Source organism: Magnolia sinica, chromosome 4 (assembly GCF_029962835.1).
Source record: "Magnolia sinica isolate HGM2019 chromosome 4, MsV1, whole genome shotgun sequence".
Classification (NCBI taxonomy): domain Eukaryota; kingdom Viridiplantae; phylum Streptophyta; class Magnoliopsida; order Magnoliales; family Magnoliaceae; genus Magnolia; species Magnolia sinica.
The window spans coordinates 16,555,372-16,683,765 of NC_080576.1; the positions used below are offsets into that span (position 1 = coordinate 16,555,372).

The 128,394-nt window shown below is 39.2% G+C and overlaps 5 protein-coding genes across 12 annotated transcripts in view; all 5 read left to right on the forward strand.

The window, feature by feature from the left end:
- Nucleotides 1–13,089, forward strand: part of LOC131242601 (lysine--tRNA ligase) — a 16,770-nt gene extending 3,681 nt beyond the window's left edge. The window contains exons 5-17 of the mRNA XM_058241343.1: nt 90–183; nt 564–649; nt 4,537–4,643; nt 4,765–4,845; nt 5,823–5,948; nt 6,043–6,325; nt 6,471–6,567; nt 7,081–7,237; nt 8,108–8,251; nt 8,340–8,408; nt 8,500–8,643; nt 8,740–8,818; nt 12,717–13,089. Of these exons, the coding sequence (XP_058097326.1) occupies nt 90–183; nt 564–649; nt 4,537–4,643; nt 4,765–4,845; nt 5,823–5,948; nt 6,043–6,325; nt 6,471–6,567; nt 7,081–7,237; nt 8,108–8,251; nt 8,340–8,408; nt 8,500–8,643; nt 8,740–8,818; nt 12,717–12,721 (1,472 nt within the window). The 3' untranslated portion in view covers nt 12,722–13,089. The remainder of the gene's footprint in view (nt 1–89; nt 184–563; nt 650–4,536; nt 4,644–4,764; nt 4,846–5,822; nt 5,949–6,042; nt 6,326–6,470; nt 6,568–7,080; nt 7,238–8,107; nt 8,252–8,339; nt 8,409–8,499; nt 8,644–8,739; nt 8,819–12,716) is intronic.
- Nucleotides 13,090–13,217: 128 nt separating this feature from the next.
- On the forward strand, nt 13,218–15,024 carry LOC131242602 (chitinase 2-like). The gene is made up of 2 exons (XM_058241344.1): nt 13,218–13,698; nt 14,022–15,024. Exons 1-2 carry the CDS (start codon nt 13,623–13,625, stop codon nt 14,840–14,842), a joined length of 897 nt encoding a protein of 298 aa, XP_058097327.1. The 5' UTR covers nt 13,218–13,622; the 3' UTR covers nt 14,843–15,024.
- Nucleotides 15,025–38,412: 23,388 nt separating this feature from the next.
- Nucleotides 38,413–76,643, forward strand: LOC131242603 (phosphatidylinositol 4-kinase beta 1-like). 6 transcript variants are annotated; one of them, XM_058241346.1, is made up of 16 exons: nt 38,414–40,269; nt 45,359–45,550; nt 45,665–45,713; nt 48,624–48,756; nt 48,909–49,317; nt 52,497–52,577; nt 52,680–52,802; nt 57,979–58,048; nt 65,476–65,573; nt 65,655–65,759; nt 66,625–66,678; nt 70,258–70,401; nt 70,504–70,557; nt 70,674–70,748; nt 75,580–75,663; nt 75,759–76,643. In XM_058241346.1, exons 1-16 carry the CDS (start codon nt 38,920–38,922, stop codon nt 75,858–75,860), a joined length of 3,123 nt encoding a protein of 1,040 aa, XP_058097329.1. In that variant the 5' UTR covers nt 38,414–38,919; the 3' UTR covers nt 75,861–76,643. The 6 variants fall into 6 exon arrangements, 5 of the variants coding, with proteins under 5 accessions (XP_058097333.1, XP_058097329.1, XP_058097331.1 ...); XM_058241348.1 differs by lacking the exon at nt 70,258–70,401; XM_058241347.1 differs by lacking the exon at nt 66,625–66,678.
- Nucleotides 76,644–86,993: 10,350 nt separating this feature from the next.
- On the forward strand, nt 86,994–92,009 carry LOC131242604 (NAC domain-containing protein 82-like). 3 transcript variants are annotated; one of them, XM_058241352.1, is made up of 7 exons: nt 86,994–87,106; nt 87,717–88,184; nt 88,529–88,806; nt 89,152–89,541; nt 90,670–90,804; nt 90,909–91,026; nt 91,471–92,009. In XM_058241352.1, exons 2-7 carry the CDS (start codon nt 88,031–88,033, stop codon nt 91,767–91,769), a joined length of 1,374 nt encoding a protein of 457 aa, XP_058097335.1. In that variant the 5' UTR covers nt 86,994–87,106; nt 87,717–88,030; the 3' UTR covers nt 91,770–92,009. The 3 variants fall into 3 exon arrangements, with proteins under 3 accessions (XP_058097335.1, XP_058097334.1, XP_058097336.1); XM_058241351.1 differs by lacking the exon at nt 86,994–87,106 and having other exon boundaries at nt 87,149–88,184; XM_058241353.1 differs by lacking the exons at nt 86,994–87,106; nt 91,471–92,009 and adding an exon at nt 91,308–91,374 and having other exon boundaries at nt 87,151–88,184.
- Nucleotides 92,010–96,571: 4,562 nt separating this feature from the next.
- On the forward strand, nt 96,572–101,051 carry LOC131244385 (putative clathrin assembly protein At1g03050). Its single transcript, XM_058244000.1, has 3 exons — nt 96,572–96,689; nt 97,451–98,201; nt 99,864–101,051. The coding sequence occupies exons 2-3, from the start codon at nt 97,562–97,564 to the stop codon at nt 100,922–100,924; spliced, it is 1,701 nt and encodes a 566-aa protein (XP_058099983.1). The 5' UTR covers nt 96,572–96,689; nt 97,451–97,561; the 3' UTR covers nt 100,925–101,051.
- The last annotated feature ends 27,343 nt before the right edge of the window (nt 101,052–128,394 follow it).

Here is a 128,394-nt window from a genome sequence, read left to right on the forward strand (position 1 = left end):
ATCTAGGGATCTTAGTTCCTCTTGGTGCTTTTTTAAACATGTCTAGCTGTTTTCTTTTATACATGCTGATAGTGTTTCTTATTTGCAAGGGAGAATCATGAACAAGCGAACTTCTTCCTCCAAGCTGTACTTCTATGATCTGTATAGTGAGGGCGCTAAAGTTCAAGTAATGGCTGATGCTAGGTATCTACCACTGTGATCTCCTTTGGGAGGGACACTTCTTTATTCTTTTTTTCCTTTTACTTTTTCTTTTCACTTATTTTCCACTCTAGATAAAAAGGCATTATTGTTGAAACAAAAGTAATTAAACACCTAGGTTGGAGTTGAGTAAATATAGACAACACAAACATAATTACACCAACCTAACTTCTATGAAAGACATTATTTCCTGTCCTGCAAAATTGTTCATTTCAAAGGATTTTGTGTGTGTGTGTGTGTGTGAAGATTTCATTGTAATCAAGATAAACAACCAAATAAAAAGATTTCATTCTTTTGTTGTAGAATTTATGATTTCATAGCTTGTTTATGGAAGCATTTTGATTTTGTTTATTTACTTACAATAGGCACTCAGACATTGGTGAAGCTGAATTTTCTAGATTCCATTCTGGTACCAAACGTGGTGATATTGTTGGTGTCACTGGATTTCCAGGTTGGTTGGTTTTCATTTATGTTCTTCAATTCTAGCTAGCAAAACTTTTCCTGTATCTTATCCTTTGGGTATTGGCTGTACTTGCATGTCAAAATATTGATTTCTTCCTTTGTAAACAGTGACACTTGGGCTTTGTAGGAGAAAGTGGATCACTAATTATGTTAGACTTTTGGTATTTGCAAAAGAGCGGAAAGCAGCAGCAATGTGTTCAAAGTCTTATGAATAAAAGTTCATCTATATTGTGATAAGCTAAATAGTTTGTTTCCCCATGTGCGTAGCATGGCTAATGGTATGTTGGATGCATGAGCCACCGAAAGTATGAATTTGGGAGTCTACTAGGGGGCATCTAAGAATGGTGATTAATGAAGTTCCTCTTCCAGAATGTGTGTGGTTTGGAGCATAAAGATAGGATGCTGATCCTTTTGACTGTTGGTCAGGGAAAGGAAAATTGATGTGATGATGATTTAGGAAACGTAATGGGTAAAAGATCTGATGATATGCTAAAATTTCCAACATTTGTGGTAGGAAAATGGGGGATGGTTGCCATTCATTTACCTGTTTGGATTGAGAGTCCAAAACATGTGGACATGGAAAACCCCTTTGGAATCTACTGTACAGGAAATGCCTGGATTGAAAATTTCCTATCCATTATTTGTTTTGGTGGCATCTAGTGCAGGGAATCAATTTCATTTCCCTCATCTGTCGTTTTGGAAGAAGTACTTGCATGGAAGCCACTAACCAAATACTTGCAATGGTCACCTTATTGCCTGTCGACGTTGGAAATCTACATCTGACACTTTTTTTTTTTTTTTTCCTTCTTCAGAGAATTCAATTTCCATGTATTTTTTAGTAAAACTTGGGAAAAAGGATTTCAATTTCCAGAGTTATTCCTTTATGTGAGCGGTGGAAATATGGTAGTTTATGGAAAACGATTTCCTTTATCGGCTTTTCCACCTATCTGAATATAGTAGGAAGAGGTAGTGGGAAACCCCTGGAAAAGGGATGTTCTAGACGCTGAAGAGGCATAGAGAGGAATGTCATATAGGCTGAAGAGGGATGTGGAGAGAGTTTCTGCCAGTGTTCTACTCAAACTTAAAAATGATATTTTCAAATTGCAGGGGAATTTAAAGGATAGCTATTACACCAGCCATGCTTTATGGGACAAAATGTTGGGCAGTTAAAGAACAACATGCCCTTAGGATGAGTGTAACTGAAATGAGGATTTGAGATGACTGAGGGGCAAGATAATGCATATAATTAGAAATAAATGCTCAAGGGAACTTGGAAGTAGCACCAATTAGTGTTTTAAATAGCAGTAGCATGATGCATAGCACTCAACCCTCTATAGCGTGTAGCGTAAATATGTAGTGTGTAGCGTAAGCTACACAATACTTCTATTTTTTAATTTTAAAATAGGACAAATATAATAAATAGTGAAAAAAAGGGAAAAAAAATATAAAAATGCCTAAAAGATGATTCATTTTATCAATTATAAGCATGTTCAAAAAAGTTATTAGTTATCATTTATCAAAAGCCAATCCACATATATAAGCCAAATCAAATAATTATCACATCAACAACTTTCTAAGCAAACCACTCTAATTAATAATGTCTAATTGAAACCGCAAGTCACACTTATGAAAAGAAATAAAAATCCCATAGGTTAAAAGTATCAAGTACAATACAAGTGTCACATTCCTCAATATTAGAAACAAAGAAAATGTGAAAAAATAATAAAAAACTAAAACAGTAAAAAAATACATTGTAGCTTGCACTATGGACGCTACGCACTACGTAGTTGTAGCGTACGCTATAGGGGATTTACGCTATTTGGGACGCTACGTAGTGCTACGGCTACGCTATGCTACGTAGCGTACACTACCGCTACGCTACGAGCGCTATTTGAAACACTGGCACTAATAAGTCATAAGATGAGGGAAAGTTGACTTAGATGGTCTGGCCATGTAAACAGTTGTTAGTTTACCCTCAGTGATAATCAAAGGCAAATATGGTTGCTCCCCAGGTGATTGGTGGACTAATGATTCCACAGCCTATAGGGCTTCTCCCCTTTGGAAAGATATCTTGAGAGCCAAAAAAGACTTCCTCAAAAACATCTCCTTTGAGTTGGGGAATGGTCACGCCATCCGTTTCTGGGAAGACTGTTGGATAGGCGACACACCTCTGATGCATAGATTCTCAAACATATATCAGCTGTCTCCGTGCAAAAAGCCATTCGTGGCTAACAGCTTATCTCTCACGAACGAAAATGTTGTTTGGGACATCAAATGCGTTAGGAATCTTCACGAATGGGAGATCTCTGAGTTCGCTTATCTTCTCTCCCTCATCTCCAAAGCTGCCCCAGCTATCAACACCCCTGACAAGTTGACATGGCCTCCGGAAAAGAATGGACTCTTTTCTGTTAGATCCTTCTACGCTCGGCTATCCCTCCCTCCTAATCCTGCGGCTTCCCTTGCGCCTTTCATCTGGAAGTACGCGGCCCCTCCCAAATTCATTTGCTTTACTTGTCTAGCAGGAAAAAAATAGAATTTTGACCGTGGACAACCTCAAGAAAAGGGGCATGCAAATAGTTAACATCTGCTTATGTTGCATGAAAGACGAGGAATCCGTGGACCACCTCCTCATTCACTGCTCTTTCGCCTCGCAAACCTGGACTGAATTTCTCCGCCGTTTCGACATGAACTAGTGTACTCCTTCCTCATCATGCAACCTTCTTTCGGCCTGGCACGGAGTCAAGATTGATAAAATAAAGAATCGCATTTGGAGGTTGTCAATTCTTGCTATTTGGTGGTCTATATGGGAGGAAAGGAGTGAGAGGTGTTTTAATGATAAGGTTACGTCGGCTCAATCAGTCTAGTCTAGAGCTAAAAACTTGATTTTCGAATGGGGGGGAATTGTTCTTGGGCTAAAGGATGTAGATTTGCTTTTCTTAGGGGGCTAGGTTTTGCTGCTATCTCAGCAGTCTCCCTTGCCCTTTTTCTTTTTCTTTTTCCTTATTCTCTTGTATCTTTCCGCTTTTTTAATACAGTTATCCTTTAAAAATAAAAAATAAAAAAATAAAAAATAAAAAAAATCAAGCACAAAAGCAACCTATTTAAAATGGGTAACCACCAAGATGAATTTTGATATGCCCCTGTTTTTGAGATTTATTTATTTAATTTTGTGAAATTCTCCATCATTAATGCAAAAAACTAGATGAGTCATCCTTGTATTTTGTCAACACTGAAAAGAGTTCAAAAGTTGTAAAAAAAACCCTTAGCAAATGAAACTAAAAGAAGTAAAAAAGTTGCAAAGAAAAGTAACTTAAGTGCAGAGGGAACAACATGTATGTAGAATACTATCTTTTCTACCTACCAATGAAACTACCATGTAGATCTGTATTGTTCATCCAGTGGTTTGTGCCGTAACACAAGTTTGTTCTCATTCTGTAATGGTCCATCATCAATTCATCTCTATAAACCACTTGCACTAAAGGTGTGTTTGGTTTTCCAATTTCCGGTGTAAGTCAATGTAAATGGCCCGTCATTATCATTCCAGGGTTCAAATATAAAGTAAACAGGTAAATGAGATTGTAATCATTCCATTTTCACATTATAATACCATTTTTATATTGATGCCCTTTTAAAACAAACAATGGTAGAAAGTAATTATTGCAGTCAAATGTTAGTGATGTCACCATGCAATTACAGGGATAAGTAATCATTACACATTTGCAGCCAATTACTGTTGTAATTGGAAAACCGAACGGGCCCTAAATGATGGTTAAACTTAATGGCACTGACACTATATTATGTTCAAACCTATAGCTGCTTACAGCAAGGAACACAACTCTGTTAGCCATTTTATATATATTGAAAGTTGTGCTGCAGGAAAGAGTAAAAGAGGCGAGCTTAGTATTTTCCCAAAAACATTTGAGGTCCTTGCCCCATGCCTCCACATGATGCCGAGGCAGAAAGCTGGTCATGATAATACGAAGGTGAGAAAGCATCTGAAGAAAATCAATTCTCCTTCTTAGCCCGTTACTTTGTCTTTGCAAATTACCGTATGCTGGGTGGATATTTCTTATTGACATGAACAGTTTCTTTGTTGATTTGCAGAAAAATGAAGGGAGGGTAACTACTGATGTATGGGTTCCAGGGAATACCAGGAATCCTGAAACATATGTTTTAAAAGACCAGGTACATAAAATATCTGTTTCTGTTCCGAAGGTGCTCCTTCACTAAATCTGATTACTAAACTTGTTTATTGGGAATGAATTTTGCATGAGCAATTCTAAATAAACAATTCCAGAGAAGTGTTTATTGGAATCATTTTTTCCATTGCTAGAAGCAACACCAAACGGGCCCTATGCTTGTGCATTTTGGTGGAGCAAAACAGAAGACATGTTCAGTGTTTCTACTGATAATGGCGGATTGAGGCATTATCGTGACTTGCAGGAGTCGCTACAACGTGTTTGTCGACTTGGTGTTGAAACCCTTGTGAGTCTACCACTAGGGCAAGAGCAAGGACCCAAGTGAGACCTAGTGTTACTTGGGTACCTCCCACTTATGCTGGTTAGGTTTTTGAGTTTTGTTGTAGCTATATGGAGATCCATAAAGAAGCTGGTTTTGATGGATCATTTTTTATGGTGCAATAATGTGATTCTCTGTGGGCCAGATCTCACGTGTTAGCTTGGAAGTTAGCAGGTGATTCAGCTTGGATGGTTCTTCTTTGATGTGTAATTATATGCCTAATATTACAACTGGCTGAACCTGGACTTAGTTGTATTCTTTCTTGTTTGCTTGGTAATAACTAATAAAATTTGCATTTCATGAAAAAGGCAATATTAAATAAAGAACAATTATTTATGTGACATTCATTTGAAAGTTGCACAGACGAAGACTCTTTTCATCCAAGTTATTCTTACTGGGATGAATACAGTTATGCATCTCAACTTGCTTGTGCTCTTTTCCCACACGCAACGTTGGGTTGACTTTGACATTGATTTGATGAAATCAGTTTGACTGCCATTCACGTAAATTAATTCAATCATTTAATAAGTTCTGATCCATGAAATGCAATGTCTACCATCTGAGACAAATTTACATAATCAATGCACTAATGAATGGATATTTGGTTCACTATTGTTTAAAATATATACTTTGTTTCATTGCAGGAAACTCGTTACCGTCAACGATATTTAGATCTGATGCTGAATATGGAGGTTCGTGAAATATTCAAGACACGGGCTAAGATTATTTCTTATGTTAGAAAGTTTCTTGACAAGCGCGACTTCTTGGAGGTTTGGTTCTTTCTTGTGATCATCATTTTGGTGCAGAGCATTTGTCATTTGAAGCTTATATTTATTTTTAGTTTTTTACTTTACATTTCATCAGGTAGAAACACCCATGATGAATATGATTGCGGGTGGAGCGGCCGCCAAGCCATTTGAAACCTATCATAATGAATTGAGCATGAAATTGTTTATGCGCATTGCCCCTGAGCTTTATCTTAAGGAGTTGGTAGTTGGTGGGCTGGACCGTGTATATGAGATTGGGAAACAATTCCGAAATGAGGGGATTGATTTGACTCACAATCCGGAATTCACCACATGTGAATTTTATATGGCTTTTGCGGATTACAATGATCTGATGAAGCTCACCGAGGACTTGTTTTCTGGTGAGTCTCCAATAGGGTCAATACATATGCAAATGTTCCTAGTGTCATGCATGAATGTACTTGGTTTGAGTTTCTTTGCTACTACAGCAGCCACTTCTTTTGCATGTTTACCTTATATTTCTAACAAGCAGTTCAATTGTAACAGGAATGGTCCAGAAGCTAACAGGTGGCTATAAAATTAAATACCATGCAAATGGGCTGGACAAGGATCCAATAGAGATTGACTTCACTCCCCCTTTCAGGTCTGAGCAATATTCTCTGGAGAACTATAGCGCCCTGCTCATCAGCGATCATATAGTCTGCTGACATGCAGCATTCATTACTTTTGGTGCTGACCGTTTGGCAATCAAAACAATTTATCTGATGACCCCACTATGGATGAGATCCCCAGATTGATTCTAGCCCTTCAATGAGGCGACCCAAAATGGAACAGTTAAAAGAATAAATACAGCATAAGCCCACATTCAATTTAAAAGGGCACACTATTAAAGGAATGGGGTCTCCTACTATGAGAGATCTCTAGTGCATCCTCCATTCACGGTGGGACTCCTTAATTGCTTTGGATTACTAGACCATTGGCCTCACCCATACTGAACAAACTATAAAATTTCTGGTCAGGAGGATCCTGTACTTCATATTCCCTTGTGGTGCCAAATTGCTTGATTTGGCGGAACCTGACATTCTTTACAAATTTAAAACTAACATAAACAGTTGAAAAACTGATTATATTATGTCTCGACTCTTGATTACTGCAGAAGGATTGACATGATAGAAGGGTTGGAAACTGTGGCTAACCTCAATATACCTAAGGATCTTTCAAGTCAAGAAGCAAATGAGTATCTGCGAGATGCATGCGCAAGATTTGATGTCAAGTGTCCCCCTCCTCAAACTACAACGCGGCTGTTAGACAAGGTATTCTAAAAAAATTGCTGTGTCTTTTGCTCATTTATGATATATGGGTGGTGCGCCTTTTCTTTCCCTTTCCTTTTTTGCTGGTGTTATGATTGGAAAATGTGTGCTGATAGAGAAGAAGTTGTTTATGACTGAAAAAATGTTTGGTGAAGAAAAATATTATTTAATATAAATAAACAAGAACAATACTTGGCCACTGCTGGCTAATGCCGGTATAAGGGGACTGCCATCTATGGTTGATCACCAGCCAATATATGCAATCAGGACACGGCCATTTCTTTGAAATTATACCGTGTTAGCATTTTTGTGCTTGTCCAGCACTTTTGGACATCGTTCATTTAAAAAAAGGTTCTTCAATGTTTAATTGTTCTTATCTTTCATTTTTGGATACTTTCGTTTCTATAAATAATTGGTCTTTTCTTGGTTTTGTTGTTACTAGTATTATTTATTTTTGTAATTTTTACACAAATAATTATGATATACTATAAAAATATAATACATACCATTTAAAAAGCCATACCTTTGTATGGACATGCTTAAGAATCTGACTTCTCAAAGCCACTGCATCTGACACCAGTTATCTGTGTTGGACGCTCACGAATCCGACTTCTACCAAGTTACATGTATGCCGATCATATTAGACGGGAGCTTTTTCAGTATTTTTAAAATATTTTATTTATTTCTGCATTAGTTCCATTGATTCAATAAAATGGGTAGGGGCTACAAGATTTCATTGGGACAGGCTCTAATTCTTTGCCGAACCTTGGTGCATAATCAGCATACAGTGTTGTGTTTGTGTGGTTTTTCTTTTCTAGTCCTGCTATTAGTTGCAGTATAAAAACTGTGTTTTCTTCTGTGATTGGATGGCAGCTGGTCGGGCATTTCTTGGAGGAGACATGCGTAAATCCTACTTTTATCATAAATCATCCAGAGATAATGAGCCCATTGGCTAAGTGGCACAGATCGAAACCCGGCTTGACAGAGCGTTTTGAACTCTTCGTAAACAAGCATGAGGCATGCTGGTGCCATTTTTTTCTCAGGTTCTAGATATATTTCCTCTCTTACATTCTAATTCAATGCTTCCATTAACCCAACTGGTCAGGTATGCAATGCATATACAGAACTGAATGATCCTGTCGTACAACGTCAACGTTTTGCTGAACAGTTGAAGGTACCATTATTAATTGGAAGTGATATTATTGGTAGGAATTAAAATATTCTGGTGGGAATTTTGTTTGAATTGAAAATGTTTGTGGTTTCAGGATCGACAGTCAGGTGATGACGAGGCGATGGCTTTAGATGAAACATTTTGTATGGCTTTGGAGTATGGGTTGCCTCCAACTGGCGGTTGGGGAATGGGGATCGATCGACTTACTATGCTGTTTACCGACTCACAAAATATCAAGGTCCTATTCCCTTTTCTTTTTTGACTTTCCCTGCATAATCTCTGCTAGATGAGATCTAGTAAGATTGGTTATAACTCTGTCTATTCTGTGGCACAGGAGGTTCTTCTCTTTCCAGCCATGAGACCTCAAGATAAGCCACAAGATAAGCTTCAAGATGGGCTGCCTTCATCCAACGGTAACTAACTTTGGTCCATAAATAATGTTCTATGAATCTTGTTTAGAAGTTTGAGCTCTGTTTTTGTCGGAATTTGTGTTTGGCGTCCACATTTTTATCTTTCCAGCCTTCAAGCATAGTCTATTTTTCCCGTTACATTTTGTAGTGCCCGCTGGCGTACACAATAGCACTATTGGCATAGAAACAGTTTTTTTTTTTTTGGTTGAAAGATACAGAAACGGTGGTTTTTTTTTGAAAGGTAACATGGCTCGAACCCATGACCTCAGTGTTGAAACGCACTCTCCCTACCACTGAGCCATGGGTTGGAACCCTAGAAACAGTGGTATTTACAGACAATTTTGCATTTGGTGCATGCAAGCTATGCTTATAGAGTAGTAAGCAAAATGGAACAATTTTTCAACTGTTAATTGCCATGTTATACAAATAGCTGGTTCTCAGCCAAGGATGTGATAGCATTGCTCATGTAGCCGTGTGGGGGGAGGGGGATGTGAATGAGATATATCCTGTCCATCAAATGCGCCACCTCATGTTCACCTTAGAGCCCAAAAATCAGTTGTGCCATGCATATAGAACAGTTGGGATGGGGAGGCCTACCATTAGTGTTTGGGCCCCACTGTGTTGTGGATATGCCACTCGATCTGTTCATATGATGCAACCTATCGGGATGAAGGGATGTGCTAAAAATCAGGCCATTTAATACTAAAGTGGGACCCATCATATGAATTTAGAGGTTCTAGGCATTACAGTTTCCTATGATTTGGCCCTCCTAAGTTTTGGATCGGTGTGATTTTTTGGATCATGGCCAAACATTAGGTGTTGCACTTGATGGACGGTGCGGATCTCATTCACATAACTGTTCCCCCCCCATTGATAGGCACAACCACCTATGCATATGCAAATCACACCTCTGCCTCTCCAGGCTCTCTATAAACAATGAGGGGAAGGCAACTCGGTGTTTTGTGGATATGATGGCTGACACACATGGACTCAGAAAATTGTATGTGTGTGATGTTTGTAAGACAACCCATACTGTCCAAGTCGCTGAATCGACTATGAATTGAGCATAACCAAAAAATTTGCACTTGTCTCTGACATGTGTGTTGATGTGCATCCAGCATTAAATGCTTTCCACTATCCGCATGCTTTTTGGATAGGTGGCATTGCTGCCAAACACCATACATCCAAGGTCACCACAGCTTTGGTTATCGTAAAATAATGTCATTCAGGCAACGATCCACAGCTGTATGACGCACGCCCAACAGACCCTTAGGATGTCTCTAGGCTCGGGTTCAGATGTAGCCTAGAGCTCCACAGTCCACACACATACATGTGCACACTTATGTGGAGTGTTTGGTAAATGGCAAAACAGCCCCTTCTCTTGATGCAAGGAGGATTTTATTTTTTGTTTCTTGTTTCTTGTCCATGAAGAGTGAAACCGTGCTAGTTCATATGATTTGTCTGTTATGCTTGCTTTATATTTACATCCGTTTCTTTAGATGTGCAACGAGAAATGCCTATTGCTTTTATATATATATATATATATATATATATATATGGAAATGGTACTATGAGGTTGATCTCATGGAACTTCCCATGAAGTCGAGCTGTGTGGGCCCCACCGTGATGTGTGTCGAACATCAATACCGTGCATTTGATGGGTCCCCTTTAGGTTATGGGATATCCCAAAAATCGGCCGTATACGGAACTCAAGTGGACCATACAATCTAAAACTATGTGAAGACATGCCTAAAATGTATAAAATCACTTGGTGGGGCCCACTTGAGTTTTGTATGAGGCTGAAACTTGGTCTGACCCCTCATCTAGGTGGGACACACACAATGGATGGGCTGGATTTTTGAACCATATCTCGGTCGGCCTAATAAATAATTATGAATGTTTTAATGGGAGGGTAACCCTTCTCAAGTGTTGTATATGGCGTGGCCCACCCAAGTCATAGATTGACTTGATTTTTAAGCCCGTGTCCCACCATGGAATGGTGCATCTAACTGATGGGGTAGATGTTCGACACAAATCATGGTGACCATTTTCCATGTGTGTGTGTGTGTATGTATGTATGTGTATATATATATATATATATATATATATATATATATATATATAGGGAAAAGGTACTATGAGGTTGCCCAACTGTGCATATGGTGGGTCCCCTCTAGGTTATGGATGTCCCTAAAATCAATTGTATCCGGAACTCAGGTGAGCCACATCATCTGAAACCATGTGAAATCATACCTAAAACAACTAAAACCACTTGGTGGGTCCCACATGAGTTTTGGAATGGCCTTAAATTTGGTGACCCCTAATCCAAGCAGAACGCACACGATGGATGGGCTGGATGTCTAAACCACATCTCAGTGGACCCTATGAACAATGAAGGTGTCAATGGGTGCGCATCTATTCCCAACTGTTGTTTGTGGCATGACCCACCTAAGTCATAGATTGGGTTGATTTTTAGGTTCATGGCGCACCAGGGAAGGTGCATTTGATTAATGGGTTGGAAATCCAACACATCACAGTGGGCCCCAAAGAGCTTGACATCATGGGAAACTCCGTGCACTTATTTTTGTGATGTTTTGATTTCGAAGTGTATTGATGTCTTGTTTAACAATTCCTGAAGTTACATTGAAAAATTCGACCAATTTCCCAAAGTTTCCCCATGTTTCCCAACAACAACGATACATCATGCGATACAAGCGATATATCCCATGTGATAACTAATATGTATCCATGATACATTACACAATAACGACATGGAAAACATTGATTTTAACTGTCCATCAAGTCTAGAACGCATTTCAAAGGCCACCATGCAAATCGGAAATCGGATGATCTGGTCATCTTTGATTTGGCCTTATTTTCTATATCCATCCTTTTTGGAAGCCATGGATGTGATGATTGTGATTGCTGTTATTCTTTAGAATTATAAGCAATCCATGATGGTCCTTAACAAACAGATAGCTCAAATTGTTGATTGGACCTATTTTTGTGTAACGATCTTGACCATTCATGTTAAAGGACGTTGATCAAATGGTTAATGTTTGTATGATAGCTGTGAAATTTGCATTGTAGCCCATCAAATGTTTGTTGGACCTAACAAACAATCTAGATCAATGGATTTGACTGGCCAAGTATCCCAGAGCAACTAGGAACACTATATCTCATAGTGCTCTGAGGGCATTGGAGCATAAGCGCATGCACACACACACACAGAGCAGGTCTCAAGTCCAACCGGTTGGGCTATAAGTTTCATTCCATCCAGTGGATAACTTCTAGGCTGGCCCATCAACCCATCCAGTGGACTACGCTTGTATTTTGCTATTTATCAATGCTATGCATTGTTTCATGGTAGGCCAACAGGGTGCTGATTTCTGCACCAGGTGATCGGCATGGTGGTGCCAACCTATTGGAAAGGTTGGATTTCACATGCACCCAATAGATTGGAAGTTATCCACTGGGTGGATTGCACCGTGTGATCTCTCTCTCTCTCTCTCTCTCTCACACACACACACACACACACACACACACACACTATATATATATATATTACTTATAGTGTGATCACTGTAATTGACTTTTTTCCTTTGTTGGGAACAAGGTCTAATAGATGGTTATCCACTATGATGAACTGTTTGCTTTGTACACATTCACATAACAATTCTGTGGGAAACATCCATAGCAAAAGTTTTCTATTTGGGAACCTGGTCGTCCCTGTGGGACCATATAAAATGCAAACGCAAGTGGGTCCTGCTTCATCAGTTGGGCGGGTAATAAGATCCATTCATAACAAAATCTTGTTCTGTGTTCCACAATGTTCCTGTACTTCTGGCATTTTTGTGCTCTTTATGGTAAATGGACTAACTTCTCCTGGTTATTGCTTCAGCTTAGGATTGCAATCATCAGAGGCTGGCAGTTGATATGCATCTCCCTCCATTCCTTGCCGTGGACTGATGTATGATATCACCCTCACAATTATCTCAACTGCCCATTTCTCAAGAGTTCCCTCCCAATTATCATTAAAGGAGCCAGCTTTTTGCCGCCCCTTCTGGTTTTTTATGACAGATTATCTGGTTCTTATATGTATAACTCTCTTTAATTTTTGGATTTCAAGTCCATATTTAGTAATTGTTGCTACTGTTGAAGAGCGAAGAATGTTCGATGGATGTGATTTTGTTTTTGCCTTTAATTGTAAGAACTGGCTCCACCTGCGAATGAATGGTGGGGAATGATTTAATACAGCATTAGCGATTTCAGTAGTGGATAAAGCGCCAAACCAATTTTTAGATTTTTGAAGAGTGATTGACAACGGCCAGGTCAGTGTGATTGCTGAGTAGACATTGGCATTGTGGTGGGGCCCACTGCCTAAATGACTGGATTGTGTCCTGACATGTAGCTGCACGTAGCATCTCTGATGGTTTGTGGGTTCTTATAGTATCAAGAAGTGGAACCCATTTCAATAAGATCAATCAAGTTGTCATTGCTTGAAACCGTCCGTGTTGGGTGGGTCTCAACTGAAATCTTGTGGGCCCTGTGACCTCTGCTGCAGACCATTGCCGACTACCATAGCATCTTTGGTTAAAACAAATAGTAGACTAGAACAAATAGTAGACAAACACACATGATGTCTTGTATCCATCGTTACAACAATGTTCAAGAAAATACATTGGTTTTTCCGGCTTATGAATAGGAATGGAAAAACTAATAAAATAAAGCTTAAGCCGGCTTATGCAGAGAAGCCTATAAAAGCCCCACAAATCGCTCATTCTGCTCAATACATCCAGAAGAAGCAATGGCAGTTTCCAAGGACATGAAACTCTTGCTCTTCTATGTAACCGGATTCAGCCTCCTCTTTGGTTCATTCTGCAGTAAGTCAGGCCCATTGGATGTGCTGGACCAGACTATAGGGACCACATATGGCATGCTTGTGAGGAAATTTGGTGGGTTCATTTTGCGGATGGACTGATGCCTGAAAACCTCACTCTGAAAATCCTTCTTCAATGGGAAAAGAGATTGTTAGATTGTATGATGAGTGTCATTTTCAGGTTATGGTTCATATGCAATGGGCCCATGATTTGTACTGTCCAGATTGCCCAGATTGCCATACATGTATTGGTAGCAGTGTGGTGTTCTTATGCAGTTTTGAGAAATTAACTGAGCTAATGTAGTATTCTTTTTCCTGGTGGATCAGACGGCAAGGTTATGATGGAGTACATTGGGGCCACTGGAGTTGCAGTGACGTTCGACCAGGTCCCGGTGGAAGACGCCATCGACTTCCATTTCATCCTCAGCTTTGCGATCGATGTAGACCCCTTATGTGAGCCTCAGAATGGCAAATTCTCACCTTACTGGATCACCAGCCTCACACCTGAATCCGTTGCGGCCATCAAACAGAGCCACCCCAATGTAAAGGCCCTCGCCAGCCTATGCGGCTGGAGCCTAGGCAACAAAATCCTCTCCTGGTACAACCCGAATGACACTGGCTTGTGGATTTCAAATGCATTCGACTCGCTCAGATCACTGGCCACTACATACCACCTTGATGGCATTGACATAGACTACGAAAACTTCCCGAAACATAACTCCAGCTTTGCCTACTGCATTGGTGAGCTGATCACCAGGCTCAAGAACGAAGCTGTGATCACACTAGCAACAATTGCACCGTATTACAAGACGGTCGGGCCGTACATTGAGCTCTACAACGGATATGCGGACGTGATCGACTACGTGAATCACCAGTTCTATACAGATAAAGTTAGGAGGCCTGAGGGGTACTTGGAGGCATTTAAGCTAAGGGCTACTCAATTCCATGCAGACAAGCTATTGCCTAGCTATGAGGTGAATGGGAGAGGGATTCAAGGAGAAGCATTTTTTGAGGCCTTGAAGCTGTTGGAGAAGAGTGGTTTTGAGGTGAATGGTGTGATGATTTTCTCAGCCGATGCTTCTGTCTCTAATGGGTTTCATTATGAGAGGGAATCACAAGCTTTCTTGCTCAATTCTACTAGCATTTGATGTGTTTTTGTTAGGGGAGGTTGATTGTACAAGTAAACAGGTCTTATTTCCTGATTATAAATGATTTTTTTTATTCATTTAGAGACTGTTTGGATATAGTGGAAAGCATAGGAAAAGAAATGTATTTCTTGGGAAACCTTATTTTCAGGAAATTATCGGAACTGAAACATTATTTTTTATTATTTGTTTTTCAACAAGATTTCTAAGAAATTTAGGATATATTTTCAAATTTGTTCGGTGAAACCAAAAATTATATTCTTAAGAAAAAAAAAATTCTATATAGCCACGCAACACCTGTTGGATGCTTGAATATGGATAATGGTACATGTGGCATACATGGCATATATGAATGCTTGAAGCTGAATTGCGGCACACACAGACACAGGATATGTGAGATGCTTGAAGTTGTATCGTGGCACAAGTCACATATTAGCACATTGGACATGTGGGCACTTGAAGTTAGATGGCAACACTTGTGCACATTGGCACTATTGGCACATGTGGCATATTTGGAGCATTTAAAATGGATGATGGCACAGTAGCACATGTGGAGTGCTTTCAACATGCAGGGCACAAGAAAAGATGAATTATTATACATGTGGCACATTAACACATGTGGGCACAAGAGAAGATGGATAGTGCCACGTATGACACATTAGCCCATGCGGAGCGCTTTAAACATACAGAGCATAAAAAAGATGGATGGTGACACATATAGCGCTGCTGATAACGAGGCATTAGTAGAAAAGTTATTCGATCATTTTGAAAATAGCAAAAATGCTTGAAAAAGCCTTATCTGAGAATGGATGGCTAAATTGGTGGATGATATAACACTTACAAACATAATCACGATTGGATCATTATTCTAAAAAACAATTTAGTAAAGTGTATTAGTTATTTTATTATATAATTAGTGTTCAAAGTATTTAGAATCATTGTTTAGAATAAAATGTCTAAATTTATTATCTGAAATAAAATGTTCAGGTTCGTTATATTTAAACCCTACACATTCATTGTTTAAAAGGTCCCAAAGGGTTCATATTCATGTTCTTTTGTCTGTAATTATATAACTCTTACTAAAAAGGAGGAAGAAGAAAAGATCTAGTAATTCTTTATATATTATTAAAACAAAGTTCTTAGCTTCTTTTCTTCTTTTTTTTAAATGTAATTCTTATTGGGAAAGCCAATTGTGACTAGAAATCAATACTTTTAAATGATATTTTACATATTTTGTTTGTATTATTTCTTTATTTCTTGTTTCTTGTTATATTTTGCATTTGGGAGTTGTGACTGCATCAAGCACATTGGCACATGCGGCGTAATATTAATAGCACATGTGGGGCATAACCAAATACACCAACACATGTGATTAGTGATATATGTGATGAATGGTGGCACATTTGGACTTAACATTGAGAAACCCATTTTCCTTTGACTATGTAAAAATGTCTTTCTTAGAGGTAAAGGTGAGAAAATAAATTTACCTATTTTCCAACAAAGACAGAGTAGAAAATAGTATTTCTCACAAATTTTCATAAAGAAATGCTTGACAAACAACAGAAAGTAAGTTTCTCAAACCCCAATGTTTCTTTTCCTTTCCTTTTAATCAATCCAAACAAACCCTAACTACAAATTATTTTTTGAAAAATGATCAGTCTTGGTGGACCTATTAGCTTGGCTTGAAACAGTAATACAGAGCATGTCACATAGGGTGGTGGATACGTTAACTTATTTCCCACCCAAGCAGTTTCACCCCAAACCTGAGTTTTGGCTTTGGGCACCCATTACTCTACCATTATTATAGGGGTGGCCTCATTGTAAGTGCTACAAGATCTCGACAGTGGAATTCCGTTGTTTTGGTATTTTCGGAATATGGGTGTGTGACTTGTTATAATTTGAAACATGGACCGGCAGTGGCTAATACCGACCGAGTCAATTCAGACTCGGTTGAGTCCAATCTGGTTCAGCACCACAAGTGAACATTGTAAACATTGGCGAATTGGCCCCACTCATACCCCAACCGAGCCTAGCCGCACCTAGTCATGACTTGACTCGGGATTAACTGAGTTGAGCTGAGTTGCCGAGTCAGCAATTGATTTTTTGAAGTTTGATTATCGGATATGCAGTTCCTGGTTGCATTGGGAAACTTGTATGGTACATTTGATCATTCTGGACCGTTTATCAGGTTTGGCACACATTTGATGGGTTGCAATAGGAAAATCCCATGAATCAGATGATCTGATCCATCCATAAGTTGTTTTATTTTTAGCCATCCGTTTTCTGGATGGGACTTTAGTGATCTCATATAAGAGTGATTCTTTAGAACAATAAATAACCCATGATGGCCCTAATAATTACATGTTTCAAATTGCTTATTAAAGTTATGTTTCTATAATAATATTTTGATAGTCCGTTTCATGGTCAGTTGATCGGACGGTTAGAGATAGTCCATGAAGTTCATAGTAGATTATCCAATTGTTTCGATGCAATTAGAACCGTAAGTGCACTGGGCCATTTCTCAATTAGATGTATGTCATGAAAAGATGCTTTGCCCCCATGAGTGGGTTCCACAACCAGGGTGGAATTGAGTTAGGAGAGGGTTTGCCCTGCAGCTCGAGCCCTGTCACATTTTCATATGTTTGAAACAATTCAAATCTACTAGACAAGGAGTTATTCATTCATCATTGTCCTTGGCCCTACCTGGTGCAGATACGGGGATGATAGCACGTCAGATGGTCCACTCTTCTTGTTTATGCACGGCCTACCAGATAGTTGAACGGCCAGAGTTTTTTTTTTGGAAATAATCAAGATGGGTCCCAACAGAATCATAGCTCGGGGTTCCTACTCGCATGGATAGGTTGGCACTTGTGGTCATGTGTAAGAGGGTACATGTGGGGCTAGAAACAGCTATAAAAAGGTACTTTTGAAATGTTGTCGGCCTGCTTCCATGGACATGTTTGGTATGCATGTAAACTGCAGTGGGGTTTGTTGAAATTGTTGCCTTTGATCTATGTTGAAATAGGAGAGTTTGATTGATGGAGCGCAACTTCGATCAATCGAGAAATCTTGATTTACCCGGTTAACACAACCTCCCACTTAGTGAATCGGTCTCCATTTATACTAATTGATTGTAAACTTTCAAAAAAAGTATACAATGGTTATGAAGTTGACTATTCGGGGCTGTGAGTATTTCGTTGTGATGCTTAGTCTCATGTACTGTCAGTTGAAGGAGATAGCTAGACCAAATGGCTGAAAAGTGTATATTTGTTGGTTATAATAATGTTGTGAAAGGATACAGGTTGTATGATCGGGTTATACGAAATATCACAATTAGCCGTGATGTCAAGTTTAATGAGGGTTTGTTGTTCTGTAAGAATGAACACAGAGAAACGGAAAAGTCAAAAGTAATTGATGTTGAAATCGATAAGGGTGAAACACAAGTAGAAGCTAAGCCACACCAAGAGATATAAGATCAGGTGGAGCAACTAAATGTTAGGAGAAATCCACCAAGAAATCACAAGATGTTGTTGTGATACAGAGATTACTCGAATATTGTGTTTTTCCTCATCACAGATGATAGAGATCTATCTATCTTTCAGCAAGCATTATGTGATATTGATGCTAAGAAGTAGATGACATCTATGCATGATAAGATGAACTCCTTGTTGAAATCGATCGACTTCTGTGAGATTTTCGCGTCCGTGTTCAAACATGTATTTATCAAATTTGTGTTATCGCCGGTTACCTAATATTATCTTAAACTGGAGCAATTAAGTGTGAAAAGTACTTTCTTACATGGGAAATTTGAAGAACAGATTTACATAAAATAACCATAATGGTTTGGGGTGTAAGGAGTAAAGAATAAGATTTACAGGTTGAGGAAGTCGTTGTAAGGCATGAAATAATCGCTTAGGCAGTAATATAAGAAGTTTGATTCTTTTATGATGAGTCAACGGCTTACTAGAAGTGAATTCAATCATTATGTCTACTTTAAAACACTGAGTGATGAAAAGTTCATTATGTGAGTATTGTATGTTGATGATATGCTTATTGCCCAACCATACCATATCTGAAATTCATATACGTAAGACTCAGTTATTAAAGATATTCGAGATGAAAGATCCAGGAGCTACAAAGAAGATTCTCAACGTTGATATACATCGGGATGGGAAAATGCACGGGGTATGGTTGTCTCGGACACAATACTTCAAGAAAGTGTTGGTCAAGTATAGACTTGACAAAGCTAAATCGATTAGCACACCCAACGTTGCTCACTTTCAACTTTCTTTATAACAATGTCCCACTATAGATGAATAAAAGCAGCATATTTCACATGCAATGTGTGTTGCGAGTAGATACATGTTAAACTCAGGTAAGCAACTCTAAGAGGCGGTGAAATGGTTTTTCGTTACATACTAGCTATGACTGACTATTTCTTGTCATTTGAAAAAGTTTAAAGAGAAGCTAGTAGGTTGTGTGGACGCCGATTATGCTGGAAATGTGGATAACAGAAGATTGACTTCCAGGTACTTGTTTGTATTAGCGAGTGGAGCGATCAGTTGGATGTCAAAGTTTCAGTCTGTGGTTGCTCTTTTCATAAGCAAAGCTGAGTATATGGCGGTAATAGAAGTGTTCAATGAGGCGGTTTGGTTGAGAGGAATGATGAATGAGTTGAGACTTTAGCAGGAAGTTGTGCTGATGGACTGTGATAGCGAGAGCGCTATCAACTTGGCAAAGAACTTTGTTTATCATTAGGGGATCAAGTACATTGATATGCATTATCACTTTATCTGGTAGATGGTAGAGGAAGGTAGTGTTACTCTTGAGAAGATTCGCATTAGTGAAAATTCTAACTTAACTTCATTTGTTGCTTCATGTGTACAAAAGTGATTCCTGCAGAGAAGCTCAGACTTTACCTAACTTCTCTAGGCGTAGCAACGACAAAATGAAGACGAAGTGTACACATGAAGCAACAAATGAAGTTATGATGAAGATTATAGATGGAGAAAGCAGCTTGAAACAGTGTATGATAGAGATTGAAGCCACGGTGGAGATTGTTGAAATCGGTGCCATCAATTTGTGCTAAAATAGGGGAGTTCAATCGATCAAGCGCAACTTTGATTAATCGAGAAAATCCTAATTTGCCCAATTAACTCCCTATACAGTTTTGGACATGTTCGATCGATCGAAGATTAAAGCTTGATTAATCGAGATTATCCATAAAATACATGTTTGCTTCGCGGACATTTTTTAGCATGTTTGATTGATCGAACATTGCGGGATCGATCAATCAATGGATGCTCGATTGATGTTGATCGGTCGAAGGTTCGATTAATGGTTTGCGTAACTTTTGCATAAGTGCGTGATTTGTATTCTAATTCTATACGAAACCTTATATAAGTGGGTGTAATGCGGGATTAGGATTAATAAACGAACGTAGGAGAGTCCAAAGGAATTTTCTATTTGTAAAGGGATTTTGTCTGAAGAGACGAAGGGTTTCAAGATATGTAAGTTGTATATCTCTTATAATATTTTTGTTTATAGTGCATTGTTCTGTCGCTTGGTATCATGATTTTTTCTCATAAAGATTTTTCCACGTAAATCATTACCCTTACTTATACACCTATTTATACTGATATGTCATTCGTTCTATAATCTGATTTTATTTTTGAAATTGTGGGAGATTGTTGTGTTTTTTAGAATAAAATAAATTTTAAAAATAAAAGTTATTTTTAGAAAGTAAATAAATATATTAATTATTTAAACTTTTCATAAATAGTGTGTATAGCCAGTCGGTAAGAGAAGGGGTTTTTGCTTATGCAACCAGGGTTCAAATCTCCTCGAGGACGGTACGTGCACGCGTGGCGTGGGCTGTGGCGCTTTATTAGGCGCACTTAGCACTTTGCAATGAGCAATAAGAGCCTTAGTCTTTTTGGCACACGGTTCAATTTTTTGGGCCATGATACCCTAATGTTTTATTACCTTTTTTTACTAATTGAGAGTAATTGTGACATGATTGTACATGTGGCACTTATGTCATGTGTCGCTTATGTGGATTCATTTTTTCCTGTTGGATAACTGCTCCAGTCTGAATGAGTACAAAAATAACTGCCATATGACATAGAGTCATGTCCTTTCATGGAAAGGCAATTATTTGCTGTGAATGGGTATGAATTTCTTAAAGAGGCTCTTTAGCACCTCTTCAGGAAGAAATCCATGACCCTTCAGTTGATATAAATCCTGGATACTATAATCTAGAAGTATAGACTCTTAATCCTTGAGATTATATCATCTTCTGTGCAATTACTCTCGATATAATCTCTTGCTGAGTTTTTTCTGAACGTCTTAAAGCATATCGGTGTCAAAACTAGAGATCTATTCACCACTTAAATGTGCAAATTTTCGTGTTGAAAATTGGATTGAGAGTTCCTTATATCCTGAAGACAATTTGTAGATTTCTTTCGTTTGCACTTGCTGGAATTTTCAGAAAAAGGGCAGCAAATCTGTCTTGATAAATTGCCTATTCAAGTCGAGCCTTGAACCTGATAGATCTAATCATTTCGTTATCATTTTCTTTTACCTTTCGTTGTGTACAAGAATCTCTTACATTTCTAACATTCAAGACAGATTTATTATCTTTTCACAATGGAGGCAATTCATTCCATTCAAGTTATGAACCAAGACTTTGTACTACTGGATCGTTTTAACGGTCAATTCTTCTCAAGATCGCAGCAGAAAATGTTTTTTTTCCAACAACTCTTAAGTTATCTTACATCCTAGATGATGATCTGCCTTCTCTGCCACAGCCAAAAAGACAATGACTTAGAATAAGTGAAGGCGGAACGGAAGAAAAAGAAGGAGGACGATTTTTTATGCAAATGTCATATCCTAAACACCCTCTCTAATTCTATTTATAACTTCTACCGTAAAATATCCTCTGCCAATGATTCGTAGACAAAATTAGATCAAAAATATAAAATTAAAGAGATCAATACTTAGAAATTTCTGATCAACAATTATATCCACTTCAAGTTTAAAAATGATCAGCCAATTCTCTCCCAAGTAACCGAACTACAGAACTTGGTTGATGAATTGAAGATTGGTGGGATAGATCTTCCTGAAGAATTCCTGGTCGGTGTAGTAATTGCAAAATTACCCTCATCATGGTTTGATTATAAAAAGAAACTGAAACATGATGAAAGGAAGTACACTCTTGAAGGGCTTCAACGACATCTTCGTATAGAAGAAGAGTCCAGAAACTGAGACAAGAAAGAAAGTGCTTCGGAAAATCATTCCAAAGCAAATATAGTAGAAGATGACAAGCCAAAATCTCAAAACTCCAAATCTATTCCCCCAAAGAAAGATACAGAGTTTAAGAAAAAGGGAAAGAAAAAGGGCAAGTGTCACTTCTGCAATAAGCCTGGACACTACATAAAGGAATGTCGACACAGGAAGAAACAACTGAAAGCTCAGGCTAACATGGCAGAAGACCAACTTGTAGCAATGGTCACTGAAGCTAACACAGTAATATCCGATGGTGGATGGTGGCTAGATACTGGTGCAACCATTCATATATCGAAGGACCGAAACATCTTCAAGACCTATGAAGGTATAACAACTGGACAAGAAGTGAAGATGGGTAATAACGTTCGTGCGAACGTTGTTGGAAAAGGAACAGTAGAGCTTCAGTTTACATCAGGCAAAAGACTGACACTAACAAATGTATTGCATGTACCTGACATGTCTAAAAATCTAGTGTCAGGCGATCTTCTCAATAAGAGAGGATTCAAAATAGTGATTGAGTCTGATAAGTTGGTTATCACCAAGAATGGTATGTTTGTTGGCAAAGGATATTCATGTAATGGTATGATTAAACTAAATATTAATAATAATAATGATGTTTCCGTTTATATAGTGGATTCAGTATCTTTATGGCATGCTAGACTAGGTCATGTTAATTATCATTCAATGAAAAGAATGATGATCCTGGGACTTATACCAAAATATGAAATACAACAAGAAGGGAAATGTGATGTGTGTGCCCATTCTAAAATAACCAGAAAACCATTTGGGACTGGCATGAGAAAATCACAACCCTTGGAGTTAATTCATTCCGATATCTGTGATTTAAATAATACCTTAACTCGTGGAGGAAAAATGTATTTTATCACATTTATCGATGACTTCACTAGATTTTCTTATGTATACTTGATAAAATCTAAAGATGAAGCCTTTGAAAAGTTTAAGCTTTATAAGGCCGAAGTGTAAAATCAGTTGAATATAAAGATTAAAGCCCTCACAAGTGATAGAGGGGGTGAATACTCTTCTAATGAATTCAATGAATTTTGTGAATCAAATGGTATAATTCATGAATTTACGGCACCTTACACACCTCAGCAAAATGGCCTAGCGGAACGTAAAAATAGGACATTAGTTGAGATGATCAACTGTATGATATTAAATTATGAATTACCACTGAATTTGTAGGGGGAAACATTATTAACAGTAAACCGTATTCTAAATGCTATCCCACAAAAAAAATTGGATATCTCCCCATATGAATTATGAAAAAAGAATAAACCATATATTCATTACTTCAAAGTGTAGGGAAGTATAGCAGAAGTCAGGATTATTAATTATAAGAGAGTAAAGTTATGTCCCAGAAGAATCAGGTATGCTTTTGTGGGTTATGCGATTCATAGTCCCGTATATAGATTCATGGTTCTAGAACAAACTTCTTTTGCTAACAAAAACATGATTATAGAGTCTAGGGATGCTATATTTTTTAAAAATACAGTATGCAAATATTATATAAATAATCATATAAAAATGCAAGTTGATGAAAATATAATAAAACCAATGAACGAAGAGCCTAATAACTTTCATGATAAATCTAATGCTCATCTAGAAGGAAATGAACTAAGGAGATCAAAAAGGGTAAGAAAAGAAACATCTTTTGGCCCAGATTTCTATATGTTTCTTATAGAAGGCGATAGAAATGAAATACGCAAGGAGATTACTCTACCACTAAGTATTGAAAGTGATCCATCAACACTTAGTGAAGCTCTCTCATCTCCTGATGCATAGTTTTGGAGGAAAATCATAGACGATGAAATGGATTCCATAGTCTCAAATAACACTTGGTGTTTGGCCGATCTTCCACCGGGTTTAAAGCCTATACAATGTAAGTGGATTTTTAAAAGAAAGTTCAATCCTAATGGAACTATAAATAAATTTAAAGCTCGATTGGTAGCCAAAGGATTTAGACAAAAGGAAGGTATCGATTTTTTCGATACATATGCTCCTGTTGCTCGAATATCTACCATTAGGACTTTAATTGCTCTTGTAGCAATTCACCACCTAGTAATCCATCAAATGGATGTCAAAACGGCATTCTTAAATGGTGATCTAGATGAGGAAGTCTATATGGAACAACCTGAAGGGTTTGTTCAACCCGGGCAAGAGAAGAAAGTGTGTAAACTGGTCAAATCTCTCTATGGGCTCAAGCAAGCTCCTAAACAATGGCATGAGAAGTTTGATCAAGTAGTACAATCTAATGGTTTTAGAGTAAACCAAGCAGATAAGTGCATATATATTAAAGGTCAAATCATTATCTGCCTATACGTAGATGATATGCTAATATTTGGACCAAATGAGGACTGTGTGAAAGAAACTAAAAAGTTTCTAAGTACCAACTTCGACATGAAGGATATGGGCAAAGCCGATGTAATATTAGGTATTAAGATTTATAATCTTAATGATGGAATAGCCTTAACACAATCTCATTACCTAGAGAAAGTGTTAAAGAAGTTTAATCATTATGATAGTAAACCGGTTTCAACCCCATTTGATCCAAGTATTAAATTGGTTAAAAATACTGGTAGATGTAAAGCACAACAAGAATATGCGAGTGCTATTGGGAGTTTAATGTATGCAATGAATTGCACTAGACCCGATATAGCATTCACAGTAGGAATGCTAAGCAGGTATACCAGTAATCCAGGACAAGTACACTGGAATGCGATTTCGAGAGTTTTAAAGTATCTAAGAGGAACCATAGACTATGGACTGCATTATAAATCATATCCCGCTGTACTTGAAGGGTACAACGATGCAAGCTGGAATGCAGATAGCATAGAATCTAAATCTACAAGTGGCTGGATATTCACTCTTGGAGGAGGAGCAATATCATGGGCATCTAAGAAACAAACGTGCATATCTCACTCTACAATGGAAAGTGAGTTTATTGCACTTGGTGCTGCTTGTAAAGAAGGTGAATGACTAAGATACCTACTATTGGAAATCCTGTATTGGCCAAAACCTACTCCTGCCATATCTATCTTTTGTGATAGTCAGGCTACTCTTTGTCATGCTATGAGTAAGACTTATAATGGTAAGTCTAGAAATGTAGGTCTAAGGCATAACTTTGTTAAAGGATTGCTCAGAGATGGAGTAATCATAGTAAAATATGTTAAATCCATCCTAAACTTTGCAGATCATTTGACGAAAGGTTTATCAAGAAATCAAATAAGAAGAACCATTTAAGGAATGAGACTAAGATTCATAAAGATGTAACTTTCACTCTTGATGGCAACCCTACCTATGTTTTGAAATATAGGCTAGGTTCAAAGGGATAAATAAGTCAAGTATGTGACTGAAACATACACTAGAAAAAGAAAATTTGAATCTTATTCCTCAAAGTCTAGTGATTTCTGCATTTCATAAGAGGCTGATTACTAATTCTTAATAGATTTATAAGCAGACTTTGTTGAGATTAAGCAGAATCATCTTTGATAGATCTACTTATATGAGTAGAGAAGTGATGCCGCTTTTGAATAGATTGGGATCATCTTTAGAATACTCATGAAATAAGGATACGCACCAGGCTAGAAATGTGCGAACTTTTAGATCTCTAGTTATATATGAATAGATGTGTGTTATGTGTCCGGCGAGTCATATAAGGTCCTTAGTTCAAGACTAATGAGTCACTAAGTACCTGACATAACTTTGATACGTATACACTAAAGTAAAGGTTCAAATTCAAAAGATACCTTTACTTATGCACGTATTTATATTGATATGCCATTCGTTCTAGTATCTGATTTTATTTTTAAAATTGTGGGGGACTGTTGTGTTTTTTTAGAATAAAAATAAATTTCTAAAATAAAAGTTATTTTTAGAAAGTAAATAAATATATTAATTATTTAAACTTTCTATAAATAGTGTGTATAGCTAGTCGGTAAGAGAAGGGGTTTTTGTTTATGCAACCAGGGTTTAAATCTTCTCGAGGACGGTGCGAAGTACCGTTCGCACACGCACGCGGGGCGTGGGATGTAGGGCTGCTTGGGCGCTTTATTAGGCGCACTTAGCACTTTGTGTGTGCGCATTGTCGCAAGGAGCTAAAAGAGCCTCAGTCTTTTTGGCACACGATTCAATTTTTTGGGCCATGATACCCTGATGTTTTATTACCTTTTTTACTAATTGAGAGTACTTGTGACATGATTGTACATGTGGAACATATGCCATGTGTTGCTTATGTGGATACAGCTTTTTCTGTTGGATAACTGCTCCTGTCTAAATGGATACAGATATAACTGCCATATGATATAGAGTCATATTCTTTCATGGAAAGGCAATAATTTGCTGTGAATGGGTATGGATTTCTTGAAGTAGCTCTTTAACACCTCTTTAGAAAGAAATCCATGACCCTTTAGTTGATATAAATCCTGGATACTATAATCCAGAAGAAAATGCTCTTAATTCTTAATATTATATCATCTTCTGTGCAATTACTCTTGATCTAATCTCTTACTGAGTTTTTTCTGAACGTCTTAAGGCATATCAGTGTCAAAATTAGAGATCTGTTCAACACTTAAATGTGCAAAATTTCGTGTTGAAAATTGGATTGAGAGTTCATTGTATCCTGAAGACAATTTATAGATTTCCTTCGTTTGCACTTGTTGGAATTTTCAGAAAAAGGGCAGCAAATCTGTCTTGAGAAATCAACTATTCAAGTCGAGCCTTGAACCCGATAGATCTGATCGTTTTCTTCTATCTTCCGTTGTGTACAAGAAACTCTTACATTTCTAACAACCCAACCAATAGTTGAATCAGCCGAAATCCTCTACAACATCTATTGTACCAGCCCGTGACAACACCAAGCTTGTAGGGCCCACGATGATGTGGATGGAAAATCTACTCTGTCCATCAAGTTATTTTTCGACTCTAGGTACTAGGGCAAATTTTTTTACAAAGAAAAAAAAAAAATCAAGTATTGCCATGGCTCATTTGGGCTACCCAGCAAGGGACAACATGGGTGGAATTCCAATCATAAGTTTGAGTGTAGGGTAATCATGGTGTGCACTTTTCATCAACCCTATTAATCAAATATAACTCACTAGGATAAATTGAAGACACAAAAAACAACTTGATTTAAATAGCAGTCCACACCTTTTACACCCTGATCCATGGCTCGAGTGGTAGACTGAGTGAAAGATACCTTGTTTCAACACTGAGGTCTTGGCATCAATATCCAAGTGGGTGTGGCTAACAGTGAAGTGTGAACTTACAGTGGGTGTACTAACAAGCTAACAGAAATTTTCTTTTTTTTTAAAGAGCAATTTTACATTTTCCACTTGAAATGGCCCATAAGAATTTTCATAAAGCTGATTTTTTGTACGTATGGTTCAGATAAGGATTCTCACATGACAGATAGAGTGGATTTATATATAAAACATGGTGGGCCCAAAGAACTTGGGTGTTTCAAGCATTGTAGACGGTTCCCATCCGTCGCAATGTAGCTTAATGGATTGAGAGAACACAAATCAGTTAATCTTGTGCAGAGCATCCCTTATCTGAAAAAAAAGATCAATCACTTGAGCTAGAATCTATGTTGTAAGAGTTGCATTATTCCAACTAACTAAAATCAAAGCTGATAGTTGGAAACCCAAGCAGCATAAGCCGGGTTCAAGTGCCGTACTGTGACCCGTGAGCAACTAAACTATCTCCTAAACCCCCTGATTCCGGGAAAGCTTCGGGTTCAGGTACCATACCACAGTGGACCCCAAAGGAGGGGGACAGCGAAGTCCATTTTTTCTTAATCTTCCAGATCATCATCATTTACCCTTTTCTCCATCAATGCATTGCCATTTTTTATCTCTTGATTTTGCTGACTGTTCTTGCACACCAAATGTACGGTGGGCCATGAATACGGGTCTTGGTGCGACAGGCTACCAAATTGTGCCACTTTCCAGATCCCTTTCCCTTCTTCCTCACATGCATCTCATGTCCCACCTAACTTGTATATTTATATACCATAATCGATAACAGGCATTTGGTCCCAGCTCTGTGGGGTCTACCTGTGATATGTATTTAGAATCCAAGCCGTTCTTTGGGTGAAATTCCTTATGAGAACCGCACATCCCAAGAAGCATTCTGATCGAAAAATCAGGTGGGATACATCGTCCACAGTCAGGCCTACAGCGCTTATATTCACCTGTTGTGGCCCACTTAAATTTTGGAATGTTTTGAGTTATGGTTTATCTCTTGATCCTGGTGGGGCGCACCTGATGAGTGGGCTGAGTGATATGTACGTAGACGGTGGACCCACATTCCATCTGGAAATTTCTATGGTGGGTGTTGCCGACCTAAGTGGACTTTGGGAGCCTGTTCTAACATGGGGGCGCGGCTTCGCTAATCTCTGGATCCACCGAGGTGGGTGGATGCTTGACATTGGGGCCTACTGTGATGTATATTCCTTAAATCCAATCCGTCCATCTGGTTTGAAAGCTCATTTTAGTGTACAAAAAAAAAAAAAAGCAGAATCAAATCTCGGGTGGATCACACCACAGGAAACAGTGGTGATTGACTATTAAAAACTTTTTGTGGGCCACAAAAGTTTTGGATCAAGCTGATGTTTGTATGATCCCTTCATAGGGGTCTTAGTGATCTTATCAACGGGTTGGATGAAAAATAAACATTCCGGTTGCCTCAAGAAGTTTTTAACGGTGGATATTCAATCACCACGGTTTCCTGTGGTGTGGGCCACCTAAGATTTGGATCTGCTTCATTTTTGGCATAATTACTTAAAATGAACTTTCAAAATGGATGGATGGGGTGGATGTAAGGAACATCCATCACGGTGGGCCTCATCCAGCGAAGGTACACTCCATTATTGGGTTCACATCTGATCGATGGGTTGGATGGTAGTCAGTAGTCACACATCAAGGTGGGCCCTCGACACAGCTTGAACGCATGTGAGATCATTCCCCCATATATGACATAAATGCTTGGGGAATGACACCAGCCGTTCGATGAAATTACCAACCTCGTTACTGTTCTGAAGAATCCCTGCATGAAGTGGTCCCTACAACTAGAATGATGAAAATGGACAGTTAAACGACTAAAGTGCCCTCTACACCATTCACTCCTTTGCAGAAATGTGGTTTTACACGCCCTTCCTCTTCTCACGTGCGGGCACGCACGTGGCTCCTGCTAATGCATGCGTAGCTAGTTAGGTGAGCATGCGAGTACCATGGCATCAGCAATGGGGCCCACCGTAACTGTTTGTGGGTCCATGTATCCTTTGGCCAATGTCGCTTCCAAGCGAAGAGGTCGTGGCTGCCATTCAAAGGAATTGTTTGGATTACTTAGCTGCGAAGTATTAAATCCGTCGTGGAAAATACCCTAGCACCAAAGCAAATGAAAGAAGGTACAACCGTGCAAGGAAGTTGTACTTTATGGTGCGTTTGGTTACACCAAAATATCACGAAGCTTCTTGACTAACCAGTCTAATTTGTGTAAAATTCTTGATATTTTGTGAAATTGGGTGCAACCAAACAGGCCCTTAATGGATATATGATGAGGGGAGTTATTTCATACTCTAGCCATGTGTGATGTTTGATAGTCCTGCACTCAGAAATTGTATAGGTAGCGTAAATCAACTCAAATTGAAATGAGTAAATTGTTGAACTCAATGTGACTAGGTCAATATCACGAAATCAGATCATTTGAATACTCATAACCTCTGATTGGTGGACCATTGAATGTTTTTCTATATTATAATTACCATTAAAATTGTGACATTAAAATTATTATGAGTTTATTCATTTTTTGAGTTCATATAACTCATGCTTCACATAAACTAACAGAGTCCAATTGTTAGTGATCCTTATAAGGATATTATTGACATTTTTCTTATGAAAGAGTTGTTTTTAGGGTAAGTTATATGGACTAAGATAGATTTACGATTTTAAAGAGTAAAATGAGGTTTTCTTTCATGCAAGAATAAGATTAAAGATGTTTTTTTTCCCCCCTTGAAAACAAGATTCCAACAAATTTTAAGAAATGTTTCAAAGTTTTCTTCTCAAGGTGTCTAAGGTAAGAAGTTCTTTTGCTAACATTACAGCGGTGGAAGAATTTTTCTTTTTAAAATTGGATTTAAATGAGTTTTATTATATTATTGAAGAATGTATTTTATTTTTTATTCTTTGTAATCTCTCATTGATATAAGGGATTTATCTTTTTTGGATTGGCCGTAAACATAACACAAGCAGTGAACTAATTATATTTTATGTCCTCGTATGATTGTGGATTTAAATTTTTATTTTTATTTTCAATTATATTCTTTCTACTTATTGTACATGATTATTAGATATTCCATGTACTTTTGAAATTAAATGAGTGTTTGATTTTAGTGGCACATTACTTGAACGGTGGCTCTAGTCACAAGTGGTCGACAATAATTTTTATCACTTCAATTGCGCCTAATAACTTGCATAATCCAATAGTTAGAAAATCATATGATTGAAATTATTGGCCATGACATCTAAGGTGGGACTATAATTTGAACAATTTAATTTGAGTTATTTCCAGACATACAATTTCTAAATAATTTCTAAATGCATTTTTGTCATTCAATTACTCCTATTCTAGTATCGAAGTTTTTTTCATCCTTTAAAAGGTTGTTGAATTTCACATGCATCTAGAGCCTTGCCCATCCACATGCAGGCTAATACATTTCTATCAAGTGAGCTACATTGTTTAGATCTTCTAAGCTTGAACATCCGGCCATTTCATGGCTCATAAAGAATCTGACTTATAAAAAAGAAAAAAGAAAAAGAGCCAATGGGCTGCTAGAAAATGATTTGTTTTACTGGTCAATTTACTTTGTATATTGTAACTCACCTAAAGTGTGAAAATTCTTGATTTTAAGGCTAAATATTATAAGCTTTGATCTACCGGCCACACATGTTTCATGTTAGCATGTAGGCTTGTGTGTAGATGGATATTATACGCACGCACATAGAAACTACTTTAAAATTGCACGCATGGCATGCAAGTCAAATAAAATTCTCCGAATGATGATTCCTAGTTAGATGTATCATGAACTAAAACTTGCTCTAATTTGATTATATGACTATTCAACTATTGGACTTTTTTGGGACAGTTAAAAATGAAAAATATCCAATGATCCTATTTCAAACAAGTGTCCCATGATCAAAGGTTAGGATGTTTAACTAATTTGGTATTGAAACCATGACTTATAGTGATAGTTAATTACACAATTTAGTTTAATTTGAAGAAAATGCATGCCATGTGTATAATTTCTAGGTGCCTGACTGGTATTATACATCCTACGTTGTCATTGATTGGGTGTCGCATGACCCCGCAATGAAAAAACAATGAATTTTCTAAGTTTTTGAATGCAACATAGGTAGCAGAATGATTACATGATATTAGAATGCATGATATGTAACACATACTTGGAGTTGAATTAATGGGGACCGCCCATGATATTTTTGGCAGAACCCAAATCATTTGTTAGCTCCAAGGTTAAAAGTATTTTTTGAAACCGGTATTGGTCATATCAGTGGTGAACCATACATACCTGATACACTGATTTAAAACCTTGGTTAGGTCGGACTTGGTATACATACCTGAGAAGTGGTGACTTGCTACAAACAGTGCCCCGTGAGCCCCACCACCAAGATGTATGTGTTTTATTGACATCTTCCATCCATCTTGCCAGCTCATTTTAGGGCATAAACCAACGTGGACCACACTGCATAGAATGATGATGATGGATCACCTATCATTAAAAGCTTTTTGAGGGCTACAAAAGTTTTGGATCAAGCTGATATTTGTAATTTCCCTTCATACATGGCATAATGATCAATGGGTTAGATTGAAAATAAACATTACAGTGGGCCCTACGAAGTTTTTATTGGTGGTCGTTCAGTCACCACTGTTTACCCATGTTGTGGTCCACTTGAGATTTGGATCTGCCTCATTTATAGGCTTATGCCCTAAAATAATGATCCAAAATGGATGCCCCGGTATGTGTAAGACACATTAATGCAGCTGGTTGCATCAACATGCAATCCACGTCTCCAAAACCGATGGATAGCATGAATGCAAAAGATGCACATCACGGGGCCATACCGCTTGCCGCCGGTAATATTCCTACTGGTAGGGTGACCGGGGAATCCTCTCCCCTAATGAATAGGTTAGAGTCTTGGAGACATACACACTACATGGTTCACCCATGATTCCATTTAGAAGTTTCTATGGTAAGTGTTTTGGATGCAGATTGGGTACTAACCCCTGGTTCCCTAGCTAGGAATGGATGGAGGCACTCTAAAGGGTCACCTTGATGTATGGATTTTGAATCGAGATCCTCTGCTTGTCACAAGCAAAAAATTCACCATGATGTATGGATTTTGAATCGAGATCCTCTGCTTGTCAGCAGAAAATTCATGTTTGTTGCAATCTAATTGGGCCACATCATCACACACTATACTTAATGCAACAGTATTGACAACATCAGTGATGATGTGGACGATTCACAATGCAGGAAAACAGGATTTACCTGCTTGTGGCAACTAGAGGATCCAGATTCATGGGTTTTTATTTACAGTATACTTCCATTTTCACATATCATTTTAGGGCACAATTCCAAAAGAAATGAGGTAGTTGGAAAGCTCAGGCAAACCATAGTGGGGATTAAACACCCATTGTCTGAAAACTCTTAGGGGGCAACAAAAGTTCTAGATTAAGCTGATATTTGTGTTTTCTCTTTATTCTGGTCTATGATGAGCCTTGGGAAGGTTTCAATGGTGGATGTTATTATCAGCATCACTTCTTGTGGTGTGGTCCACTTGAGCCTTAGATCTGCCTCATTTGTGGGCTTGTACATTAAATAATGCTGTAAAATGGGTGGATATTGTGTATAAGACTCATACCTTACGGTGGCTCATCAAGCCTCAATGCACGTGCTAACATGGCATGCATGCGTAGGAAGCAAATTGCATACTGTTCAATATGCTAGTGTACTAAGTAGACTTTATGGGCTCACCATGATATTTGTGTCATTTTCACACATCCATCCATTTTACCAGCTCATTTTAGAGCATGAACTTAAAATTGAAGTATATCCAAAGCTTAAATAGGCCACACCATAGGAAACAGGAAACAGTGTGAACACCTATCACCGAAAACTTCTTGAGGGGCCATAAAAGTCTTGGATCAAACTAATATTTGTGTTTTTCCTTCTTCTATGTTTGTGTGAGCTTATGAACAGGTTGGATGACAAATAAGCATCTCCGTGGTCCTAGGAAGATTTCAATGGTGGATGCCATTATTCCCACTGTTTCATGTGGTGTGGTCCACTTAAGCTTTGGATATACTTTAATTTTAGGCTCATACCTTAAAATTATCTGAAAAAAATGAACGGACAACATGGATAAGACACTTACATCCATGATGGTCCCATAGAGCTTATCAGTATGCTTGTTAATGGGTGGGATTGGGGTAGGTCTTGGCCTGAATTTTGAACTATTTTGGGCCGGGCATTGAGCTAGCCCTATTCAAAATTTTGAATTTTTAGGCCCCAGCCTGGCCTATTGACACCCCTAATAATGTCCATGCACGGTGCCGATTAAGTACTGAGTAACTCAGCATGTTATACTGTATTGAGTAAATTTGGTGGGGCTCACCATGTCGTATGTGTCTTATCAATGTTGTCCATCTGTTTTATCAGAAAACTTTAGATCATATTTCCAAAATTGAAGCACATCCAACGCTTAAGTGGACCACCCCACATAAAAATGGTGGGGATAATGCAATCCATTGTTGAAACCTTCCTAGAGTCCACAATGATGTTTATTTGTTGTCCAACTTGTTAATAGTGTCACACAAACATGGGAGAAGGGAAAACACAAATATAAGCTTGATAGAAAACTAATGTGGCGCCAATAAGTTTTCAATGGTAAGATGACGCGGGGGAAGACGTGAGGTCGAGCACCATCTTCCTCACAGAGACTTCTCGAATCCATGATAAAGAAAGTAAGCAAAGTAGAAAATAAATTCTATAAAACTTGAAATTGATTGATCATTCAAATAAACGAGTTCACAACCCTTTAAATAGGGATACCAAGCAATAAGAGAGAAATCAAAGCAAATTATAAGTAAAACTCCTAGAATTCACAACTTACTCTTTATAGACGGTCGTGATGTCTACTAATGCACAAGGTTTTCGACCAAAAATAGTAATTGTCGTATTTGGTTTCACCAAGCTTTTCTCCTAATTATTCTAAGCACTTCTCACGTTGGGCGCAACTCCTAAAGCCCAATGGATGAAGAGTTATAATCAAACTAAAACTTACTATTTATAGTAAAAACGGAAGTAAAATAAGGAAATGACAGTCGATCTAGTGGTATTTCTCAAATCCGGCTTGCGTAACTCGGCATAGCGAGGTTGGGTGGCTAAAGTAGCCCGTTCTACCCAAAAATCATATATTTTACGCCTGATAACTCAATTCGAATTGCAAGAAACACTTGATTTAAGCTCTGACGGTTTGGATTACTTCTATCGTCGACCAAGCCTTTTTTGATCCATCTTGGCTATGAAACTGACCGCGACCTGCTCTACATCACAAGAGTTCAATTTTTGTTGTTTCTTGCGATGTGATCTACTTAAACTTTGAATATGCTTTAATTCTAAAATCATATCCTAAAACCAACTAATAAAATTGGTGGACAGTGGATAAGACAAATATTTTAAGATGCGCCCCATAAAGTTTACTTAGTATGCTATAGGCTATTGAGTTACTCAATGTGCAATCTGTATCCATCCAAGCAGCCCATTAGGTGGGCCACAATATGGAGATTCCCAAGACCAATAATTTGGCCGGTATCCTAGTGAGTTGTTGCTATAGTGTGAGAAAAAAAAAATATACAGCTAAACATGTAGATAATAAACTTGTTTTATCCATTCACATGTCATAATAACAAACTCATGCAAGATCCAACCCTTTCATCAACTTGGCCAATCACGACCAAGTCAAATGATTTAGAATATGCCACATGTATGGCAGCCGTACTACATGTGGTGTAAATGAACTTAAAAATGAGAAGCTAGATACCTACACATATACGGCGTGTTTGGTTCATGGAATTGAAGTGTATTGAATTGTATTAGATGGGATTAACATTATTATTGCACAATGATTGCATGTCTGTAAATACCATAGTATTGTAGTCATCCAATCCCATGTTTGGGCTAAAATTTTTACTACGGGAAAACACAGGATTAAGCAAAATCATGTTTGGTGGGTCATAAAATTGTAATCAATGGGCAAAATTTACAACGGATATCGTTCACTTGTACACATATATAACCAAAATGTCACGTGTAAATGGTGCATATGGATGGACGGCATGGATAATTGTATGCATCAATGTATGACCCACATGTGTAGTGGATTTCAAAATCCAAGGAAATCATGCATGAGACAAGTTCAATTCAATGAGACTAAATGCAATTCCTGCCCACCTAATCTTAACATTTCCCATCCTCTCCAAATGTTGTATGGAATTGCACGGGACCAAATGCAACTTCATCCCACCTAATTTCAACTAATACCCTGTGCCAAATGCCCCCTTGTGAGCATTAAATGCTAGAGGTTTTTTGAGAAATAACTATTTACAAAGAGTCTCATCAAAGTAAGTCTTTTTATAGTCATTAAATGGTAAAGTCATATCACATACACAATTATGTAAAAGGAAAGTAAAACAATAAAGAAATTTGCATGTCATGGTACGATTCGTTATACTTATATGTGTGTCAATAAAAAAAATTTACAAGGTCGAATCCCTCAGAAAATAAAAATAAAAATTATGCAACCACTGCCATTCAAAAGCCTATATTAGCATCATATGATGAAGAGCTCCGACTTCTCGCCATACACGATTTCTTTATATAACACAACACTACTTATCTTAGTTTAAATTTTTAGTTCATTCACTTTTATCTAGTCTTATTGCAGAATGTTCAAAGTTTAAGATAAACTCAAATTATTGTTGTTTAATGCCATTAATGTAGAACACTTATAAGTAGCATAAATATTCACAACCCATAATAGTCATATCCCGACCAGCCAAATTCTTACTTGGAAAATACACCTTAGTTACATTCCGTTGTCAATCCACTTTAGTTGTTTGCCCATACATACGATTAGAGGTATTTATGTATTTATTTTGTTTATCCATTGATTGTATTGAGCTCTAGTTATAAATTAATAAAATTATCATTTTAGACTTTAGTTTTTAATTATTTTTATCAACCGTTATATTATTGGGAAAGTGCGACTCATTTACTCGGGTTAAAAAGTTTAATACTTTAAGGACTAAGCCTTCTCTTTTTTTAAATCACTCGATGGATGCAACATAGGTGGTTGGATGGTGAGGTCGACATTTACAAGTTTGATTTTACGACAGATTTGGCGCTTAAAGTCGCAGGTAGTCAATCGAACTCGAGTTTGGTATAACTTTTACACGTAGACACCATCCTTGAGCTGTTCATTAACCGCTGGGTTAGGTGTTTTATTAAATAGCAACAAATGATGCCTTGACTAGAAAATCAGGCCGATCTAATGATAAGATCAGCCCGGCTTTTTATTGGTTTGACCAATTGGATAAGTTCGCTAAAATCAGATCCAACCATGGCAAGGATAAGTTCTCTAAGCCCACATGCATGTGCAATAAAGCTATGATATGGGTTAACATAGCATTATAGGTCCAATATCCAATCCACCCATAAGAACTGTACCACTGCATTTGATGCCATATCTCTAGAATTAGGTTGATCCGTTAGTCGGCTGGACCACAGTTTGCAGAACAAATGTACAGCTCAGAAAACTTAGCTGAAGTGTTCTAGCTGTGTTTCAAATAATAGGGCCCACATGCTGATTAAACCAGAATTATTTCTAACAGGTAAAGGATCTGATCAACCTGATGGATGGTTTGATCTCTGGCGTGTACACGAGCTTTATTGCACCCACCTGTTCTCTTAGCAAAGCTCAGAATCAAGCGGCCCAGATGTTGTGCACATGTGCATCTTCGCACGTGCGGGAGTCGACTGCCAAAGTGTGTATTCCCCACTGTGCATGTGACCACACGTATTGTGATCACAGCCGTTGGTCTGGTAGGCCCCCAACTGGGTGGTCTATAAGCTGAAAATCTTGCCGTCTAGACACAATATGTGGTCTGATTGTCATGGTTTCCGAGGTTGAATGAGGACCGTTGCTCCATTGGAGTTAAACGCCCAGTAGCTACGAAACCCAGTTGCCTCGTCTCTTTGGTTATGGGCCACCCAAGTCGTGGGCCACTAAATAAGTGGCCCTGATCATGGTACTCAAGCTTGCCTACAAAGCATTTCCCCGAAAAATAAAAATTCCTCATTTTGCGGATGACAGCCTAACCTAGCTGGGCTGAAGCTGGGTGGCCTGGCCTCGCCAGTGTAAATGCTATAAGTGCCCCCTAAAGCGACCATTTCGCTCTCTCACACTCTATCGTCCATGCCGTTCATTTCACAAGCGTAGGTTGATAAGAATCGTTGATCTGGTGGGCCACCATATCGATGTACCAAAGCACAAGCATCAGTAGGAGCCTTTTTTCCGTACGCACTTATCTTTTACCATTCATTTCTAGACCACTGTGGGAGCATGATGATCTGATCACCTTGATTTAACTATTTAGTACTGTGGGTCGGTGGATTAACATCATTAAAAGAAATAGGAATTCCTTACTTCTCAAGTGGCCCAGTGAACTTGGGGTATTCCATCCATGATGGGGTAATTAGAATCAATGGCCTGGATTTTAGAACCGTTGGATCAATCAATCGTACGAGTGTCACTTATGATTATATGACCACTAATCCAATGAGGCATGTGGATTGGTTACAACCGAATAATTGTTATGATTGCATGGATTCTTGGACCCATAAATCATGCTTTTCATCTCACCAAGCGGGAAATAAGTTCACAAAAACGATCGTTTGAAAAAAAAAGGATACATGGTCCATATTCAAACTACAAGTGTGGCCTCTCTGATTGTTTGGATCTGTATGATTTTGAAGATAATGGATGTTTATGCTTTTCCTCAACAAACCAACGTCACGGATCAAAAACTCGTGTGGCAAGTCCGCACATGATCCGCGATGCAATCCGTCCATCTCATGCGATCCTTGGTTCCTACACTCATGAGTTTTCTCACTCGAAGGTCTTCGCAAGCTCCGTTTACCCAACTCTCAAACCTGGCTGGAGGCAAACCAAGTACCAAACCCCTCACCATCTCTTGCGCGCATGACGCACCCCGGCGTAAATTAACATAATACCCTTCTGATTTATTTATGTCTGATGATGGTACCTCGTCCTTCATCCCATCTTTCTCCGAACGACGTCGCCGACGGAGAAGAAGAAGAATAAAAACCCAAAAACCAGTTTCTCGGAAAGCAAGTTTCCAAACGCGTAAGTAAGATTTCACTCTCGGATTCTTATTTCCCACCCCCTCTAATCCGTCTTCATTTCATTTGAATTTCAATCACATCTCCTTCTTTCTCCTGCCAAAATCGTTTTCTTGTTTTTCTCGGAACACATTAAATTAGGGTTTCTAGGGTTTCAATTCCTTTGGAAAGAAATAGGGTTTCTTTCCTTCCCAATAGATTGAATTCTGCCTAGAGCTAGGGTTTCCACATCTTCCAGCGCTTTCTGATGATGGTCGATTGATTGACGACCACGATGGTGCGGCTTTTGGGACTCAACCGCACGTCCGAGCCGGACGAGTCGCCCCGTGAGATCACCACCCGGACGATCTCAACGATTGGCGGAGATGGCGGCGGCGGCAGTGGCGAGAGCGGTTGGCTCATCCGATTCTTTGACTCCGACTTCTTTTGTGAGTGGATTGCTGTCAGCTACCTCTACAAGCACGACCACCCGGGTGTTCGTGATTACCTCTGCAATCGCATGTACACGCTCCCTCTCTCCGGCATCGAATCTTACCTTCTTCAGATCTGCTACATGCTCCTCCACAAGCCCAGTCCCTCCCTCGACAAGTTCGTCATTGATATATGCTCCAAATCCCTGCAAATTGCCTTAAAGGTTCATTGGTTCCTTATGGCTGAGCTCGAAGACTCGGATGAGGATAATGAGGGCATCAGCCGGATCCAAGAGAAATGCCAGATTGCTGCCACGTTGATGGGCGACTGGCCCCCGCTCGTCCGCCCGCCAACCAGGAACCAACCCATGATCAACCGGATACTCTCCTCGAAGCCAAAATTCCTGTCACTGACCTCGTCCCCACCAGCCGCCAGTCCTACCCAACAGCGGTCGATGTCCTTCACATCCCCCTCGTCAGCTACCAACTTGTTCCAGGATGAGGGGAGCGACAAGAAGGTCTCATCAGACGAGAATAAGCTGTTTAAGAAGTTCATGCCTGGCACAAAAGTCCGCGATGCTCTTTTCTTCCGGAAGTCGGTGGACAAGGAGGAGGTAGAATCAGATAAGGACGGGTTCTTCCGAAGGCTTCTTAGGGATAGTAAGGATGCAGAAGAAGAGCTTTCATCGAGCACGGATGGGTTTTTCAAGCGGCTGTTTCGTGATAGCAAGAATGATTCGGAGGATAAGGCTGGTGGTGGTTCGAAGTCAGGGGAAGAGGATGAGAAGGATGAAGAGCTTACGTCGAGCACAGATGGGTTTTTCAAGCGGCTGTTTCGTGATAACAAGACTGATTCGGATGAGAAGGCTGGTGGTGGGTCGAAGTTGGGGGAAGAGGATGAGAGAGAGGGGTTCTTCCGAAGGCTTTTTAAGGAGAAACACGAGGAGAAGAAAGATGCGAATGAGAGGACAGAGGATGAAGAGAGGGGGAACGGGAGTATCGAGGAAGAGGAGCCCTCGGATTTTTTGTCTTTCAGGAGGTTGTTTAGGGTGCATCCAGAAGATGTAAAAAGTCCATCAGCGAATGAAAATGGCAGTGCTGGTGGTCCGTTTGAGAGCAGTCCGGGGACTGAGAATTTTTTCCGGAGGCTGTTCCGAGACCGAGACCGATCAGTGGAAGATTCAGAGCTCTTTGGTTTGAAGAAGCACAAAGAGGTCAGTGTATTATTTATCTGAATGTGGGTTTCACTTGCTTTCGTAATTCTTCTTTGATGCTGCTAGACCATTAGCTCTTGGTGCCAATTATGCTGCTCAATAGCTGGTAGTCTTACATCACTTGAAATACTTGGTGCGTCTTTTCTAGATGTATTTATCACATTTCGACAAGTGCTTCTGTCTTCCTTTTGGTTATCAAACACAGGTTTCAGCTTCAGTTGGTTTTTTGAATTCTGATTTGATGCAACTAAATGGCCACGCAAGTTGGTTGATCTAAGATCTGCTGACTCCAACCGTTCAGATTGTCTCGATTGATGATCTGGGACCAAATCAACGCCTGATGATCAATTGGATAGGATCAATGGTTAGCTTGCAATGTGGTGCCCATGGGATCAATCATATATGGTCATCACTTTTACAGTGTTTATTTATTTAATTAGTTTTTAGGGTGAGATATAAGTCATGATTAGTTAATATTTTCTATTTTCGTCACTTTCTTGGCGGGCCACTTTTCGGGTACCAAATGATGTCCGAATGATACAAAATTGGTCCCATTTGATAGCCCGTTAAGTTAGCTTTCAAACGAGCCCAAAGGCATGCAATTCTAACTTCGTTTGAGTGAGTGATGACCCATTTACATAAGGGCCATATGGTAGTGATTGGATTTTGGGGCAATTTGGTTATTTTTTGTTATTAGGGCTTCTTTCCTTGGAGTTTCTTTCTTTGGTTCTATTCTGTAGAAGATTTGGAGAGGGGGTTTATCATTTTTCTAGCATTTGGCTAGAGGATTCTTGGGTTCTTTCCCACAACCTCTTTCTTCTTTTTTTTGGCCTATTTGCATCCCCTTTTGGGGCATGCATTATGATTTCTGTTATTATGCTTGCAGTATCTAGTAATGTTGATACTGTTAATTCTTATATTAGGTTTTACCTAGTTTTGATTTTGAGAAATTATGCTAGTTTGTTTGGTGCACTTTATCATCATTATCATCATCATCATCTAAGCATTATCCCAATTAATTGGGGTTGCCTACATCAATCATGTTTCGCCATTCCACTCTACCAAGGGCTAGAACTTCAGTTCAACCATAGGTCGTCAAGTGTTTTCTTGCTACCTCCCTCTATGTCCTTTTGGGCCTTCCTCTTGCCTTTTAGAGCCCTCAACATATATAAACTCACTTCGATCGTTCACTGCTTGTTTGTGAAGAAGATTTGGGGTCATTTTCTCGGTCCTTTTTCGTATTAGTTGGGTTATGCCGAAAGCAATGGAGGATCTTCCTTGGGCGTGGCATGGAGGAATGACGGGGAATTCGGTCAAGGCTAGGTGGAGACTTCTAATCATGGCTATTATGTGGGTTGTTTGGGAGCAAGAAATGCTTGCTGTTTTTGTAATGTAGCCATGCCCGTTGAAGAAGTTATTTCTAGAATCAATTATCTTATTTTGGGTTGGATAAATTATGTAAAAGCAAGTCTAATCTGGCTCTTGGGCTTCTCTCTACTTTTTTTTTTTGACTTGTATTCTTTCCTCGCCTTTTGGCATGCCTTTCAATAAAGTTATTGCTACCTCTCCCAAAAAAAAATAAAAATAAAAATTCAACTCACTCCGAATTGGCGTGGTCCTTGGTCTTCGTTGCACATGACCAAACCATCTAAGTCTACTTTCCCTCATCTTGTTACTTATTACTTATTAGTAGTACTCTTAAGTACCCTCGAATGCATTCATTTATAATTCTATACTTCCCCGTCTAGCAACTCATCCAGCTCAACATCCTCATTTTAGTTACACGTTGTTCTTTAATTGCGCAATATTGTCCCGTAAAGCGTGGCTGGTCTTATAGTTATCTTATAAACTTTACCTTTTAGTTTGAGTGGTACACAACGAGTGCATAAAACTCTAGAGGCACATCTCCATTTCTTCCACCTAGCTTGAATTCTATGGGCAACATCCTTCTCAATCACTCCACTCATGAATTATTTACCCAAGGTATTGAAAATGGTCATTTTGGGGAACTTTTTGGTCAGCAATCTCAACTACCCCCTTTTTTTCACTCCTATTGTTACTAAAATTGCACTCCATATGCTTTGTTTTAGTTTGGCTAATTTTAAATCCTTTAGATTCTAAATCATCCCTCCATAAATGTAGCTTTGTGCTTACACCCCCTCTCATCTTCTCAATCAAAACTATGTCATCTACAAATAACATGCAACATGGGATCTCTTCCTACAATTGCCTTGTTATCTCGTCCATAACCACTGTGAAAAGTTACCGGTTTAATGCTGGCCCCTGGTGTAAGCTCATGGTAATTGGGAACTCACTTCTCTCTACTAGTGATCCTCACATTTGTTACTACTCCCTCATTCATATCCTTAATCATGTCAATATATCTTGTTGAGACTCCTTCCTTTGCCAACACTCAACAGATTAACTCTATAGGGATCCTATCATATGTTTTTTTAAGTCAGTAAAGACCATGTGGAGAATGGAGATCCTTCCTCCTCTCCCTATATTTCTCCATCAATGTCTAAGTAGGAAAATAGCTTCAATGGTAAACCTCCTAGGCATGAAACCAAAGATTCAATAGACTAATGGTGCAGTACGTCTGGATTACACACATGTATGTCAAAAATTGAGTACCTTTCACTTCATTTGACCTGCTTTTTCTGAGTTGAATATGCTAAACAAGTAGTCAATCCTTACTAAGGTATTGAGTATTGGTATTGACCTGTCGGATTGGATACGGGATACTGGCCCATAATGGCTGGAAAATTTTTTTGGCTGTAAAAATTCCCAAAAAGTATTGGATTTTTTAAAATAAAAAAATTGGATGGATCCCAAATATGTTTCTATTTTATTTTTATTGTGTGTGTGTGTTTGGAACATGTATTTGCTGGTGTAACAGGCCATTATTTGGTCAGAATGTTGTTTGTCAGGCAGTGTTAGCTTGGCCTGCTGAAAGTTGACCAAATATGCCCTAATTGAAGGCAAATCAAGCATGATTTGACGGATTAGGGCCTGTTACATGTAGTTACAACAAAAAGATGGAAAAAATGGTTCTTTACCCTTTCTTCTCATATTTTGCAAAATGGTCCACGCCACTTCGATGTTCATTGTAGCTGACTCTAATATTGTGTTTTGATCTTCAAAATAGGTGTAAGATCTAGTTTATAATTGCTTTCTTACCTTCATAGTTGAAATGGAGAATGAATTGGAAAAACGAGAGAAAAATTGAAAAGAAATTCAAAATGGGGGTGTGATGGCTGCATTGGTCTTGTAATGGTGCTGCTACTGGGTGTATCAGCCTGCAATGGTGGATACGGGCCAATACATGCCATTTTTTCATAACGGACTGGTTCACCCCTGTATCGCATGGTGAGGGTGATCAATACATAATGGCCGATATGGCATAATGTAACCGTTTTCAAAACGACAATCCTAACTCGAGAAATAATTTACTGCAATGTCACCCATATGGCAACGGCATGGACATATGAATTCTTTATATAATTGTAGACTAAAGAATCTAAAAAAATGACAAAGTGTGTACTCATGACTTATCCAGTGGCAACGTGGCATTCATTGATTAACAGTATAAATTGGTGGAGCTTCCTCTAATCTTTTTTGTATGATTTGGTGTTCTTGTTTTGAGTACAATAGGATGGTTTTGAGTGGTCTTGTTAGTGGCAGAGGGCATATTTTATGGACAATCATTCTCAATGCCATGTTCTTGGGAATTTTGAAGGGAAATAAACCAAACATTTAGGGTTGATTTGCCTTTCAAAAAAAAAAAAAACCTAAGATGTAATTACTTCTTTTATGTTGGTTGACTGTGTTTAAAAAGGGAATATGGGGTTTCAACATCTAAGATTTGTTGGAAGTTGGTGGCTAAAGGAAAGTGTGGTAAACAAAAGTTAGAATGGAAGACATCATTTGTTATATGATTTTCTCTTCTTTGGGATTAGGTTATTCCCAAGATTTAGCCATCTCCTTTTGATGGTGCTCCATTGAGGAGCACTTAAAATGAATACTGTGAGAAGTGATGAACCAAGCCTAGTTGTTCCAATTCCCCAGGATGAGGAAGCATGGTGAGAAAGTCTCCTACTACTTTTTTATTTTTATTTTTTATTTATATGAGATTTCTTCGTTGTATTTGTTAGTGTGTTAGGTTTCCTAGCACAATTTTTAGGTCTGTGATCAATGAGTATCCTCATCAAGAAGGTTAAGTTATGGAGACTTCTGGTACCTGCCTTTCTCCATGCTATTTAATTTTTATGGAAAGAAGGAAATTCATGAATCTTGATAACTACACGGTATCTTTAGTTTAAATTGGTTTGGACTGTTGCGGAGGAGATGGGTCATTGGTTCCCATTTATGATTTGTTCATGATCTGTTCCTCCTAGTATTACTTTTCACCAGTGGTTGTAATATATATTGAGGATTTTGATGAAACAAAGGTCTATGATTCTTTAGGTTTAGGAAAGGGCCACCTGGGCAAATCCAAGAGGGCGATTCCTTTCTAATCAGTAACTATTTTTAAGCTATTGCTTTTGATCTACAGTATGTTTGGTTCAACTCAATTTAGGCCATCTCAACCAAAGTGATTGTAAGTTCCCTGAGTACAAGCTTTTGCTTTTGTTACCATCATCGTCGAGTGGTCTAAATGTATATCATGGATGCGTGTGTCATGGGTGCATCCCATATCAAGTTGGGAAAAGCGTAACTTTGTTAGGTTCAGCAAAGACAGCCCCAAGTAAATCTAGGCTCAATGTTTTTTCCTGATCTCAGTAGCTTCGTATCACCAAACTACAGAAGGTACTGGTTCTTCCAAAGCCAACCCCCCCACCATGTCCAATATTAACACGTCTTTTTTGTCACCCCTGGCCAATCGTAAGAAATCCGTATTGTTTTTTGTTGTTCTTTCCACATTAAGCTGTTGAGCTCTAGTTTAGAAAAATTCTTTATGACCTTTCAATTTGCTTCATAACATGCTTATGCTGAGATTTCTATCATTTGGCACTTTTTCTATTTTATGATTATAGCATTCTCAGTCAGTCTGCTCATTTTTCAAATTTTTTTTTTCTCTACATGGCAGAAGCGACCTGGATCACCAAAGCAAAGGAATGAAAAATCATACTCAAAGCCACCATTGCCCAATAATATCACTTCTCAGATTCGGAAGGGGACTTATCACGTCTCGTTGGAGTTTGTTCAATCATTATGTGAAACATCGTATAATTTGGTGGATGTTTTTCCAATTGAAGATCGCAGAAGTGCCCTTCGGGAGGTCGCTTATAACCTTTTCTTGTGTCACTTTGCTTCATCGAAGATTTTATTTTCTGCTTGCAGTTAGCATATGTCAATCTTTTATAGGCTGATATGACGGTTCTTGTTTTGCTAGTCTCTTGCGGAGATCAATTCCCTTATTTCTGCCGCTCAGAATAGTGGAGGTATTTTTATTGGATCTTAGTTGATATGCAACTTGATTTTGATGCTGATCTGTAGTGCAAGTATCTATTTATGTGTTGCTACACTCCCCCAAACACACACACACACACACACACACACACAAAGGTTTAAAAATTTACTTTGATATACACCAAATTTGTTAGGAAAATAGGCCTGTCATGCATTGTTAGGTTTGTGAAAACAGATGCTATATCATTTTTGAGTGATACTATGGTGATTCACTATCACTTATGACATGTCCTACTGCATTAAGGGGGGCAAGAAACAAACAGTTCCGTGGGGCCTGTTGTGTTGTGTGTGCGACATCCACTCTGCCCATCACTTCCGGCAGATAAAATTTTTTTTTTTAAGGTAATGATATTATTAAGCAGGGACCAAGATGGTCCAAAGAATACAAAAACAATCACTTTACAAAAAGTGGGTCCTGATCAATATCTCTGATAGAGATTGCAACCCTATCCTTTACATCCAACCTAGCTTTCTTAAAAACATCCAGGTCTCCCCCACTAGAATTTCGAAAGCAGCTATTGTTATGTTCCTGCCATAACATTCAAATGCTGGCTTGTAAGGCCAACCTCCAACATCTCTTTCCGATCTTCCAACCCCTCCACCCTGCTACGAAAGAGTGAAATCCTTAATTGATGCAGGCATCACCCATTTGACCCTGAAGCATCCCAAAAAGCTCTCCCACACCATTCTCGCAAATGGACAATGGATGAATAGGTGATCAACCGATTCCTCGTTCCTCTTTGTACGATGGTCAAATATTAGTAATTGTCATTCTCCTTTTTCTTAAGTTGTCAATTGGAAGCATGTTTTCCCAACCCACCAGCCAAAGACAACACAAAAGCCTTTTGAAGAGGTCCTGTAGGACCATAGGAGGGAGGAATGTGATGCTTCATTAGATTATCCCCTGTTAGCAACAGGTGGAAGGATTGAACTGAGTACCAGTTGGACTTGTCTTCAGACCAAACCATTACATCCAATGTCGACAGAGGGGCATATACCTAATAGGCGTTTCGACAAAGAGAGGAATTCTTCCTCTTCTTCCAACCGGAAGCCTTTCCGGCAGGAGGGAGTCCACACGACCCCGGAATTGGACAACGAGCAGCAAAAGCTAGCTGTAGCTCTTAGATCCAAGGCAATACTTGCTAGACGTGGGAAATCATCACTCGGCCTTCTATCTTCTATCACACAACCCCACATCCTCCCAAATTTTGATTCTTCTCCCATCACCTAGAGCAAACCTTATGCCCTCGAACTTCTTCCTCAGCCTGGATATAGCTTTCTACAACCTAGTAGCTCTATATAAGGATGATTCTTTCAACCACCAACTCCCTTCCGTTACCCCATATTTCCTTATAGTTACTTGCTTCCATTGACTGCCCTCCTTCATCCCATATCTCCAAAGCCACTTTCCTAACACCACATCATTCATGACGTCCAGCTTCTTGATACCCGCACTGCCATCTCTAAATGGTTTACAAACGCTCTCCCAATTGATCGGTTGAAACTTACTCTTATCCTCAGTCACTTGCCATGAGAAGTTGCGTCTTAGCTGATCTAACCTATTCAGGACTTTCCTTGGGCACTTGAATAAAGACAAAAAGTAGATCAGGAGATTTGATGGTGCTGCTTTGATATGAGTCAGCTTTCCCCCTATAGAGAGATGTGATGTGAGCCCAGAAATCAGGCCGATCAACCACAGGGAACAATGAGGCTGGAGAAACACCATCGAAACCTTCTTGGGGCGACTGAAGTTTTGGATCAGGCTGATATTTGGTTTTTTTCCTTCATCCTGGTCTTACTCTATAAATAGTTTGGATGCCATATAAATTTCACGGTGGGCCCAACGAAGTTTCAATGGCAATGGTGGATGTCCTCATTCCTAGTGTTCCCTGTGGTGTGGCCCACTTAAATTTTTTTTTTAATCAACCTGAGTGTCGGGCTCACATACTAAAATGAGATGGTGCAAGTGATGGATGGAGGGGTGTCATGTACATCATTGTGGGGTCGATAGGGTTTTTTGTTTTATAAGTAAATCACCCAGGTGGCCAAATGAATCTCCTCAGCATTACTCATCATTTTTTGGTTGGTAACGGTAGGGCATCATATTGGAGACTCCTTGGCCAATGGTTTGGCCAAGGAAGGGGAGTGGATGGAAGTCTTTCATGTTGGGGAGTCTCTTCTATTGCCTTGATGGTCATTGTCTCCATCTTTTCTATAAAAGGAAATCCGTTTGCTTATAATAAAACAGTGCTATGACATTGAAAACAGTTCTTTATTTTATTTTTCAATTGTCATGTTTCTTTCTAAAAGATGTTTCCAGTTTTCGAGGGAAAAAATTGAGAATGAGTTGCTAATAATTTTGAGGACCTGTTTGTTTTACCAATTACTATGGTAATGTAAAGAAAATGTGCAATGATTACAAATTACTTTACCCGTCTCCTGACAACATCTATAATTAACCGCATATTCCTATGTTTGGTTTATTGACGTAAAATTATAATGATGACATTTTTATATTTCTTTAATGTCAAATTATCACCAAAATACACTGATGTCTCTATTTGGATTCAAAATTTTCACCTAATGCAATGAAAAAGTTTAATAGCTACAAATTCCTTTACCTTTCTCCTAAATACATCTATTTGCATTTGACTGATGATTCTGGCGTTTGGTTTGGTGGTGGTAAAGTCATAATGATGACACTTTACATTACAGGGGTAATTGGCAAAAAACATGCCTTGATATTTTAAAGACAACATTTCATTCACCCTTGGAGTTGTTAAAATTCATTACTGCTTAAACTTCATAAACATGTGGCCACAGGATTAAAATAACACTGTAGCTGCATTGTTTTGCCTAAATATTATTATGTATGATTGTAGGAGTGTGCTTTCCAATGGGCAAGGGAATGTATCGAGTGGTTCATATACCTGAAGATGAGGCTGTTCTTTTGAATTCCAGGGAGAAGGCACCTTACCTGATATGTGTCGAGGTTTTGAAAGGTGAAATTCCAAGGTATTTATGAGGTTGCATGTACCATTTGTGTATTGCTTGCACACTTCGTAATTTTTGTTGTTGCTAAATGAATGTATGTTCTGTGATGGATTTTATTTTCAATTAACAGGCTTTCAACTTGAATTCATTCAATATTTTGTTTCTTTTCTCAGCCATACAAAAGAGACATCTGATGCTCATAAACTTTCAAGAGGAGGGATTCCTTTAGCAAATGGAGATGCACAATTGCCGAAACCTCCTCCATGGGCATATCCTTTGTGGAGTCCACAGGATGTACATCATAATGCTACTGATAGGTTGTCAAGGTCTACTTCTCAGGCTATTGACCAGGCAATGGCTCATTTATGGGAGGCCAAAGTGAAATTTGTTCACGTGGATCTCTCCATTGAGAAGCAAGTAATTGACTCCCCAAGGAGTAGTGAAGATAATGATCTAGAATGGGTGCGAGTCATGTTGAAAGCAGATCCTGGGGTCAACATGGAAGACATAGAGGATCAAGAGCCACCACGTCGGAAGGATCATCGACGTGTTCCTAGCACAATTGCCATAGAGGAAGTAAAGGTGGGCCTGTAAGTGGGAGATATAATATATACATATTCAGATATTATATTAGTTAAATGGCCATACAAAATTGAGTATCGTAATACCCTCCTGTTTACGTTGCTAGTTTTCTGTTGTTTCTTTTTATCTGATTGCAACCATGGTTTTAAAAATTAAAACCCTGACCTGATTGGATGGCTGGACTGGTTTTGGCCAGAACCGGCAATGGAAATTGCTCCTGTGACCTTCAAACTGTTGCGTAACAACTAGTCCAATCGTCCAGGTTGGCATTTTTGGGTGGCCTGACTTTAAAAAATGTGTGGGATTTGAACTCATGACAACTTTTTTACGACCAAAGACATTGCAACTAGCCTACTGGCCTCTAGTTGCTTAACTGCTATCATTTTGTTTATTTATACACTTTATGCATTGAACTGATTAGAGCCTGTTAGATCTGTCTGTACCAAACTGCTGATAGAAAGTGCAGTCTGGCCCGGGCTTTAAAACATTGATCACAATGCACTATTTTCCTCACTTTGCTTTATTTAAGTTCATATCTTGTTGCAGATATTGTTTCTTCGACTCATTTTTCAAAACCACTAATCTTCAAAGTACTTAAAATTACTACTTGGGACCCATAAATGCTAAAATGGTATATGTGTGAAAGGGGGAATCCTTATGCATTGCAGACCAACTGAGTCAATTAATCAGAAGAAATGATGAAGGTGCATGTTTCAAAATTCAAATTTTGGGGTTTGACAGTTTTGCTATGTGAAGGGTCAAAAGAAAGAAAGAAAGAAAAGATAAGAACTATGTCAGTTAGACCGTATTGCTCAGTGTTGTGCAATCTGTACTAATGGCTATAGCCACCAATCTATATTAGATCTTCCTGTCTTTTGTCCATGGAGGTAGAATAAGTGAATTTGACTTTTAACATTGCCTGAAGTGCGTGGAGTCAACTCCGACCCGCTGTTTATTCTTTCCATGCTAAGGAGTGGAAGTCTCCGTGTTACTTAATTACTGTTAGTTACTTTGTTGTCCAAAGTTGTGGTTAATTTGGTATCACATGGTCTAATCTGTATTGATATCTCGATCACTTTTTCGTTTGAATGGTTCAAATATCTTGATTATTTTCATTTTGATCGACTAAATGATGAGAGTCCAATGTTGAGTTGAGCTGCCTATTTTTGTTTGAACATCCATTGTTGAGGTTAATTTGTAGCAGTGACATGTTAATTGGAAGTAACTCAAACAGCCAAATACCTCAATATGCTGCAACTTAGAATAGTTCAGCATCACCCACATGGGCCACATCTAACCTGGTGCCTTTTTCAATGCTATGCATATCTTGGATTCATTTCATGTCTCCTTTTGGAGGCTTTTCCTCACTAATTAGAGTTTCACATTTCTCCATGGTAGACTGGACTTGATAAGAGGGGCATGTTATTAGTTATTGCCATCAAAGATACTCTACCATTATTTAGTCAGGTATCCTCCGGCTGGCAGACGTCTCCTGGGTGATGCTCATTTTAATTGATTCTCTATATCGATCTTAGCATTTCCACAGGGGTTAGGCTGCTTGAGAAAAGATGGAAGTTTGCGTTTCTAGATTCCTTGCGGACAGCCTAGTTAGAAAGGAATAATAGGTGCTTTCGGGATTTAAAGTCTCCTCCTGAGGTTGTCTGTAATAGTGAGGTTTTGCATATTAGGGAATGGGTCCCCTGATTGTATAGTTTCTCTCTCTCTCTCTCTCTCTCTCTCTCTCTCTCTCTCACTTTTTTGATTCCTGTTTGTATAGTTTTTCTTTTTTGGCTGTTTGGCCCTAATAATATTTTCCATCTTTTTTTAAAAAAAAAAAGGTTCGTCTTTGTTTATGGCACAATGTCCTTGCATAACCCATATCGAAGACTTACTTCCATATATCAGGTACATGCCCAAGGTTGTATGAAGGTTCTAGGTTCTATCATTTGAAAACCAAGTATGTATTCCTTACCCTTATGCCTGTGGGAGTTCTGTGCTCTCACTGCCAGTCCCAAGCCTAGATAAAGGAGGAGGGTTGCCTCAGTTTGGCAGTCAGCATGAAACTTTGGCCCGAACTTTTATCATGAATCCTAGCAATATGACTTTTTTTTTTGGAAAGATAACAGGGAATTTATTCAAACAAAAGAAAGGGAACAAAACAAAGTCCGGAGATAGCGCCAGAATTACATACCAAGAAAAGCAAAACTACAATTTCCTTAAGCTTTGTGACGCGAGAGACCCATTCAATAACAGCCAATCTAGCCCATTGGGAAAACCCCTCCACCATCTTACTAGAGTCGTTAAAGCATCTCTTGGTTAGTCAAAATAAGGTTTAGATGATGATAATGATGATCCTTATTATTATTTTGGAAATAAATAATTGCTGAAAAATAAGTCACCTTCCGGCTTTATTTCTGAACCAGTTGGAGGTCAAGATTCAAAGTATGCAGAGGCTGCAGTGCTCTTGCAAGCAGTTAAGCTTCTGGTTAGGTTCAGCTTCCTTCCAGCTATAGTCGAAGGTGACTATAGAATTGCAATAGGGTGGGCTTTCATCCGATTTATGTCTGTGGAAAGTGGCTGATTTGATAGAAAATGTGTGTGATTTATGCAGAGGAAACCAGATATCTGTGCATGTGGGCAGAGATGCCAATGAGGTGGCGGATGAGTGTGCAAAATAATGAGTGTCTAGACACATGTTGTTCGACCACAGAACTGCATAGGCCCATGTTATGTGCTTGTTGTATTAGTTGAGTGCCTAACCCAGGCTAGCTTTGTTTAGGTCTGGGATAGCATTTGTCATACTTCTATTTTGCTCTTTCTTTAATAAAGACTTGATTACTCTTCAAAAAAAAAAAAATTGAAGCAAAAGAAAAGAGATAAAAAGAGATAAAAAGAAAGAAAAAGAAGCCTGTCATCTTCCAAGCACAATTGCTTCCACCTGTGTTGTCTTGAGAAACATCATTCAGCGCCATGAACCTTGACCAGGTTTTCTAGTTCCATGCTTCGATTGTGGTCTCAGTGATGTAGACAATTTCGGAAAGGATAAAATAAATTTGTTTTTGCTGGACGATTCATCCAGACATACGACTTGAATCTTATCTTCTTCATCGATGGGGTATTTAATTCCATGTTTGCAAGCATGAAATTTGTATTAATTTACTATGTCCATTTGTCTGTAGGCTGCTGCAGCGAAAGGAGAGGCACCTCCTGGACTTCCTTTAAAAGGAGCAGGTCAGGATTCATCAGATGCACAACCAAAGGTGACACCTGCTGATATCTTTATCTTTTGTGCTTCAGTTTATATCAAGCACCTGCTGTGATTTGTGGATCTTAATTGTTATGTTGGCATCCATTCCTAATAGGTTGCAAATGGTGGTCTTCCCAAGGCTAGTGATGCCTTGTCTGGTGAACTTTGGGAGGTAAAGAAAGAGAGGATACGAAAAGCTTCAATCCATGGCAAAACACCTGATTGGGACATGCGTTCTGTAAGTGGAAATTTTGGTGAGGTTGAAGTGGATATATGATTGAGATAGAAGTTTTATCATAGCTGCACATCCTTCTAACTAGGTGTCACTCCTGCTTTGAATCGTGCTTTGGACGTGTTCCCGCTCCTGCTTCCTACCAGTTTATACTTGAAAACATTTTGAAAAAGACCCTTTCCTGTTCCCACTTCTGAATCTGTTGTTACTTCACCTCGCGCTTTGCAACTGTAGTTTTAAAACTGGGAACTGGCGTATCTATTGAATGTGAAATTGTTGTGTGCATCTCTGATCAGAAACCTATAAATTAGGTCTACGCTGCTAGTACAATGTCCCAGAAAATGTTATGCTTACGTCTGGTTTGCATGGCGGTAACTCTAATAAAATTGGATTGCATTCCCCTGATCCATTTTGTTTCTAGTGGGAGTGGAAACAAAATGGATTGAAGTACAGTGCCCTTTTAACATATTTCTGCATTCACAGTGGATGTTTTGGATATATCAAATGTTTTACTTTTTGAATTGACATCCTTTTGGATAAAAAATCCTGATTTTTTTTAAAACCAAGCGTGCAATCCCTTGATCCAAGTTCATTCCAAGCGTGATGAAGTTTCTTCTTGTTTCATCTTTGTATTGACTATCATAATGCAATCTTGAAGCAGTTCTAGGAGTGGACCCCACTATCATTTTATTGGACCATAAGGACCGTGAGTTTGTATTTCTTACTTATCAGTTAATAGTCTTAATTGGTAATGGTCCTAATTCTACCCATTTTGGTTAGTCGGGGTTTAAGTTAGTTATCTTTTCACTTATTTTGTGCGCTGGTATTTGGGTACCAAAGGATGTTAGAATGACGTGAAATCCATTTGAAAGCCTAATTGATATATATATATATTTTAATGAATGGTGAAATTTTATCAAGGAACCAGAGAAAAAAAAACTGTACAATGCACACACATATATATGATTCCCTTTTGACGTTTATTAATGTTCCTCTTGCTTTTTAAAGTACATGTTTTCTAGAGTTAGGTTGTATGCCATAGAAAAAGCAACGAAGAAAAAGCGTCCCCCATCTCTTTTCTCTCCCAAAACCATATGATTCATGTACCCTTTCATATACTATATTTTCTTTTCCTACATGACCATTTAGGTCTCCTACAAATATCCTCTTGGTTTAGAATTCCTTATGTTAGTCTGTTCATGCCCTCTCATAATTTTCTTTTGATTTTATCTTCTAACCATACCTGCGGCCCATCTACACTAATGACATTGATGATTTCCTCTCCTAGAACAAGCTTCATTAGTAAATGCCTATCACTTACTCTCTTAACATAGACAACTTCCTTCTTTAAATCGTTGTCTACCACTATTTGTTTTTTTTTGAGAGATAACTAGAACTTCCATTAAAAAGGCATCAAGGTGGTGCCACAAACAAAAAAGCAAGCACATGCTACAAAGGGCCAACAAAGAGGAAAATTACATAATATCCATACATCCCTTTCCCCTGACCCACTCGATAACGAGAAGCGAAACAGAACTAGAAGCCCACTCAATACTTTTGCTTTCTTTGCAAGACCATCTACCATTCCTTTCTCCCCATATCGACCATAAACCAATGAAAAGACAGCCTCCACACGAGTTGGACTTTTTTCTAAAGAGCCGCCTTGTGCCAAGCTGTAAAAAGATCACCAACATCCGAAGGCATGGACCAAGTCGGGTTTAATAATTTAAGAATAGAAGCCTAAACTCGGCTTGCGAAAGGGCAGTGGATGAAGAGATGGTTAATCGTCTTGGTGTTGGACATGCATAAAAGGCATATGTTGGGATGACCATAGAGCGCTTTTGGAGGCTGTCGATTGTCAAGACTCTTTTCCTACCTACAAATCAACTGAAAGCCCCAACGCACCATAATGCCACAGATGACTCGTCTTCGCAACTTTCTCCTCACCACTATGAAGCCTAAAGTAGAAGGATCAAACTGAAAAGTGCCTGGATTTATATTTGGTCCACACCAGGCTGTTGCTTTTGCCATCCGATGGCCTAGAAAGATGTGAGCAGTCCAAAAGAGCAGCCTACTCGTCTACCTCATCATCTTAAAGGTAACGACGACAAGGAGTCCACACAACCGACTCACCATATAGTTCGTAACATCGATTGATTGTGGTATTACGATCCAGAGCAAGACGAGCAATTTTCGGGAATTTGATAAGTAGAGGGAAGTTACCCCTCCACACGTCTTCCCAGAATCAAATTTTCTCCCCTTTCCCCAAGGAGAAAGTTGTGACTTCTTTGAAGTTGTCTCTAACACTAGATATGGCTTTCCAAACTGCCGAAGCCTTGTAGATAGACTACTTAGTCCACCCCCCCTGAGCAACCATATTTGCTTTCAATAACTTCTCTCTAAAGAGTTCCCCTTTCCACCCCAAACTGCCACCACCATTTACTCAAAATAGCCAAATTCATAGCATCTAGACTTTAAATATTAGCGCTTCCCTCATCATAGGGTTTACAAAACCTCCCCTAACCGGTGGAATTTTTTCTTCTCAGTTGAATCATCCCAAAGAAAATCACGTCTAAGCTTTTCCAAGTGAACAAGGACCGCTTTTGGGCACCTGAAGAGCGACATGAAGTAAAAGGCAGATTTGATATAGCTGCTTTAATAAGAGTGATCCGCCCACCAAGCGACAAAAACTTACGCTTCCAACATGCTAGTTTCCTCTTGAATCTTTCCACCATTCTTTCCCAAAGATGCTTGGCCATTTTACTAATACAAAGAGGGACCTAAACAAGTTGATGGGAAAGACCCCGCCTTGCATCCTACAAGCTTGCCTAGGTGTCAGGTATCTTCTGTCCTATATGACCCCAAGCATTTCACACTCTGCCAAATTAACCTTCTATCCCGAGACAACTTTAAAGCACCTCATAGTCATACTCAGGGTGTCAACCTTCGCCTCATCTTCCTTGCAAAAAACGAGCGTGTCGTGCACCAGTTGGATGTGGGAGATTAGGGGGCTTGAGCGTCTCTCCTTGAAGCCTTAAAATAAACTCACTTCTTGCCCTTTGGATAACATTCTACCTAAGGCTTTGACGATGATAACAGGTAAAACATATCTCCTTGCCCAATCCCTCTCTAACTTTCGAAGAAGCCAGTGGGAGAGCTATTAACCAGGACCAAGAACCTAGCTGAACTAATGAATTCCTTAATCCACCGTCTCCAAACATCCCCACATCCTGTGATGCTGAGCATGTAAGCCAAAAAATTCCAATCCACATGGTCATAGGCCTTCTTGATATTCAGCTTCCAAATCCCCCCCTTCTAGTCCATCTTTGTGTCTTAAATCACTGTACTTGTGAGCTACGAGGGCACTGTCCAAGATCTCTCCCCCCAATAAAGGCACCTTGATCATTAGAGATGACGCTACGCTTCAAAGGATACTGCAAAGCCTGGAAGCAAGAATGCCCACCAATTCGGCTAATCGGTCTAAAGTTCCTTCACCTTTCCGCTCTTGTGATTTTTGGAATAATAGCAATAAATGATGCTCCCATCTCCGCGAGAGGTGGCCCCTAGAGAAGTACTCACGCATAAAGCTCAATAAATCACCTTTGATCATGTCCCAAAATACCTGAAAGAAAGCAAGCAGAAAACCATTGGGGCCCATGGCTTTGTCTCTCTAGAGTTAGATGACAGCTTCTTTCATCTCTTCCTCCGTGAAGGGACACTCAAGTGAAGACAAATAATCACTCAAAAGACTGTTGAAGTGAAGGTTGTCCACGCTAGGTCTTTTCCACTCTTCCTTTTTCAGTAGAGATTTATGAAAGTTGACCACCTCCTTGCTCACCTTGCCTTTTTTCCTCAACCCTTTCATTGTTCGCCCAGATGCTACTAATCTTGTTGTTTCTAGTCTGAGCACCAGCGACATTTTGAAAAAAATCTGGTGTTTTTGTCCCCCTCTTTTAACCACGTGGCACAAGATCGCTGCCTCCATTTTTCTCTTCTTTTAGCCGACTACCATAGTTAACAACTAACTTAGATCTCAAAGTCTTCTCCTCATCAGACAACCCAATGCCTTCTGCTTTCAAGTTGAGGGCTTGGATATTGCATAACATAGAGTCCGTTTCAGCCTGCTGCTTGCCCATCACATCTTTTATCCATTCTAAAATCTTCAATTTTTAACTACAGATATTAAACCAACATAGCGCTAAACTTCGAAGGAATCTCACCATGACTTAACCATCGCAGGAAAAACCTTCAATCACTTGCCAACACCACAGAGACACTAAACACCCCAATAACCCCTGCTACCTTCATCCAAAGAGATGAATCCCACGCAACCAGGATCCCTGCCGCACTGCCAACAGCATTCAAAGAGCCACTCCTTAGACTTAACGCCCTGAACCAATTCCGGCAGTCTTCGATCAAATGACTGCACTTTGTGGTCTCTTGGAGAGCAGTAACCTGACCTTTCAATCTTTTACAGACTTCCTTGATCTGTACCTAATTACACCCTAGCTCCGTAATATTCCAAGAGAGAATCTTTACCTACCACTATCCTTCCCCTTTTCTATGTTATCCTTTCTTATACACCAATGTCATCTTTGACCACTAGGTTCCAGGAGGAACAAGAAAAGATTCTTGATTTTGTCAAGGAGGTTTAGCTTCTGCCTCCTCAGTACAGTCTACCTCATAGCTAGCCGTTGATTGTCACAGTCTTATTCACAACACATTTGCTTATTTACTTGTGTCCTGCAGCTGCTTACACTGACTGGTGACTGTTGTTAGTCCGTGTGTGACTGTCATGTTGCCTGGTTCAATGCACCTTCAGTTAGAATTTGAATTTTTCTTTGCAGTTCATATTTCTCCTTCAGTCATATAATTCGTGAAGGTACGGTATAGCTACGATCTAGGTAAAGGAGCATATAGACTAGCTTTTATGTGTCAGCATGAAATTGCATCTTAACTTCAAACTAATTTGTCATTTATCAAAGTAAAACAATTGAAAAAATACTGAAGATTGGAAGCTGGTTTTAACCATATTCAGAGATGACTTAAGCTGACACCCTTAAATCCTCAACTGTTGGAATTTTATGCATAGTCCATACCGTTGTCTCATTGGTAATTCTGTACCTTTGACATTTAATTTGCTTCCTTCGTCATTAATTTTGTTATCATTATTGCCCCACAGATTATTGTGAAGAGTGGTGATGATTGCAGGCAGGAGCATCTTGCTGTCCAACTGGTTTCCCATTTCTATGGTAGGTTCCTTGGTAATTTCTTGATTTATTTCGTGTTGATTTCCTTTTCTTCTGTGAACCATTGTGTGTGTGTGTGTGTGTTTTTTTCTTGGGGGGATGGTAAGGTGTTATCCAGAAAAGAAGGGGGGGAATTAAGGCCTGTTTGGGATCAGGGAAATGAGACTAGGTTTGAATACATGAATTTGTTAAATTCATGGATTTGCATTGGATTTGGTAAATCCCAAAATCCATTGTTTGAGAATGAAGCTTGAAATCCTTGGGTTTGGAAGCTTTATGGCATTTCAGTGCATTTATTGCAAGGGAATATCTTCTATTGCTTTTAAGAGTCTCATTTTGTAGATTTCCAAAGTTTTTAGTTTTTTTGGGCGATTTGAAGTTGCCCCAAATCTATGGATTTTTTGGCGGTGTGGATTTGTGAAATCCATGAATTTTACAAATCCTAGACAAAAAAACAAACGGTGGACATTTGAAATCCATGGATTTAGGCTAGGTTTGGTAATACCCAAAACAAAAATGAGATCTAGATCAGGGTCAATAGTTGGCGAGGAATGTTGATCACCGCCCTCCCCTGCTGTCGATCTAGGGAATGGAGTGGCCCTTTTACCAAGTCTACCGGATAGTAGATGATAGAGGGCCAAATTGATTGGTATTCTACAGCTGCTCATCATGGGGTTGCCTGACCTATCTTTGCTAAGAGAGATATCTCAGCGAAATCGGCTCCCCTTGGAAGTGGATCTCGTCTAGGGCTGCGGCGACATTGGCTTCCCTTTGTAGCAGAGTCATCTCCGATCTATAGGTGAATTTTTTGAAGTGGGCTGAGGTTGGTGAGAGGGTTTGGCTCATTAGGGGAGATGGGCATTAATAGCAAACAACACGTCGCCCTCCCCTAGCCCCAAAGGGGGAACATAACACCAAAAAAGATGAACGTGTTCCTCCCCATGTTCGCGCGAGTATGGGCTCATAACAACATGATGAGTCGATCCAGTCAGATGGAATGTCTTTGATCTCTAAAATAGGATTTTTGACCTTAAAAGGCATCTTTAGTTGGCTTGCTTGGATCTAATACATTCTATGCTTTGCTGCTCCCATTTGGATCAGACATCAAAGAATGAAACAATTGATGGATGGATGACTTGACCTGCCTTTTCATTCAGGTGATGACTGGTCCTTCCGCAAATCCTGCTCTAAATCCCTCACCCTAAATGGACGACCATCTGTTATCTTCCTTTTTCAGTGTTTAAAGTTACATTTCGAGGTTCATCTGTTTCTTCTTCTTCTTCTTCTTCTTCTTCTTCTTCTTCTTCTTTTTTTTTTTTTTTTTTTTTTTTTTTTTTTTTTTGTATTACAGCTAATGAATGTATTTTGAGATTCCACTTCTTTCAACTTTTTTCCTTTGGAACTTGTGTTATATGGTGAAGTCATTCGGACCCAATCTTTTCTGCTAAGGAATATGATAATGAAAGAGACTAGAAAAAAAGTCATACTTTCTGGGCCGTGGTTGCTACTTTGGGGTCTGTTCGGTGTTTCTGGAAAAATTCCAGAATGTGCGCGCGCTCTCACTCTTGCATTGATGTGCATATGCTGGTGGGAAGAGAGAGTAAGGTAAGAGAACCAGAAAACTATGAAGAAAAATATTTAACAAAAACCACATAACTAAGGTGAGAGAGCCAGAAACCCAGAAGAAAATTATTTAACCAAAAAGAATCTTCCAAAAAAAAAAAAAAGCTAAATATTTTCCAACTTAGGTAATCACAGGTGATCTTGATAGGCAGACAGTAATGGAATTGCTGATATGGCATGTAATGATTAAGGTCTGTCTGAACATGTTTGCATGGTTTTTTTGTTTTGTTTTTGGGAGGGGATGATGTCCTCATGGTATTTCTTTTGTGGAGAAACCAAAAGCCCTTGTAAATTGCGGAAACAGATCTGTCAGTTTCCATATTGAGAAGGTATAATAAAGGTGATGCAAAATAAACCTTAAATTAAATGGTTCATCTGGGAACAAAGAAAATTTTTGTTTTGTTCACATTGAGTCGTTTATACTTAAGAAATCCACCAATTTAGCACTGCTGTGGGGGGAATTACTGAAGGAATTCCTGGATGTTCTTATCAGATCCAGTTGGGAGGAGGTGATCAGATGTGGCCCCCCTCCTAACATTGCAGCACGTGTCTGGAAATGCTGCATGGAGGACTGCTATATGCTTAATGTTGATGGAAGCTCCCTTGGTAATGCCGGATCCTTCGACATTGGTGATACAATCAGGAATTGGAGAGATCATGTCACTGTTGAATTTTATGGTCTGGCAGGCTGAAGGGATTCTTCCTCGCAGAAGCCAGAGCTATTCCGATGGGTATTAGGATTGCCGTGGGTAGAAATCTTAAGTTGATATTGATTGAAGGGGATTCCCTGACTGTGATCATTTGGATGAAAGAGGGTGTCTTCCCATGGAGATTGATGGCCATGAAAGAAGAAGGCAAAGATCCAAGTGCATTGCTTGAACCAGCTTTTATCCACACCATCCAGTCAGCCACCAAAAGAGCGGATAGGTTAGCCAAAGAAGGGGTGATGTGGAGTACTTATTGGGAGTCTGACAGCTAGTGTGGTTGTGCCTGGGCCTGGGGTCTCTTATTGTTCTCTTGGCTCTCTTTGGGTTGTGTTTTCTTTCTAGTTTTTTCAGGACCAAAATCTGGGCTGGTGTTGAATCTGGGTTGGTAATGATTTGTGTTTTTTTTTGGTTTGCCACCGTCTTTTATTTTTCTAAATACTTCCACCCACACATTCATCAGGTAAGTGTTTGATGGGACACGTTGTTGATTCATTAGCCCATTCATTGAGCTTGTTAGATGCCATTTGGTGACAAGGTGACAAATCTCATCCTTGGAAATTTCTTGGGACATTTTTGAACTTGGGGGTTTCCTTGGGATTTATTTGGGAAGATCTTGTGGGAAGTCAGCTTCTGTGATGTAATATTGCTATGCTTGCTTCTGGGCTATGTTCGTAAGGGAGTTCTCAGGATAAAGGAGAGATGAGTTTATAGGAATTGTGGACATTCTTATGTAACGTTGATGTATCTGGTTTTGGTTGTTTCACACACACACACACACACACACACACATTGTTGTCAAATGCGAAATGCGATCGCGTATACGCATACTGTTGATCAAATCGCATGTGCCGTGATGACATATGCGATCCTGGCAAGTACGCCCTGGCATACTTTTATATGTGACCAATATGCGATCGCATATGCATATGCAATTTCCCAATAGCCAAGAGTGGAAGAATTTTTTTTTAAATTTTTTTAATTTTTTCAATTTGGAGAACTTTTGCCTATAAATAGGCACTCATATCCACTCCATTTTCACTATTCTTTACTCCAAAGCTCTAAATCTCTTACTCTTTCTCTCTTACACCTCTCTCTCTTACTCCAATCTCTCTACAATTATTTCAATTATGTTTATTTTTTGTATTTTATAAGTTGTGCTTACTTTTTGTAAATTAAGTTGTGAGTTATAACTTGTAAGTTGTTTCAAGTTATCCATATATCAGTAAAATTTCTTTATTCGAAGTTTATAATAATTAGTTATATTTTAATGTAGCTTGTTGATTGTTTTGTTAAAATTTATATAATATAATATAAGTAATTAAATATATCACTTAATGAAACACTCAAACTATAATGAAATAAGTAAAATAACCCAATCCAATCATGTTTACTAATTAGACAAGTTTTTCCTCTTTTTTTAAAGAAAATTTTCAATTTTTATTTTTATTTTTTCCTCTTTTTATTATTTAAAAAAAATTATACCATGGCATATGCGATTGTGCGATTGCATATGCTATTTGACAACATTGTGTGTGTTTGTGTGTGTGTGTGTGTATTGGCCTTCTTGAAGACCTTGAATGTATTTATAGGGCTCATCCCGACCCTCTGATCGATGACTCTTTGCTATGGACTTTGTCCAAGACCAGCTTATTCTTGGTTCGCTCCCTTTATCTGCTTTTGGACAAATCCCCCCACTCTTCCGATCATCATTGTACTCAAATCTGGAATCTCCCGGCTCCTCCCAAATTCATAGCGTTTGGCTGGTTGGTATCTCTGAAAAAAATCCTGACAGTGGATAACCTCAAAAAGCGAGGGATGTGCATTGTGAATATCTGCTTGTGCTGTATGAAGGCGGAAGAGTCGGTGGATCATTTGATGCTCCACTGCCCTTTCATTTGCTCTATTTTGGCTGACGTTCGTTCACGATTCGATATTAGCTGGTGCCCCCCTGAATCCATGTCCTCTCTTTTTATGGACTGGCATGGGGTGAATCTCAGAAAAAGTCGCTCCATATTATGGAAGATGGCTCTTCTCGTCATCTGGTGGTGTGTTTGGGAGGAAAGGAACAGTAGATGTTTTCGGGATACAGTTAATACCTCGGGATGGGTCTTATCTAGAGCTAAATCGCTAATTATAGAATGGGCTACCCATGTTGAATTTATGAAGAGTTCTGATCTTTTGTTTCTTGGAAAGTAGCCTTTGTCTGCTGTCTCAGCAGTATTGGCTGCTGTCCTTTTCTCTCTGTATTTTCCTTTCCTTGTTAATTTAAAAGTCTTGTTATCTTTCAAATATATATATATATATTGGCCGCATGGGGTTTTGGACTTCTATTAAAATATTTTTTAACCACTGGAAAAGATCTTGTGGGAATTTTTTATTTTTTTAAAAAACAGTAAGAAATAAAGGAGGACACATGTGAAGAAAGGTATGAAAACTGGGAAGGAAGGAAACAGAAATTTTGGGTGTTTTAAATACAACTAAAAATGTATACTATTGGGAAATATCATGATATTATTGAGACATTATTGTGTTTTTCCTATGTTTTGAATTATAGGGAAATATATTGTTTTTGCAAATCCAGAAGCATATCACTATGTTTCCAGGCCAGGGGTTATAGTTTGATTTTAGCAAGTGGGAGGATGCTTACTCATCATCTGTGACTTTTCTCATAGTTTGTTGCTTTCTTATATCTCGTTTTAACAAATTTCTGTTGCCTTCTCAAAGAATGTCACTGTAGTTTTACAATATTGAAGACCGATGTGTGTGTATGTCTATATATATATATATTTGCTTACAATATTGAAGAAATATGTTGCTATGCTGTTTGGAGGTTTACATTGGGATATTATTAGTGATATCTGTTAGAGATATCAAGTCTGTTGCTTGCTTGTTACCAATGTTCAAAATATCCAATACATATTGGCTGATAAATCCATTTCGTATTCATATTGGCCATGATCCCCCTGCGTGTCATGTCGTGTCGTGGTCAATGCAGCTTTTTAAAGCCCCTTCCCCCCTGTCTCACATCTTTTCTTCATTCCAAGCTCTGAGGATTAGGAACTCATTTTCAACTAGATCTAGGCATATTTGGGACATCAAAAATACAAGATTTGAGCATGGTTCAACGAATTGAAGCAGAGAGGACCTTTTTTGTGAAGTTGGGAAAGGGGATGATTTTTCTTTTCTTTTTGTTGTATTTCAACACAATGGGCTATAATCCACTGAAAGATGCTTGATTTGTGTTTAATCAGGGACTATTTGCTCTATTTTCCCAATGTTCATGCTTGCATCCTCTTTTTTTTTTTTTGTGCCAATTTTCAACCAGTTATCATTGGGCACATTAAATAGATAATATGTAATTTATTTTTTACACCTGAAACTGCCCCCATTGTGGTCTTGGATTAAACTGGATAACATGCATATGACTACTTAGAATTAAGATTAGCAATACACCATGGCCAGGCCAGGCAAAACTAATATTTTGAATAGGTCCAACTTGACTGCCTGAACCAATCCCAGGCACGCCCATTGCCAGTGCCAGCCCTACTTAAAAGGATATGTTGTTCAGTAGGTTTCATTTATGATATTTGTGATTGTAGTAAAAACTATATTAATTTGGATAATAGTTATAATTGAAGATTAATGAAAAACAAATTGTAGTTCATGCTTTAACACCTTATTTAGAGGTAAAAAAAGATTTAAGAAAATTCAGTTTTCAGCAGGTCAAGCTGATTGAGAGCATTCTTATTAGAGAATGGTATGATGCACCATTGAACACATGTTCAAAACATATATAAATGATTGGTTCCTGTGTTTCCTACTGTCCATGTTTTTGGTCAGGAAAAAAAGGGAAGAAAACAAAAAAACTGATACGATTTGATATGCCTCATGTCATGCTGTATTTGGTCTGGCCGATACGGCCTTCAGTGCTGATATTCAAAACCTATGTCTTCATATTTCAGCTCATATGAAGTCTCTTTCTTTGCTATAGCTGTTAAAAATCGTTGCTTTGGATGATGCATATGTAGAAAGCTTATTTTGTTTCTAGTATTGACTAGAAGATTTGATCTTCTTGGGCAATCTTTTGGTCTAGGCTTATGCTCACAGTGCACTAGATGACTCCTGTGTTACCCTTGCATAGGAAGATTAGGGATGAGTAGGGTGAAGCGTTGGACTTCGAAAATGGTTCCCATTTCACGGTTTTGGATGATCCATTGGTTAATGTTTGTCAATGCATATTTCCTACTTGAAATTTCCCCCTTGTGGTTCGTCTCTTATGCAGCCACCTAAATGAAGGTTCATCACCAATGGATGGTAATTCCTCCAGTGTCATTGCCTGGGCCTCAGCGAAGGCTCCTGGGCGATGAAAAACTTCCCTAATTATTGATGAGATCTTCAATATCTCACTTTGTTGCTCGATATTGAGCTCTATGATGTTCTTAGGGAGGTGAATGGATTTCTGGATTTTCTTGGTTGTCAGGTTGTGATTCTTGATTCATTGTACTTAATGGAAATCTTTGCTCAATAATGTATTCTTCTTTTCTTTAATAAAGTTGTTACTTATAACAAAGGAAGTTTGTCACACGTACAAACAACAAGTGACCATGAGTAACATGGAAACGAAAAGCGAAGCATAATAATTGCAACCTGATTAGAGACTCAGAAAGCTTCCATACTTGCAGTTCAAATTGCAGATACTGTCTTCATGTGTCGTTTCTTATTTTTGGTTCGCTTGGAAGGGACAAAAGAAACATCTTGTTGTTTCTTCAACAATTTCTGATCTCTAGTGGACCCCTCAGTAGGATTCAAACCCAATTCATTCATTACGAGAAACAAGATAATTAAGTAGTCAAATTTATCACGGAGTCAAAAAGAAATTTTTAAAAAACACTACCGAATCTTTTTCATGGCTCAATAGATAGTTTGATAAGCCAATGATTTTTTTTTAAATTTTTTTTTCCGTGTTTCAGAATGCGTTTAACCAACACGTTAACTAATCAATTATGATAAATTGGATCAGATTTTGCAGTTCTTTCTTCTGCTGTAACTTCTAGTTTCATATTTCCGTCAAGCTTCTCATATTTTGGACTTTGATGGCAGATATATTTCAAGAAGCTGGTCTCCCACTCTGGTTACGCCCATATGAAGTCCTAGTCACTTCCTCCTACACAGCATTGATCGAAACGATTCCAGATACGGTAATTCTGTCCTTGCCGACCAAGAAAAAAGTTCACATTAGAAGATTCTGGCTATAATTCTTAACATGATAATTTCTATAGGCATCACTTCATGCGATCAAGAGTCGGTTTCCTAACATCACAAGCCTGCGGGACTTTTTTATAGCAAAGTATGAGGAGAATTCTCCAAGTTTTAAGCTTGCCCAGGTGATTTATCATTACAAAGTAGCAGGATTTACCACTTTAATGAGTTTCATTTTCTGGATTTTTCCATTCACAAGTGTCTATGTTGTTGCTTCTGCATAGTCATAATGTGTCTCTGTCATTTCACTGACAAGCTTTATGTCTCTTAGAACTGAAGCATGATGCATTGAGTTACATCTGTAAGCAGCACTTGGACTTGTGCTTGGTTCTGTCTTAATAACAGATTGGAACGCTTCCTACTTTCTGAGTATTAAGTTATAAGCTCTGATGCTTAGATACTCCAATATGGTTGATGTATGAATGTTGAAGCCCAGCTAGTCTTGCTTGCGAGTAAAAGGGGTGATTAGTGCTTTGATTTGTCGTGTCGGTGGTTAATCTGTGTAAAATGGTGCCATACTAGGACATGTGGGCTCAACACTTATATGAATCAATCAAAGGGTGGGTCAGCCCCTTCTTACTCGTGAAATCAACATTGGCTTGTGTGCACATGTCATATCCATTTTTGAGATGGATCAATAAGCTGACCAATTTTGATCCTCTCAAGTCTGCATGGTTCCCCTACATTGTATGAGCTCCCGGATCCACTACAAATAAGTTGAAATATTATTTGCTCCGGTAAAGTTGCCTATTAAATTTGTTATTTCTATCTATATTCATTTGTTTGATTCCATCCGTTCAAACTTCTGGGAGGTAAAGAAGTAATCCTGATCTCATTCTGTCCAGAAATGACCATGACATGCTGCCTCTTTCAATTTTCTTTGTTCAATTCTGTTAAAAGTCTGGGATTCAGGAAGTAATCCGCTTTAGTTTATCTGTGGGGATTAAATTCGGTATGATGACAATTTTGCAAGTCTGATTTTTTCTGCAGAGGAATTTTGTTGAGAGTATGGCTGGATATTCCATATTATGCTACCTCCTACAGGTATACTTACTGCTCTGTGTGTGTGTGTGTGTGTATCTGGTTGTATGTTATCCAGCTGCTTATGTTGGTTGGAGAGAATAGGGAGGCAAAGAGGGACATCTCTCTCTTCGTTCCATATGTTTGGGAAAGGGAATACCAATGCGAAACTAGGGAGGGAATCGAGCAAACAACTCTTGCAGCAACCAGATTGAAGGAAATGAATTTTGGATGGTTATGTGCTTTTTTGCTATGCCACAAACTTGAAAAATAAGTTAAAATAAAGTAATAGAGCAACATGTGCTAAGGAGAAGAATTAATGCTAGAAACTAGACGGACACTGCTAAAGAAACCTTTGCTATAAAATCTCAAAGAATTCAATTGACCTTCCATCCAATTGTTCGTGTATGGCTCTTTTTATGCACACGCTATACAAAAGATCGCTATCTAATGCTAAGAAGTTGAGGAAAGAATCCAATTGGCTTAGAGGGCTAAAATTAGCTACAAATGAGTCTGAAAAACCCTAACTCTCAAAATAGCAATTGTAGGAAGCATTATATACAACCATATGGACAGAATATACCTTGGTTTCATGAACCTTCTATTCAAGTGCCGCTCTGGCTTTGAATCATGCTTTGGACTAATACTCATACTCCCCCTTCCTAGCTTTTTATACTCACCCAAACTCGAGACAAATGCTTACTTCCTCCCCCCAAATTTATCGCTGCTTTGGTTCTTGCTTTGTGCAATTGCAGTACATGCTATACGGTTGTATACAAACCTCCAAAATAGCAACCGATATAGAGATAATGTTTCATGCATAATAAATTCTTTTCCAACTAAGGGCCTGTTTGGCTAATACTCTTATCTTAGCCAATAAGAGCTACTTTGATAAGAGCTAGAGAATTGGGAATCTTTGTTCCGGCTCTTGTTTTTCAAGGTAAAATCACTTTTCAAAATTGAAAAAAAAAAAAAAAAAAAAAATCTAATTTGAGATAAGCACATTTAGTAAAGCATTCAAATAAGAATTTTTTTAAAAGGGTAGTCCATCATGTGGGGCACACCATTAATATCTATTTGTGCATCAAGTCCGAAGTAGATTGGAGAAACCATCCATCCTTCCTTTTTTAGTCCTCTGGTGTGGACCGTCCATCATTCGGGGCCTAACTTTGAAGTGGGTCATCCATCATGTGGGGCCTGCATTGGTTGGGGTTCATTCATTGTTAGGGGCCTACCTTTAATGTGAACAATCCATTATGTGGGGCCCACCTTGGATGTGGGTCATCCATCGTACCGGGCCCACCTTGGATGTGGGTCTATAATGTCGGATAATGGATGTGGACCGTCCATCATGCAGGGCCCACTTTTAATATGGATCACCCATCATGCGGGGCCCAACTTCGAAGTGGGCCTTCCATCATGTGGGGCTGCCATGGATGTGGGTCATTCTTTGTCTGGGGCCGAACTTTGATGTGGGTCATCCATCATGCGGGGCCCTCCTTGGATGTGGGCTGCCCATTATGTCAAACATTGGATGTGGATTGTCCATCATGTGGGGCCCACCTTTTATGTGGACCGTCCATTATGCGGGACCTGCCTTGGATGTGGTCATTGTTAGGGGCTTACTTTTAATGTGGACCGTCCATTATGTGGGGCCCACCTTGATGTTGGTCATCCATCATTCAGGGCCCACCATCAATGTTAATTGTCCATCATGTGGGGCCCACCTTCGATGTGAGCCATTCATTATGCTCGGCCACCTTTGATATGGACTGTCCATCACGTGCCTGGTTTAGCACCATAGGCCCTTAAAGAATAATTGAACTTTCCTTCCCTAAAAGAGTTAAGAGGTAAAACTCTTCTCTCTAAAATAGTAGATGTTATACTACATCGTTATGAAACAAACTAATTTCAATAAAAAGACTTTTTAGAAATAAGCAAATAAGTTCTTATTTGTAGAGATACCAAACGGCCCCTAAATCTCAATATATATGGGCTGTGTGGGGTTGTATGCAACCATTTCGGTTATACAAGGCTGTGAGGCCATGATCGTTCAATTGTGTGTGTGTGCATGCTTCTTTTTTTTTTTCCCTCAAGTTACGGAAAATTTATTGAAAAGGCGCCAACAAGTGACAAAGAAAACAAGAAACAAAAACAACCTACCAAACCCGAAATACAAAGAAACAAAAACCCCCTACAGCCCACAATACATTAACCCCACTCCCGGACAAAACCCCACAATCTCCCTACAACCCAATCAACACTATGACTAATATTACGGAAACATCTTCTGTTTCTTTCCTCTCAAATCGCCCAAAGACCAGCCACTAAACACAGCCACCACAAACCTTTTAAATCCTTTTTTCCACAGAAATGCCATGCCTAGCCATTAGCATATCTCCTAAAGATCGCGGCATAGCTCACTGGACCTTCAATCTGTAAAGGGCGTCGAACCATAATTTGGATGCAAACGAGCAATGGATAAATAGGCGATTGATCGATTCCTAGTCGGCCATGTATAACAAACACACATTGTGAAGACACATCCTTCTTTTTTGAAGATTATCCACAGTCAAGACTCTTCCTCTTCCCGTAAGCCAACAAAAAACTGCAACTTTGTGAGGGGCCACATAGGATCAAACAAACTTGGTGTTCTTGGCTTCCCTGTCCGCATCATCATTCAATTGTATGGCATATGTGACATAGTTGACCTTTGGTTGGACTTATGCGCCCTACAATCTAATTCATGTTCTATTTGGGCTATCCGATTGGATATGTGCATCCTAGAGTTCAAGAAAGTGTCATTATAGGCTACGTTCAACAATTTAATTTACACGTCGGGCCCCCTTTGGTGCCAAAGATTTTTTCGATAGAAGCAAATGATACAACTAACCGTTTACCAAGGTGTTCTGTATCTGTTACAATACGGCCGTAATGACCGATATGTATAGGTAACGGTTGTGACCGTTACACAATATGGGGGTGAAACGGGATGATTTTTTTGGGACCGTATCGGCTGTTACGGGGGCCATAACAATCGAAAAACGATCGGTTTTTTTTTCCTGTTTAAATCCATTTTCTCCTCATTTTTTCCACTTTTCTCATTCCAAAAACTTTGCTAGATTATTCTATAGCAGATTTTGACCGCTCTTACTATAGTTTTTAGGGTTAAAACTGTAGATTGAAGCGATTTGGGTGAATAGAAGCTTTGAGGGCCATTTTTTCAAAAAAAGAAAGAAAGAAGAGAGAGTGGTATTTATGCCTTTTTAAGTAATAGATGTACTTATTTAAATGGCTGGTCAAAATGTTAGATGGAAACATGGTGATCTTCACATCTTAGTGAAAGGTTATACCAAGCTTTTACTACATCTCTGGTTATACCAAGCTTTATAACGAAAAAAAATGCTCTCCTAATATTCAACTAGCATCTTTATCTAGTTCATTGTTTTCATGGTCTCTGTTAATATTCAACTAGCATCTTTATCGAGTTCATTGTTTTCCTGAAGAATTCTGTGGTTTCTAAAAGTCTTCCTGAGCACCTCCCATTTTAGGTAGTGCGATTGGTGAATTCCTATTGATGGGGAACTTTTTATGATTTTCCAGGTAAAGGATAGGCACAATGGGAATCTCTTGATGGATGAAGAAGGTCACATTATTCACATAGATTTTGGCTTTATGCTTTCTAATTCACCTGGTGGTGTAAATTTTGAAAGTGCGCCATTTAAGTTAACTCGTGAACTTCTTGAGGTAGAAATTAGCTTAAAGAAAATTTCTTATCTTTCTTTGCTGCTGCCTCTTTTTCTTCAACCTTTACACAATTAACACTTTGAAATGCTGCACTCATGCCAGGTGATGGATTCTGATGCAGAGGGAATTCCTAGCGAATTTTTTGACTATTTCAAAGTATTTAAGCACCATACAATATTGTTTTTGAGTGTTTTGTTTGCAAATATAATAGCCTTACCAGAATTTCATCATTGATGTGAATGGATCCTTCTTCTTCAATTGATGCCTTTCAGGTGTTATGTATTCAAGGTTTCCTGACCTGTCGCAAGCATGCAGAGCGCATCATACTTCTTGTCGAAATGCTGCATGTAAGATGAATGCTGCCATTTACTGTATCTTCTGTATTGAGCATAAAGGTGTCTCATTCCACTTTTACTTTTAATAGCATCTGGTTTCACTTAAAATACAAGTGCACTATCTTATGTACTCCGATTTCCTACTACTCCTTAGTCCATAGTAGCTATAGCTAAGTGTATCCTGTGTTTATCTTCTCCTTAGATGTCACTGTCACATTCATGGCACCCTTCCGTTATGGTGCTTCATTTAAAGCTTTATACCCAGTTTCGCACGAGTAGATCAAAGATACATGGTTGCATCTTTTGCTTGGGTTTTGAATAGACCCGGCCCAAACAGTTTAAAATCCGGGTCAGAGACAACCCTGGGCCTGGCCCGCTGACTGCCCCATCTCTTACAATTATTCTTGTAGTATTCTGCTTGACCACTGTAGGAGATTGTGTGGGTGTGTGTAGATAACATCGGATACTCAATCGGCATACCAACTTGATGACCTATTTTCTAATTGAAACTACGGCCCTTAATAGGAATGGAGGAACAAGATTGCTAGAGCCGATCCCAATTAGTTGGTATTAGGTTGTTGTCAAAATCGTGTGATTTGTGATATGAATAGCATGATTCATATCATATCGCGCACCACACGATATGAATTGTGGATTCAAAAAAAAAAATAAAATCTAATGGAATCGTATGAATCACATTGATTCGTAACGAATTGTCAGATAAATGTGACTGTGTAAATGGGGTTCAATTTTACATAAAAAATAAAAAAATTCATTTTCTATGCATTTTTGTCTTCTTTTTAACCCTTTTGCTTTTAAGACATGTAAAGGGTCCTTTCCTATTTAAAATCCTCATTTTTTGTCTTTTGAGCGAGATATGAGATTTGGGGATTTTGATATTCAAAAGCTCAAAACAAGGACAGCACAATATCTGTTTCTTTGATCAATAGAGTTGGGTGCCACTTTTTTGAACTCTACAACAAAGAAATGTAAAGTTACTTAAAGCCTTGTATTTTTTTGAGGTAAAATTCTTGAGAACACAAAACATAAAGGACGAGAATCCTTTAATATTTTCACATTATGTATACCTTACGCAAGTTCTCAATTTCCAAATATCATGACATGTAATACTTTTCTTAGTGCACATAGATGGGAAATGGATGATTGATGAGTTCTTAATTTTTTTCCGATTTAGTTATAATTTTCCAATTTTTTCTTATATTTTAAGAAAATCAGTAAAAAAATCTTTCAGTTTATGATATGGTATTACGATTCAAGCCCCATTAAGATTGGCGATATGATAACAATTTTGACAACAATGGGGATAAGGCTTAAATGATGATGATGATGGCTCATTTGGGGTGCCATATGGTGTATGGCATTTATGGTTGATTTTAGGGAATTTTGTGGAAAAAAAAACTACCTACTTAGTATAGAATTTACTTTCAGGTACCTTTTTCACAAAGGTTTTCAATAAGCTACCCTATTAATTTAAGTAATTATTATTGGAGTACCTTCTATTAGATTTCTTAACGGAAATTTGAGTTAGCCGTGCGAGCAAAGGGGTCGGCGGCTTTGGTGGGCCCCACCATGATCTTTATGTGAAATCCACCTTGACCATCAACTGTTTCACCCAGTGTTGGGCCTAGGGACCAAAAATTAGCCCCATCTATAATTTAGGTGGACCACAAGATTGGAAAGTATATAGGGCAACACTCACCCTCCAAACTATTTTACTTGGTGTGGCCCACCTAAATCATGGATGGGCCTATTTTTGGGCCCTAGGCTTAAATTTTGTTGTGGCAAGTAATGGTTGGAATGGATTTCATAAAATCATCACAGTGGGCCTTGTATAAATCAAGGTTGGATGTCTCCACCCTAATCCATAGCTCAAGTGGTAGACTGAGTGAAAGATACCTCGTTTCAACACTGAGGTCTTGGTATTGATTCCCTAGTGGGGGTGGCTAACAGTGAAGTGTGTACTAACAGTGGGGTGTACAAACAAGCTAACAAAAAAAAAAAAGAAGAAGAAGAAGTTAAAAAAAAAAGGGTGTCTCCCTCCCAACTGTTTTCTTTGGTGTGGCTCACCGGAATCATAGGTCAACTTGATTTTTTGGTCCTAAGGCTAACGTGGGATTACCCATCTAATGTTCGGACTGGATTGCACAGTTACATCTCGGTGGTCCCTCTCCCAATTGTTCCCATATTTCCACTGATATTTTAAAAAAGGAATTTTACGGGACGCCCACCCTTGATTTTTGGCGGGGCCCACCGTGATATGTACGTGGGATCCACTCTGACCATTAGACGTGTAACCCCACGTTAAGCCCAGGGCTAAAAAATCAGATCACATGTGATTCAAGTGGGCCACACCGAAAGAAACAGTTGGGAGTGAGATATCCACCCTTGATTTTCACAGGGCCCACTGATGATTACATGAAATCCACACCAATCATCGATGCCACTCCAAAATTTAGGCCCTGGGCCCAAAAATAGGCCCATACTTTTCCTATGGGCCACACCAAGGGAAATAGTTTGGAGGGTGAGAGTTGCCTTGTACGATCTTTCCATTCGTGTGGTCCACCTTAATCACGGATGGGGCTGATTTTTTTGTCCCCGGGCCTAACATCGGGTGACCCACCCGGTGTTTGGGGTGGATTTCATATAAACATCATGTTGGGATCCAGACTAGTTGTCGACCCCTCTGCTCGCAAGGCTGACCCCAACTTTTGTTAATGGAAGGTAATAAATGATAATTAAATTAATTGGATAGCTTATTGAAAACCTTTTTGAAATATGTACCGGAATGTAAATTCTATATTAAGTGGCTAGTTTTTTGTAAAATTCCCTTGATTTTATTATAAATAAGAGTTTAAGGGGGTATAGACAATAATCTCTCTAATCCTTCTTTTATTTTCTACATTCTTTCTTCTCTGCTATGAATTTTGTCATGGTATTTGAGTAGGGAAAATGGTAGATCACCTACACTCTTCTTCACTCGTTTCTTTGTTTTTTCTCTGCCTTCTGACAACCTACAGCCGCCCCCCCCCCCCCGTAACAGTCACCTGCGAACAAAGTACAGTTGCTAAGGGCCTCCGTGACCACATGAATAAGAATGTTGACGACAACTCTCTTTGCCTTCGACCCCTCGATCTTTTGAATAAACCCTTCGTTAGTGACTAGCACTCCATCAGTGATCTCTTTCCTGAATGAAAGCCTCTTGGGCGAATGAAATGATCATTCCCAACTGTGTCATACTAGATGCAAGGATAGCTATTATTTTATGTGGATGCCCAATTAGACTTATTGGCCTAAAATCCTTAAGATATTCATCTATTCCCTTTTTTGGAATTAGGGAAATGGATGTGGTTCCTAGCTCTTTGGATAGCTTCCCCAAGGATATTCATTTCTTCCCTTTTTTGGAATTAGGGAAATGGATGTGTTTCCTAGCTCTCTAGATAGCTTCCCCCTGTTGTGAAATGCTCAAGCAAATGCAAAGACATAAGACCTAATCACCTCCCAAAACATTTTGGAAAAAGCAAAGGAAAACCATTAGGACGTACTCTCAACAGGTTGATCTTGCATGTGTTACCAATTGCACTGCCATATAAGAAATATGTTGCAAGGGAGAACTATTGCTAGAAGAATATTCTGCAGCAGTGAGACAGAAGTGGGCAGTTAGATGACTGTAAGCCTGCAGCCTCCACCCCAAAAGATATTTAATAGTAGTTGAACAAAGAGAATCATTGAGTTTCTTGTTGGTCTCCATTCCGATCTTGAACATGTGCTAGTTCTTGGCATAGAGTCATTACCACCTTTGGAAGCAATTTACAATACCAAAGGAGAGGCCAGTCGAGCTACATCTGCTTTCATTGTTGAAACCAAACCATATTGAGGGGGATCTTTGTAAAAACACAGCTCGTCCCTTCCCTAGGGTCGCTGACAGGGACAAGCTTCATTGCACCCATTGTGGAAGAAGGCATGTTCGAGAGAAGTAAGAGATTGTTTAGAGCGTGTATTCGGTGGTGATTGGTGTGAGTCAGTGAAATACGTTTGGGAGAGGGTATTTGGTGTGCATTGGAATCCAATTCACACCAAACACACCAAAAGTCTCTTGTTTTGAAAACACACCAAGACCCTGTGATTCCAATTCACATCAATTCCAATTTGCATGGATTCCAATGCATATCAAAAACATGCTCCCAAATGACCCCTAATGGGACTTGCATCCTCACTTGTGTCCAAAACCAAAGTGTTGCTAATAATGTTACTGTTGAGGGGAACAAACACAAGCAGCTCTGCCAGATCCAAAAGATCAGACCATATGATCTTCAAGCGTCCTACTCTAAGTGTTCCCAATATTTATTCACACCCACCTGCGCAATCTCCTATGAGTACTTTGTATGTTGTTAAATGCCTTGGGAAGAGCTACTATTTGTCACTGGGCCTTGCATGTTTTGCTGAATCTATGGTTTATTGTTAAACGTGAGAGAGCGTGAATAACGAATACTTAGTGTTAGTTAACTTTATTAGCACAATAAGAATTGTCTAGTAAAATGCCCAAAATATCTTCCGTGATTGTTACAAGTCTTGCACAGCTTAATGTATGGTTTATTGTTAAATGTGAGAGAAATCATGAATAATATATACCTAGTGTTAGTTAACTTTATTAAGCCAATAGGAAATTTATCCAGTAAAATGGCCAAAATATCTTGTCACTCAGTCCATGATTGTTGGAGGTCCTGTACAACTGAAGCTATGGTTCACCAGAAAGGCTATAATTCCCAGTACATATCCACCGCCATGGATTAACTTCTTTGTTTTTGTCATGTGTTCAATACAGGACTCCGGTTTCCCATGCTTTAAAGGCGGTCCACGGACAATAGAGAACTTGAGGAAACGATTCCATCTAAGCCTAACGGAAGAGGTCTGTATTTCATTTCAGTTTCTTTATTTTGTAACCCATGTTTCCTTATTATATCTAGTCAGTTACTGACTATAGCAGCATCCAATTTCAAGCAGCAATGTGTATCCTTGGTCCTCTCCTTGATAAGCAGTAGCTTGGATGCATGGCGGACGCGGCAGTATGACTACTACCAACGCGTTCTAAATGGGATCTTGTGAGTTATCACATATTAGAGTTTGGACTTCCCAGATCGCCTTTTGCCTGGTCTTCTTTTGAAAAGACTGTCCAGCCAAACTTCCATTCCTGTATCGTGGCTGGTGGTGTTGAACCGGAATGATCAATTTGTTGTTAGCTGACCAGCTTGGAAGTGGTGGCCATAGTTTGCAAAACAAGGACCGAAACTGCCAACTCATTGCAATATGGTTTTTGCGGGAAGCGAAAGAAGAAGAGAGTCCTTGTATTTGAGCCAAGCATGACTATTAACGGGCTTGTTTTTCGTGATCTAGAGTTAAAGAGTGGCTGTGCTTGCCTATTGTTGATATTAACGTTTGGTGTCGAAAACTTGCAAGAGAGAGAAGGCTACTACCACCTGCATCTGAAATGCATACTGTACAGATTGGTATTCAATGGAGACATCGACTGTAAAATCATTTGCCACTCGGCCGATAAAACTCATACAGCGACGGGCTTCCCAGGCAGCTAAATTTTTGTTGTTCATAACATTGCAATGGAGATGAGCCGCAAATTGAAATTCATGAGTTAAAAACCTTTGGGGCATTTGTACATCTTTCCCTGAAAGTTGCCTGAGTAATCAGCAATTTGGAAGTGGTCTGCTGTTTCTTTGGTCTTTCCCTGTTGTGATGGCAATCGCAGGGATGATTTCTTAAATCTTTTGTTTGGAAATCTTGCCACTAGAGGGATCTCCATTTAGTGTGTATCATATTTTGTTGATCATGTTATTTTGTATAAGGTGATTTGTTATTCATTTGGTTCTTCTATGAGTGTTGGAGTTAGAATCACAAATTCCTCTCTCTCTCTCTCTCTCTCTCTCTCTCTCTCTCTCTCTCATTTATTGTTATTTTTTGTTAATGGGTTAGTTTATTAACTTGATACCAGTTAAAGCTTTGCTGAGTGCCAAGGTTCAAGCATTCCTTCAGGTGGGGCATTGTAGATTTGCTGGTGTAAAACAAGCTATTTCACTCCTTGGTAGGCCATCCCACAAATTGAATGGATATGTAGAAAATGAATCGTTTTAACCACACATCAATTCTCTTCGATGTGGCCCACCTCAGTGAAATGCCTACTCTGCCATGGGATCTAAACACTGGTGCCCACTTAAGCTTGATATTGTGGACGTGTGCCATATTAGCGCCGTACTCCACATGCATGGGTTTGGCAAACCTCTTATTAGCTCCATGACAGCAGCATCATGCCAACTATGCACTGAAACTTGTAACCTAAAGTTCCTCTTTGGCCTATTGGTTTGCATGCTTACTGATTTTTTAGACCATGGATGGGCAATTCCCCAATAACTGCTAAGCAATCACCTCAGCAGTCCGAATGTTAATCTTCAATAGCTTATAGCCTTTGCTAACCACACAAAAGCAGGCCATTGATTAGACGGACAGGGCATGCTGCGGGTGCAGTTTGTTACATGGCACATCTATGTACTGGATAGTCCTCGTCTGATTGGCGGTGAGGATGGTTTGTACTGAATTTTGGTTGTATAGCTAGTTTTCAAACACGGACTTCTTTTGTGACCCCCTGCGTGGTACATTAAAACATTCCAAATATTTCTTTCTTTTGGAAAGTATGCATTCCAAATATAGCCCTGCATGTGGCAAAGTGCTACACGGCTCCACATGTATTAATGTGCTGCATGTGCCACCATCCATCTTCAAGCACAACATGACACCGTTTATTTTCAAGCTGCCAACATGCAACGATATGTTGCCTGTCACAATCATATGTGCCACCCCGTTAAAGGAAAATCTTCATGGAAAAAAAAAATAAAAATCCTTTGATACGTGTTCTAAACATTGGCCCCTGCTTTCATATGTGTGAGAAGAGAATACATGATGATGCCTTAGATATTAAAATTAATTTTCCTTATGATTTCATTAAAATGTCAGTGTCATGATTCAAATGAAATTAATAGTAAAGTTTCACACAGATTGCCAACTTAACACAACCTTCCACCTTTATCTGGGCTTGGGATCAGCAATGAGGGCACAAATTTTCCACTGCAATTAGTATTAAGATGTGATGAAATGGTGTGGCCTGCCTAAGTTTTAAAATTGGCCCCATCTCATTTTAGTTAATTGTATTAATGTGTTAGAGATCATGCATAAAACATCTAAATTGACATGGCGTAGCCTGCATAAGTTTTGGGTACCTTCATCTTGGAATGGTGGGTGAGATGAATGGAATGGATGTCATAAATATACCAGTGGGCTCCACACACATCCACTGGTGGGGCGTCCCCATCCCAAAAATTTTCGGTATGGTGTGCTGAGTTCTAGATCTGCACCTGATTTTTGGGTGCCAGGGATTAGGGTCCGTCAATGAGCTGGGTTGGGTGGGGCCGGGCAAAATCAAAGTTTTGAACAGTTGAAAATCAAGGCTTGTTAATACACACCTATGTCACATCTCATACACATTTGTCACATGCTAGCGGCAGCAGGCTTTCTCCAACCGTAAATCCCACCTTTTACCTTTGCATTCACGGTTGCACCGTGATATCAGTCTAATACTTGAAAAAGATTTCCAGGCCTAAGGTAAATGGATATAGCTACGGATTAAAACCGCAGCTATTGTCGTAGGAGCCATAGCTTCACTGGATTTGTAGCCATAAGATGTAAAGCTACGGATTTAATTCGTCGCTATTTCTTCTGTAGCAAACGGTGCATAAAACTACAGATAATTGAGTGAGCCTATCGTGAAATTAAATGAGCCTAACGTGAAATTGAGTGAGGTTAACATGAAATTCAACAAACCTCAAAGGAAATTGAGCGAGGTTAACATGAAATTCAACAAACCTCAAAGGAAATTGAGCAAGGCAAACATGAAATTGAGTGGGGCTAACATGAAATTCAACGAGCCTCAAAGGAAATTGAGCAAGGCTAACATTAAGTTCAACGAGCATCAATGAAAATTGAGCGAAGTAAACATGAAATTTAGCAAGGCTAATATGAAATTAAGCGAGGCCAACATGAAATTCAACAAGCTTTTAAGGAAATTGAGTGAGGCTAACATTAAATTCAACGAGCCTCAAGGAAAATTGAGTGAAGCAAATATGAAATTCAGTGAGGCTAACATGAAATTGAGCAAGACAAACATGAAATTCAGTGAGGCTAGCATGAAATTCAACGAGCTTAAAAGGAAATTAAGCGAGGCAAATATGAAATTCAAAGAGCCTCAAAATAAATGGAGCGGGGCTAACATGAAATTTAACGAGCCTCAAGGCAAATCAAGTAAGACAAACTTGAGTGAGGCTAACATGAAATTCAACGAACCCCAAAGGAAATTGAGCAAAGCAAACATAAAATTTAACGAGACTCAAAGGAAATTGAGCAAGGCTAATATGAAATTGAGTAAAGCCAATATGAAATTGAATGAGCTTAACTTGAAATTGAGCGAGGCTAGTATGAAATTGAGCGAGCTTCAAATGACATTGAACGAGCCTGGAATGAAATTGAGTGAGGCTAACTTGAAATTAAGCGAGGCAAACATGAAATTGATCGAGTTTCAAATGAAATTAAACAAGCTTAACATGAAATTGAGAGAGGCAAACATGAAATTGAATGAGGCTAACATGAAATTGAGCGAGCTTCAAATGAAATTGAACGAGCCTAACATGAAATTAAACGAGCCTAACTTGAAATTGAGCAAGGCTAACATGAAATTGAGCGAGCTTTCGTATTTGCCTCGCTCGATTTCATGTTTGCCTTGCTTAATTTCATTTGATGCCTGCTCAATTTCATGTTTGCCTTGCTTAATTTTATGTTAGCCTCGTTGAATTTCATGTTTATCTCGCTAGATTTGCCTTGGGGCTCATTAAATTTCATGTTAGTCTTGCTCAATTTCCTTTGAGGCTCGTTGAATTTCATATTTGCCTCGCTCAATTTTATGTTAGCCTCGTTGAATTTCATTTTTGCTTCGCTCAATTTTCCTTCTTCTTCTTCTTCTTCTTTTTTTTTTTTTTTTTTTTTTCGGGTTAGCTTGTTAATACACACCTATGTCAGTACACACTCCATGTTAGCCACCCCCGCTAGGCATCGATACCAAGACCTCAAGTGTTGAAACGAGGTATCTCCACTCACTCTACCAATTGAGCAATGGATATGGGTGTTTGCTCAATTTCGCTTGAGACTTGTTGAATTTCATGTTAGTCTTGCTCAGTTTCTTTTGAGGCTCATTGAATTTCATGTTAGCCTCACTTAATTTCATGTTTGTCTCGCTCAATTTTCCTTAAGGCTCGTTGAATGTCATATTTCACTCGCTAAATTTCCTTTGAGGCTCGTTGAATTTCATGTTAGGATCGTTCAATTTCATTTGAAACTTATTTAATTTCACATTAGGCTTGTTCAATTTCACGTTACGCTTGCTCAATTATCTGTAGTTGTATGTACTTTTGCTACAGAAGTAATGACTATGAATTAGATATGTACCTTGATCCATAGCTCAAGTGGTAGACTGCTCGTTTCAACACTGTGGTTATGGTATCGATTCCCTAGTGGGGGTGGCTAACAGTGAAGTGTTTACTGACAGTGGGGTATACTAACAAGCTATAAAAAAAAAAAAAAAAAGGGATATGTAGCCATAGAGCAAATGGCTACCAAATCAACGAAGTAATGGCTACGCTACTAGTGGCTACGGTTATAATCCGCAGCTATATGAATTTAGCTACTGCTGCTCAAGACAAATAGTATGTCCGTACATAATAGTTTAACTTTGAAAAGTAACATTTGGGTGCGTTCACAAGAGACGGTGCGTAAAAGGTGAAATTTACAGTCGAACAAAAACCCCTTCTCTCTCATGGGATTTTGCGAGTCCCGCGTGGCCATCTTCACAGGGACTCCTACTTTTGGATGTACGTTCAGGCCTGACACATGCAGCACATCTAATCCGTGCATCAGGTGGGCCCACATCGTAGATCATCTGTTACTTGGTTGCTTCTGACCTATAAACATGCCAGGTTGCACCACACATCCAATGCTTCTGTACACGCCCTGTCAGCGGTTGAGAGGTCTGTTTGGCCATATTCCATAGTCTTCGCACCCGGCTCGTTCCGGCCAGGCAGGTCTCCTAGCCCATTGCCATCCTTAAATTCACATGGCCTCTACCGTGCAGGTAAAGGTTCCTCAAAAATCACGTTGGTCCGCTAATCTGGTTTGCCCAAACATGTCCAGCATAAATGGACGGTTAAAAATTGGCGAACGTTATAACCATCACTGAACTTGCGTGGCTCACCGAATGTAAATTTCTCAACTTTGGACCAGCGAAATTAACCGACGAAGCCCACCCGATGAACGGCTTGGATCTCGTACAGGAGCACGTGTCATGGCCAGTGCACTCACTAGACATTCCCACCTTTTCAGCACGGTCTACTGAAGTCAACGCCACTCAGCAGCTCGACTCACCGAAGAATCTGGAAGAGCTGAAGTATTCTATGCTCTGCAAGAGTATGGTTGATAGATATGCATATGCACGCTGAAGAGGGAAATTCCTCACTAGCTGCTGGAGACGGACGGTCCTAGCAGGGGATATTTTGGGCCCAACGTGATGTATACATTTTATCCACACCGTCCATTCATTTTGAAATATCATTTTAGTCGTTGAGCCCAAAAAGGAGACAGATACAAGTCTCAGAAGAAGCTGTGACAAAAACTTCCACCGTTGAAACTTCCTACGACCCACCGTGATGTTTATTTTCCATCCAACCTGTTCGTTAGGTCGCATAGACGTGGATGAAGGAAACATAAATATCAGCTTTATCCAAAAATTCTTTAGCCCTCAGGGAGTTTTCAACCGTAGGTGTTCAATCCCCGCTACTTCTTATGATGTGGTCCACTTGAGTCTTCTGTATGCTTTCTTTTTTACCTCATGCCTTAAAATTATCTGTCAAAATCAATAGACGGCCTGGATAAAACACATACACTAAGGTGGGCTCCACATAGCCCCTATCAGGACCATCCGTCTCTAAGCTAGGTCGTGGTGGGGGTAGTAGTACCCCATCCGCATCTATATGTTCGTCCATCTAGACCATCCAAATTGTGGGTCTCACCAAGTAATTGGCGGGACACAAAATTGCAATATGATCTGGTGATCTGATCCCACTAAAAGCATTCCTACCCTTTGATCGGAAACGGATTGGCTACTGCCCCTGCCACCATCCCAGTGGCTGATGTTCGGTGCTCTGTGGGCCCCATAATGATGTATGTGTTTCATCCATTCCGTTCATCCATTTTTACAGATCATTTTAGGCCTTGATACCAAAATTGAGAGGGATATAAATCTCAGGTAGACCACACCATAGTAAAACAAAAGTGATTGGATATCCATCATTAAAATCCTCCTAAGGCCCAATGTACTGTTTATTTGACATCCAATCTGTTGAGTAGCTCATGCAAACCAGATGAAGGGAAAAAAACAAAGATAAGCTTGATCCAAAACTTTTATTGCCCCAAAATTTTTTTTAATGGTCTACGTTCATTCAATACCGTTTCTTATAATGTGGTCTACTTGAGATTGAGATATACCTAATTTTTTTCTTCATACTATAAAATTATCTAGAAAAATAAATAGACGGCATGGATTAAAAATATACATAATAGTGGAGTCGCAGAGCACCGACTACCAGCCATTGGCTGGTGGCAGAAGAAGTAGCCGATACGTTTCCCTTTTGTGCATGGTCAACAACTCAGTAGTGGGGCCCACCATGATGTATGTGAATTTCCACGCCGTCTATCCATTTTTAAAGATCATTTTCGGTGTGGGCCCAGAATTGAAGCTTATACAAAGGTTAAGTGGCCCAAACCACAGGAAACAGTGGGAATTGAACGCCCACCGTTGAAAGCTTATTGGGAACCATAGAAATTTTGGACCAAGATGATATTTCGTTATCCTTCACCCATGCTTGCGTGACCTTACGAAGAGCCCTAGGAAGGTTTAAGGGTGTACTTCACTGTCCCCACTGTTTTCTGTGGTGTGGTCCCCTTGAGCTTTGGATATGCTTAAATTTTGGTTGCTTGCAATAAAATGAGCTAGTAAAACGGATGGACGGTGTGGATAATGACGCATACGTCAAGATGGGTCCCACAGTTTATTCAGTACGCTATCCGCGTCCTCACCGCGTCCTCACCGAAGATTCTAGATGGAACTGAAATATTATTTAATTCCTATTTGAGGAATTATTTTATACTCTATTTTCACGGAAACGGCTTGGGTACGCCTCCTGCCACCCGCCAATGGCGGATCGTCAGTGGTATGTGGACCCCACCATTTCAAAAACATTTTATGGTATGAGACCAAAAATGAGGTATATCAAGTTAACCACACTTTGATTGATGAGCATAACCATTAGATTAGTGGAGTGATGTTTGCGAGAAATCCTCCCCGTCTAATTCATTCATAGGGTCACAAAACGGATGAAGAGGAAAAACCAAATGATCCAAAACTTCTATAACTCTAGAAAGGTTTTGATGGTAGATGTTCAATTCATGCTGATTTACGTCTCAAGCCTTAATATGAGCTCGCCATGTAATTGGAGTGAGACAAAAATAAAAATAAAAAATAACACAGACTGCTGCGATTTATCCATGTATTCAACAAGCATGTCTCCTAAACTAGAATGATTTGTTTTGTTTTTTTTTACGAATCACAGGTGTTGAATCTCCTAAGAGTCTACCACCCAAGCAAGAGTAAGGATCCAAACTAGAATGATTTGCTAGCCATTCTAATTTAGCGGGCGAGCATGAAATTCGGCGGGCGGCATGAAATTCAAGGGCAAATTGAAATTCAACGGCAAATATGAAAATTAGCCCACCTTTAAATTAGAAAGCGGGGAAACATGAAAAGCGAAATCGAAATGAGGACTGTGAAAAGCAGGCAAACTATTGAAGTCGCACCATTTGGTCAGGCGGTTCGACTCGCCGAACAATCTAGAAAAACAACGGGGCAAAATGAAATATGAGTAGGGTAAACTATCTGGCCGAACAATCTAGAAAAGAGCTGAAATATTTTTTAATTCTGTCATCCGGATCAAAATACGACTTCCTCCCGACCAAATCTGACTCAAGCTCTCGCATCGGACGGTTGTGATCTTCGGAAGCAATTCTCTCCGTCGAACTTCCCTTCTCTCCCTCCTCGGGTTTTTCCCATTTCCGCTTCGCACCGCACGGACGACGACGAAAGCGCACGTGTCGTCCTCTTCTTGTCGTTTTGGACGTACACGTGTTCTCTCCTTCGCCGTTGAAGAGGTTCTTGGGCTTGAGATACGTCAGCATCTTTTCCTCGTCTCTCTTGACTGGGACTCCTCCCCCTTTCTCTGTTCACGTTCTTTTCTTCTTCTATCTCTGGAAGCTTAAAGAAGCAAGATTTCCGGCGATTCTGGTGAAGGGGGGTGGTTTCAGGCCGGAATCTGACGGCGGTGGCATCATGAGGTCTGTGTTATATCCAAACCGTCCATCTATTTGGCGAGCTCATATTAAAGCTTGAGAGGAAAAATAAGATAGATCTAACTATCAAGTGGACCACACTTTGTAAAAGGCGATTGAGGGAATTGAATGTTTACAATGGGGTTACTGAAGTTTTGGATTATTAGAAATTTGTTTTTCTCTTCATACGGACCTTTGTAACCTTATGAATAGATTGGGTGTACGTCACTGTCCCACTATTTTCTGTGGTGTGGTCCCCTTGAGCTTTGGATATGCTTAAATTTTGGATACTTTCAATAAAATGAGCTAGTAAAACGGATGGACGGTGTGGATAATGACGCATACGTCAAGATGGGTCCCACAGTTTATTCAGTACGCTATCCGCGTCCTCACCGCGTCCTCACCGAAGATTCTAGATGGAACTGAAATATTATTTAATTCCTATTTGAGGAATTATTTTATACTCTATAGAGTACAGTGGATTCATATGCATATAAACATTGAATACACAAATATAATATATATTCGTCAATCTAGACCGTCCAAATTATGGGACTCACTATGTAATTGGAGTGAGACAAAAATTGCAAAGATCGAATGATATGATCCTCCTAGCCATTCATTCCCACCTTTTGAGGACTGTCAATTGAAGTCGCACCATTTGGTCAGGCGGTTCGACTCGCCGAACAATCTAGAAAAGAGCTGAAATATTTTTTAATTCTCGTTTAAAACAATTTCTTTATACTCATACAGAGTACGGTCGATTCATGTGCATATACACACTGAAGAGACAATGAAACATATTTTTGTCAATCTAGACCGTCCAAATTGTTGGTCTCACTAAGTAATTGGTGTGTGAAAGAAATTGCAAAGATCAGGTGATCTGATCCCAATAGGAATTCCCACCTTTTGAGCACCGTCTATTAGAGTCGCACCCCTAAGTCAAGCAAATCGATTCGCAGAAGAATCTGGAAAGGAGCTGAAATATGATTTATTTTCGGTTTTGAGGAGTTATTTTATACTCTATAGAGTACCGTGGCTTCATATGCATATACCCACTGAAGACACAAGTAAAATATATGTACGTCAATCTAGACCGTCCAAACGCCTCACTTTGTAATTGGCGTGAGAGAAAAATTTCAAAGATCAGGTGATCTGATCCATCCGATCAATTTCCATTGGTCGATAACAAGAACTAAAATGGTCCACAGTCATTGTTGAATTACTGGGATCTTCATCCTCTCATCAATTTGTTTCTTGTGCAATTCTGTATCCAGCCCAAGATTTGACAGTTTGGATTGTGGATACGTGGCCAGGCTTATGGTCTACGGGCCCACTTCCAGCAGTATAGTAGAATGAAATGGACGCGGATTGGGTGCTAGAGGTCCCATCGTCATATATTGGTTTAATCCACACCGTCCATTCAATTTTCCATATCATTTTAGTACAAACCCAAAAATGAAGCATTTCCAAGGCTCAAGTGGACTATACAGTGGGGATTAAACACCTACCATTGAAATTTTTTTTGTGGGACACAGAAGTTTTGGATCAAGCTGATATTTATTTTTCCCCTTAATCCAGGTGTATAAGACTTCATGAACAGGTTGGATGGAAATTAAGCATCACGGTGGGCCCTGGGAAGGTTCCAACGGTGGGCACTGGGAAGCTGCTTCCTATGTTGTGGTCCACTTGAGGGTTTGATCTGCCTCATTTTTGGAACGATATGATAAATTGATACGGAAAAATGGATGGACGGTGTGGATAAAATCTATACATCACGGTTCCCCCTCACAGCCCCTGTCCCTTCCTAGCTAGTGACGGGCGGGGTAGTACCCATTCCGCGTCCGAAGGAAATCGCCGGACAAATAAGGAGAAGCAAACCCATATTTGTAATAAATGAACACATTTTGGTACCATTCTTACTTTTTATAGTGGGAATACAGTTGCTCGTATCAAACATCAGAGGGGTATTTTTTCACTAGAAAAAAGATCCGCGAAAAACTGAAGAGGTTCTTCGCAGCAAATTTACCAACCTTTTAATCTGGTCCACTCATCATGCGCATCCAATCACGAATACCTATGCAGGAAAATTGAGCCTGTTTCACTCAAGTGGGTCACACTTCGTATGAAATCTAGGGACAAGATTCTAATAACATTATTAGTGGATCGTCATGTATTTTAGGAACGACCACCTCAGCTTATGATTGACGGACGGTCGAGGTCTTCCTTAGGACGTGTCGTGTTTACGCATCGTATGATTGCTTCTTCAATGGCTCCCATTTGGGAGCTTCCGAGCAATCGGGAGTTCGCTTTGGATATATCGCCAACTTGGATTCAGGTGCGTCGCCATACCCACTTAGGCCCGCGAGCCCAGACATTCTAATGATCTGATCCGTCCATGTTTTCTTTAATGCTAGTAACAATCCATTTGCATGTAATACAATTTTAACCGTCGCCTTTTAGTTTGAATACTAGCAATTGGAAATATTATTTTCAATAATTCATCTACAGTTATTGATGGCAAATAATTCTTCTATTTTAAATTTCTTATATTATAAATCATAATATAGATGGCTCTGATCATCAGACGGCTTAGCATGTGGGTTCCAACTGGCGGCGACAGACGCTAAATTCTCAGTCGCGGATAGCAATAGAGGCAAAACGAAATCCGCGAGTACGAAAGGCGGGCTTCTTTAAAGTCCGCGTTTTTCTTGACAACCCTTCGCACTCCCTCCCTCCCTCTCTCGCTCTCCCACTCTCTCCGAAACATTTCTCGATCTTCTCTAATCTACTCTCTGCCCTTTTCGGTAAGCTCTAAAAATCCACCGATCTGATTAAGGTTATTGATTCGATGTGTTTCTCCCGAAGCGATCGCTGTTTAAAACAGTTCATATCTTCTGTCTGTTGGGGGATTATGATCTAATTATGGTTTTTCTCTGATGTTCTTAAGTTTTTGTTTTGGGGGACCGATCTTTGATTATTTCATGGGGATTTCTTTGTTTAAGAATGTTTCCTGTTTTTTATTCAGCGGGTTCCTGTCGTTTCAGTGGTTTTTGTGACATCTCTTTTGTTTTTCTATTTCTTTCTATGGTTCTTGATCATTCTATGATTTGTTAGGGTTTTACGGAGCTAATCTCGTTTTGTGTAACGTTTTGTGGGGGGTTTTTAGAAGCATTTTCTTGTAATTTAGGGCAATTTTACTGTTTTTCATGTTTCAAGGGTTTCTTAGGGGATTTCTATATTTGATCTGCGTTTCTTAGGGTTTTTGAAGTGACTTTGGTATTGCAGGGTATTTTAGCTGGATTTGATGTTACTAGGGTTTTATTAAGGTTTCTAGGGAATGATTTTTGATTTTTGGTTTTCCTTTTAAAACTTATAAGCGTCTCTGGCCTCTTTTATAATGATTTCTGAATACAGGATCTCTCGCCTGCACGTCAAATGTCTGTAAATCTCATCAGCAAATATTTCTGCCTCTCTCGTCTAAAACTGTGGTACCTATATCGCGATCGGTTGTGGTGTTTGCACCTATTTCGGCATTGGACTTGACACCTGATTATTTCGGAGGATTTAAAAGGGATTTGTCTTGGGTTTCTGTGATTATTCTGGGCCCACACGAGCTGTGGGCGATATCTATTTAGAAGACAGTTGGGTTTCAGAGCGTATTAAGAATTTCGGTTCTCATTTAGTGTTTAAAGTAACTGCGCAGTTTTTCGACTAGCTGATCTGTTTTTATGGCGACAATTTGCTCCTTCCCGGGTGTCAGGTTTCATCCAACTGACGTTGAGCTGGTTATGTACTACTTGAAAAGACAGATCAATGGAAGGCCACTTGTCAAAGTTATTGCAGTGGTTGAGCTTTACAAGTTTGAGCCTTGGGATCTTCAAGGTATTCTCTCACCCCCTCTTGATTTCATTTGCAGTATCTTTTTGTAGGATGGTTTTTTATGTTAAAATTGAAGCTTGTTCCCTTGTTCGAATGCTAGCATGTACATGGGTGTCATGGTTTTATTAGCTTTATTATTTTTGCCTTTGTAATTTTATGAGAATTTCCGAGTTTTCATGATGTCTTTTCTTTTGTAACTGTTTAAATCTGATTCCTTGTATATTAATGGATTTATGTTAATCCATTTGGTTCTTTTTCTTCTTCTCATTTTCTGCAATTTTGTTCTTGTGATCATGCTATGCTTGTTTCCTAAGTATTTGTCCTGTACCATTTTCTTTTGGGTGCAGCACAATCATTGTTGCGAAGCAGAGACCTCGAGTGGTATTTCTTTTGCCCTCGAGACAGGAAATATGCAAGTGGGTCGCGGAGAAATCGTGCCACTGAAAAAGGATTTTGGAAAACGACAGGGAATGATAAGGCTGTTTGTTACGACTCCAAAACTGTAGGGATGAGAAAGACTTTGATCTTCTATGAAGGCAAGGCACCAAAAGGTACCAGAACTGATTGGGTAATGCACGAGTATAGAATTGAAGACAAGGGACTGGTTGATGCAGGCTTTTCTCAGGTATCAGTTGTGTTTGGTGGTTGCAAAATATAATATGGTTCCTGGAACAGCAAGATGCAGACTTTTGACGCTTTTAGGAACTATACCATGAAACTATTCTGTTCCTTCATGCTAGACCGTTATGCATGAATTATAGGTTCTGTTTGGTTCAGGAAACCATATTATATTTTGCATTTCTATTCTTCTTATGCTTTTCTCATTGGAAAAATGGTCAATAAAATGCACATGTGAAGCTCCTTGGCCTGTTACCATCTTTCCTCATTTATTTTTCTTTGTAGCTTATCCATTTGCCATCTTCAGCTCACTAATTTAAATTAAATTGAATGTATCTTCTTTCTTTTGCAGGATGCATACGTGATTTGCAAAATTTTCCAAAAGAGTGGCCGAGGCCCAAAAAATGGTGAACAGCATGGAGCACAATTTAACGAGGCAGATTGGGAGGATGATCTAGCAAATGATTCTTGCATATCCCTTCCTCTTGCTGACCCGTCCCTTGTGTCACATGAGCCAGAAGTAAATCAAAATATGGCCATCGTGAGCACTCTCGACTCTCAAAATGGAGACAACTCTTTATTGGAGCATTTGGCTCAAAACTCTGGAACTCCTGTTATCAGCGAGGGGCATCCTTCCTTGCTTGAGGATGATGATACTGAAAATTTTGATAGTGATAAACTGCTGTCACAACTTGACAAAGATGGAGATGCTTTAATGTCAAATGGAAGTGGTATCAATGAAGTAAGACCTGCTCTGCCAGCTATTTTGGTATTGTTGCTGTCATGGTTTTGGGTATTGCTTATGATACAGCTATATCGCTACCGTATTGGCCACCCCCATTATGCAACATGGGGTGAACTGGTCTGTAACTAAAAAAGAAAAGGAAAGAAAAGAAAAGAAAAACACTGTATCGGCTGGTATGGGCCAATTCGGGGACAATACAGCTGATACGGGCCATAAAGGCCCCATTTTGAAATTTTTATTTTCAATTTCTGTTGTTTTCTCGTCTTTCATTTCATCCATGGAGGAAGCGTAGAGACTCATTTTAGACTATAATTGAGGCTTATATTGAGGATCAAAATACAGGATTTGAGTGGGAATGTGGAGTCAAAACATGATGGACTATTTTTGGAAAATCGAAAGAAGGGGTAAACCATCACTTAAAAAAATAATTATTCTTATCTTTTTTGTTGTATGTCATTGTAATTTTCTCTAATTCACCGGGTCATATGCTTCATATATGTGTTCGATTAGAGTCTATTTGGTTGACTTTCAGCAGGTCACCTGATAGACATGGTTCTTATCAATGCATGGTCTGATGCACCATTGAGTGTATGTTAAAAACACAAAAAATGATAGATTCTGGTGTTTCACATTTTCTCATCGAGGCTGATATTGAGGATCAAAATACAGGATTTGAGTGGGAACATGGAATCAAAACATAGTGGACTATTTATGGAAAATCGAAAGAAGGGGTAAACCATTACTTTATTTTATTTTGTTTTCTCATCTTTTTTGTTGTATTTTGTTGTAATTTGCCTAATTCATCTGGTCATGCTTCATATGTGTTCGATTAGAGTCTATTTGGTTGACTTTCAGCAGGTCCCACTGGATAGACATCGTTCTTAGCGATGTCTGGTCTGATACACCATAGAATTTATGTTAAAAACACAGAAAATGATAGATTCTGGTGTTTTACATTTTCTTTTTCATATTTTCTAAATAAAATTTCAAAATTTTTAGGGCCAAAAAAAATAAAAAATTCCAGTCATACACCCCAAAACACCAATATTCAAAACCTTGGTTATCATTTGTATTTGCATGTTGCTTAGCGCATTTATGTATGGTGGCTGTTGAATTTTCTTGCAGGAGCTTGACTCATCCATTCCTCATGAAAGTACTGACGAAGATGTAGTCCATCGTGGTTATCATGAGATTTACGAGGGGTTAGTGGACATCATCGATGACGGATTTCTGGAGTTGAAGGATCTACCTGATCCTGAGGTAACACAATTTTCAAATTTCCCGTTTCTCCTATTGATTTGTTTTAATCAGGTTGTCGCTGATTTGAATATTATAACTCACCATGCATTTTTCGTACGTAACAGATGGACAACTCCCGAAGCAATCCGGAACAGCAAGAAGCCATATGCTGCTTTACTTCTCCTTGTATGGAGAATGCAGAAGAAACAGCAGCCATATGTGTTCCTCAATTCATGGCAAGAGGTAGCTTCCACCATCCTCAGTGCCATTATGATAAGCACCAATGCTTATAATTGTTGTTGCCATTTTGGGAATGTATGGAAGTGTGGAGGTGGAAAGGAGAACATGGATAAACTGTACGCCATGAAAGAAAATTGTGTCTATTGTTTCTTTTCACCTTTTCTGTTTTTGGGTTAGTTCATTGAGACGTTTTGCAGTTGATATATGGTATATATCGATTGCAATTCTGCAAGCAACAAAACCTTGTCTTCTTTATTTTGATCTTTTAGCTTGTTCCTGTGTAGACTCAGCAAAAACAGGCTTTGCGACCTCTGATTTATGGTGAAGGCCAGAGGTGTAGGCTTTCATGGTTTCTTTTCTTTTTTTTTTTTCTTTGTCAGTTTTTTCTTCTTTTTCTGTCTTATAAATGATGAGTCAATTTCATTGTTATTATCGTGTTTCATCCAGGTGAACAACACTTGAGCCTGGAGCATAGCTCTAGTGCATGCTTATTGGATTGTATCCCTGGCGGTCCTGCCACATCTGCAGAGTACCCATATCCTCTCGGGGAGGAGTACTTGAAGGATGGTGTTCCTTGTGATTGGAGCTCCATTGGCATCAAGGCTGAGGTGACTGTCAGTTGTGTATGCATCGACGGACCAATCAAGGAATCTTCCTTGCATGTGCTGTCACTGCAAGCCATTGAGGTGTCGGTGGTGGCAGCAGGTTCATGTTTGTGGTTCTCTTGGGGATGGTGTCAGTTCTGATGTGGCTCTTTCTGTTTGGACTGGGTGCCAAACTGGGGAGGTATGTATGCATGGAGGATCCCGTCCTTTATGGCCGGAGTATTTACTAGATATCGAATGTGTTTTGCTCCTCTTTGTTTGTTTATGTGGCTTTATGAACTATGTAACTGATTTACCAACTCTGTTACTATATTTTTAATTTTTGGTCTACACATCAGATATTGCTGTTCTATTCATTTTTAAATGAATGATAATCTTTACTAGTTGTTGGGCTGTTAATCATCCTCCAAAATTGTAAGAGCCCCAGGGTGTTTATGATCTTTAGATACATTATGGCATGTTATTGTACTTCTGGTCTCCTCTATGAGTGGTGCCATGCTTTTTGTGGGAGGATTATCAGTCCTCTGCTTTACCAGCTGAGCTATTCGGACCATTTCCTAAGGGGCGTTTGGATCGTCTTGCTTAAGATAAGCAGCTTATGCCATAAGTAGCTTATCTTAGTTTCTACTTATTAAGAAGACAACTATGTTTTGTAAACAACATACTTGTCAGCTTCTCTTTCGTGAGTGTGTGGGGTGTGTGCGCATGAAAAAAAAAAAAAAACGCTTCTCTCTTTCATCTATCCTGATGCCTCTCTTCAACAACAATGAAAAGTACGAAAGCTAAAAAAAAAATAACTGAAGTGATTAAGTACTTTTACGTATAGAAGTTACTTATAACTAATCATAAACCAAACATATATGTAACTTATTTGTCGGTATCCAAACGGCCCCCAAGTATCATCCAACTTGGGGCCCCTTTCGATACCACCAAATAAGTTACTTACAGTAGTAGATAGGTAACTTTGAGACAAGTAAAGTTTGGTTTGTGATCAATTATAAGTAGCCTTCTTTATTTAAAGTTTAAATACTTTAGTTTAATAAAGTAGAAATCAAGATAAGCTACTTAAGGCATTAGTTGCTTAAGTGACTTGTGATCCAAACGCCCCTTAGGGGACTTGGGTCAAGGGACTCAAAAAGCATTACAAAATCTGGATTTTTTTTGGATCTTAAAAAAGAAGAGACTTTGTAAGTGTAAGAGTGCCCAACAAGCTGGCAGGAAAAATTGCTCCGGTAGCCCACATTAATTAGCATCTTCATCATCTAAGCACGGACCACCCCTCTCATTAGTACACAGGCAACATGAACTAAAAACAGAGAGGCTAAACATCAGAAATAGGTTCTCCGAATCTTGGATGTGTTTTGGGCTTGGTCTAATCTGTAGGGTGTGGCCCATAAATTAATGGTCTGAATCACTGAACCATGGTGGGCTACTTCTAAAATGACCATGGTCTGGGGGTTTATAGCCCCTCCAATTGACTTGCTTTGTCTAGAATCAAATCAGCGAACAGTTATATAAACCCTGGGTCTGTGACCCACAGTATTTGGGAGGGTCGATGGCCCAATGATCTCCCAGATTGTAATTTCCCTGCCCTCTCAGCCTTCACTCTTTTCTTTTCGTGGGTTTGAATTTGGCTGGTTCTGTATTTTTCCATTTGGATGCCAGCAATAGCAAGGGTTAGGATTTTTTGCATTATTTGGGCATATGGTATCAAGGTGGAAATTTCCAATGGCCAGTGTGGTATCAAGGTGGCCCGCTCATCCGGTGGGTGTCGTTCATGTGGCCTATCTCAATCCAATTTGGTGGCTGGGAAAATCCATCTGCAGCGTTTCAGCTTAAGTGAATTTATTATTATTATTATTAGTTAACTTTCATGTAAAAATGCAATTTCAGGCATTTCATTGAAGTATGGAACCCAGCATTTTTCTATCCGCTAGTTAATCCAAGTGGGTCAATGTTCATTGTTAGGTGTTCTGGATGGGTTGTTGTAGTGACCACTGAGAACCTTATTTCCTATTTTGCCACTTTAGTGGTCAGGAACACCCAACTCTGCTTTTGAGATCGTGGCCCATCAGTGGTCCGCACGACACCGACAGCTCTTGTTGTTTTACTATTGTCTATGTGGGCCCCATGTGGCAAGCCTAACCTTGCCTCACACAGAAACCAACTCTTAACAATTTGTAAGTAGTCGATCACCCTTTGTTTGTGGGAATTACTTACTACCATTCCTCTTGTGGAACTCCAAGATGGTGAGCCATGCTGGCTCCTCTTCTCCAAAATAGGAAATCATGCTAGCTCTAAACTGCCTCAACTCTTGTGTAGAAATCGTGCTATAAATATTAGTCCATCCTGATTGTTCGTTTAGTGGGCCGAGTTAGGGATGGATCGTTGGCTTACAATTCTCAATGACATGCATTTATTTGATAATCTGATTTGGAAGTCTTGGCCCCAATTAGTCTGTGACCAATTTGAATAGGGCCTGTTGTGGATGTTGTTTTGGACAAAATCACATGGACATAATTTCTCCCGCCTCCTCATTGCGGTGGTCATAAAATCAGTAATTGAAATGGGTTTGATTTGTGCAAGTGGGCCCATGGTTCAGTAGTCCTTAACATTTCCATGAAAAAATCCAATTTGGATGGCCCACGAACCAGAATATTCTATATCAGAAAATCCTAACCCTTTGATATGCTTCCATCAAATGGACGGTTACTGTTACATCAAGTATTTGATGTCTAGGATCTTCAGTCTGGAGATTTTTGGATTATGCACGACCCATGTTGGGCCCATCATATCAACGACTGAATGAGTGAGCTGTGGGCCCACTTGTACAAATCGATGGCGAACAATGCCATGCACAACCCTATCTTTGCACAGTACATGCCAGCTTTAAATTCTGATATGTACGGTCCTTGGTTTGACGATCATGATCATTTCTCTGTTGTGTCCCAACATCGATTGACGATTTCCTAAAAGTTTCTCCAGTTCAATTTGGATTCCTCTACTATCTATTCTTAACCGTCCATCTGCAGGCAATAAATATAAATTAAGATTGTTCCCATAGTCCATCCATGGCGTGAGACATCAGACCAACGGTCTGGATTACTAACCTGGGTCCCACTTACCAGAAATGAAAATCCTCATGTATACCCGTTGAAAGTTAGAAAATCTCGGCACAGCTGAAGGAACTTAGGAACCCAAGGTTTTGCATGGGTAGTATAAATGGGCTTCCTGTGCCGGATAGGGCCAATGGTTAAGTATGCGAGATTTATTGGTCTGTTGCATCCCACCGTGGAAGGAGACCATCCATTGTAAGACCCCATCATTGTTTCAGTGTTATCATTTAGGTTTGGGCCCACAAATAGACGGTCGAGAAGAGAGATACACCAACTTTCCAAACTCATCTTTTAAAGTCCCGTTATTGATGGACGGAATGGATTTCTCACGGAAATATCTGTGGGCCCCACGTAGCCTCCGACCACTGGAACTTCCTGCGGGCAGGGGGCGTCCTACATGATTCCGAATGATGGCCCCACTTGTCGGAAATGAGAGGGCGCGGCTTCGGTCCATCCCCCGACCCACCGAGGTGGGCGGATGCCTGACTGTGGGGCCACCGTGATTTATGTAACTTACATACAAGCTGTCCATCCGTTTTGACAGCTTATTTCAGGAGACGATTAAAAAGAAATTTAGGTGGACCACACCACAGGAAACAATGGTGAATGAATGTCCACCATGAAAAACTTCTGGTGAGCCACCGAATGTTTATTTGCCATCCAACCTGACTAAAGGGCCACACAAATATTAGGTTGATTCAAATCTTAGGTGCTCAATCACGACTGAATCTACTTCATTTCTGTGATCATAAAATGAGCTGTAAAAAACGGATGATCCAGATCCATCGAAGCCGCGCTCGAAATGGGAGCCCTTACATGGGGGGCGATTTGGCTGGGACCCGGAACCAGCGGATTGCCTGTAATAAAAAACTTATGTGGCACGTCGTGGGCTAAGCTCTGTGACACCCGCCGCTGAGATATCCACGCCGTCCATCCGTTTTTCCAGCTCATTTTAATGCATGAGCTCAAAAATGATGAATGTCCAAAGCTCAAGTAGACCGTATCGGTAAACAGTAGGGACTGAACACCCACTGTTGAAAACTTCTTGAGTGCCAAGGAAGTTTCGGATCAGGCTTATATTTGTGTTTTTCCTTCATCAAGCTCCATGTGACCTTATGAACAGGTTGGATGGCAAATAAAACATCATGTGGCTCCAAATAAGTTTTGAACGGTAAACGTTCAATCCCCACTGTTTTCTATGGTGTGGTCCACTTAAGCTTTGGATCTGTATCATTTTTGGAATCATGCACTAAATTGATATGGTAAAACGGATGGATGGCATTGATAAGACGGTGGGTCCCACGAGCTTGGGCCACGTCGTGCCACAACCAATCGGCTTCCCTTTCTTACACAAGCAGTCGCCCCATCATATATCCCTGTCGTCGCCTACACTTAGCGATGGTAACACGATCAAAACCGTCCATACTCTGTCTGCCACCCTACAATGTCCACTGTAAGAAGCTTATGATGAATCATCTGGATTTAGACCATTAATCAGAAAATTTTCAATTGGCCACATTCCACTTGACAAATAACGGTCAGGATCATCTTATCTGAAATTGTACCAAAGTCCAAAAAGTTCATCACCGATGGGATGGACGGTTCTGATTTCTCAAACGTGCTCCAATATTATACTTGTGGCTACAGACAGGTCGGAACCCGTCAAAGGGTGATCACGTATTACTCAACGAACTTACTCCTCTGCCAATAGTACGAAGCCACGTGTCACACCTAAGTCCATTGGATTCCGCTTTTAATCCTATATTGACGGACATAGCATGTTTCATTCAAAAGTAGCTGAGTCTTTCTGGTTTGGAGACAGAAAGGAAGAGAAGGAGAGGGAAAAGAGAGCTATTCCTTCTCTCTTCTTTCTTCTCTTATTTCCTCTTCTTTGATACGAGGAACGACGAGAAATATGCATGTTGAAGATACCCATCATTTCAAGGTGTTTTTTTCTTTTTTTTTTGTTAAACGGATTTTGCGATTGTTATGGCGTCTGTCGCAACTGAGATTCTAGCGTGTGTCGCCACCCACTGGGGCCCACATGCTGAGACGTTATAATGATCGGGACCGTCCATGTTTTCTTTATTACCATCAATATGTTACTTTCCAGACATCTGATTTTTACAGTTGAATGGGAGCCATTGAATGTTTTCTTTTCGTTCTTCTAATTTCATCTGGCAGATACCGATGGTCCTAATCATTGTTTCAAGTTAGATTTCTTGTATTAGACCTTGTACAATAGAGTATTCAACATGGACGGTTCTGATAATCGAACCATTCAGCATGTGGGCCCCAGTGGGCGGTAGCACAACTTATAGATTTTATCTCATCCCTACAAAGGGGCCCACTTTACTCAAGAGAGGTGTATATATCATTTCCCACCGCCCATTAACCATGAGTTTGGAAATATGACCCGATATGGGATTTTCGGATGGTGGGCCCCACATTCAGCTGAATTAACGGGCGGTTATCCCAATTCACAACATGTCCGATCAAGACATCCAATGGTTCTTAAAAAAAATAAATCTGTTCATACATATTATTCACCGTATAAACAGAATGCAAGTAGTATAGCGTACACGTATATACAACATATCATGTACGGGTAAAATTTCACAGGCGTATTAGTCTACATGTATACGTATTCTCTTTTATTTATTTACGTATGTATTTACTCACCCTTTTACTTCAAATTCATTTCAGTATTACAGGATTGGCCTGACCCATCTCTAATAGTCCATCGTTATTATCATCCTACACCCCATTTTCTCCATATAAATCCTTATCCTACGCACCCTATTTCCATCCTAAGCCATGGCCCCTAGCAAGATCCGCAAAGCCCTCGGCGCTGTCAAGGACAAGACGAGCATCGGGCTCGCTAAGGCCGGCAACAACTCCATCTCCGACCTCGATGTCGCCATTATCAAGGCCACGCGTCATGAAGAGCAACCGCCTGAGGAGAAGTACATCAGAGAGATCCTTAGCTTAACATCCTACTCCCGTGCGTACGTTAGCGCTTGCATCAATACCCTATCCAGGCGCCTCAACAAAACCCGAAATTGGACCGTCGCCCTCAAGACCCTCATCTTGATCCATCGGCTCCTGTCGGAGGGCGATCAGGCCTACGAGCAGGAAATCTTCTTCGCAACCCGGCGTGGGACCCGGCTCCTCAACATGTCGGATTTTAGGGACACGTCGCAATCTGGGTCGTGGGACTTCTCTGCTTTTGTCCGTACATTTGCACTCTACCTAGATGAACGGCTGGAGTTCCGCATGCATGGCCGGCGCAACAAGTCACGGAGGGTCTCCTCGGTCGGTGATGACGAGGAGGAGGCGGGACAGTCCTCCTCTACACGGGCCACGCCGGTCCGTGAGATGAAGATCCAAAAAATCTTCACACGGACTCAGCATCTCCAACAGCTCCTCGAGCGATTTCTCGCATGTCGTCCTACAGGCAAGTATTACTATATATGGGAAATATTACTATGAGGTCGAGCCGTGTGGCCCCACCGTGATGTGTGTTGATAGGGCTGTACATCGAGTCGAACCGAGTCGAGCTGGCCTCGGCTTGACTTGGCTTGGCCACTAGCTGACCTCGGCTTGAACTCATTTTCGAGTTCAAAAAATCAACTTGACTTGGCTCGAACTCAACTTTGAATCGAGTCGAATTGAACTTTTTCGAGTCAAGTCGAGCGAGCTAACCAAGCTAGCTTGGTTCGTGTATGCCCCTACGTGTTGAACATCTACCGCATCAGTCAAATGCACCATTCCATGGTGGGCCACACTACATACAACAGTTGAGAGGGGTTACCCTTCCATTAAAACATTCATAATCAATTATTGGGCGCAATGAGATGTGGTTCACAAATCCAGACCATCCATTGCGTGCGTCCCACTTGGATAAGGGATTAGAGGTTTCAGCCACATCCAAAACTCAGGTGTGCCCGACCAAGTGCTTTATATGTTTTAAGCATGTCTTCACATCGTTTTAGATAGTATGGCTCACTTGAGTTCTGTATACGGCTGATTTTTTGGATATCCATGTTTGGTCTATGGAATGGAATGATATTGAATTGTATTAGATGAGATTGACATCATTATTGCACAATGATTGCATGTCCGAAAATACCATGGTATTGTAACCATCCAATCCCATGTTTGGAATAAAATTTTTGCTACCGAAAGACACTGGATTAAGCAAAATCATGTTTAGTAGACCATAGAATTGTAATCAATTAATCAAATTCACAATGGATGTCATTCACTTATACACATATATAACCAGAATGTCACGTGTAAACGAAGTATATGGATGGACGACATGGGTAAATGGATGCATCAATGTGGGGCCCCACATGTGTAGTGGATTTCGAAATCCATGGAAACACTGCATGGGACTAAATGCAATTCCATGGGACTAAATGCAATTCCATCCCACCTAATCCCAACCTTTCTCATCCTCTCCAAATGTTGGATGGAATTGCACGGACCAAATGCAATTCTATCCCACCAAATCCCTTCTAATACCCTGCGCCAAATGAACCATCAAATGTATGGTGTCAATGTTTGACACACATCACGGTGGGCCCACACAGCTTGACATCATGGAAAGTTCCTATGAGGTTGACCTCACAGTACCATTTCCCATGTGTGTGTGTGTGTAGAGAGAGAGAGAGAGAGAGAGAGAGAGAGGTATGTACTTTTGTATATTTATACGCATGCAGGGACGTACATGGGTATAACATGCACATATGCACACATTGCTTGAACGGCGCTTAAAATGTCTAAAAACCATATTGGTCAGCCAATCTGATGTATAAGCTAATCCGTGCAATCTATACATTGAAATTTAGAATAAAAACCGTTTCCACCATCCATTTAGCACAAATATCAATTGATGTGGATCATCCAATGGAAGGTGTACGACCTAAGAGTCCCACTGATCGGACATTTCTAACCCTCCAATATAATTACCCTACTTTTGGTAAATTAAAAAACATTACGAGCATCAATCCACAGAATTTGCACCATCCAATAGTATAAGGTGGATGTTTGATTCATCGGTCCTGATCCATTAAGATGTAATTCATTTTGATACATTGATTATTTTTCACAGGCTCAGCGAAAACAAATCGGGTGGTCACCGTTGCACTCTACCCATTAGTAAAAGAGAGCTTCCAGATATATTTCGACATCATGGAGATTATGGGAATCTTGATCGATCGGTTCATGGAACTAGAAGTCCCAGATTGCGTGAAGGTCTATGAAATCTTCAGCCGGATCTCAAAGCAATTCGACGATCTCGATCAATTCTACAGCTGGTGCAAGACCGTCGGGATCGCAAGGTCATCAGAGTACCCTGAAGTGGAGAAAATCCCATCCAAGAAGCTGGAAGTCATGGACGAGTTTATCCGAGACAAGATGGCTCTAGTCCAGAGCCAAAAGTCCAAGATCCATATGCCCAAGGAGGAAGTCATTGTGGAACCCAAGATCGAACCAACAGAAGAGGAGCCCTCAACTATCAAGGCATTGCCAGCACCAGAGATTATCGAAGAAGTTACACCAGAAGAAGAGAAAGAAGAGCTCAAAGAAGAAGAGAAAGATAACGACACACAACAAGAAGCTGATTTATTGAATTTGAACGGTGATGCAATCACAGGAGAAGAACAAGGAAATAAGCTGGCACTTGCATTGTTCGCTGGCGAAGCAGCGGGCCCACCTGCATGGGAAGCTTTCACGACAGAGGACGAGTCGGCAGATTGGGAGACGGCGTTAGTGCAGTCAGCGAGCCATCTCTCGAATCAGAAGGCATCCCTTGGGGGTGGTTTTGATATGCTGTTGCTGGATGGGATGTACCAACAGGCAAATGCAGCTACAGCTGCAACCGGATATGGTGGGAACGCTGCTGGAAGTGCGAGTAGCATGGCTTTGATTGGTGGGACCCCTGGGTTGCTGGCATTGCCTGCGCCACAGGTTTCAGGAGGTGAAGGGCGGGATCCTTTTGCAGAGTCGCTGGCGGTTCCGCCACCATCGTACGTGCAGATGGTGGAGATGGAGAAGAAGCAGCAGCTGCTGGTGGAGGAGCAGGTCATGTGGCAGCAGTATGCAAGGGATGGGATGCAAGGGCCACTGAGCATGGGGAAATTACAAAACAGCCCCTATAGCGTGGGAGGGTAATGTAGTCCAACATGAGTTGACTATTGACTATTGACTGATGGGTGTTGGTCTGCTTTTTGGTTAGGGGAAGAAGTTGTATATGTTGGGTTAGGGCTTAAGGTTATTTAACCAGTGACTCTTGAATTCTGGAAAAAGGGTAATTTTGTAATTTTACTACGTCAAGGGCATCTTGGCGATCGTTTTCTCCTTGAGTTTTGACCGTTGATCGTGAATATTTTGACTGTTGACGATTGCAGATAAATCTTCTCGATGGAAACGAGGCTGTGGCCTGAATATAGATGTTCAAGAACAAAGATACACCAACGGTCCATCAAGAGTCTTTAATTAGGTCCGTTTCCATCCCAACACTTAAAGAGCCAATGCTCGAGCCTGGCATGAGCCTAACATAAGGCCCAGGACCGAGTACAAAAATTGGTTTGGCCCACACCTGGCTACGCTTGGGCCGAGTATTGGATTCAATATCTTGAATGCTTCTAATTTATTTATTGATCAGGTCTACATATGTTGATAGAAATAGGCATTTTAGAGGAATGAAACCAACGGCCTAGATTCATGATGGATGGGTTGCTTGAGGATTGGAATGGCATATTTGTAAATTATGACATAGTTACATAGAGAGTCTGGTTGGGCCGGGCTCGCCAAGCTAAAATAACTTGAATCTAAGCCTGAGCTGGAAATTGATTGGCTTATATGTGATGGCCAAGCTGGGCCAATGGGCCCAGCTAGTAGGTCAAGCCTTGCATAGGGAGAGGAGAGAGAAAACGGGAGAGTTTTTGGGAGGGGATAGAAAAATGGCAGGAAAGGGGAGAAGCGGGCAAAATCTAAGCACCACGTTGAAGTTGTTAAGTTCATAACTACGTACATTTTTTTAGACTTTCATAAATATCTCTTTATTAGTTTTAAAATTTCATTTAATAACTTATAAAACTTTAAATGCTACTTATAACGTCCTGGATTTTCGTTATTTTAAAATTTCAAAAACCCTTGAAAATTTTCATTTTAATTAACTTATATTGTTACTTACTGACCATTAACACTTAATGTTAGCCTACACGTGAGTGACACCAAAAAGAATCACACCAATCTGATTAATCAACCGTAAAAAGCCAACGAATCCAGCCGATCACTTAAACACCAAGTTTAGCCATACGATTTGTTCACGTATGGTCTAAATCTAGCCGACCTATCACTAACTAATCGAGGCAATTGTAACTAAATAAAGATTTATCCAAAGCCGAGACGAATGGGGGTCAGATCTTAATTAACAAACCAAATCAATCAAATTACTCCTTTACCCTAAAAACCGACAGTTTAGGGTTATTAAGACCGAATCATCATTTCCACTAATTACGAATAGACTACACTATGAACATAGTTAATCTAAACCCTAATCATTGTGCACGAGAAATCTCGATACCCAATTCATTCCAGAAATACCTTGATTATCCAAACGAGCTCTAAACCACTCGTTAGTAGGCTACTAGTTCCAAGACTATAGAATAATGTCAATCTTTTTGGGCTCGACGTCCATCGCGGGAGTCGGACCTGAGTAATGTCCAAAACCGCTCAACTTGAGCCGAGGGACGAGTTCATGAGAAGTGCAAATACCCTAAAGGAAGAAGCTGAAACTTAAGTGAATTGAGTCGTCCACGCTTACACAAAGTTGAGGATTTCAGACCGTCGGTTTACGATCAAAATTCACGTCTAAAATAAGGATATTTCTCCACACATATCCGTATAGCCGCGACCCCAATCAACCATCAGTGACCGTTGAACAGACTTCTAATCATACACGTCGATTGATGCATCCAAATGGTGGGCCGATCATATCTATATATAGATCAACATTAGGGCTAACTATTTTACGGTGTATATTGACATGTACACTCCATAATGGGCCCTAGAGGTTAGAAAAATTCTCCCATAGGACTAGTATAGTAAAAACCCAGCCCTTGGGGCCATTTACACCAAATCTGGCACTATGTAAGGGCTTCATTTGGACACCCTATCTCTCCATACGAATTTTCATATTCCAAAGGAGAGAAAGAGAGAAAGAGAAGGAGAAAGAAGAGGAAAAAGAAGAGTGAGAGTAGGAGTTGGAGGTTTTGGTGCTTCCTTTCGTTGGTCTCTTCCAACCAAGGCTCTAGCCTCGATCATTTTCCTTCACTGAATCTACCTAACTTGCGATTGTTAGGTAAGAAACAAATCCTACTTCCTGACTTAGGTTTTTCTAAAATGAATTGCATAAATCTCACATAGTTCTTGGTGTTTATATAGGAATTTGTGATTTTTCCCAAATCCTTAACCACAGGAGCTCAAAATCAGATATTCCTTCTTAAGGTGCGGACCATTATCTCTAGATTATTATTTATCGACTCTTGAGGGTCTCAGTTAATGATTAGATGCTTGTAAATGAATTTGTATATGCTAATATATAAATATTTTGATTTGTTTATAATATATGTTATTTGTTGAATATGGATGCCCACGTGTTTGATGAAATGCTTGAATGGTGGAATGTATTACTTTTTCGATGCTCATGTGCTTGATTTAATACTTAAGTGAATGTATTACTTTATGTATGCTCACATGTTTGATTTAATGCCTTAGTGAATGTAGTATCCTATGTATGCTTACATGTTTGATGAAATGCCTATGTGGTTGTGTCATTGAATTTATGTTGACGGCATGACGAATTACTAAGTTTGTAGTAAGGCCTAGGTTGCTTACAATGTTGGGTCAGTCGGTAAATCGCTCAAACCAAGGGGTGCCCCAATTTAGGGCGATCACCCTAGGCTTGTTCGATCGACTCGAGTTGAATACGGACGATCGACGGTAGTTTGACTACATGGGCTGTTTGCACCCAATGCCGGTTGTGTCGTGGTTCTCCCAGATCAATCAAATTAGTCCAATAGCCGACTGATCATGTATGTTCACAATATATGACATGATTAAATGGAATCTAGGATAGCCTATTCCCAATGGATGTGTCCATTAATAATTGTTAGTGTAATACAATCCCACTAAGACTCATGAGCTAGGTATGATGGTATGGGATACCGTGTCCGAGCTGTCGGCCTATGCTTGGGTGACGAGCCTCCCCATAGTGACCAGTGAGCACTGATGAAGGTGATAGACCATTGTTCGAACGGCCCCTGTCAAATACCCGGCTGATGGTTGCGTGCTAGAGTACCGTTCGAAAGACCCGGGAGTGAATGGAATTGGGTGGCGAGCCCTTTCCTTTATGTATTTTTGGTTTTGTGTGACAAGCTCGCACCTCGGAACTGAGTGATCATACTCGGTATTAAGTGACGATTCATACTGGTTTGATCCTCATATATTTAGGTATCATAGCGTATATTTGAAATTATTGATTTGTGATATAAACGAGTGATGCCTAAATTTGGATAAAGGGACACTGGTAAGAAACCACTACGCACGATAACGAGTCACGTAATAAAGATAAGGACTCGTAATATAACGTCAGTATCCTAGCTTTGTTAATATGCTGGATGAATTGAATTTAATAATTACTCGGCTAACATGATCATTCACCACATTACATTAGCTTAGAATGTAGCGAACATGCGTGGTTGTCGCATGATGAGAAAGTGTTGTTATTTGTAAAATAGGTGGTCGGAGTCGCATGTGAGGGAGTGTTGTTTGGAAAGGGCATGCATCATGTCATATCTTCATATGCACATTTAACAAGAGTATTTAAGAATTGTTTGATTTCTTGTGCACTGATTGTGTCGATAACATGTGTAACTTAGAACTAATGGAACCACGGAGTTAGCTACTCACTCCAACCTGGGATGGTGTTTTAAAACACTAATCAGGCATACTATTGATGTAGGATCTACGAGGCCTCCGACGGGTAGGCTTAGATCGGTTTGCGCCACCACCGTTAGGTTCTGGAGAATTTAGAATAAATTGAAAACTTTACACTTTAACTCTTGGGTATGTATATATAATCCTCATTAGGACGGACACCACTTTTCAATTATATTTTGACTGTTCGCCCTATATTTATTAATCTTTGTTAACTCTGCATCGCTTTGGTTCCGCTAAGTTGAATTGCGCAACTCTAATTATTCATGTGCGGACTTAATGTGAATTAGAATGAAGATGCATGTGCATTTTATTAAGTTAACACTTGGGAACTCGGGATTGAAGTTTATGTACTTGGGTGCCGAATTTCAGGGTGTTACACTACTCTTTTCTTAAAATAGATGAGTAAAAATATTTTTTTACTCTTTGCGTTATATATTGAGGACATGAGTTTTTGAAGGATTTTTTAGATTTTTGTGATATATTATAAAATTATCTTGATCTTGCCCCAAAATTTATTTAAAATTAAATAACTCATTATATGTTTACACATAGAGAGAGAGAGAGAGAGAGAGAGTTTTTTCAAAAACCGATTCTCCCTTTGAGAAAAATCAGCCCGATTAAAAAATTAAGTGGTCTATAGCATAGTTGGAGGGGATGCCCACCTTTGAATCTCACTGAGGCACACTGAATTCCAAAATAATGTAATGTTTTTACCTAACCTTTCATCCAAGCCAGATGAAGGATTTATACAGCTTGAATGACATATATATTGTTGATGTCTTAAATCTATTAGTAATAGGGGTTTGTCAATGCTATCGAGCAGCTGTTGATGCTATAGACAGATGTTTGATCCCATCGAGAAAATCTAGAAAAATCATGTTTGTTGCTCAACCGTTTTGGTGTTGCTACTCGATGATATTAAAGAAGTTCAATGCCATCGAAAAATTCCCAATGAGATGTCATTGCCATCGAAGATATGTGCACAGAATTGTGTAAGAGTGTAAGTTATTTTCTATTTCGGTTGTAAAACTATATATATTGGGTGTAATGGGAATTTGAGAGAGAGAGAGAGAGAGAGAGAGAGAGGTGTTCTAGGGCTTTCTAAATTATTCTTAAGGGTTCAAGGGCATAGCTAGGGCTTGTGAAAAGAGATTCGAGGCTTGTTTAAATCGCTAAGCTAGTATTTCTTATAATTTATGCTTTCATAGCACATTATTCTTCACTTTGTGCCATGGGTTTTTTTCCTGCAAGGGTTTTTACACGTAAAATTTGGATTGATCTTGTTTAGACTTGGTTGTGCGATTGCATGTACTTTGCTTGATTTATCTCTTAATGTTTCCACAGTTTCCAACAATATACACACAATGTGAGATGAGTTCTAAAAGATTCTCATGAGAACCCATTCCAGGAGAATTTCTATAAGTGCATAAAAACATACATAGTTTTAAAATTATTTACTCACTTATAATAATTATAATTATATATATATATATATATTGTCAGTGAAATTTGCTCCACAGTAACTAGAGAAATACTTTCAAACCTAAGTCTTCCCAGAATTTCCTCATCATAGAAATTGCAAAAATTTCTTAAAAGTCTGGTTTGCCATCCCAATGGATAAATATTTAAAGGCCACATTATCAATGACAAATATTTTAGATCATAGTGCCAAATTTGGTTATAGAGAATTTCTATGCCTAGGATATACATTAATACACCACACTTTGACCGCTTAAGCTTTTAGAGTAAATGGTTGTTTGACAACTATCTCTTAATTTCTAGACAAAACTCTCATCTCTAATCTCTCTCTCTTTCCAAAAAAAAAAAAAACCTTTTTATTTTATTTTTCTCTTCTTTTCCAATGCTAGCTCCATTGGCATACATATGTGCCTTTTAACTTCATCGTTTCACATAAATTTTTTCATGGATTCTGTTGGGATTTGTTTTGCGGAATCACACAGAGATGAATCTAGGATAGCAATCCAAGAGCACTAAGCAAACACAAGAGAACAGAAAGATTTAATGTAGAAAACCCTTTTGGAAAAAAATCATAGCACAAAACAATAGATCTTCACTATGAAAACAAAAATTACAAAGATAGAGGACTTACCCAATTCAAACAACTTCGAATCTCACCCTTACTACACCTTTTACAAACCCCAGAACCCTTTTAGAAACCTTTAGAATACTTTTAGAAAACCTTAGCATGGTTTAGAAAGGCCCTAGGAATTCCTATTTATAGTTTAGGAAACCCCACTTTCACACCGACTTGGAATAGTCCGGAAAGTGCCTCAAATTTACGCAGTCTGTGTGCTATTTGTGTAATCTTCGACGAGTCGAGAATCTCAAAAATTCCAATATACTTTATTGCTGGACTTCGAGCGAACTTTCTTGGGCTAGTCGAACTTTTCCAGATTTAAGACATCTTTTAACAACAATCTCAACCATGTCTTCAATCTTCAAACGTATATATTCTTGACATCTTCTCTTATCTCTGTATCACATCATAACTTCAATCAATGCTTCTCGTGCACACTCCGTCCTTTTTTTACGCCATTGCCTAGCCTAGAGAAGTTGCACAAAACTTGAACTTCTTTGTAGGAATGACCTTGATAAGCATGTCTGCTGGAATTACGTTGGTGTGAATCTTATCCAAAGTTACACTTCCTTCTTCAAGTACCTGTTGGATAAAGTGGTAACGAACATTAATGTATTTAGTACGTGAGTGATAAATAGAATTTTTAGCCAAATTGATAGCGCTCTCGCTGAGGCCCCAAATGATTTATCATGCCTTTTAACCAAATGCCTTCCTTACATGCTTTTGTCATTGTCGTATATTCTGCTTCGGTAGTGAAAAGAGCCACTACAGACTAAAGCTTCGACATCCAACTAATTGTTCCACCCACTAGTCCAAACGAGTAACCTAAAGTCCACTTTCTGGAATCCATATTACCAGCGTAGTTTGAATCCACATACCATACTAACTTTGCTCCTGTCTTCTTAAAAGTTAAGACGTAGTTTTCTGTACCTCGAATGTATGAAAGTAACCATCTCACCACCTTCCAATGTTGCTTGTCAGTGTATTTGCTCACAACACCAATTGCTTATGAAATAACCGGTCTAATACAGACCATGGCATGTACTATCAATTGCATTCGAATAAGGCTCATGAGACATCCTATTTTTCTTCATTTGTTTTGGGACATTGTCCCGAGGAAAACTTGAAGTGGACCGCGTAGGGAACGCTTACCAGCTTTGTGTGGTACATCGCATACTTGATCAATACCTACTCAAGGTATTGTGCTTGTGATAACCAAAGCCTGTTCCTTTTCCAGTCTCTATGAATATCAATGCCGAGAATCATCTTTGCAGCTCCCAGATCCTTCATCTTGAATGTCCCACGAGTCTTTAGTACATTGATTTCAGACATATCATGATTGACGATCTACGTGTCATCAACATACAATTCCAAGATGATGAATGTGCCATCACTCAATGTCATGCAATAGGCACAGTGATCGTATTCACTCTTATAAAATTTCTAACTCACCATGAAGGAATCAAATTTTATACCACTACTTAGGCGACAGCACGACCTCTTGCAAATTTTATTCTTTGTCCCTTTAAACTTTGAACCGCTCTGCTTGCTTCACGAAGAACAACTCTTCCATTTTCCCATGCAGAAGTGCAGGCTCCATATCCATTGTTCTAGCTCGAGATTGGATTGGGCAACCAGTGCCAATACGAATTTAATAGACACCTTACTATACCGCCGACATGAATATCTCTGAGAAGTCTATCCCTTCTCTCTGAGCATGATCATTCACTACCAGCCTCACGCTATATCTATGCTGTATTATTTTAAAGATCCACTTATATCTAATCGCTTTTCGGCCCACTGGAAGCTCCACCAGCTCTCATGTGTCGATCTGGTAGAAGGAGTCCATCACATCGTCCATAGTCACCTTCCACTTCTCCGCACTAGGCTCACCTAGAGTTATTTGAATAGTAGACGGATCTCTCTTGTCTGTAACGAGAGCATATGCGATATTGGAGTCGTCCATATACCTCGTTGATATCATACGATTATGCTGTGTGATTCTTCTCACAGGTGGTTGCTCCACCTGCTCTGTATCTCTATTCGCGCGTCTCAACCTTCATACCCTGCCCGCTTATATGGCCATGCCCAGCATGCTATACATATGTAGAGGTGGAATCCGCTGCAGCCACTGCAGCTCCAACTGTTGAAGTGCTCCTGATCAATCTGTAAATGTTATCGGGTCGTTGCGCTTTAATGATTATACGTGCCCCCTTAGATACTTTAAGGGCACCATTAATACCCGTGAACTTGCACCCTATAGCCTCGAGTGCACCAAGAGAAATCAGACTCTTCTTCATGTCGGGAACGTGCCTCACCTCAGTCAGGGTATGCTCTGTCCCATCAAACATCTTGATGCGTACAATACCAACAACCACAATATTATAGGCAATGTCATTGCCTATAAATATATGTCCACCATCGAGCTCTCTATAGCTGGTGAACTAACTCCGATGAGTAGTCATGTGAAAAGATGCCCCTGTATCTATAATCCACTTGTCTCTACGATCATTGTATAAGTATTTGATCGAGACATAGACAAGACATCACATTTGCATTCACTCATTCTTTCATCAGACGTGGCAGCGTTGGCCTCCCTATACGAAGCCTCAGATTCTTCTCTCTTAGATTTAGGATTTGTACAATCCTTCTTCATGTGTCATTTCATCCCACAATTCTAGCACTTTAACTTGCCTTTGCCCTTGCCCATGGACTTAGATCTTGACCTTGAAGATCCTATTCCTCGATCAGAATTCCTACCTCTTCGAATGAATGCATCAGAAGATGTCCCCATGTCGCCGTTTAGCTTTCTTATGGCCTTCCCTTGAAGGGTTGAGATAACGGTATCGATACTCAAGGTTTTATTTACGATACATATTGTGTCTTTGAATGACTCATACAATGCCGGAAGAAAATTCAGTAACATACATGCTTGTTTCTCATTTTTAATCACTTCCCCCATATCCAGCAATTTACAAACCAATTTATTAAAGTTGCTGATGTGAGCCTTCTCCACCCTCTGCCATCTTAAAGTTATACCATCATAGCTAAGTGTAGGTAATTTTCAGAAGATTTTTTGATATAGATATCCTTTAACTTCGCCTATAAATTAGCCGTAGTTTTCTCCCTCAAAACATTGTACAGAACCTCATCCGTGAGACATAAACGGATCGAGGATAAGGCTTTCTTATCAAGGGTATTCCAATCATCATTAGTCATAGTAGACTTTCGCTCCTCAAGAGTACCATTTTCACCTTGCTTAGTTAAAGAACTTATCATCTTTTTTTATTTTTTTTATTTTAATTGTTAGCTTGTTAGTACACCCCACTGTCGGTTGACACTTCACTGTTAGCCACCCACACTAGGGATCGATACTAAGACCTTAATGTTGAAACAAGGTATCTTTCACTCAGTCTACCACTTGAGCTATGGATCAGAGTGTAATTTGGAGTTGATTTGACAATGAAATAACATAAATTTGCCATCGTTACATAATTATGGTAATTTATAATAATTTACTTTACTATTGTAACTCATAAAACTCGTAGACCTTAAGATGACTCTTATTTGATTTCACGATATGGTAATTTAATTATAATCACTTAGCGAAAGAATATAATATTCTTTTCCATAACAGATCATCGATGTCTTCATCAAGCTTCTTGAAAAAAAGACCATTTTCTACTAATTGTGTACCTCCAACTTGTGGGATAATGATAATAGAAGACTTGAAATCCTCAACGGTGTCTCTAAGTTATATAAACTCTAATTTTACTTTTCTCTTACTCCTATACTACTACTTCTTATGCTCTTCCTCTACTTCTACTCTTACTATTTTAGTTCTACTTCTTCTTATCTCTCTTGAATTCTGATTCTTCCAATTGTAAAGATCTACAAATAAATGTATTGAGCAAGAGGGATAACAGGTTGAAGTGTGAATGCCTATTATCTCTCTAGTTTATAAATTTATTAAAAATGAGAAAATATTCTCGTGATAAAATATCATTTGAATATATATATATATATATATATATATATATATATATATATATATGTGTGTGTGTGTGTGTGTGTGTGTGTGTGTGTGTGTGTGAAAATATACAGGAAGATTTTGAAAATCCCTGAGATGTTCTTCATAGTGGATTGGATGACCCTGTCAATCTAATAGTCAATGGCCTTCAAAGAAACCAAAGGAAAAAAAAAATAAAAAAAGAAAAAAAGAAAAGAAAAGGTTAACGGTAAATATTAAGGGCTGGAATAAATTCAAGCAAATTTTGAAACCTGGTACATCCAAAGCTTGCTCCACCATGCTAGGGTGGGTTGGTGGAGTTAGACTGTTCATGCCCTTCCGTTTCTCTGTCATTGTTCATTGAATTTGAAATTTAGGCGACACATTTGAAAAATCTAGCTATGAGATTTCACGTTGAGTGGCTTTGAAACTTACAACCTCCACCAATAAAGTAGACACTGTGACCACGTAGACTAATAGATTCGTACAATAGTTGCTACGTGTGCATCTCTCAAGAGGAGCGGATTAAGTGCAGCCCTGACCGTGTGGCCCACCTTGATGTATGTGTTGTATATCTACGCCGTCCATCCGTTTTTCCAAATCACTTTAGGGTACGAGACAAAAAATGAAGTAGATCCAAATCCCAAGTAGACCACACTACAGGAAATAGTGGTGCTTGATCATTAAAATATGCTATGGACTGCAAAAGTTTTGCATCAAGCTGATATTTGTTTTTCCCCTTCATCCAGGTCTGTGTGACCTTATCAACAAGTTGGATGGAAAATAAAAATTACGGTGTGCCTTATGAATTTTTTAATGGTAGGCATTTAATCATCAATGTTCCTATATTGTGGTCCACACAAGATTTGTATCTACTTTATTTTTGGGCTCATACCATAAAATGAGCTTTCAAAACGGGTGGACGGCGTGGATTTACTACAAATGCATCAAGGTGGGCCCCACGACAGGGTCGCACTGTGTTGGGTGTCACTGGGCCGCACCTAATCCGTTCCTCTCCATGTCTAGTCGCACCTAATCCGTTCCTCTCCAAGTTCTCCATTTTTCATAAAAGAGTCTTGCTTTCCTTTCTGTCTCCGACGAAATCTTTCTCCACTTCCTCCCACACAACCACACGCACAACCTCACATTATGTATGGGGCCTACCATTCTGTGTGTATGTAATCCATTCCATTCATCTGACATTCCCCACGGGAACGAACAAAACCTACTTGTGACTTAACTAACTGTCCAATACACACGCGCGCGCGGAAAAGGTTCTATGCGGTCGAGCTCCTGGGAACTTCCCATGAGGTCGAGCTGTGTGGGCCCCACCATGATGCGTGTTGAACATCTTCCCCATCAGTCAGATGCACTATTCCGTGGTGGGCCTAGGGCTTAAAAATCAAGTCAATCCGTGACTTGTGTGGGACACCATGTAGAAAAGTTGAGAGGGGTTAACCTCCATTAAAACATTCATAATCATTTTTTGAGGCCACTGAGATGTGGTTCACAAATCCAGTATATCCATTATATGTGTCCCACTTGGATGAGGGGTCAGACCAAGTTTCAGACGCATCCAAATTTCAGGTGGGCCCCACTAAGTGCTTTTATATGTTTTAGGCATGTCTTCACATGATTTTAGATGGTATAGCCCACCTGAGTTCCGTATAATGCTGATTCTTGGGATATCCCATAATTTAAAGGGAACCATCAAATGCATTGTGTTGATGTTCAACACGCATCATAGTGAGGCCCACACAGCTTGGCCTTATGGGAAGTTCCCATGAGCACGACCCCCCCCCCCACACACACACACACACACACACACATATATATATATATACACTGATTCTTGGGACATTGGGATATCCCATCATTTAAAGGGGAACCATCAAATGCATGGTGTTGATGTTCGACACGCATCAGAATGGGGCCTACATAGCTCTACCTCATTCCCATTAGCTCGACCACATACAACCTTTTCCCATATATATATATATATATATATATATATATATATATATATATATATATATATATATATATATATATATGTTCCGATTGAGTTAAGTGGTCAATGGGCACATGTCTCTTTGATCCAGACCTTTGATATGATGGCCTCCTTCCTATCTTTTAGGTGGGGTCCACCTAAAGCTGTCATCTGATGAATAAGGTAGAGCCACCTCCTTGCTTCACAGGTGGCTAGGTTATCCATCAATTTGAAGTGTCCAACTAGTGGGCCTCTTTATGGATGGATGATGCTTCAAAAATCATACTTATTGGCGGACATAGTCATCACTTATCTTTACTTTCTAGTACTTAATGTTGACCATTAACTAATTTTTGTTTCCACCGTCGATTTAAAGGCTACTGCTAAGATAGTCAAGATCATCATATATGTGCTTCTCTTGAGTCAATTTTCATCCACATTGGTCCCATTAGATGGACAATCATGACTGCAAAATAAATTTGCCACGTGTAGTACTATTATGGCTCTAATCTTTGAGAGCGGATTAGGTGAGACCCCGCCTCACCCGGTTAGGTGTGGCCCTTACCGTGGGGTTATAATGGGGCTCACCTTGATGTATACATTATATATCCATGCTGCCCATCAGTTTTTCCATATCATTTTAGGGATTTATTTGAAAAAAATGAAGTGGATCCAATTATCAAGTAGACCATACCATAAGAAACAGTGGTGATCGACCGCCCTAGCTTTAAAAACTTCTTAGGGCCCACAATAATGTTTAAGTAGTTTTTATTTACCATCCTATCTCTTGATAATGTTGCATAAGCCTCAGGTTAATCCAAAACTTTTGTGGCCCATTAAAAACTTCTAATGGCACACATTAATCTTTACGTAGTGTTTATTTCCCAACAGGTTTTGTGGCCTATAAATTGTCAATCACCAATGTTTCTATTGGTATGGTCCACCTGATAATTGTATCTGCTTCATTTTTTGTATAATGCCCTAAAATGATCGGGAAAAATGGATGAATAGCATCGATACATAATACATACATTAAGGTGGGCCCCACAGTAACCCAATGGTAAGGGCCAAACATCTTGAGTGAGGCCAGGGTCTCACCTGATCCGCTCTCTTACTCTTTCTACCATCATACATATAAACAACCTAGATCTCTTACAGACGACCCAAGTTCAAGAGATAATGTCCCAACGTATCATATTGCAAAACGAAAGGATAGATTGGAGCAAATTATGGTCCATTGTGGATGTAGCATCCATCCAAAATTACTCTGATCAACAATTGTAAGCAGACACTTCTGACTATAAAATGTATGGTTAGAAGTACCATCAAATGGATTCTAAGGAGAATAAATAATAATAATTAAAAAAAGAGATTTAGACGGTTTGATTTTTGTACTACTATGTCATGTGTACGTCTAAAGAGTCACCATCAAATTTTAATGATCCATGCAAGCTTGATTCTAACCTTACCTCTTGCTTAGGGAAGTTGCTTTGTACATTCTTTATATGTGTTTTTTTTTTTTTAATGAAATCAACTTCCATCAATGTTATAATTTTAGATGTTTATGTTATAAAAAGTAAGTATGAAACTTTGTTATAACTATCGCACCTTTTTATTAAGGCCGTGTAACTTTATATACAATGCAAAGTAGATTAGATATCACTTCTCTAAAAGCGGTTGCATCTAGAAGATGACATATCAATGTATACCAAGTGACTTCAATAGAATACACTTATAAAATAAGTAACATATCAATGTATACCAAGTGACTTTAATAGAATACACTTATAAAATAAGTAAAGTAAACTATAATCATAATATTTTTATATTATAAATTTATCACTTTTATGATGATTCATGAGCAAAAGAGTATTGTAGTAAAATGATCATTGCAGCAAAAATAAATAAATAATGTCACTACATAATTACAAGAGTAAATAATTATTATTCATAACTAATTACGATTGTAATTAGAAAACTAAACAAGCCTTTTAAGTTCATTGAATTAAATATTTATATTATAAAAAATAGTTATAACTATTGATTATGATTATTATACTTTTTATCAAGTGGGTGATTTTCCTTTCTGTTTTTTTTTTTTTAAAAAATAAAATTGTAAAAAGCTAATCCATATGTATTTCTATAATAACAAGATTTTTTTAAAATGTAAAACAGCTAATCCATATTTATTTCTATAATAACAAGAAAATCTTTTACCTTTGATCATGACCCATCAACATTTTCAAAAAAGTCAACCTCTAGGACAAATCACATAGATTGAGTAATGTTGACAATAGTTCCACACTTTGAATGTAGTCATATTTTTAGAGTTTTCAATATCTTTGTTTTGGGTTCTTGTTGTCCAAACGCTCCTTCAGATTTTACCTTGAAAAATGACTACCTTCCTTTTGTAGCCCTCGTCCAGCTGACTATTCACCTTCGGCTAGATTTGAGGTGGTAAATGATGGGAGCGGATTGCCTATGACTCCGGTAACAAAGATATACCTGTGCATAGGGCTATGTGGGGCTATAGAGATGTCCTTGACAAGTCCACTCTTATCCCTTTGTTTTGAAAGAACATGATATGACATGACTCTAAAATTAATAAATCTATTTTAAACACCGCAATATGACATTATTCTAAAAATAATGCAAATCCAAAACTTAGGTGGGCCACCCCAACCGAAAGAGCAGGAATGTAAACATCCAACATTGAAACCTTTCTGGAGCATGACATCCAAACCGTTAATACGGTTATTACCACTCAGATGAACTGCATGCACGAATATCATCCTGGTACAAAACTTCTGTCACGCGGTTATTCAATCCCCATTGTTTTGTATGGAATGGCCCGCATGAGTCTTGGATCTTCCCAATATTTAGAATCATGACCTATTGTGGTCTTTAAAACATATGGGCGGAGTGGATTTATCACGAACATCTTTGTGGGCCCCACAGAACCCCGATCACAGTTATATCTCTGTGCCCGGGGTCACAGGCAATCAGCTCCCCTAAATGCTCACATATAAAGTTACGATATACAGTGTTCTCAATCCCAAGTGGTACATATGCATGTGTTTCAGACCGTTCATCTAGGAGACCCACAATAGATCGGACGTGCCTTAGAAATCACAATTTATCATGTGATTCTACCATCCACTTGAGGCCAATGGCAAACTACTCCAGTAGTCCACTACAGTCACCCAACTAACGTGACTTCTATGGTACGAGTCTTTTTTTTCTTTTTTTTTTTTGCCAATATCAAAAATATCTTAAAACATCCCAATGAAAGACATTCAAATAAAATAGGACATGAAATTCTTGGGTCGTTTGGATGCACGTAAAGACCCTAAGTTATAAAAGGATTATAGATAATTTGACACATGTATTTGCCTATATAGGTTTTACAAGAAATAAACAAATTGCAATCTTCAGTTGTAATAAGAAATCTAATAAAAAGTCTTTTTTTAAATTACAATTAAAGTCATAGAGGCTAAAAAAGGTATTCTACATGTTAGAACACAATAGTTAATATACACGCATGATATCTGGGACTTACTACAATGCGAATGCTACCTCCCAATCCATCCATCACGTACTTCCCTTAATATTCTACCATGGCTCTAAAAAAAACTAGTCCATTATTAAATGGGCTACATGAGGGAAGAATGGGAAGTCCACCATTAAAAACTTCTAGTTTATATTTGGGGCCTTCCGTTATGGGTGGAAGACATCCCATCCGTTTATAGTGTGCATTCTTTAATACCATGTCAGAATTAACTTTAAAAAAATTAAGTCTTTATGATGTGATTTGTAAATTTTGGATGGTTCAATGCCCAAGTTCTATTGTATAATACCAACTTTATTAATTGTAAACACTTTACAAACTAGCCAAACATACAATCTATTTACCCGTAAATATATTACCACTTAAAAATCAAATAAAATAATATATAAGTTGATTACATCTGAAACTCTTTTTAGATGTAATGTGTTTACAACTAAAAAAATTTAGAGGGAACCACACGACCTCTTTGAATGGATATATATATATATATATATATATATATATATATATATATATATATATATATATATATATAATCCCATGAAACCTCACATGAGAAATTTTCACCTTAATCTAAAATTCTAGTGGACCATAGCAAAGAGAAATGCAAATCAAGGGAGGAAACTGTTTAAATTTTTTATGGCCCATCAAAGTACTAGATCAAAGTATAACTTGGTCCTAGGGGGTTTCACGAGGTGCTGCTTTACATGAACGGTTCAGATTTTGGATCCACATCACATATGATGGGTTCTCAAAAAAGTTTGTATGTAACTGGTTTGCAGGTGAGCGTTTCCGTGTGTGTGTGTAGGGATACAGATTCTGTGAATTTTAGGAACATATTTATGCTTTGACACAAGTGTCCTTAATAGCTAGCTTATGTATAACATTCGATGGTCCGATCTTGTACACGTGTGTTTCATGACTAACTTAGATTCAAATGTAAGTAAGGAGGCGGCTGTTAATATGAAGTAGTGGGCGGTTGTTATTTTGAACTTTGATTTCAGAAGACGTCAAGAATTACAAAGTCCCCGTTGGCTTTGCATGATTTCCACGTGTAATGCAAGTATGCTTGCAAAGTGCACTGGAGAGAGCTTGGAGTACTCCACCGTCCCTTAGACGGTAGTTTTCTCTATTTTTTTCTGGTGGGTTTGAATCCACAAGTTCGGTGGACCACACCACATTGCTAAAAGTAATTCTCATAAATTGACAAGATGGACCATCCACATGTGGCCATTATTCAACACGTATGCTCTCCTGCACTTAAATTCCCATACTATTTAAGTACCTGTGTCTTGCCTCGTTGCAAGGCAATCTACCCTTCAATGCCAGCCACTAGAATCTCTAGAGTTGAATCGTTCAGTTCTGGGTGAGAAGGACCGTCATGTTTAATTCTCTTATTGTTTTTGTTGATTTGGACGTACCAAAATGGCATGCACATCATACCATGAGCTTTCCTGTTTTGCATGAGTCACTTAGTGGGACCAACATTCAGGACTAATCGGATGATCGGGACCGTCCACGTTTTCTGCAATATCAAGATTGGTATCAAATATAAAATCGAGGTTTAACGGTTGAGCCTGGCCACCTCCTGGAAGCTATCGAACAGATGGTTGAAAAATAGCCAGCAGGTACAATCATCAGAAGCATCAGTTTGGTTTCATTTTTAGTGTTATGGGTCATCAACATAGTCCCTGGAAGATGGTTCGTCACGATAATCTGACCTTACCTTGATGTGGGTCAAATTCAGCATGCGTTGCTAGATGGGTATGTGTCGCGACGCATGGGAAACAATCTCCGTAGTTCATACTCCCAGCCAGCTCATTTAGAGTGCACCTCTAAATGTGCTAAGGTGGGAGAACGACCCTTCGTATCAATGGCGATATTTCATTTTCAGCATTTAGGGCGCACGATTCAATACAGGTACACGTCACACTAGAGCGTGTGAAAATGAGCGTGTGGCCACATCATGATTTCCCAAAATGGATGGCTGAAAAAAAGCGAGAGACGTCTCATCTTTGTACAGCTATTTGTATAAGTAACCCAATTTCTTGATATGGAAGCAACAAACAATCAAGCATGGTTTTTGCCAGGTGCAGTTGGTCTTCGAGACCATAACATGCTTCCATCTGGACTAGATCCAATCCGATCATTTGATAGGTCAAATAATGTACGGCTCATATGCGAAAAATCACCTCATTTGCACAATCCTAACCCTTGAATCGGTAGACTGCAAATGGACGTTAAAAGACAACGGTCATGATCTCCATTCAGAGGACTACTCGATCATGTCCCATCAGCAATTTTGTTTGGCCATCCATGGGTCCACGTGTCCAGATCATCCACTCATTCCATATAAAAGCCATTACCCCATGATTACGCTTCAGTAGTGATCTTAACTTCCATCTTAGAATTGAATTCCAACCGTTGAAAATATTCTTTTCATGTTTCACTGTTGATAGTGATAGTCACAATCATTCCCCTTCAGCGTTGGTTTCTCACAGTGGCCTTACAGCATAGATACCAAAACGTGGACGGTTCCGATCATCGGAACTCTTACATGTGAAGCCCCATGGAGGCAACACATGCTGGATCCTGTTACTCGGGCTGGATTAACCCAAGACCAATTAGATCAACCCCACCGTTGGATCATGTTAGCTTGAGGTTGGGTCAGGCTTGAGTTGAAAACCCTAACCGGACCCTTAACCCGATTCCACACGTTCACCCTTAACCCTTAATCCTAGCATGTTCACATTATGCACTTCTTGATTAAGGTCATGGATCTTTCACACGTGTGCCAGAGTTCTAAATTTCTCACACGTGTTCCATACCCTCGCATGAGGGCTCTTCAATGAATATTTATAGGTGGGGACCTAAGAGAGTTTGTTTTGCCCCTGTCACAACTCATGGTGTATGTTGCCGCCAGTGGGAATGATGGTATATATATCAAATCTATCAATGTTATGGGACTCAATGCTATATGGGCCACTATAACCGATAATTGTGAGCAACATTATTAGTTGATGAATTTAGAATGATGAAGTGAAAATTTTCAATGTCTCTTATTTAATTTAAATATTATCAATTTGTTAGTAATAATTGTAACTTGACTCAAATTTTATTAAAGTTGAGCATCGAATACCTTGGATTGGGTTGGGTTTGATTAGAGCTGGGTATGGGATGGCTCGACTTGACATATTTGACTTGTCCGACTCATTTAGACTTGGCTCGACCCGATTTGAGTGGATGGGTTGATTTGAATTGAGCATACTTCTCCAATCCAAATTCAAACTCAGTCGAGTTCAGGTCACCGACCCAAAATCCAACTTGATACTGATTCGAAAACCGACTCATACATACAAAACAAAATTCAAATTTGACTTTTCAGATCCGAGATGCCTTGTAGCTGGTGGAGAGGCTGCAATTTCAACAAGTGTACATAGGTTTTGAGTTTTGATTTTAGCCTGTGAATACCCTCCGCACTTAACCTAACTCGATGCTAACTTGACTTGACTTGGTAATTGTGATCGGTCGGACCCAGTTTGGATTAGTCCAGGCCAGACTTGGACTTAAATTGGGTCAGGCATGCTGGACTCTATATTGCTTCGAGTCAAGTCCGGATCAGGTCTATTTCAAAAGTAGGTCAAGTCGGGTCAATCTAGCTTTGGTTAGGTCTAAGGCTGGGTTGGGTTGGGATTTAGGTTAACTCTCCTCGATGTCAGGTTAGGCTTAGGTTAATCCTCGACCTTACCCAATCCACCTAGCTGCACCCTAATCCTGACCTAAAATGGACCTCTGCATGGATGCTCTCTTTCTGCGTTGGAGGAGATGATAACATAAAACCTTGTCCCACACATGCACAATTAACACATTCTCATAATAGCTTACACACGTGTACACAATATTATCTTTGAAGTGTTCTCGAATCTTCTACTGTATTTTCAGGTGAATAAACAGGCACACCCATGCAATGGAAATTCATATGGACACAGCAAGAGTGATGTAAGGCCTCATATTTCCCTTCATTGATGGTGGGAAGCTTCCACGTCCATCTATCTCAATATATTATATTATATTATTTAAGAAGGTAATGCCAGTTGAAGAAAGGCAACTATCATTAATGGTACCAGCTCTGGAACCACATAGAAGGTACGCTGCATGAGCCCCATGACGCACAGATGCATGCACCACTGTATCACACTCCTACCTCCCACGCATGCGCCATGAGATGGTGGCACGTGTGCATCTTATATGGATGTGTCGCATGCGTGTATACTCAAAATTATTCACACATCCGGGTGAACTTTGGACGTATATACAGCATGCACTCTTGCACGGGTTTTAATAGGGTAAGTGCTCCGTGTCACAGGCCTTACGCTGGCCGGTTTTGATGTAGAGCAGGTTGGGGACAATCTCATGATCAAGATGGACCAGAGAAGGTCCAATCAGAGATGGAAGTGATTCAGTCCATCAGAAGCTTAGAACAGGCATATCTCACAAATCGAAATGAATTATTTTACTTAGCATATATAATTTTGAATAGAAGAAGCTACTTTATCCAACCAACTTGGTTATGTGGAGTTTCCCTTGTTGAATTTGCAAGATTCCATCCTATCAATGGTCGAAGATTCATTTTGTTTATGTTTTTATTGTAAGTTTTTGTTCGAACATAACTTTTGATCCATTAAATTTTAGGAGTTGTGTTCAACATGAAAAGTACTTTAAAAATTAGAAAAATAACATGGTTAGGCTAAACACTTACTATTTTTGGCCCACAACCGTAGTGGAAATCATGAACATTTATAAATAGTAAGTCACGATTTTAAAAATTTTGAGTTGGAGTTCGATTATGAAACTTCTTACTAGGATTAATATCAATATTTAAGGGATTGTAAACTTCTTTTTTTTTATCAATTAATTTATTTCATATTTTATTAGAATTTATTTTTATTTTCTATCATTCCTCGTGGATTTGAGACCTGATGAGTCCATAGAAACTTCAAAGATTCAAAGTAATTATCATTGAGAAAAAACGGTACTCGACCTCATCCCGTCCATCCCTGCTTCTAGTTTCCACCCTTCCTAGGGCAATCCGTAGGAAACATTTTTTAAACTGGTGATTGTGTGTGAGGATGAATATTTCAATGGCTTATATTCAAATCCAAGATTCAAAGGCTAGGATCATCCATGAAGCATGATTTAAGTGGATAGCTTCTGTATGCTAGTAATGAGAAGATAGACAAATCAGATGAGCGACTCGCCACTGTACTGTACCGTGATGAGGGGGCACCGTACCTATCAAAACCCCAGTTGAATAGATCCATTCGTGAATGCAAGGCGCACTGACAACCGTCCATGTAAAGTCATGATTAATAGAATCAATTAATCCCTTAAAAGCAAAACGTGACCATCTGAAAAGGATTTGCTAATCTCTCATTCTCACTCCCTTGAAGGTGCGAAATAGGTGATGACGTGGCAATTGCATCCACTCACAATTCACTCTGTTCCGATACTCTGGCAGAGTGATGATGATACGCAGGCGCACACAAATTGCTTGGAACTTGGATGCGGGGCATACAAGTAACTTAGATTAAACTGTCCAAAATATAATTTCCATTTTAATGTATCATGAACTAAAATTAGTCTTATTTGATCATCTAACTATCAAATTGGTGGATATTTATTACTTGAGTTAGTGTATGCCATGCTTATAATTTCGGAGTCTGTGTATCAAGCATCACACACTGCCTGTGTATCAAATAATTCGGCTTTAGATAAATATCATTCGGAGCAACATGGCGAGATTTAAATTAATGACTTCGGCTGCATGCGGGTGTATGTTGTACTCAACAAACATTAGAAATGGGCTCACAGTCAATTTCTGGGTACTTGTGGGACCGCCTAATTTATGGCCGACTCAGAATAAGTTGATCATGTGAGTATTTAATATCTTAGCCGGTCCAACTAAGTGGACCCACTTATTTAATGGGTCAGGTCACCTATAGTAAGATCAGGACCAACTCATTTATCTAATGGGTCGAGTGTGAAGTGGCGACTAGATTGTACTCGAGAAAGATCTAGTAGTGCATCTGACGTAGGGAATGACGTGTAGAGGTAGAGCACCCTCTTCCTCAAGTATAACTACTTCGAATTCACGGAGAAACCGGTTCGGTTCCGGATCGGTTCCACGGTTCTTGGCTTTTTATAATCCAGCCCAATTGCAAGCCCATGTCCATCCATGTTGTGGTCCATTTGATGAATGGTTTAGATGTTGTATAAGGTGTTCAAAAATACATTTATGAAAATAATTATTCTAGAGAAAATAATTATAAGGTATATAAAAATACATCGGTTCGGTTCCACGGTTCGGTTGTACGGATCGGATCCACGGTTTGGTTCTACGGCGAATTCACGGAGCTTCTTTAGACTCCTCACATAAATGTCTGGAATTATGAGTAAAAATAGAAATTAATTCTAAAAAATTCAAAATAACTTCATTGGCTATCTCGTGTGTCTCTATTACACTATTAATTACAATCATAATTATAAAAAACAACAAAATTCTAACTCTAATAAAAATTCAAACTCTAATAAAACCCTTTTGAAGCCTCATTCCTATATATATATATATATATATATATAAACTTTTGGTAAAAGAGTCCCATCATGATTAAAAGCTAATTTCTAAAGAAAAAAAAAAGAGAAGCGATTAAGGGCAGCAACCTTGCCAATGAGGCACTAATATATATATATATATAATCGGTAGGCCTCACTTGGCCCATCATCAAAACAATGAAACCTAACCTATGGAAGCAACCACCGTTCAGTCTTCTCATATATATATATATATATATATATATATATATATATATATATATATATTAAAACTGAAATTACTAAAAATAGTAATTATCTTTTCGATTTTACTTTTGAGCTGAAAACACAGGTTTTTTGGCGAAACGGATGCAACCCACTTTGTGGATGGTTAAAATGAAAATCAGTCTGCGGAAGAAAAATAATATCAAACATGTCTATCAAATAGAAGGTTAGGGTCGTCCAATCTATCAGATTCCAAGGCCATACATGTCTAAGACTGCGGTGGACTATTGGATAGAGGGACCTACCAAAGATTGTTTTCGCCCTTGAACGATTATGATCAGATAATCAAAGCCACCTGATTAAGGGCCTGCAAAATGAACGGTAACTTACCATTTTTACTCGTACCATCCATTTCACAGGTCCTCAAATGAATGGACTATATAATTCAATTATGGTGATTTTAAGGCATATAGTCCCCGGTGAACCGACGACTGTCACATGGTCATCTACGATCATAGGTGGGCCACCATCTATTGAGATTCATGTCCAATGGTGATTTTTTTTCTCTCTCTTAAACATGTGATTGTAGGATGCAATATCAATTTGTTGGGATTCTGCCCAAGGTGAGGACTACCATCTCAATTTGTCGGGATTCTGCCCAAGATTTTCTCGCAGCAAATATAAATTTGCTGAGCAGTACACTACAAGAAACCTGACTTGGGTATCCGGAAGAAGATATTAGCTGCGAGGTGGGCCGACCATGGATGGACATTGAAACAGTTAACAGTTAGAAGCGGATGATCTGATCGATGTGATTTTTGCACAGCGACTGGTTAAGAATGCGTTGGGTTGGATGGGCGGTCCAGATCAATTGATTGCAGTGTCGATGAAGTCCCAGAATATGCAAAGGTGGAGCTGGAAGCTTTAATAACCATCTTTGCATTTGGGGCATGTTGAGTGTTCTGTCAATTGATTGATCTGGACCATCCATCTGGTCTAGCCCAGACTTTATGGGTTAGCGTGTAAAAATCACAAACAATAGATGATCCAATCCATCAAGATACTAACCTCTTTTTTTTTAACTGTTCTTTTCCATAAAGGAATTATATGATCGCGACCTTAGGATATAAACACTTTTTTAGGCCATTAGTGGTACAAGTCTGTTCATCTGCTGTCGGGTCTGATGTTCACCCTACATGACAAAACTCAAATCAATCAACAGCACAGGTGGGCCACAGCATATGAATAATGTAAAATCGTGACTGAAGCCTGTAAATTCACGCGGTGTAGTCCACTCGAGTTCCATATCAAGTTGATTTTTGTGAGCTTAGTGGGCTAATCTGATTAACAGGTTGGGCGGTATATAAATATCACAGCGGCCCCAGGAAGGTTTCTATTGTGGGCGTACCCATCTCCACCGTTGCTGTGGTGTGGACCACATGAGTTCTTTTATCTGCTGGGCTTAGGTCTTATAACGAGGTGTCGCAGCTGATGGGTGGAGTGGACGCTACACAAAAACCACAGTGGGCCCGCACAGCAGGATGTTGCACGTTCTTATTTAGAGCTGTACACGGACCGAGTTAGCTCGATTAGCTCGCTTGACTGAACTCGAAGAAGCTGGATTCGACTCGGTTTGAAACTGAGTTCAAGCTGAGTTGAGCTGATTTTTTGAGCTCGAATAAATTTCAAACAAAGTTCGAGCTTGCCCGAAGTCGAGTCGACTCGTAGCAAACCCTAACTTGAGTCAAACTCGGATCGAACAGGTTCAGTGACTCGGATATTTTGATATTGATGTTACTCACCAAGTGTTTGATGAAATGACTCAACAAGGTATCGGCTAGTGGCGAGGAAGGTATGGATATGAAATAAATACCCTTGTATCTTGATTTTGATGTTGCCCTCTAACTGTTTTATGAAATACATATAAATTGCTGCGGCTGTTTTACATACAGTGAGAAATTGAAGGTGCACTCCATGTGTTTGAGAAAATGCCGCATAGGCTCAATCTTTTCTCAAACTCAGCTCGAATTGGTTCGAGCTGCTGAACAAAGCGAGCTAAGCTGGCCAATTTGGCTCGAGGACAGTCGAGCCGAGTTCGAGCTGGAGTCAGCTAGTGGCTGAGCTGAGTCGAGCTGTGCCAAGCTCAACTCGGCTCGACTTGTGTACAACTCTATTCTTGCTACAACCCATGTCGTGCATGTATTGGCCATGCAAAGTCACTGGTGGAAGCAGATTGGGTGGTGACCCCTTAGTGACTTGGATTCGACGGTGACCCCTCCATAACTGAGCTCGGTACTGGAAAAGCTCTATGGCCCCACCATGATGTATGTGTTATATCCACACCGTCTATTCAGGTTATGAGCTCATTTTAAGGTATGGGTCTAAAAATGAGGTAGATCCAAAGCTCATATGGACCACACTGTATGAAGCAAGAATAGTGACACCCACTATTGAAACCTTCCTAGGGCCCACCGCGATGTTTATTTTTCATCCAACCTGTTCATAAAGTCACATAAACCTGGATGAAGGAAAATCATAAAAATCAGCTTGATCCAAAACTTATGTGGCCCACAAGAAGTTTTCAATAGTAGGTATTCCATCCCCACTGTTTTATGTGATATGGTCTACTTAAGCTTTGGAACTGCCTCGTTTTTGGGATGATGCCTTGAAATGAGCTGGAAAAATGGATAGGCTGTGTGGGTAAAATACATTCATCATGATGAGGCCCAATAATGGGCCCACAGAGCTTCCACCATTACCACCTAGCAAGGAGCTCGGTACTGGGGAACACTACCGAGTCAGAGTCCCTTGTAGTAACTGTCATCCAACCGCCGACCATATTGAGGTGGCCATGCTAGAGATCCGCAGACCGACTCACACCACGTGAGCACTCATTCCCTTGTTCCACTAAACCATATAGACAAATCTACTCTAGCAAAGATCGTATTGTTAAATTAAAAGGGTTTAAAGAAGAAAAGGAAAGAAAGAAAATATCCAAAATTTTAGAAAAATTAGTTTTTGACTTTGCTAATTAATTTATCTTAATTGGGTTTAGTTTTGTCCCATATTAAAAAGTTATTAATAAAATTAAGTCTTTATATTAAAATTCATCACTATTCATTTGTATTGGAAAACAATGGTATGCTATGGGAGAAAACATTGCACGTATGCACGAGGGACGAGGGTGTCGAGCATGACGCGATGTGTTAGACACTTTTGGTTTTCTCTCTCTCTCTCTCTCTCTCTCTCTCTCTCTCTCTATATATATATATATATATATATATATATATATATATATTTGTTAATTCATGAGCCAGCATGTGGTGACATGTACAGAACCACTCATAAAGTTATTTATTATCTAGTTTTTCCTCGGTATTCTTTTTTAGCATATTAGTAAATGCATTCTTGAGTTCGTGTGATAGAGATAAAGGATGTACCAGATTGATGCCATTCATCTTGGATTTTATTTCCGGAGTAAACTTGTAACCCAATGTATATGAAACCTTCATGTGGGGTAAAAAAATCTTTAAGACAATGACTATAACATGCTTTAGCTCTCCAAACCTTTATAAAGAAAAAAAAAACTTTTTTATTCTGTTATTTTGGATTTTCTACTATATCTTGATATATTAGAACCAATAATTTAAAGATAATTTTTTCTCTAAAAAATCTCAACATTATGGTTACTATTTTTTAAACTATAAGAGTCAGGAGTTTTTACCGGAAGAACTTTAAAAGATGGCAGCAGAAAATGAAGTTCTAACTTAATAACCTCAAGCCAATTTATGATATTAAAGATTATGCCCCATCAGTTGAGGTGAATGAACCAATGGCATCATTTGAGCTATTGAAATGAAAGAATGATAACTTATGCTGAAATTATATTCTTAATGCAAATACCAATGAAAACTATGAAAATGGGTTTAAGTTAGTTTTTTAATCTAAAAAATGTGTTATCTCTAAGAATGATACTTTTATTGGGAAATAACAAATTCCCTTTAGTTTATCAAATGACAATAACCATCTATTGCCCTTGGAATTTGCTAGCTCATTTCAATTTTAACCATTTATTTTGTATCCATCAATTGATTGGTTAGGATTTCTTCCTCGGTGTGAAGTTCGAGATAAAATCCATCCACTATGCGGCCCACTAATTGGATTGTCCGTATAGCCATACATGAGAGCTACATGTGAAAACACTTGTGTATCTCATGCTAGGTATTTAAAGAGTTAGTTTCTCTAGCCTATGGAGGAAATGCTATCCACGTGCCACATCAAGTATTGGGGGTGGATCGTGTACTGACTCTGTTCCCTGCTAAGTAAACTCTGTGGGCCAATAGTGATATATGCGTCTTATCCATGTGGTCCATCCGTTTTATTAGCTCGTTTTAGGGCATGAGCTCAAAATTGAAGCATATTGAAAGCTCAATTTTGTGGTCCGCTTAAGCTTTTGATGTGCTTCAATTTTGGATTCATACCCTAAAATGAGCTGAAAAATGGATAGACGGTGTGGATTAAACACATATATCACAATGGGCCTGTAACGCCCTGAAATTCAAGGGTCATGTAGGAACTCGACTCCCGAATTTTCGAGTGCCACGTGTGCCCAAAGAGCTATAAATGTATATGAATGTCAGGTATTAGCAAGCAATGGAGAATTGAACCAAGCATGCTTAATATTAAATTAAATAAAGAGGTTTATGTGCTACTAAGGAAATAAACTGTCCAATAAAATCCTAATATCCATAATATAAGTCCAACTATCCATAATCTCATTAACTAGGGACCCAGTCCCATCACACGTCACTCCCCAAAATGATTTGGGCTCCGGCCTAATCTCGTCGTTATCCATCATGCTACTAGGGTCTGCCAAACGTCTGGAAATACACTCGCTCCTCGTCATCTTCTGCATCGACATCGTCCAACACGTTCCGCTCTAGGGTTCCTACATCTATGACAAATTCTAGTTGGTGTTTTAGAACACCATCCCAGAGTGGGAGTGAGTAGCTAACTCAATGGTACTATTAGGAATAGGCCACACAAATTATCATACATAAAATATATTCAGTGAACAACATACATCATAGAATCCTAAGTACTATTCATTAATGCAATACATGAATTAATGATATGATGCATGCCCCTCACCACC

Coding starts and splice junctions, on each gene's coding strand:
- LOC131242602 (XM_058241344.1), top strand. CDS start 13,623: ATGGCAGTTTCCAAGGACATGAAACTCTTGCTCTTCTATGTAACCGGA. Junction 13,699..14,021: donor CCTCTTTGGTTCATTCTGCA/GTAAGTCAGGCC, acceptor CTGGTGGATCAG/ACGGCAAGGTTATGATGGAG.
- LOC131244385 (XM_058244000.1), top strand. CDS start 97,562: ATGGCCCCTAGCAAGATCCGCAAAGCCCTCGGCGCTGTCAAGGACAAG. Junction 98,202..99,863: donor TCTCGCATGTCGTCCTACAG/GCAAGTATTACT, acceptor TATTTTTCACAG/GCTCAGCGAAAACAAATCGG.
- LOC131242603 (XM_058241346.1), top strand. CDS start 38,920: ATGGTGCGGCTTTTGGGACTCAACCGCACGTCCGAGCCGGACGAGTCG. Junction 40,270..45,358: donor GTTTGAAGAAGCACAAAGAG/GTCAGTGTATTA, acceptor TCTACATGGCAG/AAGCGACCTGGATCACCAAA. Junction 70,558..70,673: donor AATTTTTTGACTATTTCAAA/GTATTTAAGCAC, acceptor GATGCCTTTCAG/GTGTTATGTATTCAAGGTTT.
- LOC131242604 (XM_058241352.1), top strand. CDS start 88,031: ATGGCGACAATTTGCTCCTTCCCGGGTGTCAGGTTTCATCCAACTGAC. Junction 88,807..89,151: donor TTGATGCAGGCTTTTCTCAG/GTATCAGTTGTG, acceptor TTTCTTTTGCAG/GATGCATACGTGATTTGCAA. Junction 91,027..91,470: donor TCCTCAATTCATGGCAAGAG/GTAGCTTCCACC, acceptor TGTTTCATCCAG/GTGAACAACACTTGAGCCTG.